The 131,899-nt window shown below is 39.9% G+C and overlaps 2 protein-coding genes and 2 long non-coding RNA genes across 10 annotated transcripts; 1 reads left to right on the plus strand and 3 right to left on the minus strand.

Moving 5' to 3' along the window:
* Positions 1 to 9,820: 9,820 nt before the first annotated feature.
* On the minus strand, positions 9,821 to 18,294 carry LOC125613579. Its single transcript, XR_007344135.1, has 2 exons — positions 17,472 to 18,294; positions 9,821 to 11,198 (listed from the first exon to the last, which is right to left on the minus strand). It is a non-coding gene; the product is annotated as an uncharacterized LOC125613579 (long non-coding RNA).
* A 96-nt stretch (positions 18,295 to 18,390) lies between these two features.
* Positions 18,391 to 66,588, plus strand: Hltf (helicase like transcription factor). Of its 6 annotated transcripts, none has more exons than XM_015486960.2 (26): positions 18,391 to 18,592; positions 19,709 to 19,916; positions 26,539 to 26,705; positions 27,784 to 27,917; positions 28,687 to 28,784; positions 30,243 to 30,317; positions 30,433 to 30,624; positions 32,834 to 32,929; positions 36,969 to 37,053; positions 38,334 to 38,427; positions 39,888 to 39,967; positions 40,058 to 40,102; positions 41,144 to 41,233; positions 42,449 to 42,546; positions 46,517 to 46,660; positions 47,733 to 47,871; positions 50,692 to 50,827; positions 52,462 to 52,641; positions 54,763 to 54,887; positions 55,372 to 55,562; positions 56,959 to 57,084; positions 57,496 to 57,608; positions 58,046 to 58,226; positions 61,692 to 61,772; positions 64,330 to 64,501; positions 65,330 to 66,588. In XM_015486960.2, the coding sequence occupies exons 1-25, from the start codon at positions 18,573 to 18,575 to the stop codon at positions 64,480 to 64,482; spliced, it is 3,051 nt and encodes a 1,016-aa protein (XP_015342446.1). In that variant the 5' UTR covers positions 18,391 to 18,572; the 3' UTR covers positions 64,483 to 64,501; positions 65,330 to 66,588. The 6 variants fall into 6 exon arrangements, with proteins under 6 accessions (XP_015342446.1, XP_048650175.1, XP_015342445.1 ...); XM_048794218.1 differs by having other exon boundaries at positions 65,333 to 66,588; XM_015486959.2 differs by having other exon boundaries at positions 64,330 to 66,588.
* Positions 23,617 to 36,962, minus strand: LOC125613578. Its single transcript, XR_007344134.1, has 3 exons — positions 36,532 to 36,962; positions 27,601 to 27,609; positions 23,617 to 23,627 (listed from the first exon to the last, which is right to left on the minus strand). It is a non-coding gene; the product is annotated as an uncharacterized LOC125613578 (long non-coding RNA).
* Positions 66,589 to 69,190: 2,602 nt separating the features above from the next.
* Gyg1 (glycogenin 1) lies at positions 69,191 to 98,708 on the minus strand. Of its 2 annotated transcripts, XM_048794219.1 has the most exons (8): positions 98,516 to 98,708; positions 95,836 to 95,971; positions 93,814 to 93,988; positions 93,404 to 93,566; positions 81,207 to 81,333; positions 72,672 to 72,891; positions 70,303 to 70,353; positions 69,191 to 70,047 (listed from the first exon to the last, which is right to left on the minus strand). In XM_048794219.1, the coding sequence occupies exons 1-8, from the start codon at positions 98,691 to 98,693 to the stop codon at positions 69,874 to 69,876; spliced, it is 1,224 nt and encodes a 407-aa protein (XP_048650176.1). In that variant the 5' UTR covers positions 98,694 to 98,708; the 3' UTR covers positions 69,191 to 69,873. The 2 variants fall into 2 exon arrangements, with proteins under 2 accessions (XP_048650176.1, XP_015342450.1); XM_015486964.2 differs by lacking the exon at positions 70,303 to 70,353.
* Positions 98,709 to 131,899: the final 33,191 nt, after the last annotated feature.

Consider the following 131,899-nt stretch of genomic DNA (forward strand, 5'->3'; position numbering starts at 1 on the left):
CCCCCCCGGAAAAAATATTCCCATCTCCAGGCTTTTGGTTTCTCCCTTGAGTTCTCACCTTGAAAATCCAACGCAGATTTAGCATTTCCATGGCCTGCTTACCATTTTCAGACTTTAGGATATCCAAAGTCAACTTGTGATTCATTCACCTCCAACCTCCTCTTATCTCTCTAGCTAGGTAACCAGCATCACCATTTACCCGTTGCTTAGGCAGGACCCCAGGACCCATGTCTTTCTCTGCCTCCCCTTTCTGCCCGCCACCCCGTCTCTCCACATCTAATCCATTAGCAAGTCCTGTCAGTGTTGCCTTAGAATATATACAGAATCTGATCCTTTTTTACCACATCACTGTTGCCATCCCAGTCTCAGTCACCTTCATTTCTCGCACAGGCGAATCTTTCTGACTGGTTCACCTGCTGTGTCCTCTCCCCACTAGAGTCTATTTTCTATAGAGCACCTTTTTTTTTTTGAGTCAGCACTTTTTCTTCCCTCCCCTTCCATTTCCACTAACAGTTCACCTTAAAACCCTTAGGTGAGGCAGGGCAAGGCAAAGCTGCCACAGAATGGGAGGAGAAAGCAATGGACAAGGGAAGTCAGAGCCCAAGCAGGATGAAAGGGGTATCAGTGATGGGGTTTTGCTGCCTCCCATGGGGAATCAGACACCAAGAATGGTGAGGAGGGCTTCGTTATGGAGGGTAAGAGTCTGCTTGCCGTTAGGAGAGTACCTGAGCAGAACAAAGAGGTCATCACCTATGGGAGTGAGAGCCTGCGCCAGGTGAAGAGTGTCCATGGAGGGGCAAGGGTCTGGCTGCCATGGGTCATCATCCAGGGCAGGAAAGGGGAGTGTCCATGTGATAGAGGTAGCCTGGTATGGAGGACTAATATGTTCAATAAATATATTAAGAAGAGTAAGGGCTGGGGAAATAGCTCAAATAGTTGATAGAGTGCTTGCCTCACATGCACAAGGCCCAGGGTTCAATACCCAGCACAAAAAAAAAGAAGAGGAGTAACCCGGTGCTCGGGTGAGGTAGTGCACAACTGCAATCCTAGCTACTGGGTAAACTGAGACAGTCTGAGAAACATAGCAAGATTCTGTCTCAAAATAAAAAAATTAAAAAGGCCTGGATGTAACTCAGTGATAGAGCACCCCTGGGTTCATTGCCAAGTATTTAAAAAAAAATGTGAGACAAGTTTCTTAGTGCTAGCAAAGGAAAGTATAATCACAAAAAGGAGAAAACCAGACTTAGGAATGAGAAAAGTTGAAATCATGAGTCATGTGTTAGGATGGGATAACAACACAATATCATTTCTGTAATAGTCATGCCAAAATTGCAAGAAAGATGAGAAAAACATCAGACAGATGCAAATTGAAGCAGATCCTAAAAAACACTGGTCTGTAATTTTCAACAGTGTCAAGGTCAAAAAAAGTCAAGACAGGAGTAGGGAACTGTTCTAGACAAAAGGAGTCTAAAGAAACATGACAGCTAAATATATATATATATATATATATATATATATATATTGCTATTAAAGGCATTTTGGCAACAATTGGCAAAATTTGAATGGGCTCTGAGGATTAGATGGTAGTGATATGTTATTGCTAATTTCCTGATTTTGATGATTTTATGGTGGTCATACAGGACAACGTCTTTATTTGTAGGAACACTTCAATACTTTGTGTATGTATTCCAAGAGTACACATGTTTAAGTTTTCAGTGGTGATAAGGCATGAGGTCAGCACTTATTTGCAAAGTTAAAGAAAAAAAGAGTTTCTGTCTTGTATTTGAAACTTCTCTGTAATTTTGCGATTATTTCAAAATAATAAAAAATTAAGGATGGTGGCCTAGTTCATAAGTGCTTTTACTTCCACCTAAGATGAAGTAACAGGGACTAGATTTATTCTCTTGTCTGAACAACCAAAAACCAGACACGCTAAGTGGAGTAAGGGTCTTCAAGACACTGGACATCGGGTCAGGCAGGACTGTGTGCCTGAGAGATGGAAAACAAGCAAAGTGGGATCTACAGTGGCCCCAGCCTCCTGTCCAGAGGAGTTTTCAAGGCACAGAGTAGGAGGCAGCACCTAGAAGGAGCCAGCTGTGCTGATCTTTTGGGTCTCCCTGAAATTCTACTCTATTTCTTGTTGATATGGTTACAAGGAGAAATACACAAATCCACAACTGTAATCAGATAATTATTGAAATAGAACAGAATTGCAGAGAGACCCAAAAGACCAGAACTGGAAGAAAGGAGATAGCTGCATTTGTAGAGAACTCCAGAGATCTGCAGAGAATCAGGTAGAGTGGTAATCAAGATATACATGTGTGCCCAGTGTGGTGGTACATGCCTGTAATGCCAGGGAGTTGAGAGGCTTAGACAGGAGAATCACAAGTTAAAGGCCACCCTCAGCAAATTAGGGAAGCCCTAAGCAACTTAATGAGACCCTGTCTCAAAATAAAAAGTAAAACAGGGCTGGGGATGTAGCTCAGTGATTAAATGCCCGTGGGCTCAATCTCCAGTCCAGGGGGAAAAAAATGTGCAGGTGTAGAAACTGTTTGAAGCTGCACAAAGAACTGTCCAAATGGATTAGAGGTAATAAACCTGGAGTTTACACAGGACTTGAATAGTGAGTGTTCTTATCAGCCAGACTGAAAAAACCCAAACTTTAGCAGCATTGAGTAATGTATTCAGAAGGGCTTTGCCTTTGGTGACAGATAAAACCAACACGTATGCCTTTTTAAAAATATAATTGCTGCTTGCAAAAAACAAGCTTTAAATATAAGAACCCAAAATATATCGAGCTGATACTAATCAAAAGAGAGAATAAATGACCATAATGCTATTAGACAAATTAGATTGCAAAGAACAGAATACTACCAGGGTTAAAGATGCTCATTTTATAATGATAAAAGGGTTATTTCATCAAAAAGACAAAACAGTCATAAATGATTATTCAGCTATTATTATATCCAAAAGTAGATGAAACAAAAAAAGTGATATGATTACAAGAAGAAATACACAAATCCACAATTGTAACAAGGTATTTCAGTCTCCATCACTCATAATAATTGATGTAATTGATAGATAGCAACGATATAAATTTGACTAGTTAATCAATCAACTAGTAACCCATTAGGTCAAAGAAGCAAATGGAAAATCAGAAAATATTTTCAACTGAATGAAAGTGAAAACAAATACAGGCAAAATACTGCCAAATACTTATCTTAGGAAAAATGAACAACCACAAATTAATGGCTTCAGCTTCTACCTTAAGAAACTAGAAAATAAAGAGTAAATTAGACCAAAAGTACATAAAATAAAGGTAAAATTTTTTCAGAGCAGAATTTAGTGAAGTCAAATACAGAAAAACAATAGAGAAATTCAATAAAACCAAAAATTGGTTCATTTAGAAGATCAATAAAATTGACATACCTCTAGTCAGTTTTATCAGGAAAAAAGAAAATGAAAATACAAGTGACCAGCACCAGGAATGAGAGAAGGGACATCATTGGAGATTTTTCAGGTATTAAAACAGTAACAGGAAATGTTTAGAAAAATCTTGTGCCAATATTTGGGAAAATTCAAATGAGTGGGCAAAACTCGTGAAAAAAAATTCTAAAGCTTGCTAAAGAAATAAATAATCTGAGTAGCTATTTATCTATTAGAGAAATTTATTTGTAGTTAAGAACCTCCTCAAAAAGAAATACTCAGGGCTGGGGTTATGGCTCAGTGATAGAGCACTTGCCTAATGCGTAAGAGACCCTGGGTTCAATCCTCAGCACCACATAAAAATGAATAAATAAAGGTATTGTGTCCAACTACAATTAAAGAATAAATATTTTAACAATACTCAGGCCCAAATGGCTTAATTTGCAGTTTTATAAAGAAAAAGAAAATGGCACAATGTCTCTCTCTCTTTATATTTTGGTATGTACATTTATTTTAAATGAAATAAATTTTTCATTGTTTTATTTTTTAAAATCTGTTCTCACCTCCTTCCCTCTGGGTTCTATGCTCTGTATCTAATGGTTTTGAAATAATTTCTCTGATCCCAGGTCCCAAAACAGAACTAGGTTTTAGATTGTACTCTAAGGCACAAGGTAATGATATTCTGGATCTCTCAGCTCACATCTGAGAGACTTAGTGGTCATAGTGTTTACACAACCTTTTTCAGAAAATTTTTAAAAAGAGGGAGTGCTTCAGCTTATTCTATGTGGCCAGCATTATTCTAACAAAGACATCACGAGAAAAGAAAACTACAAGCTAATGTATATCATGAATATAATATATGCAAAAATTCTCAATGCATTTTTATCAAACTGAATCCAACAATGTGTAAAAGGATAATAGATGTAATTAAGAGGAGTTCACCCCAGATATGCAAGCTTGGCTTAGCATTTAAAAAACAATGTAACTTAATATGTTAAGAAAACACATGGACAAATGATTTTTGACAAAAGTGCAAAGATAATTCAGTATATATAATAAGGACCTAAATTCTAGTCCCAGCTCTGCAACTAACTGTGATGCCAATGCACACGCTCACTGTCTCTAGACCCCGTGTGTCTACGATAGTTAGAAGGGAGAGAGCAGGGAGATGGCTCAGGTGCTTCCATCTCTAGACCCTTCGATGAGTCTTTGACCCCAGTACAATTAGTCAACCTGGTAAGTGAAAGGAGGGAGTGAGAAACTTGCAAGGTCTTCATCTGGGGACACAGTAAAAGATACCAGCTCAAGCGAATGGGAAATGTAATGGTGTTTCCAGATTTCATCCCTAAGAGCTGATGTTAGGAAAAACACCCTTTGCTCGCTCTCAGACTAAGGGAAGGTAGACCTGTTCTACAAAATTAATATATTTTTTTAAACAGTAGAAGCCTCTACCCCTTTTCTTTTTTCTTTCTTTTCCTCCTTCCTTCCTTTCATTCTTTTTCCTTTCTCTTTTTTGATAAATATTTACTGGGACCTAATAAAAGAAATGGAAATGCTCTGAGGGAAATCAGCAAAGAGCTTAATATCCCAGCTGAGCAAGTGACCTCACAAGCCTGTTTCTTGATAGTGTGAGACTGACAGGAGGTAACACGGTTTTTAATGAAGAACCAGCCAGTGCAGAACCTCAATGTTCTTTGGTCCCTGTATCTCCCCAGAGCGCACAGTGCTACATGGTGCTAGGATCCTGAGTAACCTAAGAATGAAAAATGGCTAGAAATACAGGCTTCATAGATGAGAGTGGAGAGTTCAACCATAGGGAATATGACTGTCATTACTAGTGGAGGGAATGTAGGGAGGAACAGGAAAACTTCGTTGCTCATAGATTAGGAAGTAGAATAGCAAAGTGATTAAGAATTTGGGCTCTTGGATCTGAACCCTGGCTCTGCAAGTTGCCAACTATGTTGTGGGATCGTGGCCAGATTATCAACCACCCTGTGCCTCAGTTTTCTTATGTGTAACATAGGATGACTGTACCTAATCTGTCAATTTGAAGATTAGATGCACTGAAACCTGAAAGGTGAAGAAAAGTCTGGAGCATTGTAAGAGCCCCCTAAGTAGAAGCTATGCCATCATTGTCTCCCCACCGAGACCCCTAGTCACTCCATTGAGGCTCCTGCTCCTGGAAAGACTAAGGTCACAGAGGAGGAAGTATTGCCTGCTCTCGTTCAAGCTGCATCCAAACATATTCCTCTCCAAGGCCCTACCAGGTAAGGGTCACAGTCCTTTCTTAGAGGAGGGCTCAAAACTGTGGTTCTCAGGTTTTGCTGCACATTAGAATCACTAGGGAACTTTTAAGAATACTGATGCCCACATTGCTTCTCCATATTTATTATTCCTCATCCACAAAATCAAAATGCCTGGAGATGGAAGTCAGGTCTCAATATTCATAAAAAAGATTCCAAAATGCAACAAGGTTTGGGAACCGCTGGCTTAAAAGACTCCCTTTCCTTCTGTGTTTAAGATTCTGAATAAATCAAAGCCCTTGCTCTGAGATTCTGTTCCATTTTTCTAAGTAATATGTAAAATTATGGAAATCCTTAAATTCTGAAATTGCTCTTCAAACAAAAACTGATGGTCAATAGCGACCTCTGGTGGTTTAAAGAGAACTTAAACTAGCAATCTAATTTTCTGTTTCAGGAACACTTCCCACACAGGAAAAAGGTATCAATGACCACCCACCCACACACAGTTCCCCCAACATGCATATATTATCTAGAAGAAAAGTTGAGACCTAGAAAGTAGGCTGAACGATGTCAAACAAGAACCAGTGACAGCCAAGGGACCTAACTGATACATCCATTTCCCCTTCCTTCACGGGCATCCTTCCCCAAAGTGGCCTCCTCTTACACCTTCCCAGTAGGAGTAACACCAGTGTTTGCCAACAGCTTCCAGTTTCTTTTCCTTGCTCCCAAGCATGACTTTGATTGCTGCAACTTCCAAACATAGCCTCATAACTTAGCTGAGCCAGAAGCCTCTGGAGAGCACCAGTAATCCCTCTGCATGGAGCATGATCCCATGCAGAGGGATCACTGGGGTTTTGATTGCTCCTTTGGTTTAGAAGGCAAAGTTGCACTTTTTGGTAAGCCAGTCTGATGGATAACATCAAGAGGTATGAGTTCATTCCCCTAGTTAAGAACTGTCCCCATTTTACAGACCAGGGGGATGAGCCCAATGAAGGTAATTGCTTAGACTTAAGCTAGGAAAAGAATGGCATTGGTTGGGTGCAAGATGGTTGATTACTTTGGGCTGCCTTGGGGTGTGCTGGTGCCATTCATTGGATAGGGAAATTTCACAAGTCTGTACCTACAATATGCTTTTATATGCTTTCCTATTCAAAATATGAACCAAAAGGGATTTTCATAATATGTGCATGTGGGCACATGTAATGTGTAACACACTGATAAAACAATCCTTGCACAAGCTGGGCTAGACCTGAAAGGGCACAGGAAAAAGGTATCAATGACCACCCACCCCCACACAGCTCCCCCCACATGCTTCTCCATATTTATTATTCCTCATCCACAAAATCAAAATGCCTGGAGATGGAAGTCAGGTCTCAATATTCTTAAGATTCCAAAATGCAAGAAGGTTTGGGAACCACTGGCTTAAAGGACTCCCTTTCCTTCTGTGTTTAAGATACTGAATAAATCAAAGCCCTTGCTCTGAGATTGTGTTCCATTTTTCTAAGTAGTATGTAAAATTATGGAAATCCTTAAATTTGGAATTTGAGGATGGGTCTCTGCTCCTCGCCCCGCCCCTTACACATCCAGAGTCTGTGCCTCTATACTGTGCTCTTGAGCAAGTCACTTAACCTTTTATTGCCTTAGTTTCCAAAAGGAACTGCTCAGGGAGGGACCAGTCAATTATTAATCAGGAAGTGACATTTTGAGCTTGACTCTAACCGAAAACTCATCCTCAACTCCAATCCAATAATGAAGACAAGGAAAAAAGGAAAAAGAAGCTTCATTGCTTTGCTCACAAAGGAGAAACACAGAGAACTCCTGTCCCAAAAGCTGTGATTCTGCCTATCCACAGAAACAGGGGGCTTTTATAGAAGTGATTCACAGAAAATGAGTTTAGGGAGGAGAGATCAGAAAGGAGAAGATGAGAGAAAAGAAGACTAGGGAGGAGAAGTTTAGGGAAAAGAAGATTGGGAAAAAGAAAAAAACATGCAAGTTTCAAATCCACAAGGGATATAGTCAAAGCATCAAGTGGACCCTTGTTACAACTCCTTAGTACTAAGAGATTTCTAATGTGTCTGTCCAAGGATGAAATGCTCACTTAGAAGAGATGAACCCCACGTGACACTACAAAATGAAGTGGAGAGAAGGGTTGACATAAACATATCTTCTAGACTTGAGAAATGCAAACATGGAAGTTGGGGGATTGGGGTTCTTCAGTGTTGGTTTAACCACATGGAGCTTTTGGTAGAGAGAGAAACAAGCACTCACAGTCTCCTTCTGACCACAGAACTGTCAGCATACATTGTGATGTTGGGGAGCATTCTGGGAAGTGGCAGGGAAACTAAAAAGGCATTTGCTTTGGGAGTTCTTCTAAACCGGGGATGGGATCACAAACCAATGCCAGGCTGAGCCAGGCATTGGCACATTCTTGTTGATTAGGCTGAAGGAGGGTTCACAGTGTCTTCAGCACATGTCCTTGGCAAGGGGAGCAGAGGAGGAATCCAGCTTTGCCCCCAGGGAAAGGAAAGTGAAAACCAAGCTGTCTCCTCTCCACTTGATAAGGAAGTACCTCCAGGAAGGAACAATGATTCATACATGGAGTCATGATTTGACTCCAATTGAAAGTAGAAAAGAAAGCATACGAGACCCCAAGCTGAACAGGGAAGAGGGAACCTCTAGTGCAGAAGAAACCCCAAGTCTCCAGTGATACAACTCCATCTGGGCCAGCTCCCAGGTTCAGGGTAACTGTGGGCAGGAGAAACCTCAGCCTCTTGCCCTGGAGCAGAGGACACTGAGGGAATGAACGCTCTTTCAGTGGTAATGGTATGAGCTCTTAAGTCACCAAGGAATTTCCATACCTGGAGGAAAGATTGCTAATAGAGAAGGCCTTTGTCACAGGACAACTTCCCAGACATCCTGGTGGGGCCCACGCAACTTCCTTAAAAGTAAAAAGAGTGTGTGTGTGTGTGTGGGGGGGGGCGGGGAGGCAGGTGGAGGCTACTTTGGGCAGTGGAAAAAAGGGGGCTATCACTCAGTGGAACTCCCCTGTTCATCTCATGCTTGAGAGGCCCTTGAAGTTCTAAAACGTTTATCCTTCTAAAGTGTTCTCCTTCCCAGCAACTTTATAAAATAATCTAATCCTTTTCCTGTGACCAACAGAGAGGATCTGAATTGGTCCCTCTTATAGGCTGTCAGTTCTGTGACCTCTGCAGCTACATTGTCACCTCTGTATTTCCAGTGTCTGTTAGAAGACTCTGTCACACAGGAGCTGACAGTGACCAATAAATATTTTTTAAATAATAAAATGAAAAATTAAATACAAAACATTGAGGGCTACCTTAGCTACACAATAAAATAATGAATCTTGGAGGAAAAAGTGAAGTACGGTTTTGCCCAGAACGTAAAGTTCTCTCCAATATTGATAAATCACAGACAGTCACCATTTAAACATTTATTATGCTTTTGCTGAAAGCTTGGTCCTTGTCTGGATGCCGATACAACAACGAGGAAACGCTTTTGAGAAAAAAGGAAAAAGAAGATTTATTGCTTTGCTAGCAAAGGACAAACTGTGTGATGTAAGGCAAGATGCATAACTTTTGAAATGCTTTCTTCACCTGGAAAATAGAGATAATATGTCTTATCTCATTGAGTATTCTTGATGGGACTGAATGCAACATTTTAAAAGTTGTAAAAATAAAAAAAATATGTAAAGCTTACTGTCAAGTATCTGTCATATGTTAAGAGCTCAGTGGCTGTTATTGTTGAGCTTTAAAATCTTCTTTTTACAAAGAAATTCTCCTTAAACTTTATTCTACCAATCAGCAGGAACAGGGGGCTTTTAAAGAGGTGACTCAAAGGCTACATTCCAGATGTTCTCTGTTGGAGTTGTAATCCACTGGTTAATTTGGGAGATAGTAATTTCTGATACCTTCTGGTGCCATCCCCCAAAGTCTACATTACTTTATTCCTATGGTGGGTGTGTACTCAGGGACAGATGACTATGCCTAGGATGGGGAAGAAAAGTAACCCTGTTTCCCCTGAGATTAGGGAGGAGGTAGGTTAGGGAGGAGCAGGGAGAGAGGAAGAGAAAGAAACATGTCCATTTTAAAAATAAGTTTCAGTGGCAAAGCAGCAAGGGCTATATTCAAAGCATAAAATAGAACACTGTTACAATGCCTCTGGCTTAATCTTTTTTTTTTTTTTTTTGGATAGACGAATTATAGACCTCACTTCTTATCAGTTTTTCCTTTGGTCCACATTCTTATGTTTTCCTGTTCAGATGATGAAAGTTCAGACTCATTTAATGCTTGTTTTCAGAGTGGTATTTCAGGCAAATAGAAATAATTTTAGATATAAAGCTGATTATAGTTGGTTTATGGAAGAAAGGTAAAAATTCTAAGTGGAAAGTCTAAGGAATGGCAGAAAGAAGAAATGGAGAGAGGGGCGTGAAATGGGAGGCTAATTGTGGGAGGAGAAGGGATGAGATCTATCTGAACGTTTTCTGGTGAAGGAGACCTCCTCTCCTCCCCTCTCCTCTCCTCTAGGCTTAGGATTTCTCTCAGGGTTGCCAGACTTATCTTGTCACTGCCCTGAACAGTGACAAGTTCCCAGCAGGGGCTACAAGTCTGGTTCTCCTGTTCATCATGCTCCACAAATATTCGGAAGTCAGATTGGCAGGAGCCAATCTATCCCAAGCCAGCTTTGAAGAAAGATAAAGGAAACTTTTCTTGTTTCAAATTACCATCTTCAGAAAACTCAAAAGGACAGGAAAGCTTTTCTATAAGAGAAGATATGGACAAGCCCAGCAGAAGGCAGGAAACATGCACATGGAGCTAGGCAGTATTAGCCACAGAATGGGCTTCTGGATTCACCATATGACTTGGTGGTGTGGGCATAAACATTTTGTCTATCTAAAGGAAACTATTATGAGCATTTGGGAATATTTCTTGTTTTTGTTATATATACTACAATCTATAAATTTTAAAACATATATATATATATATATATATATATATATATATCATAGTTGAGATAATCCTGACTCTTTTGAATCTTTTCTGCAACTTTATTGCAATATCTAATATTGAATCTTTATTGCAATATTAATGCAATAGTATCAGCACTTTTCTAGTGACTGAATAGCATTTCATCTTGTATGCTTGTCATTCCTCTTATTACTGAACATTAAGGTTTATAGCAGGTCACTAGTTAAACTTTAGAATCTGTTCTCTCTTTCTTCCATGGTAATATGGACTGTTGGCTGGGCACATCACTACCCTGCTCTACATTTTCCAGGCTCTCTTGCTGTAGGAATGACCTGATTGACCAAAAAACAGTCAATGGAATATGAATCAAAACTGACATGCACATCTTCCATGTCATTAGCTTAGGATGATGTCACTTGTGCTACTTTGATTTCCTCTCTTGCAGGGAGTTACAACACAGAGGTCACAGAGGCTCAAGGTGGGTCATGCAGATGAAAATGATCTTCTAGAGAAGGTAGAGCAAGGTCGAAAGGCATCTGGGTCCCTGAAAAGAGAGAAATAAAACCTTTCTCTTATTGAAGTTGTTCGTTATAGCAGCTTGTATGCTAATATAGTTTAGACTTTTCTACCACTATGAATAATACCCAAGTGAATATGCATAAAGTTTTTTATTTCAAAGTGTTTTATTGGAAGAGATTCCCCAAATTAGATTTACTAAGGGGATAAAAAGTATAGAAATGTTAACATTTTATACATTTAATAGTCAAACAGTTTTCAAAAACGTATAGTGACATCTTCTGGGCCACCTCTGGAGCCCCCATTACATCCACTGGGAGTCCTTGACAAGGTATCACTTCTCTGAGCTATATGAGGTGTATTGAGGACCTCCAACAGCATCTGGGTGGGAAATTGACATCAGCTTTCTCCGTCTGCTTTGCTTCTCTAGTTAGTCAGGATTGTCAAGGAAGGAATTCAAACTAGTGTTGATCAGTGTGTCCAGAAATTCCTGGATATTAAAGGACAGAGGACATGTTTCTTTATCCTACAAAAATTATGATTATCTATCAGGATAGCAGGGCAAAGTTATCTAAGAGTATGTCTTTGCAACTAAGGAATGAATTACAATAGAAAGAGGCTCTTGTCAAGAAACAAAGGCAACAGCCCAGCATGGTGGCACAAGCCTGTAATTCCAATGCTCAGGGGAGGATGAAGCAGGAGGTTCATAAGTTCAAAGTCAGCCTCAGCAATTTAGCAAGGTCCTAAGCAACTGAGTGAGACCCTGTCTCAAAATAAAATGTAAAAAAAGGGCTGGGAATGTGACTCAGTGGTTACATGCTCTGGGGTTCAATCCCTGGTACCAAATATAAATAAATAAATAAGAAATTTACAAAAAAGAAAAAGAAAGAAACAAAGGCAAGGATAGTAGGTGTTGGATGACATCATCTGACAGAAGTTCCAGAGCCTTGGTGTACCCAGAACAAGCTTCTCCTAAAGTCCCTGCACCTATGAGTCAAGCATGAAGAAAAGCGCAAAGTCAATCTGCTTGAACATTAAGCTCATATGTAATTCAGACTAAGAACAGTTTCAGAAGAGGTGCTATCCTGCAGACACAACCTTTACAAGGTTTTGTCAAAGAGAGATGAATTTTTAGTTTTCTATTCCCAATCTAAAATTTTTACTCTGTTTTTATAAATTTTTAATTTCTCACATATGTCCTAAGATACCTATAGCTTTCATAGGGGAAAAAGTAACTGTTTTTGGTCTTTAGTCTGTTAGCATGGTACCACTTGATTTTTAAAAAATTTATCTATTTCATTTATTTATTTATTTATTGAAGTTCTGATACTAGGACTCAATCCCAGGGCTTCACATGTGCTAAAGAATAGACCTACTACTGAGCTATATCCCAGCCATTTTTTCTGTTGAAATAGGGTCTTGCTAAATCACCCAGGGTGGGCTTGTATTTGTGATCCCTCTCCCTTGGCTTCCAAAGTAGCTGGGATTACAGGCGTGTGCCACCTGCTCAGCTTTGGTTTTGTTTGCTGCTGTTGTTTTTTTTAACTATTGATTTTTGTGTAGCTTTTAATTTGTTTTCACTTTCAGTTGTTAGATTAAAGTGCGTGACCTGAGAATGTTATACCAATCTGGGAATGGGGAGATTAGGATTTGGATTTTAGGCCTTTTGGGATAATTACTCTTCAGGGGTGGTATTGAAAAACATGTAATTTTGTTGCATTTGTTTTAGGACTTGGAACTAACTCAAGGCCAGAAGCATAAAGCAGCAACATGTGTAATGATTCTGTAATTCTCTCAATGGGGGTGTTTTGTGAATTAGTAGGAGGATAATAACATCCTAGTTGTGCAGTAATTTTACAGTAGTATCCTACCAGAATTTTTCTTAGAATCCTACATGAATTTCTCTTTGAATGCCAGGTTACCTGTTTGTCATTCTTTTGAAAAACAACTATATTAATTATATGGATAAAAATATGTCATCCTTCTTTTGATTATTTTTGTTTTCTGCAAATTTCTGTTTATCTAACTATTGATATTTCCTGATAAGATGAATTTTCTGAAAACTGACAACCACCTGAGCTGACTTGGAATATGTTAACCAATATCATCAATTTTTTAATGTTTATCTTGAGAGCTTACACCTTATTTCTTTTTTAAGGTCAACACTTTACTAACAATATTTGAGAAATAGAGATTTTATTTGTAAATGTTACAAAGTTATCATTTGGATTAATCAAAATATATGTATTTGTTAAATTTAATATAAATTAATAAACATAGCAACAGAATATTAATATGTAATAACTCTAAAACTTCATGTTCATGAACTTGATTCTCTTTGAATTTCTAATTCTGTTAGATCAGGAGATTAAGTTCCTCTAAAAATCTGATGAAATGTTTTATATTCTCTTTAAGTTGAGAGATGTGTTTGATATTTTGCATTAAAAAATAAAACCTTTCTAAAAGACTCATTGAAATGGAACGTTAAACTTTCATTCTCACATTTGTACAGTTAGTTGTAGAATGCAAAAGTTTGGTAAATGTTGATGATCACTAAAAAACTGAGTAGTTTTTCACATTTAAAAAAAGTCTTTTTAAAATCATATTGAAAGTGCATGTAGAGTTTAAAGTTTTAGTCTTTTAATTTTTTAACTATAAAAAGGCAGAAAAAAATTTTCACCAATCTTTATAGTATTCATTAAAATAAAAAGATAACTTTAGCCATGGATATGACAGAACCCCTAAATAATTCTGCTTGGATTTAAATATAAAGTGAGACTTAGAGCCCTACTTTTTTGAAACTGGGAGAACTCCCTGGGCAGGAGACAAAGGGGCCACAAGTCCCAGGCAGGTCTGATGCTTCAGCAACTCTGGGCTTGGACAACGGAAGAGCATTTAGAGTCCAAAGGAGGAGGGAAGAATTATCTCCTGGGAAAGACCGGTGCAATCTGGAGCACCACATACTTCTCTGGGTGGGAGTCCAGCTTGAACAGTCTCCTGGTCTTGGATTAGAAACAATTCAGTTTCAAGGACATGCATCTGGGAAAATGACTAGCTTCAGCTAACTCTTTTTCTGGTGTTTAGGGACAACCCTGCTGATGGAGTGCCAATCAGGAAATAGTTCTCAATCAACCATATTCCTTGTTAAGCACTAAAAGGCTCATTAGGCAATAATTCTATTACAACAATAATGGTAATGATAATAAGACTATTTATTGAGCTCTTGCTTTAGGGCAGGCGCTTGATATTCATTGTATTATTTAATTAGGCATTTAACAGGGCATTATTTTTACATCACTTCTTTTGCCCTGACAGCTTTGGTTTACCCAGGATTCTGCCCTAGAATCTGCAGGGGCCTGATTAAATGTAAGAAGATTTAGCTGCAAATAATTAAGTCACAAATTATTTTCTCTTATTTCCTCTACATTGTCTTCTTTGGTAATTTTTTAAAAAGGCTCAGAAATGGTATTGTACTCATGTTCATTTCCTGGTTTTGATCATTGTACTATGTTTCTGTATGGAGTTGAAATAAGCAGAGAAAGGGAGACAAGAGAAGAATCTGTACTAATTTTTATGGTTTTTTTAAGTATAAAATTAGTCAAAAGTAGTTGAAAAATAGTTCATTACTATAATTTCTTCTAGAGTTTATTGTTTGTCAGAAAAGCAATATATATCAATATGAGAACATTTTGCATACATATAAACAACAAAAAATAGAAAATAGCTCAGGTATAGTAGTATATGCTTGTAATGCCACCTACTTGGGAGGCTCAGGCAGGCCAAATCCAAGGCCAGCCTGGGCAACTTAGGGAGACTCTGTTGCAAAATGAAAGATAAAAGGGCTGTGGATGTAGCTCAATAAAGGAATATTTACCCAACATGCAAAGGTCCTGAGTTCAATCCTTGTACTATGAAGAAAAAAAAAAAAAAGAAAGAACGAAAGAAAGAAAACTCCTTAGTTTGACCAGCCAGAGGTATCTGCTATATAATCTGGTGTCAATTCATTGAGATGTGGGTGGACATGATGTATGAATTACAATCACTGATGCCATATGCAAAGGTAAATTTTGGTTTTTTATTGAACTTATATTAGACCTTCAGTCTACCCAATGGGAGATAATTTAGTCATTTTAGGATTTAATGTAAATTAAATTCAGTTTTCTATTACTCCCTCTTATTCTCCAAGGGAGTAATGTTTGAACTCTTCATCTGCAGACACCCCTGCCAATGCAACTCCTCCCTACTCATTGTTGGGGACCAGCCTCCTGCTTTTGCTTGCTGGAGCCAAGATTGACTAAGCCCCAGCTTCTCCGCTTCACAGGGTTGGAGACTACTTGCAGGACTCTCCTGGGATTCTACAAGGCTGCCCTTGGGGCCCTTAGCAGAGCCTCCTCACTCCTATACTGCCCTGCCACATTGCTGGTCTCTCAGACTTTCTCTAAGATCAGCAGGATCCTGAGATTAGGCTCTGTGGAATAAGGCACAGCTCCCTTTTCTTATGGGGCTCTCTGGATACTTTGCTAGGGTTTGACACCCCTCCCTTTGTGGACCTTGATCCAGTGTGATGGCACTCCAGGCCCCTTTCCTTAAGAGCCACTTAGGAAATTTACTCTGCAAAAACCCTCCCATCTGTCATTCCTGAAAATTCTCCCTCATGGAACTTTCTTTTCTTTGGGGTGAAAGAACAAAACAAGCAAAATTTTATTCAATGTAACATAAACTTGGAAGTTTTTGTATTGAAGGCACATATCTGAGTGTTCATCTTCTTAAAGTTTTTTTTTTAATTGTGAAAATTTGATTATGAATTAGTTACTAGGAGATACTGAGGATTGATTCGTTATTAATTTTACTAGGTATGATAATGGTCTTTTTGTTATACATGGAAATATTCATAGTTTTCAGAGAAATTAGTAAGGACATTATGGGGGGGGGCATTGGGAAGTGAAGGGAGTTAAAGCTGGAGTGGGAGGGAGGGAACAAATCATAAAGAGCCACACATGCCATGCTTGGAGTTCATGCTCACTGGGACACACAGGAGAATGACAAGATTAATTTGCATAAAGGGTGGGGGGAGGAAGAGAAAGTGCCCTTAGGAGGTGGGTGGCTGGAGTAATTTTGGATTCCTTCCCCTTCCTCATCTCCCATATGCAAACTTTTCAGTTAGCTTTGCTGGTTCTCTTAGCTTTATCTATTTCCCCATTGCAGGCCACCGAGTCTCTTACCTGAGCACAATATTTTCCTAATTATCAATGGCTTCTATTTTTGTCCCCTAATAATCCATTTTCCACACAGCAGCCAGAGTGAAGTTTTTAAGAGCCTACATCATCATTTACCTGCTTAAAGCACTCATTGGCTATTCATCAGTTAAAGCACAAACTTTACTGTAGATGGATCATAAATTCCTATGTCATCTGGCCTTGACTTTCTTCTCCTTCCTCTTTTTGTGCCATCTCTCCTCCTTACTCATTCAACACATAAGCCACCCTACTGTTCTTCCAGTTACAAATGTTTATTTTTCAGAAAACATTATCTAGTGTGATAAGTTGTAGCATTTTAATCAAAACAGTACAAATTGTGCTTGCTTTTGGAAAATAAAAAGTAAAGAAGAATGATTAAGTCAAAGAATACTCAAGTTCAGTTTTTGATTCTGGGATGTAAAAATGCTGACAATGTGAAAAAAAGTTTTGATTTTTAAGTATTACTTTATATACCACATTCGTTAACCATGGGACAGTTGTAATTCACAGATTTTAAGTCTTGAAAGAGCCATGTTCCTACATTTGGGATTTTATCTTTCCGTCTAATGAATATGGCTTCACCAGCTATACACACAAAATATTATCAGTCTGGGCATTTTCTGGCATATTTTCCAAAAATCTATTGAGTCTGGCACAATAAAGTTGAAGTGCATTGCCATTTGCCTCCTAAAACTTTCAATAAAGTGGAATAACTTGAAAATGCTATTATCGTTACATTCCTCATTAACTTCTGTTTGGTTAAATTAAGAAATAAATTTGTTTCAAAATATATCATTGGGGGTAGGGATTTAGCATAGCGGTAGAGTGCAGGCTTAGCATGCCTGAGGCCCTGGATTCCATCCCCAGCAAAACACACACACACACACACACACACACACACACACACACACACTTTCTCATTCCATTTCTGGCTTATGGTAATAGATCCCCCCTTAAGGTAATGAATAAACGCCTCTTGAAAAACTTTCATTGACCACCTTTCATACTCTGCAAATGGGAGCATAAAATGGACAATTTGATGGAGAGCAAGTGTCAATACTTACCACATGTACAATCATATTTCCTCTCTGATCCAGCAATTCTGACAGTCACACTGCGCCCCACAAGCAGCTCAGTGCCACCACCAACTTCCTATCCTGATGCGGGTGCAGCTGCTTTTACCGGCAGCACCATCTTCTCAGCCCCTCAAGGCCAAGGCCCAGCATCTCCAGCTCTAGACTGCAGCAGGCCCAGGCATGAATTTTGCTTCCACGGCAGCCATATGTATACTGGGGACTGATCGCGGCCATTTCCAACTATGGTCAACCACCTTAGTTGTGCTATCATCCTATGTATGTCTTGTAACAAAAACATGAAAAATTTCCTTTAGAACAACAAAAAATGGAAAAGCCAATCTATACATTCCTTTTAACATTTTCTGAACTCGATGTGTCTCACATACACCGACCACGCTTTAAAATAACAAAGGTCAGCGCTAAGTCCCAGCATTGGCGGCAGAAAATGAAGGTAAACAGTTTGTCACTGATTGCCTCTGGTCTCCTAAAATGAGAAACCCGTTCTGTGAAGACCATATTGTACATCAGATATGACAAGCAATGAGAGCTAATGTGAGGTCAGACCTGCAGAATGCGGCTAGACTTCGGGGCTTCCCGGGCAACATTGTTAGGGAGAGTTGTTTCCCCCGGGTGGGGACAGGGAACGCAGCACACGCCACGAGCACCGCGGGCACCGCGCTCGCACTCGGGTCCGCGTGGCTTTCCCGCGCGCCCTCCCTGGGGGCGGGGAAGAACCCGGATGGAACCGCCCCTGCAGCCGGGACCCCCCGCCGTCTTTGAATCGCAGGGCGGGGCGAAGTTGCCCTCCCTTCCGTGTCCCGATTGGGTCGTCTCCGCAGGCTCCTCCTCCGGATTGGACGTTCTTAGTGCCAGTCACCGAGCGTCGCGGGTCTCAGATTGTTGCTAGCCGGAGACGACGACTACGTCCGCCTAGACGCGCGGCGCCTTGCTCTTCAGCGCTGCGCTCCTGGTTCAGCGTTCGGAGCCTGCCCCTGGCTTCTGGGCTGCGAGGCCTGGAAGGAACTGACCGAGGCGGCTCAAGAGCCTTCGCGGGCGCGCAGCGTCCCTCGGGTCACCCCACGCAGCACCATGTCCTGGATGTTCAAGAGGTGAAGGGGGCGGAGGGGGTGGGGCGCTGGGGCTAACGGCCTGGCGGCGTCCCCAAGTGAACCTGACCTTCCGTGCGTTGCCGCCGCGCTCGCTGCGCACCGTGCAGCTCGGTTTCCCGTCTGCCGGCCTCTCCTGCGGCCACGGGAGGAATCGACGCATTGTCTCGCCTGCGAGGAGCAGCTCCTCGGGCGAGTCTCGTGCCAGGGCCTTGGGAAAGCTCTGTCACGGACTGCGGGGGGTCGCGCTCAGCCGCCTGGCGGGTGCTTTATTCCACACGACATCCATTAGACACCCACTGTGCGCTAGGCCTTGCAGTCCAGCGGAGGCCGAGAACGGCAGCGCTGTCCCCAAGTAGTCACCATGCATGTGCACGCACAGATGTGCGAATATGTGTTTGCAGAAGAGCTGAAAGAGGAATGCGCGACGCGCCAGGAAAACGCAGAGCAAATAGCGACTGTCGCTTCCAGTGGAAACTTCTGGAGGCCCCCGCACAGACATCTCATTTTTCATCGTCCAGAGTAGTTTTTATGCCTATTCCTGAAATAATTATCCATAAAAATTTTCTTTAACCAATGGGTGGAGGAGCTTGGTTAAGGGGGCGCTTGAGGTCTGCTTCCCATGATGGCTTAGTGTGGAGAGCTTAATAAAATGCGTGCTCTTCGGAGGGAATTAAAGTAATGAATGCTGGATGCATTATCTGAAAAGATAGGAACAGCTTCATGTCTAATAGTTCTGTTTTTGCGAATCTCTTCTAGATCAGTCGCCATTGGAATTTTGGCATATAATCATAAGTCCATACATTTCAATTTCAATAGGTGACTTTCACTAGGAAAGAGTTTTGTCAACCCTTACTGGGTTTTCATGTTGAATTGGGGCAGAGGTGTGGTAAAAGAGCTGGTGTTGAACAGGTAGGGTTCCTGGACTCCTTCAATTCCAGCTTTAACCAGAATAGCTATTCATCTGTTCACAGGGATTCCCACATAAGATAATTTATTTGCTAAAATAAAGTGAGGAAACCATTGATCTATAAATGCTATTGGTCTGTGGTTTTTGAGAAATTATTGGTTAAATACTGTAGATTTTCTGTGCCTTTTTTTTTTTTTTGTCTTTATTAGGGATCCTGTTTGGAAGTATTTGCAGACTGTTCAGTATGGAGTCCATGGAAATTTTCCACGCCTCTCATACCCAACTTTCTTTCCACGTTTTGAATTCCAAGATATTATCCCTCCAGATGACTTCCTAACTAGTGATGAAGAGCTGGATTCAGTGTTATTTGGAACTTTGAGAGGTCATGTAGTTGGACTACGCTATTACACAGGAGTAGTGAGTATAAAAGTAGATATTAAATTAAATCGTGGTGTATTTGTGGTATTAACCTAGAAAACAAGAGTGTTAGAAGGTGATATATGAAATATATGTAAGCAAGAGATAACAAATAATTTATTTTCCTTACTTTACTATTGTTCTTTTGCATTTATAGCCTGCTTTCAATATTCAGAGCGCTTTGCACCATCATTTGATTCGTACAGTAACTAAGAGAGGTATCCTCTTTGAGGTTAAAAGATTTACCCAAAATACAGAGATACTATAAAGTATCTTCTGCCTTTTCTTTCCCTATTATTCTGTATCTGTTGTGAATTATGTGTATGTGTGTATGAGAGAAAGGGAATAGGGCAGAGAATATAACTTTTTCTGGTTGGAGTTGTCTTTGTTATGGTCATTGAGGATGCCTCTTGTGTCATTTGGATACTATGGCTCTTATTTTATGAGTTTACTAAGAAGAATTTTAAACATGCATGAAAATAAAAGAATACGATAAACTTACATTATATCTATGATCCAGATTCTCCAACAAAGTTTTTCCCACATTTTGTTTTCTTTGTCCATTTTGTATTGTAAAAAGCAAATTCCGAATGTATCATTTTATGTTAATATAATTCAGTATGTATTTCTCAAAATTTTTACACGTCTTACATTTTATTTTTATATCCTATCTAATAAGTAACCCATAAATAGATTCTCTTGACTTTTAAAAAATGTCTTTGATTTTTTTGTTTTGTTTTGAATCAGCGTCAAGACAAGGCACATATGTTATTTTTGGTTATAATGGGTCATAAGGCCCCTTCCTCCTTGTTTCATGCTATAGTTTTGTGGCAAAACCCAGATCTTTTGTAGAAATTTGTGGATTTGGTAGTTTTTTTTAATTCCCCCATATTTTTCCTATGTTGAAGCTTGTCAAACCATCTTTTTAATTGTCTGAAGTATGTTCTGCAGGAGATTTCTTGTGTAAAAGTTTCATATTCCAGTATTGTCTAGTCTTTTATTGTCTCATATTTTGTTTACATTGGAGCTTCTCAAATTGTTTGGTGATCATCTGAACTGTATTGTGTAGGAGATGACTTAGGAAAGAACAATTTTTCCTGAGTTTTTGTATGTTATTAATTTTGACTTTTTGTACTTAAAGAAAGTTTGGCTGACTATAAAATTCTAGACCCAAATTACTCTCCATATCCTAATGTTGCATCAGATGTTCATAGGAATTCTGATGCCAGTATGATTTTCTGTCCACTTAAGTGAGTTGGAATTTTTCTTTTTTTTCAGGATGACTAAAAGATATGTCTATTTTTTACCCTGAAATTCTAATAGTGTTTTTAGGGTATGTCTTAATTTTGTAAATTTGTTTTCTTCTGTTTAAGAATTTTCTGTAATTTGTTTTGAGTGTTTGCTTTGTTCCAAAGCTCATTTTCTTTTTCAGCGACTTCATATTCTGTCTCCCCACTCCGCACCCCTGTAGACTGCTGTATACCTATATCTTTGTTATTCCTCATATTTTTTCATTTTTTAATTTTCCACCACTTACCATGTCTGTTCACTCTTTTGTTCTTTTAATTTAGTCTTAAAATGGCTTTTCTTTTTCTAGCTCTTTTTAGAATTGTATCAGTTGTTTTTTTTTTTGGTGCTGGGGATTGAACCCAGGGACACTCAACCACTGAGCCACATCCCCAGCTTTCTTTTGTATTTCATTTAGAGACAGGATCTCACTGAGTTTCTTAGCCCCTGGCTTTTGCTGAAGTTGATCGTCCTGCCGCAGCCTCCAGAGCCACGGGGATTATAAGCGTGTGCCACTGCACCTAGCCCCAGTCCTATTTTGTATTTTATTTAGAGACAGGGTCGCACTGAGTTGCTGAGCTTCTTACTATTGTTGAGGCTGGCTTTGAACTTGCAATTCTCCTACCTTAGCCTCCCAAACCCCTGGGGTTATGGGTGTAAGCCACTGTGCCCAGCTAGAATTGTATCAGTTCCTATTTGATAAACTATCTGTCCTGTAGCTCTCATGCCCAAGTCTGTCTTTCTTTGGTACTGGGGATTGAACCCAGAAGTACTTAACCACCAAACCACATCCCCAACCCTATTTATTTATTTAGAGACAGAGCCTTGCTAAGTTAATGAGACTGGCTTTGAACTCGTGATCCTCCTGCCTCAGCCTCCTGAGCCACTGGGAATACAGCCATGCTTTTTGTGTTTTTATATCCTTTTGTGTCTTAATTCTTTGTACCATGCAAAATGTCTTGAATCAGTAGACAGATGCTGGGAGAGGTTCAAAGCAGTTTTCCTGTATCTTCAGGAAATTAAAAAATTAGGATAGTCCACATACTATCAAATTTATTATTTTTCAGCTGGGCCTGGCAGTGTGTGCTTATACTCCCAGCAGCTGCTTAGGAGGTAGAGGCTGGAGGATTACAAGTTCAAGACCAGCCTTGGCCACTTAGCAAAACAAAAAATAGGACAGGCTGGGGTTGTAGCTTAGTGCTAGAGCACCTTTCACTTCGATCCCAGTACCACAAAATTTTTTTTCTTTTTTGCTATTTTTCTTTTCTGCAGTGCTGATGATTAAATCTAGGGCCTCTCACATGATAAGCAAGCACTCTACCACTGAGCAGTGCCCCCAGCCCTGAACCAACATTCCTTGCACATGTACACACACACACACACGTTTATTTTATAAAGCAATAACAGAATACACATGGGTAGGGGTTGTAATTGAGGACCTCATGCTTGCATTTGTTGTACTATTGAGCTATATTACATCCCCAGTCCTGTTTTTTTAGTACTGCAGTTGGAATTTCAGGGCCTTACGAGCCAGGTGTGCACTCTATCTCTAAGCTGTACCCTCAGCTGTTTTCTTTTGCTTAAGTTACCATTGGGAAGTCCAGTTGAAGTCCAGATCCTTGGTGCCTGATGTCCCAAACAAAGAATTGAGCAAGACACACAGAAGTAACAGGCAAAATACAGATTTATTGAAGGTGAAGGTAGCACTCTGTGGTAGAATGGAATGGGATGAGAGAGAGAGAGAGAGAGAGAAAGAGAGGTGCTTAAGGCCCCAGTGCCTGGAAATTAGGGTCTTACATGCTGAGCTGTGGGATGTTCTTTTCCCTATACAGACCTGATTGACTACCTTACCCCATTTGCTACTATTGGTTACCTTTTGGTACCTCAAAGAATCTATTTTCCAATTTTCCCCCCATTGGTTACTTTAGAAAACCTAATTAGAATATCGCCCACTTTACCCCAATTGGTCATTTTAAAATATCAAACCTTTGGTGGGAGATGTCATGGTGATAAGTCCTCAGTGGCAGGAATGGTCATGGTAGTGGGACTTACTATAAAGAGGGACTGACTCCTTGTCTTGTCCTCCAATGCCTTCTTTTACCCTGTCTCTACAATCTTGGTGTCCCTGAACTGCCTAATTTGTAGATTTGCCTGCTCTAGATATTTTATATAAATGGAATTAGGCAGTATGTGGCCTTTGGGTCTGGCCTCCAGTGCTGCCTTCTTGTGTATTAAACTGGTATTTTCTAGTGTACCATAAAATTTTATTTATTTTAAAACATATTTTGAGTTATTAGTAATTGTCATAAGGATTACAGTTAACATCTGAATTTATTGTAAGACCCTAGTTTGATTTGGGCCACCTTAATTTCAATAAACGCTTTGCTCCTAGATATCTCCATCCTACCCCTTTTTGTGTGTGTGCTCTTATTACACAAATTATGTCTTTATGTTGTGTACATCAGTGCAGATTTATAGTAATTGTGTTATGCACTTTAAAATCAGTTGAGAGAGACTCTAGGGACATAGCTCACTTTCCTAGCATGTGCAAGGCCCTGAGTTCAATCCCTAGCACCACACACACACACAAAATCGGTGAAGAGGAAAAAAACTACAAACAAAAATCCATTTATACTGTCTTTTTTTCTTTTTAGTGTAAATAATTATCTTTACCTGCTCTTAATTTCTTCATGTGGATTCAAGTTAGTGTTTAGTATTTTTGGGTTTCTGCTTGTCTCTAGTATTTCTGCTTGGTGATGGATTCTCTTGGTTTTTGTTTCTCTAGGAATGTCTTAATTTATCCTTCCTTTGTGTGTGTGGGAGGTGGGTGGGTACTGGGACTGGAACCCAAGGGTGCTTTACCACCAAGCTGCACCCCGGCTCTTTTTATTTTTTTGCTTTGAGACAGGATATTGCTAAGTTGCTAAAGCCAGCTTCGAACTTGGGATCCTCCTGCCTCAGCCTCCCGGGTAACTGAGATTGCAGTGCATGTGCCATTTATGCCCTACTCCTTCATTTTAGAAGTGTAGTTTTGCAAGCTGTAAAATTCTTGATTGAATTTTTTTCTTTCTGCACTTTGAGAAGTTTTTTCATTCTCTTGTGGCCTCCCTCATTTCTGATGAGAAATCAAGTCTTTGTATGTGAAGAGGTGCTTTTCTCTTGCTGCTTGCTTTCAAGATTCTTCGACAGTTTGATGATGCTGTGTCCAGATGTGTGTCTCTTGAATTGATTTTACTTTGCGATTGTTGAGATTCTAAATGTGTAGATTAATGTTTTCCATCAAATTCAGGACATTGTCAGCCATTATTTCTTGTGATGTTTTTTCTGCTCCTTTCTCCTCTCCTCTGGCACTCATTATGTATGCATTTGTATACTTGATGTTGACACACAGATCTCTGAGGCTCTGTTTGTTTATGTTTTTACATTCTTTCTTTGTTCTGTTGTTTAAATCCCAGTTGACCTATCTTAAATTACACTGATTATTTCTTCCGTCTATTCAAGTCACCTATTAAGCCTCTCTACTGAATTTTTTATTTCAGTTATTTTTCTGACTCCAGAATTTCTTTGAGATCGAGTTCTCATGTTTGAAGAAATGGTTTGCTGTCTTTCAGCATATTTAAAGTAGTTGACTTAAAGTCTCTTTCTAGTATGTCGAACATCTGTGCTTCCTTAGGGTATAGTTCATATTGATTGCTGTTTTTTTCTATGTATAGACCATGCTTTGCCCTTTCTTTGCATGACTTGTGCTTTTCTTGTGTAAAATGGGCATTGAAAGTAATGTTCAACTCTGGAAATTATATTCTCTCTTTCTAGGGTTGTTTATTATTGCCAGCTTTGGTAATTGGTATTTGCTAGTGACTTTTCTGAATTAATTCTATAAAGTCTATTCATTGTGTGTAGTCACTGAAGCATGTACTTGGCTTAGTGGTCAGTTAATGGTTGTACTAGAACCAATCGATTTCCCAGCCTTTGCCTAGAGTGCCTGTGTATGTTGGGGGCATTCCTTCAAACCTCCAGGGTGGGAACAGTTCTGCCTTAGCCTTTATTTCCTGCTTCTCAAATGCCTCGAGTTCAGCCAGAGACAGGCGCATAGGGCCTTCTCAGGTCTTTGCTGAGAATGTGCACATTCATGGTCAAATGGGTAGTCCTGTGTTTTCATGTGGCCTTTTAGAATGCCAGGGATATATTGGAGCTTTTCAAAGCACCTATTGACATCTCATTCCCCAGCTTCTCCGTTTAGACTTGGTTTTTCTATTCTGTTTTTTTTTTTATTATTATTCTAATTATTATCCATTCCTCAAGCAGCAATAGCGTTAAGATACTTGCCTGTAAAGTTGTGTCTGATGAACACTTGGTCAAGGAAGCTTTCTCACCTGCCTCTGAGGTGGGCTAAGAGTTCAAATACAGCCAGAGAGCAGAGTGTTGTAGGGAACCATGACATGGGCCAGGCAATGGTGGCTTTTCGGGTCTTTGAAAAACCTGCAGTTCCACCCTGCCCACCCTGTTGAATGCCAGGCTGCTGTAAGAATCTCAGTGGGTTGATGTTTTTAAAGGCTGCTCTGTAGCTGGGGAGTTGGGAAGGAGACTGAAGCATTTATATTCAGCTGTTTTTCTTGATAAGCACTCCTTAAACTTCTTCCAGCCTTGGATTAGTTCACAGAGTTCTGGAAAAGTTGATTCTATCAGTTTGGACAGTTTTTCTGCTGCTTTTATGGAGGAGAGAACTTTGGAAATTCTTATGTTATTTTCGTTGCCATCTTCACAGTTTTTAATCAAGTTGAATCAGAAAATAGCATGGGTTGGAGGCTGGATATATTTTCCTTATGCTAGTTCCATTCTGAGTTACAAATGCCTTTTTCCTCTCTAAATTCTAGAGAATTGTGGCTCAAGAAGTAGCCTGCCTAGGTTCCAGTTCTAGCATTGATACTTAATTAACTTTGTGGTCTCAAGCAAATGACTTCTGTGCTTTAGTTTCTTCGTATGTAAAATGAGAATAATTATATGCCTACGAATTGTGAGGGTTTAAAAGGTCACTATGTAGTGTACGTCAAACAATGTTTGGCATATAGTAAGCTCTTAGGAAAGGTAAGCTATTTTTCAGAAGTTATTGCTGGTTTATTAACTTCACAGTGAATATAAATTAGAAAAGTTGTACAAAAGAATCATTGTAAAATATTTTCCTTAATATTTCTGGTTTGATTCCAGATGAATAAACTGTGTAGAAGTAGCATTAAAAAATGAATAGAAATTTCAGGTAAAATATAATGAAGTCAAGCTATTATTGTTTGTTCATAGTTCTAATATAATGTTCTTATCTGCTCATTTTTCTTGTTAGGTTAATAATAATGAAATGGTTGCATTACAACGAGAGCCTAATAACCCCTATGATAAGAATGCCATTAAAGTAAACAATGTGAATGGAAATCAGGTTGGACATTTAAAGAAAGATCTGGCAGCTGCTTTGGCCTATATCATGGACAACAAATTGGCACAAGTGGAAGGGTAACGTACTTTTAGAGTTTGGTTTTCGTATTGTGAGTCGAAGCTATCCTAGAACTTATTAGGGCCTCTTAAGGCCTATAAAAGTGTTGTGGTGCCTTTTGATACTGTCCCTTTAGTTAACCTGTCCAGTTCTCTTACTGCGTAGCCATCCAATAGCTGTCCTCTTGCTTTCCTGTTAAGTTGTACCATGGAGAAAAAGACCATGGTTCACCTGTTGGGAAGTGTACTCCATCTTTCCAACCTTATCACGTGTAGATTTGGGAATTCAGAAATGTGTATAAATCAAAGGTTGTAAACTGGTAGCCTGTGATCAGATGTAGGTGAGTTTCATTTTACCTGCTGTTTTGGAATTATTTTTATTTATTTCTAGTATCCAAATCTGGATATCTACATTTTCTATTTCCTAGTTCTTTTTCCTAAATGGAAAACTTCAGATTTTTCTCTTTATAAATGGGAGACTGGCTAATGCTGGACCCTCATCTCCACATGCCATCAGTTGACTGGAACTCATAGTAGCTCTTCTTTCAGCTAAGGCACATGCTGTCTCACTTCTTCCATCTCTTTGTTTTTATTTTTTTAAGCTCTGATATATTCCTCTTGGTTACCTTTTCTCTTTTAGCAGTTTATATTTATTATCTCAATTTAAGTATTTGGAATATTCATACCCCAGTTCTAATGCTTAGGATATTCATGTACTGAGAACGAATTTGAGTGAATCCTGGATTAGAACTAGTTCCTGCAGGTCATTTCCCATCTTCCCCCAGCAGCCACCTTTGGTGATTCTTTTAACCAAGTCTTCACCGTCAAACGGATTTATAGAATGTTTTATCTTGTAGTTTTGTGTAGAAACAGTTGTGTTTTGCACTATTTTATCCCTTGGTGTGTTTCTTTGGACATTCTGTTCCTCGCTGATTTTCTATCCTGTCCTTTTTCTCTCTCAAGTCCTTCCAAGTGGTCAGTGTCTTCCTACTTTATTTCCATTCAAAATTTGAAGGTACAGTGGGATATTTAACAGATTCTTAATTAGGATAACACATTCTTCAAATTTCCCCTTTTCTTTCTCTCCTAAATATAATAGGGTAGTTCCTTTTGGTGCAAACAATGCTTTCACCATGCCTTTGCAAATGACTTTTTGGGGAAAAGAAGAAAATAGAAAAGCTGTTTTAGATCAATTGAAGAAACATGGATTTAAATTGGGTCCTGCACCAAAAAGTAAGTTTAAAATTTAACTTAATATTATTTAATATTGTAAATGCAGGAATTGTAGACTGTTTATTGTCTTTTGAGTTTTGTTGGCCAGACTAATTTGTGTTGAAAGCCCTGGTGTCTTTTTGAGGAAATCTCAGATTTTTTTCTTTTGAAATATAGTAATACATCACTTAATGGGAATGGATTCTGAGAAATGCATCATTAGGAGACTTTGTTTTTGTGCAGACGTCACAGAGTGTGCTTATGCAGGCTAAGATTGCAATATTGCTATTCCATATAATCTTATGGTACCAGCGTCTTATCTGGTCTGACATTGATCAAAATGTCTATACATGGTGCGTGGTTGTAACTGTGGATTCACAAACATATATGCAAAGAGCTTCTATAGACTCCCTCTTAAATTCCCCCAAAGCTAATGATTCTTTTTGATACATTTTAGACAAAACAAATCTCCAGATTGAGGGTGGAAAAGAATTGTTGGTTAGGCAAGAGCTTATTCATGTACTGTGGAATTATTTTAATAATGTGTTTTTTAATTAGTATTTAGCTTTAAAATATTTATCTAGAGCTTGAGATGTAGCTCAATGGTAGAGCACTTACCTAAATTAGTTTTTATTATTTATTGTTTTGTGGTGCTTAGGACTGGAACCAGGGCCTTGACCCACTAGGCAAATGCTCCACCACTGAGCTATGTCCTCAGCTACTTGGAAATTTTTAATGCGGTTTATTGTACGAGTTTTAAAACTCTTTTATTTTTATTTGTGAATTATAGCTGTGGGATTCAATTTGGAAAGTAGTTGGAGCTCTGGAAGAGCTGGACCAAGCTACAGTATGCCAGTTCATGCTGCAGTACAGATGACAGCGGAACAGGTGTGCTTCTCTTTCATTTTGTGCTGAAATCTAAAAGTAAATTTTAAATGTAGAAGGTTGGTATGTCAAAGAATAGAATAATATGTATGTGCTGGCATTAATGATCTTTATATTTTTAAAATGATAAACCTGTTATATAGTATATGTGTGTGTGTATATATGTATACACATAGTTATACTTGTTTGTAAATGTTATCTAAAAAGCTGTGATAAGGATTGTAGTCATCCCTTGGCATCCACAGATAGGTTCCAGGATCCCTAATTTCCTTATATACCCACATACATCCTCTCATATACTTTAAATTGTTATTGGATTACTTATATTACCTAATGTAATGTAAATGTGTAAATGCTATATGAATAGTTGTTGTACTATATTGTTTAGGGAATGACAGGAGAAAAGATATTTACATGTTCAGTACAGGTATAGCCATTATAGGCCTAACTACATTTTTGACCCATGGCTGGTTGGACCTGTTCTACCAAAATATTCACATGTGTGGATCTGCATGAGATATTTTTGCATTTGAGATTTTCAAAATGTCCAAGTGGTAATTTAAAACATCAAAATTTGAAACTTACTACTCCTTTCAGTAAGGTTGCAAATGCAGTGGTAAAAATTAACTCCAAGTCTTGGCATTGCTCTAGCCCTTACTTTGTCTAATTCATAATCTAGGATTCTATTATCTGGGTTAATTTGAAATGGTGTATAAAATAAATAAATATAGATCAATTTAAAAATAACATCAAAATATTTTAATATCTCTACCTGCTAGTGTTAGTCTTATTGTCTTCTAATTGTGGTTACCATGTTTTCCCTGTATATCTTTTTTTTTGGTACCAGGGATTGAACTCAGGGCACTTGACCACTGAACTACCAGCCCTATTTTGTATTTTATTTAGATACAAGGTCTCTGTTTTATAGTCTTCCAACTACAGTGCAGTTACTTTTTTAAAAAATTATTTTTTGTAAGTACAGATGGACAATAGGCCTTTTATTTTATTTGGGTTTTTTTAGTGCAGTGCTAAAGATCAAGCCCAGTGCCTCACTTGTGCTAGGCAGGCACTGTGCATCTGAGCTACAGCTCCAGCCCCTGCAGTTTTTTTCATAACAACAACAAAAAAGAACAAAAGCTGTTCATTCTACCGTCAGTGAGCCATATAGCATCCCAGAGGGTTAAATGTTTGACTCTTCTGGTTAATTAAACAATGTGAATTCATGTAATCCTAGCCACTTGGGAGGCTGAGGCAGGAAGATCACATGTTGGAGGTCAGCCTGGACAATTCAGCAAGACCCTGTCTCAAAAAATTAAAAGGGTGGGGATGTAACTCACTGGTAAAATGCTACTGGGGTCAGTCCCTAGTATCGGGAAAAAAGAAAAAGACATGAAATCTCTGAGTTAGATACAGTTATCACTTGACTTGCTTAATGGTGTTTCTTGTTGCTGTTTACTACAGCTTAAAACAGAATTTGACAAATTATTTGAAGATTTAAAAGAAGATGATAAAACTCATGAAATGGAACCAGCTGAGGTATTGGGCATTTTTAAATATCCTCTTTATTTCTTTGCACAAGATAAACTTTTTAGGTACTGCATGTAGAGAAAGGAAAGACCTAACTATAGTTCTGTGAAACTCTTGTTTCTAGGCTGTTGAAACACCACTGCTTCCTCATCAGAAACAAGCTCTGTCTTGGATGATCTCTCGGGAGAACAGTCAAGAACTCCCTCCATTCTGGGAGCAGCGGAATGACTTATACTACAACACAATAACAAATTTTTCTGAGAAAGACCGACCAGAAAATGTCCATGGAGGAATTTTAGCTGATGATATGGGTTTGGTAATTATTTTTTTCTTAAGTTAATACAATCTTATTTTGTGATTATGATTTTATAAAAAGTAATTTTGAAGTTGAAGCATATGTGTCAGTGTAGAACACAGGCTTTGTGTGTTGGGGGGTTGACTTAAAATCATACTCAGTTTTTTTGTTTGGTTAAAGAACGTTAAAATAATTGGGTAGCAGTAATTGCATAAACATGTAGTTTTCAATTTCTTTGTGTTTTGAAATTTGGGCTAATTTGTCTTTCATAGATTTTCTTTAAAAAAGTGAAGGCAGGGCTGGGGTGTAGCTCAGTGGTAGAGTGCTTATCCAGCATGCACGAGGCCTGGATTTCAGTACCCGGCATGGCAAAAAATGGTATTCTCTCACAAGAATTGTAATATGCAGAGTATTCAGTAGATATTTATGAATATTCTGAATAAATATTTATAAGTTACACTAGCAGTTTTTATACTTTTGGGTCTCAGTAACTTTTTTTTCTCTTAAAAAATTATTAAAGATGGTCAAAGGACTTTTACAGCATTAGACATTAAAAATGTTTTTTAAATATTAAAAAGAACAGTTGACAAAAGTACTTGTTAATAGCATATTTTTAAATGAAAAGTATTCCAAAGCAGTTGCAATTTTGGTGAGAAAACTGGCATTGTTTACAGTTTTTTCAAACCTTTTTTGATGTTTTGAATGAATAGATGACACCCAAATTCTCATGTCTGTTTCTTATTTCATTCAGTTGTGAATGTGGTGTTTTGGTTGAAGTGTATGAAGAAACTTTGTACTCATATGGATATAGTTACGAAGGAAAGAGTATTTTGATAGTTTTTTAGATAATTATAGATTTGGTTCTATGCTGAAATCCAACAAGTATTAGTTTATTACAGGTTAATAGTTATAATATAGAATTTGAAATCATACCAGTGAACTTTTAATAGCAGTGCATTAAAATTAATTAGTATATTTTCCACATTGCATAGATGTTTTACCTACGCGTGATTTTATAACCAGGCTCATTCATTTGGAAAATATTGATTCACTGTATTATGCTGATCTGCCAAATGTTGGTGCATTTCAATATACAATCTTAAGATTTTACATTCTTTAATATCACCACTGATCTTACTAGAAAAGCATTTACATTTTTGGAAGCTGCTGTCTTCATAGTGTCCCAAGTTTTATATTGATTTTCACTTGAAAATCAATTTTGTACCTGGCATTGAACCTAGGGGCTCACAAATATCTACTGAATACTCTGCATATTACAATTCTTGTGAGAGAACACCATTTAACCACTGAGCCACATCCCCGTCACTTTTTTATGTTTTATTTAGAGACAGGCTCTTGCTGAGTTGCTTAGTGCCTCACTAAGTTGTTGAGGCTGGCTTTGAACACGTGATACTCTTGCCTCAGCCTCCCAAGCTGCTGGGATTACAGGCGTGTGCCACTGCACCAGGCAAATGTTCAGATTTTATCCTTGAACAACAGATACTCAGTTGTTTTTCTCTTTTTAAAGATGATAACCCCACTTTTTTAAATAAGGTCTTATTAATATTTCATTATTATGAAAACAGTTTTGACCTCCCATTTTCCTGAACTGTCCTGGGCCCACACATTGAAAATTCCTGTTTAATATTGCTTTAACATTGCCAGAGGTTTGCTTCTGTGTTGTTAACTATGAATTACACTGCAGAGAAAACTGAAAAGTAAACATGTTTTCATTTAAGAAAAATACACAGGAAGTATCATGCCCCTTATGATTTGATGAGTTATGGCTTTTAAGTTTTGTTAAATCAGATTTAATAAAGTGATTATCTTCATAAGCATACTGGAGTTAGGACTCATTTTAAATTAGCTCTGAACTTCGTTTGCAAACTAATTGTTAACAGTTTTATGATAAAATTAATAGTTCTGAGTTAAATGTGGAATCTAAGAACAGTAGTCATTCAATAAATGACATTCATCTGAGTTGCTTGCAGTATTTTATAATATAAATCTTCTAATAATTTTTTAATAATGCGAGGGAGGAAAAGCATTTCTTAACTGAAAGATTCTCATTTTTCATTAGCATGTATGTCATTTTATATAAGGATCCTACACTTCTGTGGCCTTGAATGATAGTCAGTATTTGATTATTTTAAAATTGGTTTTGGAATGTTTTCTGATCAACTGGATTTCAGAATCTGACCATTTTTTTTTTTCTTTAAACATTTGAAAGGGTAAAACTCTTACAGCCATTGCTGTAATTCTTACCAACTTCCACGATGGTAAACCTCTTCCTGTAGAGAGAATTAAAAAGAATCAACTGAAGAAGGTAAAGTATTAGTGAGTGTTTTTCTGTGAAGTCTTTGGCTGACTGTGAAACTTACAAATTTCATTAAAAAGTAAATGCCTGGGCTGGGGATGTGGCTCAAGCAGTATTGCACTCGCCTGGCATGCATGGGGTGCTGGGTTCGATCCTCGGCACCACATAAAAATAAAATAAAGATGTTGTGTCCACTGAAAACTAAAAAAAAAAAAATTATGGGGCTGGGATGGTGAGTCAGTGGTAGAGTGCTCACCTAGCATGCGTGAGGCACTGGGTTCGATCCTCGGCACCACATAAAAACAAACTAATGTATCCACCTAAAACTAAAGATACATAGATAAAAGTAATTGCCAAGAGCTGGAGTTTTAGCTCAGTGGTAGAGCACTTGCTTAGCACATGTGAGGCACTGGGTTCAATCCTCAGCACCACATAAAAATAAATAAAACAAAGGTATCATGTCTGTCTACAAATAAAAAAATATTTTTTAAAAATTGCGAAGATTGATGATACCTTTGGTAGTATGATTAGGGTGTCTTGTGGTATAAGTGAAAGGGTTACATTCTTGTGGGCAGTTGGCTTAAGTCTTCATAATCTTTGACCTCATCAGTAATTTTTAATAATCTACTTAAGGAAGTTCTCAGCAATCCATTTTTTCCAAAGATAGTAGTACAAATTATTTCTTCAATGTTATTTTAAAAATAGACAATTTGAGGGCTGGAGTTGTGGCTCAGTGGTAGAGCACTTGCCTAGCATGTGTGAGGCACTGGGTTCAGTTCTCAGCCCTGCATATAAATAAATGAATAAAATAAAATAAAGGTCCATAAACATCTTAAAAAATATTTTTTTTAAAAAAGTAGACAATTTGAAATGTCTCTTTATTGGTAACCGTTAAATTACGATATAGCCATAAAACTTAATGCTATGCAGCTATATTCCAAGTTGTGAATACTTTACTTTCATGTTTGTTTGCTCTTGTTGTTTTGCTGAGTGGGGGATTAAACTCAGGATCTGTGAATTCTAACGCCAGGTACAGATCTGTGTATAGAGTTCAATTCTCCACTTCCTAATACTTAAATATGTCATAAAAGTTCTTACGTACTCTGGGGATACCAAAATGTTAATGATAATAATTTGTCCTGTGGGTGGTTTTTCTTTATACTTATTGTCTGTGCATATGTTTATAAAATATATACACAAATATGTTTATATTCATTTAAAAATTAGTGGAAAAATAAATGTGATTACAAAGAGTTAAAAATTAGTTAAAAGAGAAAAATAAGTGTTACAAGAAAGAAAAACCATTATTCTTTGTTTTTACCTGAAAGTAGGCTAGGGCAAAGATGTGTGCAAAGAAGCTGTCTCTGAATCCAGCTGTTCCTTTCCTCGTGTTTTAATTTTCAGAGGCTGCTACTCAGTCTCCTGTGTCTTGCTCACAGCTGTGTGCTGCCAGTTCCCGCCTAGTTACATTGCCTTCTTTTTTGCTTTTATTGAGAGGTAAACCTGCTAGGAGTTCAGGTTCAGTGCCCTTCTGTGGATAGTCCAATGATTTATGTCACTAAAGTGAAAGTTCTAGGGTTACAAAATTGGTAGAAGCATATATGACTAGTTATAGCTTCATTCTTCATTATCAATTGAGAAATTATCAGTTATCACTAAAGACTTCCCTTATTTTTCCTGTAGATTAGCAGTGCATTTAAATTGTTGTAGGACGTTTGAAGGATCTTCATTTTAAAGATACTTATTTGAAATAGAAACTGAAAATGTGATTTCTAACCCACTGAACTTCTATTCCCGTACCACCTTGTTCAGGGTTAGCATCTATATATAGAGAATATTCAGCCTCTTGTTTTTGGGGGCTGGCTTATTTCACTTAGCATGACAGTCTGAGTAATAATCCATCGTGTATATACACCATGTTTTATTTATCCATTCATCTGTTGAAGGGCATCTAGGTTGGTTCCATAGCTTAGCTATTGTGAATTGTGCTGCTATAAACATTGATGTGGCTACGAGTCACTATAGCATGCTGATTTGAACTCCTTTGGTTATTTACCAAGGAGTGGGATAAGTGGATCAAATGATAGTTTCAATCCTAGTTTTTTCAGAGAGGAAAGGTGTTAGATTATTAGAAATTACTAATGAGATCAAAGATTATTTACACTTAGGCTCTTGGTATATGTTACCAGTTGCCCTTAAGAATATAACAGTGGATTTTGAGGAACCTCCATATTGCTTTCCAGAGTGGTTGTACTAATTTACAGTCCCACCAACAATGTATGAGTATAACCTTTCCCCCACATCCTTGCCAACATCTGTTATTTGTATTCTTGATAATTGCCATTCTGATTGGAGTGAGGTGAAATTTCAGTGTAGACTTTGCATTTCTCTGATAATTAGAGATGTTGAAATTTTTTTCATATGTTTGTTGACCATTCATATATCTTTGAAGTCTGAAGAATGTGCTTGTTGTGCAGAATCACTTAATATAATGAATAATGTAAATGACATCTTTTACGTGTATATAAATTTTGGGGTAATAATTTTGTATACTGTTTTTTTTAAAGAGAGAGAGAGAACTTTTAATATTTATTTTTCAGTTTTTGGTGGACACAACATCTTTATTTTATTTTCTGTGGTGCTGAGGATCGAACCCAGTGCCCTACGCATGCCAGGCGAGCGCGTTAACGCTTGAGCCACATCCCCAGCCCCAATTTTGTATACTTTTAACTCAATGGTTGCACTAGTCTAGTGATTGAAGACCTGATTGAAAAATTGACAAAAAATATTTTAACATTTTCTTGGAGCTAATGCATTAAAAATAACCATCCAAACCGGGCATAGATATGCCTATAATCCCAGCTACTTCAGAGGCTGAGGCAGGAAGATCACATATTTAAGGCCAGCTTGGGCAATTTAGTGAGACCCTGTCTCAAAATAAAATGGAAAGGGCTGGGGTTTTGGCTCAGCGGTAGAGTGCTTGCCTGCTCGCCTAGCATGTGCAAGGAAGGCCTGGGGTTTAATCCCTAGTACTATAAAAAAATAAATTGAATGAGGGAGGGATGGAGGAAGGGAGAGTAAAAGAAAAGTTAACTATTAACTCTTCCAGTTACTGTAGCTCTAAAAATGGTTTAGATTGGTACCATTAGAAGGGGATGGTTCTTCTCAACCAACCTCCCACCCCCACCCCAATGTTTTAAACCCAGGATCTCATGTCCTAGGCAAGTGCTCTGCTAAGCTATACCCCAGCTCCAACCACATTTTTTTTTTTTTTTTTTGGTACTGAGGATTGAACTCGGGGGCAGTTGACCACTGAGCCACATCCCCATCCCCCTTCTGTGTTTTATTTAGAGACAGGGTCTCACTGAGTTGCTTAGTGTCTCCCTTTTGCTGAGGCTTGTGAACCTCAGTTCAAACCCTTGTGAAGGGTTTGAACTTGTGATCCTCCTGCCTCAGCCTCCTAGGCCACTGGGATTGCAGGCGTGCACCACCATGCCTCGTTCCAACCACATTTTTAGTAAGATTTTATGAAGTATTCAAAATTCTACTTTTATAGGATTATTTTAAATTTATGTATACATTGATGCATTTTGAAACAAGAGAGGGTACACATGAAGAGAAAATGAGAGAATCATGGATGGCTGGAAATCTCTGATAGAGTAAAGTGGAGGGCTCTCTGGGACCTGCACTGCTGCATCTGTCTGCTCCAGATTTCAAGAGGAAAAGTAATGAAAGGACAGTTTAAGAAAGTAAAGCAGTACAAGACAGGATCTTTAAATTTGTTTAAAACTGATAATAGACTTAGTGCAGTGACACACTCCTGTAACCCCAGCGACTCAGAGGCTAAGGCAGGAGGATCGAGACCAGCCTCAGAAACTTAGCAAAGTCCTAAGCAACTTAGCAAGACCCTGTCTCAAAATTTTAAAAATAAATAAATAAATAAAATAACAAGTTAAGGGCTAGGGATGTGGCTCAGTGGGTTCAGTCCTGGGTACCCAAAATAAACAAAACTGTTAGTACCATTAAAGAAATGTGCCTTTTCACCCAGGAATGTAAGGAATGTAATGTTAAAGATGAGTCTGAGAAACTTGGAGGAAACAGTTCTACTGAAAAGGCAGATGGGCAAGGCAAAGGTAAGCCTTAATTTTAGCTATGACCTGATAATTTGATTTACATTTTTTCCAGCTAATAAATTGCAATTTCATCTTCAATATAAAAAAATTTAGGATCTCTTTCTGAAAGACCTCACAGGGATTGGCTATCAGGAAAAGTTTTATTACAGAAGTGATTTGGTGATTATACAATAGGCAAAAGGCTAGGAAGAACATTTTTGGATGAAAAAAAATAATTTCATGAAAGGATAGTTTAAGAAAAAAATAAAGAATATGTTTTGTTTTGGGACCTTAGTGTATTTCATGTTATTTATAATGCATTGTGCAAGAATAACAGCAGATTAAGCTAGAAAGATAGGTTAGAGCCACATTCTGAAGTCCAAGGAGAAAAGAAAAGAGATATGTGGATTTAGTAGTGATATGACTTCACAAAGTCAATTTCTGAAGGTAGGTTAAAGCAGAGTAAAACGGAACGTATTTTAGGTAAGAATCGTAAGAGGACTATTTGGAAGTAACTGTGCTATTGGGGATAGGAAAATTAAATAGGAAAATCTTTTTTAGAGCGAACAAAGCTGCAGATGGGGTTTTGTTTTGTGGTGGTAGGAAAGAAATCTGTAGGCTGGAAGATTTTTGGATATAACTAAGAAAATGCTTAGTAGGCTTGAGGAATGAAATGGGCATGAGAGAACAGTTGGATGAGCTGACATTAGAAATAAAGTAGTCAGATGGGAATAAGTAGAAGAGGAAGGCCATTAAAAAAAGGCAGGAGAATTGGGACTTAGGCGATGGCATCTGCTTTTCCTTGTAAAGGGAACGAGGTGGTCTAGGTGTGCAAGGAGTTAAAATCTAGGCAGAGGATGTGGTATAGTGTGGTCATTGTGGAGAATGGCTATGGGAAGTGGAGGAAGGAGTTGATAAGTAACAAAGTGACAGCCGGGATCTGGAAAGTTGGTTAGTGATTGACAGCAGCTGTGTGTGATTCTGTTCTGTTTTGTGAACCCCTCCCCTACCACAGCTTTTGGCCGCCTGGGCCTCCATGGTACAGAGGAATTCATCCAGTGTGGGAACTGGCTGGGTGACTCCTGGGAAAGGATTGCATCCCAAGAAATTGAAGGTTCTAGGTTGGGAAAATGTAGAGTAACTACAACTGGCTGTTTCATGGAAAAAACAGGGCATTTGAAAAAAGTGAAGATGTTGAGAAAACAGATCAGTAATTGTAAAACCAAGATTTTAAGAGGTGGTACTGCTGGTTTAAGACAATTGGATAATTATCTGTATATTTGGCTTTTTCTTTGAAATAGAAAGATCTAGATGTAGTGAAGAACCCAGTATTTCACATATCAAGGAGAAGAAAAAGTGTTCCATGTCAGAATTGTCTAGCTCTCGCCCCAAAAGGTAAATTTTCTTGTGGTTTGATTAAATGAGATGTTTTAATTTAAACTCTTTTTCTTATATATATGAAAGAAAGATGACCGTTTTATCTCAGTTACATAGTTATTTCAGATACTTTCTCATTGCCAGAATCACTGACTTGGATAGTCTGTTCTCATTTTTACAATTGAAGAAAAGTAATGTTGATCTATAGAAGAAGTGAGTTAATAATCATTCATCTTTCTGCCACTTATTATTTCTTTCACTTAGTAATGAAGATCAAGCTCCTGAGTTTTTTGTTTTTGTTTAGACTTTAAAATAGTTTTCTTTAATGCATCTAGGGAATGAACACTAAAGAATTATGTATTGGATGACTTGACAGAACCATTCTTTTGCTCATTTCAAATTTTTTTAAGTTCACTATAATGAAAATAAGACATTTAGGTAGTTATGGAGAGTATCATACTGACTTAGGCTACAATATGGGAAGAATTTTAGTAAAATACATCATACCCCTCTGATCTACCTTGAATTTTAACAACTTAATTTATACTCTCTGAAGGCTGTGCACATACTGGGCTTTTGTGGCACAATTTTCTGTGGTGTCTGTAGGTGTGATGCCATGTGCCTGAGTCCTGCCAACAGTAGTCTCTTAACCATCATGGGCGATGATTCTATCATTGGTACCCATCAGAACTGAACCCAGAACCGGCACTTGTCAGTTTTTCTTTTATCTGAATCTCAGGTCCGTAGATCTGAGCTGTGAACCTAGCTAACATGGTACTGGTAGTGACTGTACCGGGTAAAAGGCAGTAGAGTGCAGTGCTGAGTTCAGCAGCATGTGGCACACTCCCTGTGGCTGGTGTGGGTGTGCCTCCTGTGCAGCAGGCACCTCTGATCCTACCAGGAGGATCACATTACCCCCACTCGCTAAGTGAGAAAACTGCGACATAGGAACATATAAGGTGGCTTGCTTAAAGTCTCAGCAAATTAGTGGCAGAATGAGGATTTGAGTCTGGGTGGTCTCACTCACTGCAGGGTCCATTATTCCTAGCCACTTAACCAGTTACATGTTTCTACATGAAATTTAGGAAATTTTCCATTATGATGAATCATTTTGCCTTTGGTTGCTTATTTCTTTATATTGAAGTAGTTGCTTTGATAAGGACCTTTTCGTTTTTGTTTTAGTTTTACATAAAGGTGTTATTTGAACTATAAAATATTGAATTCATTATTAGAATGATTATTTTTTTGACTTAGTTTTTTAAATTTAATATTAATGATATGTATTTTATAAATAAGTACATCTGGTTATGAAAACAGATGCTTTTGACAGATTTGACTTTCATAAGTCAAATAAAATCTTTCTCTTGAAAATATTTCAAAAAATAAACAGTGAGATGAAAAAGCATTTGAATTCCATTTACTAAAAGAGTGTCATATCCCATTTTGGATTGATTTTCTTTGTGTATACTAAATTTTAGAAGAAAAATTACTGTCCAGTACGTTGAAAGCAGTGATTCAGAGGAAATTGAAGCAAGTGAATTGCCACAGAAAACGAAAGGTAATTAATGTGCAGAGGATTGGGTTGGGTAATGTGTCTGTATTTTAGCCTTGCATGCCCGTTTTAATGTTTATTTTGGTTTTGTTTTAGGCAAACTGAAAAATATACAGTCAGAGACTAAAAGCCGGGCAAAAGGTATGTGTGTCCTAGACCTTCTTAGTACTAAGAGTCCACACTTAAGGATTATTAAAGTAAAACCCTACTGGTTTGCATTTCCCAAGATTGGAAATTTTGAGTAATACGTCTTCAACTTTGCTTCTGTTTACATTTGAACTCTTCATGGAACTTCATATATGTTAAATGAATTAAATAAGGAAAATTCAATAAGTAGTTTCAAATTAAAATCTAAGGGGTCATACTTAGATCAACTTAAAATAATTTTCTACTAAAAAAATAACTTAAATAAGATATTTTTATGTATAAATAGTAATTCACAAAGTTAAGTTGGGAGTACCTTTTTTGTTAATATTCCCTTCTTTAAAGGGTGTAAAAATAAAAATAAATAGCTTTATTTCTTCCCTCTATTCTTAAAACATCCCAACCCTGTGTGTGCGCAACCCCAACATGGGGGACAGTTGAACCCCAGAGTTGCCCTATCACTGAGCTACTTTTTCAGTCATTTTTATTTTTTATTTTGAGACAGTAATTTTGGTAAGTTCCTGAGACTGGTCTCCTCCAACTTGGGATCCTCTTGCCTCAGCCTCCTAAGATGCTCAGATTGCATACGATGCCACAATGCCTGGCATCTCCAAAACATTGTTTACTTTATTCTTCTTTAATTCAGATCAAATTGTTTTCCTACTGAATTAAGAAATTGTATTGCATTTGGAAATAAACTGATCATCATTGAACTGATCTGGAAATTTGGTGGCCTTGTTATTAGGAATCAAACATCTGTTTCCTTGAAAAATTTTTTTCCACCCCAGAGTGTAGGCCTGCTCCTCCTCTCACCATTCTTCGAAGCAGTAGTCTTACCATGAGTGGTTGCATCCCTTCTGTGAGCTAGAGAGACACAGTTATTGTCAGAGGTGACAATTTTTGTTACCAGATAGTTTTTTTTTTTTTTTTCAATAATATATGCTCGTAACATGCTGTAAAAATGGGATCTCTTTCCTCTCATAAAGCCCAGGGAAGGTGACACTGTAAAGTATCTGATTGGCTGTGGTTTTACATCAGCAGGATCTTCCAAGGTCAAAGAAGATGCAGCCTTTGCATGTGCACTGACTTCACCTAGCCCTGCAACAAAGAAGAAAACCTTGAAAAGGGGTCAGTGAATCTGCTAGTTTTCCAGTTTTTTCTGTTTTTCAATGAAAAATGACAAAAGTTATTAAACCATATTAAAGAAGTTTAGAAAATAGAGCAAAGGGAAAGCCACATCCTGATGTCATTTCCCTCAGTGCTTTTTCCTACTGTGCTTGTTTTACAAAGGCATAAATAAGCACAGGGAGTTCTCTAGTGAAGACACAAGAGTAATTTTATAGTTGTTTTAAAGTGTGATTACTTAATTTGATTTCAATTGAATTATAAAAAACATTTAGTTTTTGTTATGATTAAAATTTGCTTTTTATTGAAGAATATTAGTGATCTTTATTATAATTTTGTATTTTGTAGCTCATTTGAAAACATTGCTTAAGAGTAAGTATTTGAGATGGAAAGAGATTGAGCTAAAGATACAGAGATCTGGGGCAGTGTGTGTCTCTGTCCCTTGGTCTCATCTGTTTAATACACTGGCATTTCAGCAAATGCGTCTTATTTCTGTATTTTCATCAACTGCTATTAGGACTTTGGTGTCCAGCCCAGTGTCCCTGAATATGTGCTCAGCTTGCTGTCTTGCTTCACTTAGGTTTCTAAGAGATTGTCACCCAAAAAGCAGTACCCTCCATAACCCTCCCTCTCAGACCTCCTCAAGCCCACAGTTTCTGTCCTCACATCACATTTAATTTTTTCTTCACATTGTCACTGCCTGATGTTACTCTATGTATGTCTGTGGCCCGCTTCCTCCATTGGAGTATAAGTCACCTGAGTCATTTTGACCATATCCTGTGGGTGACAGAGAGCTGCCCTTGTGTAATGGGGGGAGGGATGCATAAGTTGTTGTAGCAAAGTAAGGATCACTTGGGGCCAGCTTGGAGTACAAATACTGCAGGTTTAAGAAACCATGTAGAACCATTACAAATAGCAATATAGGCTGTGCACACCCGGCAGTGTCACAGACTGCTGCCTCTGTATCCTTCCAGGCACATCCTGCTGGCTCTTCTGATAAACATTCTCTGGGGTTTTAGGTTTTTAAAGTGACAAGGTAAAATTTAGTCTCTGTTCCTTCATGGCTACAGACACAAATTCATCCACTTCATTTTAATTCTACTCAATTTCTCTTCTCATGAGGCAGATGATTGCCACCTCCTTATTGACATGTATGTCCCCCCCACCCCCAAAATAAAATAAAAGTAGTCAAAGGCTTTGTCAATGATTTGTCCTCAGGAGCATCTGCAGTGGAGGGTTCAAAGAAAACTGATGTTGAAGAGAGACCAAGAACAACACTGATTATCTGCCCACTTTCTGTGTTGAGCAACTGGATTGTAAGTCTTTGAAGTCTTCATTTAAAATGTGGTGTAATTTATATTTGTCTTATAAAATGTATTCTGTTAGAAATATGCTTTGTCATCATTTTGTGTTAGGTGAGTTGGGATTATGTTTGCTGAGTTGAAGTAATTTTTCTTTGAAGATTTATGCTAAAGAACTTCATTTGCTAATGTGAGATTTGGTTATATTTTTGCCTTTGCCACTTTTGTTCCCTGAATAGAAAGGATACATAATTTAATATTCCACCATGTTTACCAACTGACTATCAGAACTTCTTTTTCTGATAATTACATGCATAGTTACTTATTTTTATAACACAGCCCCTTTCTGCTTTTATTGTTCTTAAGCTCTTTTTATAGATTTTTCTATTTAATCCTCACAATTATTATTTTCACTTATCAGGTGACCAAATTGAAACATAGAGGTTAAGTAGCTTGAGTAACGTCACCCAGGAAACACATGATGGAACTTGGGTGCTGTGTCCAATACTAGGACTCCTGAGCCTATGCTTTCAAGGTTACTCACTAGAGGAGTTTGTCCCCCCACCTGCCCACCCAACAGATTGCTTTTCTTTTCCAAATCATAACATGGGAAGTGCTGCTTGCTCCCTGTCCAATTTGCGCTTAAGACCTCACATTGTAATGAAATACTGAGTCTTTTGAAAGCACTGTGGGTGTCCCCTGTATATGAACCTGCATTCTTGCTGCCTCTGAGGTTATCAGTTCTCTGTCTTTGCTCCTTTTATCTGAGAGAAGGAAGTCTCTCACCTCTTTTTAAGACCAGTACTTCAGTGTGTACATTGTTTTCCGTCTCTTCTGCCTTTGCTTTTTCTCCTCTTCCCCGTCTGTTGATAATCCGCTCTCTTCCCACTGGTGTCCGTGCAGCGCACTAGGGCTGCTTCATCCTACTCCACTGTCCTCTTGTCAGACCTCACCTCTGCTGGTGCTTCTCTGCTCGCCTTCACTGCCGTGCTGCAGGTTCGTCCTGCCGGGGGCTTTCACTTACTCTTCATTGTTGTCATCGGGCTTTTACCATCAGTGGTCAGAACTGCATTGGGAAAGATAGTGATCGTCTAGTGTCTGTTCTTGGCTTTTTTTTCTTGGCCTGGTGTTGACTGAAAGGATTTCTCCTTCACTTTATGGGCTTGCCTGCTGTAGCAGGGCTTTTCTGTGTAAGTTTTGGCTTATTTGTTTTTTTAAAAAAAGGAAATACCCCTTATCTCAGTGCATCCATTTTTCCTCTTAGGACTAGATAGTTTTGACTGAATGGATTTATCCTTCACTTTATGGGCTTGCCTGCTGTGGCAGGGCTTTTCTGTTTAAGTTTTTGGCTTATTTGTTTTTTAAAAAAGGAAATACCTCTTATCTCAGTGCATCCATTTTTCCTCTTAGGACTAGATAGTTTTAGTGATCTATTCCTCTTTTTTGCTCTAATAAAACTTTCTTTTGATGTGTGATTTCTCCTGGGAAGGGCAGTACACGCACATTTGAATGGCTGTTGTAGGGTGAGGCATAGCAGTATTAATGGAAGCATAAACAATATAATTATGATTCCTTAAAGGCGTATATATAGGGATGTATTTTAAAACTGGATTATCAGTATTTCTTTTTATTTTTTTAATTATTTATTTTGGCAGGGGGCACTGGGGATTGAACTTGGGGCACTCAACTGCGGAGCCACATCCCCAGCCGTATTTTGTATTTTATTTACAGACAGCGTCTCTCTGAGTTGCTTACTGCCTCTATGTTTCTGAGGCTGGCCTTGAACTCGTGATCCCCCTGCCTCAGCCTCCTGAGCTGCTAGGATTGCAGGCGTGCACCACTCACAGCATCAGTATTTCTTTATAATTTTATATTTGGAAACCAAAGTTTGAGTAATATAAACATAGTAAATGAAACTTCCCAAGTCTTTCCTACTGAGATTATGTGAAAATTGAAAGGAATGAGGGATGGTTGGGCATATAGATAGGGGTTCAAGGTAAAGAGTTAGAATTTTTCAGTCTCTCAGCAAGCTGCTTGCTGTCTCCCAAGTGAGTGACATAATGTTCTAAAGAACATGGAAACTCATCTTCCTTTCCCCCCACCCCAAATATGGAAAATAATCCAGTTAAAGGATTAAGGCCTGGGGACAGTCCATCTTCTATCACATATTAATTCTGGATATTTAGACATGTTGTTTAATATTTTAGTACCTTTTTCTTTTCTGTGACCACCTGACAAGAACAACTTAGACAATGGAACGTTTATTTGGGGCTCGTGTTTTTAGAGATCTCAGTCTGTAGATGGCTGAGTCCATTGCTCTGGGCTTGATGTGAGACAGCACATCACTGGGAAGGTCCGAACAGAGGAAAGCTGTCAGCTCATGGTGGGCAGGAAGCAAAGGGATAGAGTGAAGGGACCATAGGGAAGGTGCACCCTTTCAGGGTACACCCCCTGTGTGACCGGCCCCCTCCAGCCACGCCCCACTTGCCTATGGTTACGACCCATCCATTTAAACTAAGACAGGCTGATTACCTCTGAATATTCCTGCATTAGCAGGAGCTTTTGGGAGACACCTCATATCTAAACCATAACACTTGTCATTTTCTGTATTCATATGGAACCCAGCACAGTATCCAGAAACAGAGTAATGGTAGTTTTTTCTTCAGGAAAGTTGATTTTCTTCTATTCACAATCTAATTCTTTCAGAAATACACTGTGCTATTTTATTGCCACCCTCTGACTCAGGTTGCTTATATAGAATTTTTTCTCAGTACTAGATTTCTTCTCCACCAAATTTCTTGAAAATTCTCTCTGTATTTTTACCTTTATCATTTCACATTTGCTATTTACTTCTTTGCATTTTCCCTGTTCTGTTTCATGTTGCAGGCTCTCTCCAGTCCACAGTTGTCTGGGGTTTACTCCCACCTTTTCTGGAAAGTTTTGGGAGAGCTTCTTTGACCTCCTTGTGGAGACCACTGAGCTTGTTTTTGTTCTTCTGCCTTACTTTGTGTGTCTTATTTTGTAACCCATCTCCAAACCTTTTTATAAATAGGATGAACATAATTTACAAACTAAAAGTCATCATTGAAGTTTAATATTCTTTGGCTCTCACGAATGTCTTGTTACCTAACTTTCTAACCACTGTTTCTTTGCCTTTGTTCTGGGTCCTGTTAAGTTCCTGTTAAGTTTTTCTTCTTTCCTTTAAAGCGTGGTATTTTTTTAAAAATTATGAGGCATTTTAATGAGATCTGCATTTACTCAGAAAGCTTTAATAATCACCAAGAATCTAACACATTCGCATTACTTTTTCTTTGCTGCAGTATGCCCTTCCTCCCATAAAAGCGTGAGCGCACTCTGAATAGTGAGTGATAGGCGCTGTCCCTGACCACCTTCTATTTTTGTTGTACATCCTAATCCTAAATTTTTTTTCCCTCAAAGTCTTCCAGGTCAATTGTTTTCATGACTTATAAAAACAAAACAAAAAACAAGACAGGGACAGTTTGTTATTTTTCCCATTTTCAGCTGCATCATTGTTGTGGTTGATATTTGGCAAATAGCAGGCCTAGTAAATTGAAGGAAAGAACGGGTACTGTGCTTGAATCTTGCCCTACATCTTTGGAAATATTAGTTGCTGGTTTATTATGTTTAATCTTGATATTAGGAGTCTCCTAATTCATAGAAAAACATTTTTATTAAAACATTAAATTTTCAAAATGCTAATTTCTGTTTGAAAGAAGCTTGATAACTTTTTTCTCTTTAAAATGGAATGGCTTTTTATTATATTGGTAGGTCCAGGATTACTGTATGTGTCAGTTTTTCTGACAATGTAATAATAATTAATAGTTATCGTTATTATCTTGTTAGTTTAGATTACAAAAAAATTTATTTTATGCAATTGTGGTAGCTTGATTTGTGACACTATTGCCAGGACTATATTTCTTATGTACATAATACATTATTAAAAATATTTCTAATTTTCTTCTAGGACCAGTTTGGGCAACATATAAAATCAGAGGTGCACTTGAATTTTTATGTTTATTATGGTCCTGATCGTATTAGAGACCCAGCCTTGCTTTCAAAACAGGATATTGTTTTGACTACCTACAACATTTTAACTCATGACTATGGAGTAAGTGTGCTGATATTTAGAGATTTAAGGTTGAATTTAAGGACTGTTATCATTCTTCAGGTTTCTGAAGTGTTCTAAAATTCAAACTGTGTACTCTTTTATTCTAATACTTAATATGTAGAGAATAGTAGGATTTTTAAAAAACTTGGTTAAAAAAGGAAGGATTGTATTTTGTTTAGATACTAATTTAGAAATGTTTTCCATTTAGAATGTTTTTAGTTAAAATTCAACTTTGGATTTGTAACAAGTACGTATAGCAGTTTATAAATGAAAATTTTTTTATTCTGGAAAATTGTTTTCTGTTGTAATGATTTGATTAATATTTTGGTTTAAAAAATAGCTTTTCTGTAGCTGCAGTTAATAAGTTTCCCAGTTCTTTTAGGAATCTAGTTTTTTTTTTTTTTTAAACATATATAATTCAAATTGTTCAGTTAAAACATTTTTTAAAATACCTTTTAGTCACAATTTCAGTCTTCTCATGAAAATAGAAGAGAGACCAATAGAATAGAGGAAGGAGATGGGAAGAGGAGAGGAGAGGTACTAGGGAGTAAAATCGACCAAATTATATTATTAAATTGTGCACAAGTGCAAATATGTAACAATGAATTCCACTGTTATGTATAATTATTATGCACCAATAAGTAATACTAAAAAAAAAATGGAGGAAAATAATTTCAGACTTTGGGTAAGAATGTTACCTTTATATAAAAGAAATCAAGGTTGTTACATTGAAAGAATTCTTATAACTGGCAGTTGTTTATCATCATTGTAAATCTGATGCAGAGTAGTTCAGGGTATCCTACAGTTTGATTCTTTAGCGAGCTAGACTAGACTTGGGTTTGAAGGCAGGTTCTTCTGCTTCCTAATGGTGGTTCTTTGGACAGCAAACTTGGCACCTTGGGCTTCAGTGTTCTTACCTCTGATAATGCTCAGCTTGTGAGTGTTCAGTACTTTAACGGGCATAGTTCTTGAATTAAAAGCAGTGTTGATGTTAAAGAAAAAGAGCAAATATTATTAAGCAAATTATGTCCTGTTCCTGTGTTTTTCAACTGTCATGACACACTTCTTTCAGACGAAAGGGGACAGTCCATTACATAGCATAAGATGGCTAAGAGTGATCCTGGATGAAGGCCATGCCATTCGAAATCCAAATGCTCAGCAGACAAAAGCTGCACTCGATTTAGAAGCAGAAAGGAGATGGGTATTGACAGGTAATTATGACATCAGACTTATTTTTACCTTACACCGTTTTGATTTATTTTTAAAATTGACCTATAAGTATTAAAATATTTATGGGGTACCATGTGGCTTTTCAAGATATGTACACATTGTGTCATTATTCAGGGTAAGCCTAACTATCTCCTTAATTGTGCATCTTTCTTTGGGTGAAAATAAAGTCCTTTCTTTTGGCTCTTTTGAAGTGTGTTGATATTGTCTGTAGCCACCTACTTCTTCTAGCTGTACCTTAGTACCCACTGACGAAGCTTTTACTACTCCCTCCCTGCTCCTCTCTTCAGCCTCTGGTCACTCTTCTGTGAGATGACTCTATTCCATGCTGCTTTCCATGTTCCATGATGACTGTATTAATTTGCATTCCCACTAACAGTGCACAAGGGCTCTCTTTTCCTCATGTCTTTGCCAGGAATTGTCTTTTGTCTTTTGATAAGTCATTCTGAATGGAGTGAGGCAATGTCTCATTGTGGATTTGACTTGCATTTCTTTTATGAGTAATGATGTTGAGCATCATTTTCATATACCTGTTGGCTATTTCTGTATCTTCTTTTGGGAAATGTCTACTTAGATGTATTGATCATTTAAAAACAATTTTTTTCTTTTGCTATTAATTTCCAGAGTTCCTTATATATTCTGGACGGCAAACCCCATCACATACATAGTTGGCAGATAATTTTTCCATTCTATAGGTCGCTTCTTCACTGACGATTGTTTCCTTTGTTGTGTGAAGCTTTTTACCTTCATGTAATTCCATTTAACTATTTTTAATTGTTTCCTGCATTTTGGGGATCTTTTGGGATCTTATCAAAAGAAGAAAGAAGAATATTTGCTCATTCCAGTGTTCTAAAACATTTTACCTGTTTTCTTCTAGTAGTTTTGGGTCTTGCCTGTAGTCTTTAATCCATTTCAAGTTGATTTTTGAAACTGATGGGATATAGGGGTCTGGTCTAGTTTCATTCTTCTGCATAGAGATATTCAAATATCTCTGCACTGTTTATTGAAAAGGTCCTTTTCTTGTACCTGGTCTTAGCACCTTTGTTGATAATTATGTGGATAGACTTGTAGGTTACTTCCACGCTCTCTGTTCTGTTCCATTGGCCTGTGTATCTGTTTTTATGCCAGTGTGATGCTATTTTGATTCTCACAGACTTTCAGTTGATGGTTGAAGTCAGGTAATATAGTGCTTCTGCTCTATTCTTTTTACTCAAGATTGCTTTGGCTGTTCCAGAGTTTGAGATTCCTTGTTAATTTTTTTTTCTTTTTTGGAACTGAGGATTGAACTCAGGGGCAATCAACCACTGAGCCACATCCCCACCCCTATTTTGTGTTTTATTTAGAGACAGGGTCTCACTGAGTTGCTTAGTATCTCACTATTACTGAGGCTGGCTTTGAACTTGCGATCCTCCTGCCTCAGCGTCCTGAGCTGCTGGGATTACAGGCGTGTGCCACTGTGCCTGGCGGAGATTCCATGTGAATTTAAAATTTTTTTTTCCTTTTCTAATTCTGAAGAATGTCTTTGATATTTTGGTACAGATTGCACTGAATCTGTAAATCGCTGTGGGTGCTACAGACATTTTCTCAGTATCGATTTTTCCAATCTGTGACGGGATGTTTTTCACTTTATTTTTGAGTTCTCTTCAATTTTATCACTGTTTCCTAGATCTCCTTGTAGACAGCTTTTGCCTCTTTGGTTATATTTATTCCTAGGTCTCTTGGTTGGTTATAGCTATTGTAAATGGGGTTTCTTCATTTTTTTTTTTTTTTCCCATATAATTTGCTAGTGCCATATTGAAATGCCACTACGGATTTTGTATCTTACAACTTTGCCAAATTTGTTTTTGAGCCAGAGGAGTTTTGGGTTTTTTTTTTTTTTTTTTTAACATATAAAACCATATTCTCTGTTAACAGTGACACTTTTAACTCCTTTTCCAATTTGGATGCACTTGTTACTCCAGCTAGCACCTATGTGAAAGTGGTAAAAGTGGGAATCTTGTGTTAAATTTAAAAAATAATTTTGGGGACCGTGATGTAAGTGGTAGAATGCTCATCTAAAATAGAAGGCCTTAGGTTTGATCCTCCGTACTGCAAAAGAAAGAAAGGGAAAAAAAAAAACTTTTTAACTATTAAGTTGGTGATATAACATTGTAATTGACTAAAAAGTCAATTCTAAAATTAATGATAGAAACAATTTAATCAAGTGTTTTGACTTGTTCTTCATAATTGCTCATGATATAACACCCTTAGGGTCATAGGTTATTTATGGAACCTGCTTATTCTTGAACCTCAGGGAAGAATAGACACTCCAATCCTATAATCAGAATCTTGACTTTCCTATTGTCCATCTTAGAGCCTGTTTGCTATTCATGATACCTTTACTGGAAGATGGGAAAAGGAATATAAATTTATATTAGTTGCTTATTTTTCTTGCTGGTGCTACTTATTTTAAAACCAAATAAGCTAGGTATGCAATGAAGAGAAAGTGGAGTTTACTGGATTTTTCTGTTCCCCTTATGTTGACAAGTGACAGCTAAAAATTAGAGTAAAATTATATTTTGAGATGTGTACATGTGTAACAAAAGACTGCAGGCACAGCTGTTAGTGGTGTGCCTCATCCAGAGTGTCTGTTTTCACCTGTTTCATCTGGTTGTACAGGACAGATGTTCTTAAGCATCAATAGGGACTGGGGGTGTGATCCAGTGGTAAGAGTGGTTGCCTGGCACGTGTGAAGTCCCAGGTTTGATTCTAGAACTATCAAAAAAGAAAAAGGAGGAGTTATAACAGTTTCCTTTTATTTTTAGGAACTCCTATCCAGAATTCTTTGAAGGACTTGTGGTCTCTTCTGTCCTTTTTAAAACTTAAACCATTTATTGATAGAGAATGGTGGCATAGAACAATACAGCGTCCCGTCACTATGGGAGATGAAGGAGGACTTAGGTAAGTCACTTCATAACAGCTGATGTGTGTGTTGGTGACAGACAGTGGAACCATTTCCATTATTCTTTTTATTTGACTCTTGACTTCCCTTTCTAAAAAGTGTATACATTATATCCCTTTGACTCTGGGGAGACAAAGATTTCTAATCACCAATAATTGCTTTTTTTCTATTTTAGCCAAAATGAATGGAAAGGCAGGGCTTTGTGCTCTGGGTGTTGCTTTTAGCCACTGGAGCCCCCACTAACAGATTCAACAGTGATAGGAAAAATAGTATCCTTCAGGATCCTATAAGCATTAAATTGTCATAATTCATATAGTTTTGTACATGATTGTTGATGATGTGATTCAGTGACCTCAACAAGTGTTTTTATGAGAGGACGTTTCCCATAGTTGTTTCTGGTGGACACAGATAAAAGTTGAACACATAAATGAAAACTCAACTTGGTGGCAGCCATTTGCTAGAATAATGTGCTTCAAGTTTTTTATCTTAGAGCAGTGATTTTTAAACTGAGGTTTTGGGACCATTAGTGGGTTACAAAATTGTTATAAAGGTTGTAGTCAGTATTGAAAAGAAAATGAAACAGTAGAAGAGAAAATAAAAGTTCAAAGTGTATCATACATGGTAAATATTGCTTTGAGAAATATATTTGTTTGTGTATGTTCTCCAGGTGCAGTAAAATGTGTTTCTTACTATGAGTTAGAGTGAAAAAGATTCAGAAGCCATTAACTTAGTTGGCAGAACTGACCACTTGAACCAGCTATTTAAATTCAAGTTAGGGAATTGTTTTTGTATTTCACTGTTGGGGAAGTGTACATCAGTTCTTAAAGAGGTGGTGTGCCTCCTTTAATTCTGATGTTGAGAGAGAGCTGTAAAGATTGTGGAACTAAGAAGGTGTTTCTTCCCTGAATTTTCACATCATGGTTTTATTTTGGGGACACTTGTTATTTGTAAAAATCACTTTAGATTTTCATATAACACTGTTGATTTTCATATTATAGAAAATAGGATTTTTTAAACTTATTAAGTAAAAATGTTTATTTTGGCTCACAGAAGGTTGGCTCTTACCTATATTTGTATTCTTGCAACTTTAAATGAAGCACCTTGTGATTATAGCATAAGAATCTGAGTCTTGACTGTTGATGATGTAGTTGACAGGACAATTGAGAATTAATGACTGGAACAAAAATGGAGAGAAGAGCTTAAGAAAAGACAGGATTTAAGAAGATTAAACTGATTGGTATTTAGTTGAAAAAAATTCAGTACATTTGTTGTAATAATTTTCTGCTTGTAGAATAGTTCTGTGATGGGCTGAGGATGTGGCTCAAGCGGTAGCGTGCCCGCCTGGCATGCGTGCGGCCCAGGTTCGATCCTCAGCACCACATACAAAGATGTTGTGTCTGCCAAAAACTAAAAAATAAATATTAAAAAATTCTCTCTCTCCCCCCCTCTCTCTTTAAAAAAAAAAAAAAAAAGAATAGTTCTGTGATTATCAGATTGGATAAGACCTCAAATAAGGATTAAAAAAAAAAAACTTTACTAAGGTTATAAAATAGTAATAAGTTAAATTTTTCTTTCTTGCTATGTAGAAATAAAAAGTTGTTTTTTTAATTATTTTTTTTTTTATTTTGACTAGACGTTTACAGTCCCTAATTAAAAATATCACACTTAGAAGAACAAAGACAAGCAAAATTAAAGGAAAGCCTGTTTTGGAGTTACCAGAACGTAAAGTATTTATTCAGCACATTACACTTTCAGATGAAGAGAGAAAGATTTACCAATCTGTGAAAAATGAAGGCAAAGCTACTATTGGAAGGTATGGAGAAAGAGCTGTGTTCAAACTTTTCTTTCTTTGTTTCCCACTAACTGAATCACGTTTCGTTTTTTTTGGTTGTTGTTATTTTAATATATGTTAGCAGTAAAGTTGCAAATTTATTGAAAGATAATTTTCTTCTGTGGTCTATAGGATTTTTTTTTCGTTGTTTAAAAATTAATAGTTGAAGTGAATGACATAATAGTGTATTTTACCAGGTAAGTAATTCCTTTAGGCTGGAAAAAAATTTAGAGTCTACATAAAATCATAAGTTTTGAATTGCTTGTCCGAAGACCTTGCTTGCTTCTATTTTTGACTGTGTCATGGGAGTACATAAAAACCATTTGGAAGAGGGTGGATGCATGGCTAGAGAGAGAGATAGTTCAACTTATTAAGGACCAAAACTATAAGGAGGATGTGCACATTTAAATGAATTAAGATTTTTAAAAAGTTACTGTAGATTCGTTAAAGATAAAAGTATGAAGAAAGAAAAGAAAGTTATAGTACAAGAAAGAGGGAGTGATCAGTGGTGTCACATGGTGTAGAGAACTCAGAAAGGGCCATTAATCTTGTGATCAGGAGTTACCAGGGTAAACTCTCAGATGAGGAAGTAGATTACAAAGAAATGGAGACTGCAGAGATGGACTAGATTCCACTAAGGTTATCTTTAAAAGGAAGAAAAAAATGAGACTGGTATGTAGGGTTGATGCTTGATTGTTAGTTCAGCTTTTAATGGGTTTGGGTAACTGCTTTTTTTGGCGGGGAGGGTGGTACTGGGGATTGATCTCAGTGCCACTGGCTACTGAGCCACATCCCCAGCCCTGTTTTGTATTTTATTGAGAGACAGGGTCTCACTGAGTTGCATAGCACCTTGCATTTTGCTTTGAACTTGTGATCTTCCTGCCTCTGCCTCCTGAGCTGCTGGGATGGGTAACTGCTTCTAAGGGGAAGAGAATATATGTGTACTGCAGAGGAGAATTCTGCAGAGGACAATACAGCAGGTGTGTAGAAGAAGTGAAGCCCAGTGGGAGCAAATAGCATCCAGAGTCAGGCAGTGGCCTGTGAGGCTGGCCATCTCCAGAGGAAGGTGGGGTCGGGGCTGAGGAAGGTCTGCTGACTTTGCAGCTATCTTTAAAAGGTACAGTGTTGGGAGTGACAGGGTGCTGTCTGTAGGGTGTATAGAGAAATTGGTCAACAGGACTTGCCAACAAAAGGAACAAAATGTGGGAATCTGAGAGTGGGAACTGAGACTGACTGTAGCGGATGAGGAACTGGTTGGAATGGAGTCTGGTCCAGCAGAAGCATGTGTGATGTGTGTGCTACTAGGGCCTAGAGTGAGCAGGACTGCACAAGTGGGGCATCCTCCCAGCACGAGAACTGCAGGAAGGTCAGGCCCATCGCAGCTTTGGTAGAAGCCAGGTCTTTTTTTCAGAGCACTTTGTCGTTGCCTTAGGATTCTTTTTTAAGGAAGAAGAGTTTTATTGAGTGACATGAAGTCATGGCGGTATCCTTGGTCAAAATTCTTGTTTGTTCTATGGCAGTGTTTCTCTGGTGACTTTCCTTTTGCTGCCTTCCTTGCTCTGTGCTAATTATTACTTAGCATTCAAGTATCTTGAATTCTTACTGAACTAGTATTTGCTAGTCCAGGTTCATGTGAGGTTCATACCCGTGTGCCAGAACAGCAGGAAATATCTCAGTTTACTTTTGGGATGTACATCTGTTCTAGGTTCTTTGTTGGTGCGTACATAACAGATTCAAGGCCCTGGAGCTGTGAGGTGTGGAGGACTGGGCCTGCACGTGTCGAGTGCATTTCTGGGCTTCCTCGTGCAGCTTGCCTTCCTTTTTTGGTATAAACGTGTGCAGAGAAGCTCAGGGCACCAGGTGTGCACCCTGAGTCTGCCATCTCTTTTAAAGGATTGTGGTTTGGTGGGTCATATCCCTCAACATCTTGTCCAGCTTTTCCTACAGCTGGCAGCCATTGCTCATCTGTAGTGCTCTGTGGTTAACAAATCTCTCTTGGTATCATTAAATTAAAGTATGCTTTTCTGGCTTTTGTTCTTGTTTTGAAGTAATTTCCAGAGAAGTCGTTTAGAGGATTTCACTCGTAACACGTTTCTGTTTCAGGTACTTTAATGAAGGAACTGTCCTTGCACACTATGCAGATGTCCTGGGTCTTCTGCTTAGACTGCGGCAGATTTGTTGTCACACTTACCTTCTTACAAATGCAGTGTCTTCCAGTGGCTCCTCAGGTAAGAAGTATGTTGGAGGTGTGCCATTGTATTTGTTAGAAGTAATTTAAATCGGAATGAGAAGTTTTTTATGTGGCTTAAATTTGGTTTATTGTTTCATTTTGCTCTGTGAACATTGTTTATTAAAGGGCTTAGTGTACTCAGGGTGTGTACTCAGGAACTTTTTACCAGAGAAAGGGAATTATAAGGTTCTTGCAGGATTTCTAGTGGTAGATACCCTTAGATGAAAGGTTCAAGTTGGATCTTTTAGTCTGCTAGTGTAATCAGATCAAGCTGTAATGATGCTTCTATAGGAGGTTTGGTAGGAATCATCTATTATTTTGTCTTCTGACTTTTTCTTAAAATTTCAAATTTAAACTAGCTTTTGCCATGTCAAGAACAGATGAAAAGACTACCTATGTTTGCAAACAGAACTTTGCCTTATGTAAGGTAGATTAATTTGTCTAGCCATGTTATAAATCTTGCTCTGAAATTAATTTTTCAGCCTTTTCTCTAGGAAATGATACACCTGAGGAATTGAGAAAGAAGTTAATAAGGAAGATGAAGTTAATTCTGAGCTCAGGTTCAGATGAAGAATGTGCAATTTGCTTGGATTCTTTAACAGTTCCTGTGATAACACATTGTGCACATGTGTTTTGTAAACCTTGTATTTGTCAGGTCATTCAGAATGAGCAGGTAAGTATTTTGTTCAGTATAGGATCACTGTTGCATGGAGTGGTGGGCTTTTCTTTAGTGTAATGGAAACCCAGTTCCAAGGAAATAGAAGTTTCGACTTATATTTAATAATGACCTTTTCGATGATTAATTATTTCAGTATCTTCATAGATGATTTATTTCTCATTGTTATTCCCTTTTAACTATTTTATATATATATATATATATATATATTTTTTTTTTTTTTTGGAGGCACTTTTTTACAGACAGTAATCCTAGTTCTGTGTACTGTTTAGATCATTGCTGATAAATATACTGATGAGGAAAGGCTGAAAGATATTTCCATCTTATAGCAGCCATATTTTTTGTGAAAAAAACATGAAATTTATTTTAATAATACACTTTAATCCAGCATATCTAAAATAAAAATGTGATATATTACATTATTTTTAACTAGATGTTCAAATTCTGGTGGTATTGTATACACCTATCACCTCAATTTGGCTCATTTAAAAAGCTTAATTGATCCACGTGATTATTTGCCATCATATTGGGTAATGTAGATCTAAATACTTCTGTGTGGTAAATTTTTTTGAGGTAGAATAATCTTTTTAAGCAGTCCTGCAGCTAGTGCAGATTTTCTTAAACATTTTGATTCGACATGTAGAATACATTTAGAAAAAAAGTGGATAAATTACAGTTGTACAGTTAGAGAATTATAATTATCATAAGGTAAACACATCCATGTATCTCCTCCCAATCCTTTGCCATCTTCCTTCTCCCAAGAGGTAACACTAGCATACTGATTTCTAAGAGTTTCAGTTTCAGAAACTTTTCTTATTGCAGTAGTATTTGTATCTAGTTATTTAAGATATAATCTAATTTTATTAGCAGGTCTTAGTATAACAGACAACAGATGTTGCTTTGAACAAACCTGATAGTGGTTGGCAGATCTGGACAGCTGTATAAGGTGTCATAAGAATTGCCTGCAAATGATGTGGTATTTAGCATTTTAAGCTCTTGCTGCCAGTCAAGACCACATACTTTTTATTTTTTTTTTAATGTTTATTTTTTAGTTGTAGATGGACAAATACTTTACCTTGTTGATTTATTTCTATGTGGTGCTGAGGATTGAGCCCAGGGCCTCAAACCCAGCGGCTCTGCCGCTGAGCCCCAGCCCAGCCCTAGGCCACACACTCTCGCTGTCCTCTTTCTTCATCCCATGCCATGAACCCTTCCATCTGTACATGCTGGCTGGAGCTCATCATGTACAGATCTACCTTAGGTGACTGAATCTGGCTCAATATATTAAGTGCTGGCCACAAGAGATACAGAGTCTGTCATCTATTAAAATGTTTAGGCAAATTTATATTTCTTTTCCTCTAACCAGTGTGGCTCTTATTTTGTTCTTAAACAGCCACATGCTAAATGCCCTTTATGCAGAAATGATATACATGGAGACAATTTATTAGAATGTCCTCCAGAAGAATTGGCATGTGACAGTGAGAAAAAGTCCAATATGGAATGGACGTCCAGTTCAAAGGTAAAGTACATGTGTACAGATATTTGAGTATTTTTTATATAAGAGAATACACATCATGTAACAGTCATTCTACTTTTAATCATGTCTTTTGAATTTCCTTTTTCTGGCTACTGATTTTTTGCTTACTTTATGTGGTGAATTTCAGAGGAGAGAGAAAGGGTTTCAGTTTATTGTAGTATTCTTTTAGTTTTTTTAAAAAAATTTAGTCTCATTTTGCCTTTTAGTTAAGTAACATGGCAGCACCTTTTTTGGACAACATTTTGGAATTTGATCAGTGCATATTATATGTATGTACAGAAATAAACTGAATCCTATTAATATGTACAATCACAGGATAAAAATTTTAAGAATGTGGGGTTTATTTTGCCATTTAAAAGTGGAATCTAATGGGTATCTTAATTTTTTTTTCAGATTAATGCTCTAATGCATGCTTTGATTGACTTAAGAAAGAAGAATCCAAACATAAAAAGTTTAGTTGTTTCTCAGTTTACAACGTTCCTGTCTCTAATAGAAACACCACTTAAGTGAGTTCAGTGTTTTTCACTTTGACTCAAAGGATTTAATGTACTTTTATTGATTTGAATCAAAGAAAAATATCTAATTAATGTTTTGCCAGTTTTAGTCATTTTATCTGTCAGAAGTGATGTTCAGAGTCACAAAAAAGACTGTTTTGTGGCAGCATAGGATTCAAAAGATCAGATCCCTAATTTATTAGAAAACGCAGTGGCTGGCATATTAGTAGGTCCTCCATAGTGTTTGTTAAGGTAAGTTAGGGTTGGGGATGTAGCTCAGTGGGAGGGCAATTGCCTAGCATGTGCAAGGCCTTGGGTTGGATCCCTAGTACTGCAAGAATAAGTAGACACATATATACATTAGTGAAAGAATTGATTGAACTACTATTTAAATTTTTTTTTTTTTTTTTTAATAAAGTAAGAGTTACTTCTCTCCTTGTCCCTATTAGAGCCTCTGGATTTGTGTTCACTCGTCTGGATGGTTCCATGGCCCAGAAGAAAAGAGCTGAGTCCATTCAGTGTTTCCAGAACACTGAAGCAGGCTCTCCAACTATCATGCTGCTGTCCTTAAAAGCAGGGGGAGTTGGTTTGAATCTTTGTGCAGCTTCTCGGGTATTTTTAATGGATCCAGTGAGTAGTTTTACAGGCTTTTCAAAAGACAAACTCTTTTGAAGATACTTCATATTTATTATTATGAAGATTCTGAGGCAGACTTTAGAAATAGGTAATAGCTTAGTAAATGTGTATATTGGGGGCTTTCTCTTAAGGGATTTACATATGTTAACTAAAATCCCCACGACATTCTTATGAGGAAAATAACATCCTTATTTTATAGATGAGGGAACTGAAGGAGAGAAGTAAACTGCCTAGCTTCACACAGCTAACAGTAGGGAACACCAGAGTCACACTGTGTGTTCTTAAGTACTGTTATGTGGTACTATTCTGCTTCTCTTCTGTGTGCAGAGTAAATACCTACTAACTGAACACGTGAGCGGTCCATTCAGCCTGTGAGAAATGAGGCCCTGCTTAGTGTCAAGGTGTGGTACAGGCAATGGGAGTCTGACGCCTGTTATGTGATAGTGATCTTAAAGCTTTAGTATGGCTAAGAATTAGTCCAACTGCAGTTTAAGACCTCTGTCTTCAGATTGAAGAGGTCTTGGGTAAGACTCAGGAATCCGCATTCTTAACATTGATCACAGGTAACTCAGGTGGTCGGGGATCTCAATTGGAGAAATAACTAATGGAGTGTTTGCAGAAAGTATTATTGCCTAATGTTGTGCAGTCACTTGTGGATGTACATTTCGGACCTAGAGGTGGAAGGAAGCTAAAGTCTGAGTGCTGGGCTGAGGTGGTGTCCACACAGTAGCACATTCTGAACACACACGGGAATGAACTGATGTGACCCTGGTTTGTGCCGGGTGCTGTGTGGGCTGCAGACGGCCCTGTGCTATGTGTTGTGAGATGCAGAATGTGGTCTCACCTGGTGTCTGAACTGCAGACTCACTGCGTGTACGAATCTTACACATCTTTTTTTCTGGTGAGGTTTTAGTTGATTCATGTACCTGTATACCAAAGCTTTTTTCCTCTTCTTTTCCCTCAACTGAGGGTGACCTTCACAGTAAGATTCCAGCTAGTCGTATGTAGGCTTTCATAGGCACATATCGTGGCTGGCAGAGGTTTGTATTTGCCTTAGTGCTTTAGAGTGAAGTTTTAAATCTTAAAAGAGTTTTATGGTTATTATTTAAGACCTCTTCAATCTGAGGACAGAGATTTTAAATTGCATTTGGACTAATTCTTAGCCATACTAAAGCTTCAACGGGCACAGTGGCACATACATGCCTGTTAATCCCAGCAGCTTGGGAGATTGAGGCAGGAGAATTATGAATTCAAAGCCACCCTCAGCTACTTTGTGAGACCCTGTCACAAAGTAAAATATAAAAAAGGATGGGATGTAGCTCAGTGGTTAAGTTCCCCTGGGTTCAACCCCTGGTATCAAAAAAGTCACCATAACTATAGATTGTTTGATATTAATGCAGTGTTTATGCAAAAACCTTAATTTTCTAGAACAAATTCCCAAATTATTTTGTCTTATTTATATAATCTTAGTACTAGATAAGGAAGAGGTTATTAATAGAGTACTTATTATTATAAAGGTTTTTTTGATACCAGTGATTGAACCAAGGAATGCTTAACTACTGAACCACATCCCTACCCATTTTTATATTTTATTTTGAGACAGGGTCTCACTAAGTTGCTTAGGGGCTGATAACTTGCTGAGGCTAGTTTTGAACTTGTGTGATCCTCCTACGCTGCTGTGATTATAGGTATGCACCACCGCACTCTATTACCACTCAATTATTACCAGTTATACTTTTAAAAAACACTCTCTGGCTTATATGCAGCACATATCTGTAATCTCAGCAACTTGGGAGGCTGCAGCAGGAGAATTGCAAGTTTGAGGGCAGCCTAGACAACTTGGTGAGACCCTGTCCCAGAATAAAAAATAAATAGGGTTGGAGATAGAGCTCAGTGGTAAAATGCCCTTGAGTTCAGCTCCCAGTTCAGCAAAAACAAAACAACCAAAGGACAGAAAATGTTTCTAACTTTAAAAAAAAAAGTCAAATCCCAGGAAGACAAAATTCAATTTAAAAATTTGTGAAAGTCTTTTACCTTTTCATGCAAACATTGTGTAAGAGGGGTGGTATATAGTGTCCATTATAAGCTTCTGGTGAGACTAATTATTTACTTAATCACTACATGTGGGAATGGGAGCTATCAGTTTGGATTTCTGATAGTCACATTGGATGTATGTTGCCAGCTTGTCTTTAGGTTGCTAGATAAAATAGGTGCAACAGCAAGACATTTGACTTGGTGTCTTGGTTGTAACAATTTTAAAATGTGTCTGTGAAATACAAAATATTCAGATAATATCATACCTATCAGTTCTAGAAAATCATAAGCTAAGTGTGTCCTTAACTTCCACACTGAAAAAGCATCCCAAATTCAAATTACAACTCAATAGCAAAACCATCCTCTTCCTCAGATCCCTAGGGAACTTAAAAAAGAAAGGAACAGTTAGCCTACGTATAAATCATATTGTAAAACTGTCATCTATATATTCATCTGATGTTGTTTTAGTTTTCGGCTGATAATTTGCTGTATAATGTACCTTTCCCCCAAAATACCCTGTTTTCAATTTCTGCAGTCATCCTGGTGATCCTTACCTTGATAATTCGTGATTCTATTTAAAAACCAGTTGACTACTCTCTTTCTAGATTACAGACCTCCATCTTTTTGGATATTCCCTCCATTTCATTACATCATCATTTTCTTCTTCAGCTTAAGCAGTGTTTTTATTACGTTGGTGTTAACCAGAAGTCAAACTGATTTTAGGCAGATATAGAAAACCTTATCAAAAATCTTAAGCAGTTTTTAGGGATCTTTTTTTTTTTTGTACTTTTGTTTCCTGAATAGAGGAAAGTAAAAGAACCAAAGACTAGCAGAGGGTGAGAAAACATTTTCATAAATGGGCCCAAGAATTGCATCTATTAAAAATTGTCATCTAAGAGAATGTATAAACTTTTATACTCTGACCCACTTTAAAGTGAAAAAAATCAGAAATTACTTGATTAATTGGGTGCTGACATCCATGCTAAGCCATGTATTTAGGGTGCAGGTTGAGTACCCTTAATCTGAAACATCTGAAGTGCTCTGAAGTTGGACTCTTTTTGAGGACAACACTCAAAAGTTTTGGATTTGAGCATTTTGGATCTCAGAATTTTGGTTCAGGGATGCTCAACCAGTAAAGTCTTTGCAAATATTCCCAGATCTGAAATACTAAAATCTGAAACACTTATGGTCCCACGCATTTCAGCAAAGAGATACTCAGCCAGTATTAGAAGTGGAGTGAGGTGACACAGGAGAATGCCTGCCTCTCAGCAGAGTGATTGGGGAAGTGGACTTTTTTCCTTCAGTACATTTGCAGTGTCAGCATTATGAATTCAGTCAGAAAAAAGATGGTGCATGTTGCTGAAATGAAAGGGCTAACCATAACTCACCCGGCAGCCCAATACTAAAGCCAATACTGTTCTGTAGGCCTGGAATCCTGCTGCCGAGGACCAATGCTTTGACAGGTGCCACAGACTTGGCCAGAAGCAAGAAGTTATCATCACTAAAGTGAGTTTCTGAATCACCTGTCTTTTAAGACAGTGAATGTGAATGTGTTTTTTTTTTTTTTTAATTATGCAAGTAATAACATGAATACATTATTGTGATAGAAGTCAAATTATGGAGAGCAAAACTCAGTCTCTTCTCCTCCATGAATTTTTAGAATATGTTGTTCCCTGTACTTACATGCATTTTTTTTTTAGTATCTATCTCAACTTTTTAAAAATTTACTTCAAAGATAAACAGGATCATACTTTATTATTCTGCAACATATTCTTTTTACTTAAACATTATACTGTGTAAGTCCATTTGGTTCAACACATTTTAGTGTGGTGAAATACACACAGCACATTCTGACACTTCAGCCATGATTGTACCTGTGCCATTCAGTTGCAGTAAGCACATGCACACCAGGTGGTCATGCAGCCGTCCCCAAAATGCTGCTGTCATCTCAAACTGAAACCCTGCTCCCTTCAAGCCACAGCTCCCCATTTCTCCCTCCTGCCCCGCTGGCAACCAGCATTTTACTTTGTCTCTGTGAATTTGATTCCTTTTTAAAACCTGAATATTAAATATTTTTGTAATATTTATTTTTTAGTTATAAGTGGACACAATATCTTTATTTGTATATGGTGCTGGGGATCTAATCTAGTGCCCCACACATGGTAGGTGAGCACTCTTCCTCTGAGCAAACCTAAAACCCCAACCTAAAACCTGAATATTAAATATTTAGTTCACTTTTTATGATAAAAATAATGCTATGATGAGCACTGTTGTACATACATTTTTGTGCATATATATGAGTACTTCTTCAGTATAGGTTAAGAAAACTAGAATTCTGGATTTAGAATTTTTATTTGACATCTCTCAAGTTGTTGTCGAAAGAGACTTTAATATATAAGACTGGTAGAAATTTTTGCTCATGTTATGGTCAAAAAAGTGCCCTTCTGATTTGCATTTACCTAAGACCTTGAACATATTCACATTTCTATTCATTAATAGTTTTTCTGTGGATTGCTTGTTTATATCTTTTGCTAGTTTTCAGTTACAGCAGGAATGTAGTCTTACAATATGAAGGACACCTTTGTACATTCTAAGTTATTGGTGATGTATGTTAGAAATGGCTTATCCCAGGCTCTTTCTTGCCTGTCTCTAAACCTTATGATCTTTTTGTCATGAAAAAGCTTTAAAATTTTTATGAGTTAAAACCTGTCAGCCTTTTTTATAGTTTCTAGGTTTTAAGGTCTTTTTAGAAAAGAAGGTTTTCTCTTTAGATTTTAAAAACTATTCTCGACTTATTTCAGATTTTTTGGGAAGATTTGTATTGGGTGACAATGGGTCTAATTTTTTTCTTTTTCCAAATTAAAAAAAACATTTGTATGGTCACTTTTCTTTTTTTAAGTCTTTTTTTCTAATAATATGAAATGTATATGTAGGTCTATATCTAGACCATTCTGTTCCATTGATCTCTTCCTGTTCTCAAGACAATATTTTATAATATTGTTGGTTTTTTTCAAGTATGTTTTGGTTCCTTAAAGGGTAGAGTGTTCTCATTACCCTTCATTTGAAAAATCACATTGTTTGTTCCTTTTACTATTCTTACACTTAGGGTCAGGATAATAATTTATTTGTTGATAATAATTTATTTAATTTCTTCATTAGCAGTAATGAATGTTTCCCTATAGGAACATAGTTTCTTCATTTATTTAGCTCTTACATATTCCAGTAAAGTTTTATAATACAGCTTCTTTCATTATTGTAGTAACTGGGACTTCTGCACTTGACTTGCTCCTGTTTTTGTTGGAAATACTTTGTTTTATATTAAATGTTTTTGTTAGTAAATTTTTAATAGTTTCCTTAATAAGGTTGAGTATGTCTCTTATTCCTAGACTAAATCAGTTTTTTTTTTAATCAGAAATAAATGTTGAATTTTATCAGATGCTTCTTAAGAGCATCTGTTGAGAAAGTACATGTTTTTTCCCTTCCCTGTTTGCTTAATGTTATGAATTAATACTGGATAAAGACTCATTCTTAGCTTTCTAGAAATTTCTCTCGCAACTTTTTTAGGATAAGGTTAAATTCATTTTGCTTTTATTCTAGTTAAGACAGATTTGCTTATATAGTTGTAGGTTGTTTTTTTCCTTCTTTCTCATCTGTTGATAGGGCTGTCAGATGTCACCTGTGTCCCGTGGGCTATAGTCCTCATATGAGACAACCATGCCCAGTGGTACAGGAGAGCAGAGCATAGCTCTAGTGCTCCTGCGTCACGTTCAGGTGTTCTTGTGGCGTATTGAGAAAGAATAAGGAGCTGAACAGTTTTCTAGAAATTATTGCACATTTTCTGAAAGCTGCATAATAAGATTACAAATCCTTTTGTAGTATACCACCATTCTCATGATGTCTGGGAATTTGTTTTTTGTTTTTAGTGGGCAGTCTTGTTATCATATTTATCCTTCATGATGAGTCTTGACAGTAGTTCATTTGATGTTCTTAATAGGGGTTATTATTAAAGATTTTAAATATTACTTTAAAAGTACTTAACCAATTTCTTTTTTTTTTTTGGAAGTTCATTGTGAAGGATTCTGTTGAAGAAAATATGCTGAAAATACAAAACACAAAAAGAGAACTTGCAGCTGGAGCTTTTGGAACAAAAAAATCGAATGCTAATGAAATGAAACAAGCTAAAATTAATGAAATCCGAACTCTAATTGATTTATAATTTTTGGGATTTTAGTAAGGTCAGTTTGATCAGATACTAAGTTTTGAAAATGAGAAACAATACAGAGATTTAGGAATGAGCTCTAGAGTATGTCTTCTAAAAGGGGCCTATTTTATATTAGTAAAGAGGTATTACTGACACATAATCTCTTATATGAACCTATTTTTAATGATACTTCAAATAGCAATAAGTTCCGATACATACTGTGGCCTAAAATAATTTTTTGGAAAAAAAGTTACTTTGTTATTCAACTTTTCATAGTATCTATGCTGAGTATTTTCACATATCTTCCAAGTACTCAGCTTTTTCATATTTCCAATAAGGTCAAACCTTTTATACTTTTGACCCGTAAAGACTTATTTTCTGTGTTGGACACATTTGGTTATTCACCAGAGCCTCTTGATTGGTGATGCGTGGATCCCCAGTCCTTATAAATGATTAATATATACATATATACAGACTGTAAGAGATTGATTTTGACTTTGAAAAACTACAATTTGCATTCCAAAACCAAACCTTAATGAGAGACCAAAGTCCAAGTTGCTTGCCTTTTTTTTTTTTTTTACAGTTTCATTGAGATATAATTCACATGTGACTTGCAATTTTATGTTCATGAAAAAATTAGGGACTATGTTACAATACTATTTTCTCCATTTTTGTCAATTAGTACTACTTCATTGTTTAAATGTAATTTGATACACAGGGTGTAAATACAGTCTAGGGCTGAGAGAGAAGCAGTTTTACGCAATTTGATTTGAATATTTAAATAGATATTTCTATAAATAGTACTTTTTATTTATCTAGCCTTTTTTTTTTTTGGAAATAACTATAAATTTTTATAATTCAGAAGACTACTATATGTGAGAGGCGTGATGTCTGGATGGAAGTTGGGCTGGATGATCTCCAAACTCGTCTCAACTCTTAAAGACATCTTAATCCTGAATGTAAAAATTTCTTTGTTATGTGTGTTTAAAATCAGAATTTGATTTTGGAACTTAAGTAATTCATCCTTACATTTTTCTTACTTTTTTACATTAACAAGCAAACTCACAGTAGTTGCCACAGAATTCTAGGTGACTCAAGTCATTTAAAATAAATAAACTAGAGGTTGCGCAGTCAGGTTTACGTATTCAGTGGTTTTATTTCCTTAAAAGATTTTTTTTTTTTCAATCCAAAGAAGAAATTACCATAGTTAAGAGATGCATCATGTTTGATACAGACTTAAGAACACCTACTCTTACTTACAGTGTTAGAGGTGATTTGATTGACAGATGAGAGATGAGAGCAATATGAGGTCACAGGGGACACACCTGAGGTGTGCACCAATATCTGCCAGCTAAGCCCTCCCCTCCCTGTGTCTAGAGTAGCAATGGATCAGCCAGCAAGAATCCCCCCAGTCCCTTTTCTCAGAGGTGAGGCAGAGGACTGACTTCATCAAGACTGAGAGGATCTGCTGAGACAGTAGTGGAGTAATGACTTGGGTTGGTCTGCTAGGAGTCCAGGAAAGTTCCTTACCTGCTAGCTCTAGCATTACACAAAATCAGGTGGATCAGACTCTGATTAAATGTGGCAGGTGGGTTGTGTGTGCCAGTACCCCAGCAGAATCAAGTATAAATAATTCTTAGTGGGGGGGAATCCCCCAGACTGCTCCTCTTGATGGTGAAGGCAGAGACAGTGCGGCTTCGCCCGCACAGTGAGGAACTTTTTTTTTTTTTTAAACACATTCATAAATGATGTTTGGCAAGTCATTTAAAAATGTTTTTTGTTTTGTTTTTGTATAGTTCAATTAAGTGGTGTTAAATTAAAAAAAAAGAATTTAATTCATCCTAAGAAAATATATAAACCACTGGAATGAAAACTTCACATTATGCTATGCTGTTAATTGTTTTATTATTACGTAGAATAATAGCTTTAGAAATATATTGTAAACATTGTATTTCCAATCGTGGTTCCAACTGAAGTTTGTGGTTCCAACTGAAGTTTGTGGTTCCAACTGGATTTTGTTTTAAATTTAAAATTAATAAAAATATCAAAAATTGATTAGCTTACTTGGTGTCATAGTTTTGATGACTATTTTCTCATTGAATAAAATGACATTAAATCTCATTTATGTGAAGTGTTTATATTGTATAATTTTTATTGACAGTGCGTAGGAAGTACTGTGAGAGTAATTTATTCCTGTTTCCACCTTTTTGAATTCTGCTCAGTTGAACTGGTTACAATTTTTGTTCAGGCCATGCAAGGGCTAGGGATGTGGTTCAGTGATTAAGTGCCCCTGGGTTCAATCCCTGGTAACCCCCCCCCCCAAATATTCTTGTTCCAAAATTAGACTGTATATCGAATTTAAAATGCCTGATGTAAAACACTGGTCCCGATTAATTCCCTCATCTGAAGAAGAAAAGGAGTTGTGACAATACCTGTATATACACATAGTACTGTAAATTATTGAAGATATTTTGCCCTCAAAACTACAACTCTAGGCTGGAAATAGTTAAATCAAGAAAAGAATGCCACGAATACCTATGAGATTATCCTCAGACTGTGAAAGTTTTTATGCTGGGGAATGTTGAAGACATGTGGTTTTTTCCTACTTGACTTGCTTGCCAGAGTTCTTTTCACTAGCATTTAGATGAGAGTCATAAACATGAGGGCAGATTTGATGTTTGACTCATGATAACTCACTTTAATGTCAAGTTTTGAACACTTTAAGACTTTCCAGGGTATAACAAATGCAGGCAAAAGAGAATTAAATAGATGTTCACTTCATTCCTGAACAGACCTTGGTCAGGCACAGGATGGATCTGACCTTCATGGGGAAGTTGGTCTTTCCATCCAAAGCCTGCTGTGCCCCCACTGTATACAATGAGTAAAACTGCACATCTGTGATTTGAATGTGGCCTTTCTATACATTTTCCTAAGCAACCCTTGGTGTTTGGGGGTGGTCCTTGAAGTATGAACTGTGCAGCTTTGTGTAGAAGTCAGTTCATACTAATTAAAGACCTGTTCTTGAAAGAGCAGGAAAGGAAAAGAAATCCGTCACCTAGTTCAGTGATTTCCCAGCTACAACCTGGCGCACTTTTATGCATATTATATGCTGTCTTCTATGTCAATGTGTCAGTATTTCTGATTATGAAAGTTAATTACCTTCACTAATTAAAAATTTTAAGTAAGGCCTTTCACTTTACAGCTTTATTTCTTACACTATGTGTAAAAAATTAAGGAACAAAAGATAGTAAATACACTTAAGTCATAATGTGTGATCCCTGCCCCCACATCGGCTGCCAAAAACATTTGGTGCTTTTACATCTTTTCTCACTTAAAAAAACTTTGAATTTTATCTATTTTTTAAAAAATATTTATTTTAGTTTTAGGTGGACACAATACCTTTATTTTTATGTGGTGCTGAGGATCGAACCCAGTGCCTCACGCGTGCTAGGCAAGTGCGCTACCACTTGAGCCACAACCCCAGCCACAAATTTTATCTCTTCTAATACTCTTTATTTGGAGTGCACATTGCATGGCCACAAAAACAAGGTGGTATTTAACTGAAGACTTAGGTTTCTGTTCATCTCAACCAGGGACCTAGAAGCCCCAAAGTCAGAAGTTGCTTATGCCTCAGCGCCATCCAGAGAGGTCTTTGTACCCATACCACCTGCCACATGGAGACACTTCAATTTTTGGTAAATGTTTCACATATTTGGAAATGGTAGCAACTCACTCTCCACCAGTCCAAATAACTGTTGACTCTTCAGAAGTCACTTGTCATTCAATACTGTAAAGTTTAGATAAATTCTCAGGTTCTGAAGCTTTTCAGGTAGCCAGCCTCCATGGTGGCCCATAGTCTCCAGGTATCTAAACCTGGTTGTTGACTCATCCACACGGAGTAGGAATGATCTCAGTAGCCAGAATAAACAAAGAAGGGTGACTGAAGATTAGGTCACAGAAGTCACTGCAGCTGAGGCACAGTGTTGCACACCTGTAATCCCAGCAATTTGGGAGGCTTAGGGAGGAGGATCACAAGTTGGAGGCTAGCCTGGACAATTTATTGAGACTCTCAACAACTTAGTGAAAACATGTCTGAAAATAAAAAGGGCTGGGGATGTGGCTCAGTGGTAAAGCACCCCTGGGTTCAATCCTCAGTAACAACAACAAAAAAGGCACTGCAACTTGTGGTTCATTAAACCTCAAATTTCTTCCTGTCATATTCTTTCCTGAATTATGCTGCTTACTCATTTTATGTTTAAAGGCCATTTTGGATCCTCTCCATTGAGTATGTCCTCTGCATCCCAGAAACATCTGTAAACTTAATAATTGATTTAACACTTCTATTCTGAGTTAAAAAAAAGAAAAAAACAACTGGAAGGTACTGGTCCAGCACAGATTCTGACAGCCTTGAGCGATTACTGAGTGTGTTCGGAACAGACAGATTTTAAGATTACAGTATTCTCCCTGGACACCCACTGGGGATGCACTGTGGATGACAAACGAGATAAATTTGATCTCACCTTCCTCCGTCTGTCAGACCCATCACCACCACTGGAGAACATTAGCTTTAAATATCTTCGATAATACTTTTAAATGCATTTACCCATGTCAAGCTTTACACTATTTTTTGAGACTGGCAAATTCTATAAATTATAAAATTCTCAAATTGATTTTTTTTTTTATGAGAGTGAGGTAGGGGAAATACTTAATTAAACAACCAAGATATGGCAGTAAGTCTTTATTTTCATACAGGATGCTACTGCAGGTTACCATCAGAGAACACACTGCGATTTTCAGATATACAGAACTGAACAAAAGCTTCAGCATGCTGCCTTCACGGTGCATGGAAAACTGTGAACTATTCAGACAATAGGACTAGGAGATGAGGCGGGCTGATGCCACCTGTCGATGTGTTCATGAGTCACAGGGCAGTGTTATTAAAGGCTGCCTTTACCTGAAAGCACAAGTATCACTCTGGCAGCCTCTGGACAGTTGCAAAATGCACATCTAGTACAGGGTGTGACAAGCAAGCAAGGGGCAGATGCCACATCCCATTCTGGAGGGAGAGGGGTGTGGAGCCTGGTTCTGCACACTTGAGATGAACAGCCATCTCAATGTCAATAGTGGGCCTCCCCTACCACGTATGTTGGCAGTTGCCATATTGCGAATTTCTGAAATGTTAGCTAAGTAAGTCTAGGGTTACAAAGCAGAACACTGTCCATAACAGAATGACAACTTCACAACTTTTGCCTAGTTCTCACCTGTCGTCCTGCAAGAAGCCCTTGTCTGATGAGTTTTAGTGAAAGCCTTAACAACTGTAACAGACTTCCCAGCCCACTCTAGATGCTATGTGTCAGAAACAGGTGGCTGTGAAGTGGCTGTGTCCACAGGAGGATGGCCACGCTGCTACTGGAGGTAAGTGTCCAGCTTCCTCTTGATGTTGTCAAAGGAATCTGCTCCTAGGTAATCAGCCTGGCCCTGTTCCCACCGCTCCTTCCGCTCCTCTGAGGATACAAAGGGCTGAGGTGTAGCTGGGCTCTCTCCGAGGGACATATGTGATACGGCTCCTGAGACATGTTCCTAAAAGAGAGAGCACAGAGAGTCCTTGAGAGCCGAAGTCAGATGATTTTCAAGAATGCAATAAAGTGAAGTATGTGAGAAAAGCCAGGATGAATTATCATGCATTATAGCAAAAACTGAAAAGCATTACGTGAAACAAACAAAAAAGACACAAAGATACAAGGGTCGTATGGTTGTTTTTCCTAACGAAATGAAAACTTCTTGACTCAGTGAAAACATTGGGAGAACAAAGGAATTAGTTTAAGTTCTGCATACCTTTCTACAGAAGCCACAAGAGAAGGCCAGTGTATAGACCAAGTCTGAGAGCTGCAAACAGTTCATTAGAAAGCGTAAGAGGGGTGGACAAAGGAACACGTCTCATGATCAGTCCTCAATCTGTGGGCTCGGAAAGGTTGAGAACTTAAACAAAAATGATACCTAGTGCTGTTTCTGAGGAACCTGCCCAGAGAGCCACATCAGGTACACAGGTTGTCACTTGTAAGCACAGCTGAATGGCTTGGGACTATGTACCACATTTTTCTGCCTGCTCAAGCTTTCATCTGGATTACCAAGTAACATCTATTCCTGTAGTTTCTGTTAGTTTGTCTGGTTTTGAACAACTCTTTCAATTCCTGTCTTCACCTTCCCTTGGTTCATAATTCTCAGTCCTTGGGTTGCAGAAAGAACAGTGTCGAGGCAGCACACGGGGCCAGTCTACTCTATGTGAGGCTTGGCTGATTCACATTCCATATGGGAGACAACGTCTTCAGGTGTGCCCTACAAGATTGCCAATGCCATCCTGCAAAGAGCACTCGAGTGGGGAGGCACTGGAAATCTCAGCAGAGAGAAAAAGAAGGTGAATGAATAAGAATAGTCACAACTATTAACAAAGAAAATGGTGGAACAAATTTTGAACACCTGTTTTGTTGCTCTCTACATATGGAAGCATAAGGGTCGGTGTATGTACTTAAGTACACTAGAGCTTCAAAGGGTTTGGGAAAACACACGTCGGGTAGCTGGGCCAACACAGGGATCACACTTGATCCTGCCTTTGCCTCACTTGGAACAGCAGTGACGAAGAGAGGCTGTTCCGGAGTACTCTGCCCAATTCCAAGGACCTTCCCCAGGAAAAAGGCCCTTGAGGTCTAGTCAAGTGTACTGGATCGAATTTATAGTGCCTTACCATTTAAATTATGCTTTCCCATCCTCTGCCCTAACAGTGCTACACTTCATTCTAGGCAATAGAGGTACACCTTAAGAAGGTCCATCTCAAATTTCTGTGAGGATAACTGTCTTTCAGATCTGGATTTGAGTTCCAGTCCTGCTACTGTAGTCTGTTAATTAAGACAAGTTAGGTAACTACCTACTTTAAGCCTTAAGTTACTTTAAGAAGGAGATTTTAGCAATAATAGTACTTACTGACAGTCTAGTTCTAAGGGTTAAAGAAATACAGCTAACTTTACTAAGCACTTACTATGAACCAGGCACGTTCCAACTACAGTACAAGTGTTATTCTATGATCCATACAGAATACTCAGAGAAAGTGTTAGTTATTTCTCCCTTTCTCATTTCTACATTTTGGTACAAATAATAGCGACATGAGTAAAAGCTAAGCTACTATAGAAAAGAATCTCTCATAATATTATAATCTCTTTATTCAGGTAATTAACAGATTACCTGATTGTAATTTACCCATTGGTTCTAATTTTTATGACTTTATATGTAACATCTTAATTTCTCATCTTTTTTGGTGGGGGGAGGTGAAGGGTAACAAGGATTGAACTCAGGAGCACTCGACCACTGAGCCACATCCCAGCCCTATTTTGTATTTTATTTAGAGACAGGGTCTCACTCAGTTGCTTAGTGCCTTGCCATTGCTGAAGCTGGCTTTGAACTCTTGATTCTCTGTCTCAGCCTCCTAAACTGCTGCGATTATAGGTGTGCACCACCACACTCGGCCTCTAGTTTCTCATCTTATTTCAATTCGTCCAAAGGACAAATCTTAAAGGAAGACCTTTAAAATCAGAAAACACGCTAAAGAAGGCTGCTATTGTAGATGGGAACATGTTCTCTCCTTCCTACAAAGGGATTCTTTTTCAGGGGCTTATATACTAGGAGTACAAACAGGAAATCAAAATAGCCTGAGAAAAGTATTTATTGTATGTTCATACTATTGTGATTTTTCACTGAAATCTGAGCAGATGGCAAATATAAAATATAATTAAATATCTGAAGTTTTTAAACCACTAGATGAGGCATTCTCTTCTTTCACAGTTCTGGGGATCAAATCGGGGCCCCATACATGCCAGGCAAGCCTCTACCACCCCCAGGGCCTGGTGTTCTCTATAAATTTACTCCATTAGGCATGATCTTCGAGTCTTTTTATGAATAATGGGTTAATAATTTTATAGTTACAACATATACATGTGTGTTTATTTTTAAAAAAAAAGAAAACTAAAAACCTTTCTAATGAAATTTTCCACAATCTACCATCATCATGTTGCATGATGATGGTCATTGCTTTCTTTCCAAAAAACCTTATCTCTGTGTTTAAAATGCAACTAAATATTCCCAAACTCTACTGTTAGGCCTCATTTTTATGAGTGCAGCACTAAAGTACATGAAAGGAAAAAAAGAGAACCTACCACATGTAGGTATGAGCAGGTGTCTTTGACAAGGCCATATTGCTGAAGCAGAGGTAAGACGTTGGTGGTGAAGATGTCCCACCAAAGGTGGAGAAACTCTGGATGAGTCATGGTGGGATCGTGGGACTCACTTTTAACACTTTTTGTTTGGGCGTCGTAAGTGTAATTCCACGGCTTGACTCGTCCCAGGAAATGCACCACCTTGGCACTTGCACCAAACCTGCCAGTAAACACAGTGGTCAGTGGATTCTGAGTACTGACAAGAAGACAATCGGCATGTTGTGCTGCAGCTGTGTCAGGGCCCCTTCCATCCTATAGGAGCGGCTGGAAAAGAACTGACCTCGCTGCAAAACTTCAAGGCAGATGCTGTTAAGAGCATTCAATCGTGTGTTAAAGATAACACACAAAAATGGCACAGCAGCAGAGAGTCAGTGCCACAACGGAAGCACAGGTTCATGGCACACAGGGAAAGCACAGCGATGCAGAACAGGTTTGGTATCACCCAGTAAAGCTGGGAATGCCCCACTACTAGGCGCTAAGCTCCTAGGTGTACACCCTCCAGCTGCCGGTACGTGTGCAACAGGAGACATAATCGAGTGGGCCACAGCCACAGCAGCAGCACCATTTGAAACAGTCAAACCGGAAAAGGCCTTGTCCATAGGTCAGATTAGGCTGTTGCTCAACCAACCCATGCTCTTCCCAGCCTGCACAGCCAGGGCCACCTGACTCTAGATGGACATGGTCCTCTGGCGTGAACCCACCAGTGGAATGTGAGCAGAAGGCAGCATGGCCTAGGGGAGCCTGGCTGGGGTCTGCGCCCCTTCTCTGGGAAATGACAGCTTCTCCCTGTGGAACGCTCCGTGCAGCCTGCATCGAACAGGCCAGTTTTAAGAACGTGTTGAAAAAATCAAGTCAAACAATTAAATACATTTGCTTCCAGTTACATAAAGGCAAAATAAAAAACGTACTGTTTAAAGATTAGAAAACACTAATCCATATATATTTGATGATATTGGTTACCTGCGGAAGGGAGGGGAAGCTATAATTAGGAAGGGCTGAAAAGGGGTTTGCAAGGTGTTGGTTGTGTTCTGTTTCTTTTTTCTTTTTCTTTGTTTTAGAGAGAGAGAGAGAGAATTTTTTAATATTTATTTTTCAGTTTTTGGTGGACACAACATCTTTATTTTATTTTTATGTGGTGCTGGGGATCGAACCCAGTGCCCTGCGCATGCCAGGCAAGCGCGCTACCGCTTGAGTCACATCCCCAGCCCTGTTTCTTTTTTAAAATTAAAAATTATTTTAACTGATACATAAAACATTAAAAATATACATATTAATGAGGTAATTGATTTTCTGATACATTTATACACCATGTAATAGTTACATCAAGTTGTATATCTCCCCAAACATTTTTTCAGTTCTTTATGGTACAAAATTTGAAATTCCTTCCAGCTTTCTGAAATATATACTATATTATTGTTACCTATGATCACCCTATTGTGTTATTCCATTTCTTAACTTGGGTGGTGGGTATTTTAAAACACTACACCTTTTTTTTTTTTTTGATGTACATTCTTTTGTATACATACCATATTTTCACAATAAATTATATCCTGAAAAGAGTAGGAGTTAAGAGCTGTCTGGTATTAGCTAGGAGGAAACCGATGCATATAAAAACAAAAAAACAATTGTAGGGACTAGGGATGTGCAGCTCCTTGGAAGAGCGACTGCCCAGCACTACTAATACCCATATTTGAACCAGCTCCATAAAAATATATATATATTATAATTATTTAATTAATATATAATTAATATATATTTAATATATAATTAATATATATTATTGTCCAGTGTCATCCGAAACCTCTGCATGATTAATATATATTAATTAGCATAGATGCAAATTTTGGGGTACATCTCACAAAAGAGTAACCTGAGATGTTTTTCTAGAGTTGCATCTTCCCCACCAAAGGCAACATAGTCAGGTTATCAGAATTTAAAGGGCTCAGCTAAAAGCACAACAGCAGATGAATAGGAAAGGGAAATGTTGATATCAGAAGACGAAGCTTAACTGACCTCCACCCGGAACAAGGGTAACCAGAAGACTCACTGACTCACTCCCTGATTTATCCACCACTTTATCAGCCAGCCAAATGAAAAAAAAAAAAAGTTGGGTACACATCACAATGGTCTCTAAGCTACTGAGAGCCATTCATTCTGACCCAGCGAGGAGGATTCGTCTCAGCTTGTGTCCATCTCTTAAAATAAATGTTCTAATTTTAACTTGATAAAATCTCTCCAGAGTCATCCAGATCACAAGACCGAGTTTGAACCCAAGCCAGCAATAATACTGCTTATGTTAGCCGTTAAAGTAATCCCTGTGACCTGGTGTTACCAAAAGACCAGATAGAATTTTCATGACTACTTTAGTTACGGAGAAATGGAGCTGGTGACATGTGGCAGTGGCTACAGCGCCGTTGAGAAGGAAACAGGAATCAATCCACAAGAGACCCCATGCAGCAGCAACTCGAGTTTTCCCTAAGCCTTTTTGTATGCGATGATGAATTAGAGACAAGACAGGGAAGGAGCACGGTCTGTGCAACATGTCTCTGGAAAACGTGGTGACCCTGCCAAGTATCCTCTCACCCACAGTGATGACTCATGTCCTCTTTCTTGTGCACCTTCTCAGACTCACCCACACACTGGGGGACAGCCCTTCCCCCTCAGCCCACTAGCCACCTCTGCCCTCTCACCAAAGCATTCCTTCTTACCCCAAGGTTACACCAGGAGCCACAAACTCACATGTGCAAGGGTGGATCATGCTGGGGAGGGTGGTGGGTGAGTTGGGGCTGCAGAGAGCCCAGGGGCCACCCCAGAATACAGCTGCCTCCCAGCTGTAAACAACAGTGGCCATCAGGGACACGCCCAACCCGTCCTTGCCCTGCAAGCCAATCCTCTATATGGGGCCCCAAAAATCAGAACAATATCAGCACTCAAACTTGGACTTCAATAACCTTAGATCAGGATCTGGTCCACGACACTGACTACCAGGTTGGGCTCCCTTTACCAACTAGGCGAGGGAAAGATGCACACAGCCAGGACCTGGGGGACTCCTGGGTGGGCATGTCCTTCCACTGCTGGCTGACTGCTCTTTCATTCACTGAACCAAAACTTGCAACACCTAGCAGCATCTGCACACACCACACTCTGCTTTCCTTCCTTCATGTTTCCCAGGCCAAATGTCCTGGCCCCTGACCTCCCCTTACCTACTCAACAACATCACTCTAGTGTCCCCCGCTGCATGCGCGATCCCATCCACATAAAAACAGGCAGCAATGCTGCTGTCTGCAAAATGACCACTACCACCCTCTGGACCCCGTGTTCCCACCCAGTGGCTGGCCATCACCTTCTCCTGATCCCCACTCATGCAGGTGCCGCAGAAGAGCTGTTGGCATTCACTGTCTCCATCCCCTTGGGTGGGCTGAATCAGGCTTCCTCCTCTGCCACTGCACCAGAAGTACTGCCAGAGTCACCAGTGATCTCCACATTCCATGCCCAGTGCCATTTCTCTACTGTCCCCTTATCTGAGAAGGGGTGCCTTCTCCTTGAAACATTTTCTTTGTGTGGCTTCTGTGCCCCCACACTTCCCAGGGTCTCCCTTCACCTTGTCCCTTCTCCCCCTACTGTCCTGCCTTGGGGCTCCATCTTAGGACTCTTCTCCATGGGTGATTATTGCCTTGGTTGCACTATCATCTCTCCACTTCCTCTCTCCCAGCTGGCTTTTATCTACTCACCTGTTCCACCCTCCACAGCACCCAGCTTCCTGCATCCAAAGCCCCTACACTCTGCACATCTCTCCCTAATCCCTGCCCCCCTGCCCCCCTCACCTCCCTCCCATTTCAGGAGACGAAACTCCTTTCCATTGTTCGGGCACAGACCCCCCCAACAGCCACATGTGACACAGCCCACCGCATGCTTGATTTTTTTTCAAAAGAAGTTAGAAACCTGGGTTTCGTGAAATTTTAAGCATTGATCATTGAATTAAAAATAAAAAAGAAAGAAAATTCTGCATAGTAGAAACATGTCTGTCTGTGGCACAAATACAGCATGCAGCCCACAGGCCTGCGGCCTCTGAGGACGGTCTGCCTCCTGCTCCCTCCTGCCAGTCACTGAAGTGGTACTGCTAAGCTAACTGCACTTCTTCTGCCCAGGAGCTCGGGAGCTCCTGGAGCTCTTTTTTACCTGACGTCAGAGCAGCCTCTAAAGGCTGGGGTGGGGCTTGGGGTGTACTCGGGGACTGAGTGAAGCTGGCCTAGAAGGCTCAAGGCCCTGGGATTCAATCCACAGGACAGATAAAAAGGAGAAAAAAAAAAAAACAAGTAATGGCTGTTGATGAAATTTAGGTCAGCAGAACAGGTAGCAGAGGACAGATCTTCTGAAAAATGAAACATTTGGAGATGAAGTTAGCAGCGACCAGAGGGCCCATTCAGAAGTGGGCACACAGGCACCTCTAACACCCAGACAAGAGGAACGGGCACCCATACAGCGGCTGGCCCCCTCCCCCAGAATCGACCCGAGGCGGGCCGAGCCCTATGGGCCAGGGAACACTGCTCGCCTGAGCAGGTGTGTCTTGTTCATCTCGGGGCCTGCGGTGAGCCATGCTCCAGGTCGGCCCGATGGCAAAATGGCCAGCAGGTCAACAAAAGGCTGGAAAAGAAGAGTGGCCCACACTATAGGAGCCTCAGGCCTGGGGGCCAGGAGGTAGGAATATAAAAAGAAATGAACGTACAAAGGTTACAGGTTCACAGAAAATGGTCCTGGGGAGAGCAGGAGTCCAGGGCCAGGGGACAGGAGGAACCATCGCCTGGTGGGGGGCTCCCAGGAGCCGTAAAACCTGAGGTTTGATTTCTGTCAGGGAAGTACTGATTTAAAATATGTGTGATGAGGTCTTTGTTAATAAGACTCATTCTTGAAAAAGAAATGTATGTGAATAGCTTCAAAAAAGTTAAAAAAAAAAATAATTGTAAGAATTTAAAGATTTTTCAGTAGACCAGGTTTGGGGTCATATTTAAACTCAAGCCATAGGGTAAAGTGTCCACATGAAATGTATTTTGTAAATCTGGCTGTTAGTCAATCCATTTGACCATTTGTTTCTGTACCGGTTTGAAGCAACACCAGAAAATTCTGCATTTTTGCTTGAGGCATATTTTATGGAGCATGATATAACCTAAAAATCTGTTAGAGGATATAACAGAAAGCTAAACGGCACCAAATAACTGATTTTTAAAAGACAAATGAGATTTTTTTTTTTTAAGCACTATTCACAAACTAAATTCTATGGTACGTCAATAAAGCAGACCCTCCAGTTGGAGAAATGTAACAAAACAAAAAAACCACTAATATTCATTAAAAGTCAACTATATCCCAAACACCATCCATGGCACTTTTAATAATAGTATTTCATTAAGAAACATATATATAACTTGTTTTCCAATGCATACACTACAAATTAACTTAATAATGACTAAACCAAACATTTTAGCTCTCAAATTAGTCTATGTTAAAGAGGATCTTCTATTACACAGAAAAATTACTTGCTAAATTTGTTTTTCAGAAGCTATATTCAAAGTGTAAAACTATCAAGTCTGTTTCCTTTGTGCTTTCTTCTGTGCATATGATATGTAGAGAAAGACATTAGATATGAACCACTTCAAGGCTCAAATTCATGTCCAGTTTGATTCAATCAGGCTGTTCTTTAGCTGAAACTTCACATAATAGCACACTGTTCAAGGGCTGCACTGTTCTAAGATAGCTAAGACCCAACATTCTGGGATGTCTAGATATGCCTTGGTGACCTAATGGTGCATAGCCATTTGGAGACCTGAGACAGATTCTCCAGCTATTCTGCCACCAAGCCCAAGTTACTCCAAACCACTCCCTGGTCTCCATTCCACCTGCACCACCGTGGCAACCTAGGGAAGTCCGCTTATGACAGAGTGACCTCGTCCTGGAGTCTGCTGTGGCAGTCATTCTGGACCCAGTAGTGGGGCCTTGCAGCCACAGGTTCTTTGAGGACCAGCTATGGAAGCTGCCACTCAGCATGGGCTACTTCAGCAAAAGGACTTAGATGACCGAACCTAAAACATAAAAGCTACTTCCTACATCTCTTCATTCCTTCCTCAAGGGTAAGGAAATACAAGGAAAAAAGCCCCTGAAGATAGTTCTCTGCAAGAAAAGCAAAAATGTGTTGTGGCAGAGAGAAGGGAAAAGGAGTTCTCTGGTCTGCGTTCAATACTCCTTAACAGGTGGCAGTGGGCCAGGGAGGCATCATTTGGAGCAGTCTTGTCACAGGTGTGTAGAGTGAATGTCCCCAGGGCCCTGCGCAAAAGCCGCACTGCTCCTGTCCGCCAGCTGACGTCTGGCCAACGCACATTGACGCTCCCCATTTCCACAGTGTCACACTCCGTGCTAATGGCAATAAACCAAGATTTCCAAAATTAGCGCTCATTCATTGAGCCAGACACAAAAAACCATCCAGCCATTCTGGTAATTTAGACCTGAAACTTTTCCTGGAAAATTAATTTACAGGATATAAAACAACTGGGTTCTTAAGAGAAGGGAGTCAACATCATAGCAGACGTCAATCTCCCTGCCCCAAAGTAAACTCCTTTCCACCTGCTCTGATTCTCCCATGTTAATGGTTTAGTCAAACTAAACCACAGGGAAACAGTTACCCATTAAACACTCGGCTCTCTCTGACTGGGCACTCAGGCCAACTGGGAGATGTCAGACTTGCCTCCCCAATGTCTCATCCCAAGACACCTGCTCACCGGGCAATGGTCCCACTATCAAACACTCTCACCTCTTTGCTTGCTAAGCTAAATTTAGTCAACTAAGCTATAAGCAACTGCCCTGCTATTGACAAATTCTACTCTGGAGGGCTAGGCTGACATGGTTTGTACAGAAACGTTATTCAAAATGGCAGCATTAGGTATGAGGCAATAAGGATTAAAATAATTCAGGCCCACCATCCCAGGCAAGGCAGATTTGTATTTTCCGAGGTCAAGGACTCAGAAGTGAAAATATCAGGGAGCCCTGTTCGGTCTGCTGTACTCGGGTGCAGATGGTAGGTTCTGGAGCTTGCCTGCATCCCTGCAGATGGGAGGGGGACTGGGAGGCTATAATAAGTCAGAAGCAGATGCCAAGGAGCAGGGAGGACAGAACACAAGGTGGTATGATCCTTGTCACCCTTATCTGGGGGACGCTGACAGAGTGTGCCCTGAAAAAGAACAGAAAAGGAAACACTCCCACAAATAGCCCGACTCTCTCATTACTGCAGCACAAGGAGGACGGAAGGCTCTGGGTCTGCAACCTGGAGAGTGAAAGGCCCTTTGTTTTCCGGCTCACTAAAGGAATGTCCCTGCGCCACAGGGATGGCAGAGACCAGCCCAACTCCAACTGAGGGCTTCAGTGCTCAGGATCAGCCTGACAGCTAGGCCCCTGTTCAAGAAATCTGAATCTTCAAGTTCTACACCAATGAGTCAGAGGCTAGAGGGCAGGAGAGAGTGAGGTAGTATCAGGACTGCACCAGGGACCGTGCCACACGAGGACGTTACCAAAACAGCAGATGTCCAGTGAGCACTCGATGTGCACTGATGCACTGTTCCTCTTTTTTTTTTAATATTTATTTTTTTGTAGTTGTACACAATAATTTTATTTATTTTTATGTGGTGCTGAGGATCGAACCAAGGGCTTTGCATGTGCGAGGCAAACGCTCTACTGCTGAGCCATAACCCCAGCCCCACACACTGTTCCTCTTGACAGCCAACGAGGCAGACACCATTTTCCTCCTAGTTCAGCATGTGGGGGACTGAGACATGGCGGGTAAATGGCAGAGCAGGACACAGCCCCCGCCCTGGCTTTAGGAATGGGTCTGAACTCTGTGCTGGCTCTCAATCAACATGACAAGAAGCTCCCACTTCCTGAGCTCCAGGGGCAGGCCAGGTGCTCCCCTGGCTGAGTGGCATGCTTACCTCTCAGGAAGACCCTGAGGCGGAGGCTGCTGCCCATCCAGCCCTGGTCACCATCTACCAAGTGGCTGTACCAGGCTCCAATCCCTCACTCCAAATTACGGCCCATGGAGCTCCTGTTTCCAGGCTCCCCACACCCATCTGGAGGCACAATTCACACTCTCAGGGAGAAGGAGACCCACACTTGGCAGTGCCTGCAGGCAGGAGGCTTGTGCCTGGGCTGTGGACCTCACATTCTGCATTCCAGACCAGCATGAGGAGTCACCTAAGGTTGGGCACCCAGTGTCCATAGGAACCCTGTCCCCCAGGCAGCTCAGGAACCCCAGTTTACTCCAATCACAGTGCAATCGATGACATCAAACCTCTCCCATCCGTTTCTCACAAGAGAAAAACTTCCCCCAGGTCCCTAACAGGGATTTCCCTCAAAAAGATAATGAAGCGCCCAAAGAACCTTCACCCCAGTCCCCCACCCTCCCTGTCCCACAGCAGTGAAGCAACCCGCACTTACGCTTTAAATGCTGGGAGGTAGGAGTATACAGAAGTGCTACTTAGGTTATAAATAAATGGCAGATGTTTTCTGATATCTGTTGTTGCCCAGCTGCTAAAAAATGTGTTCAGTAAGCCCTGGTCCCCGCCTGAAAGAAAAAAAAAAAAAGGAAAGAATTATGGTTCTCAGGCTTCTAAGACACTTCAATAATTTTATAGCCATATATAACTGGCCCTTAAAAACATGCACTAAGTCCATTTTACAATAATAAACTCCATGTCACAATATTTTCTTGATTTGAGTCTTTAATTCGGGAAATATTTAAGGAGTAGCAGCTACTGCGTGCCAAGTGCTACACCAGGCACTACAGAGTCAACAGTGAACAGAAACAGGGTCATCGTCCTCAGGACAGTCTGGGGTGGTGGATGCTGATGGCAGCTAGTTGAGAGTCAGGGCCACCATCACAGGTGAGGACGGCATGAAGGAATGCATGTATGCCACAGCACCAGGTGGGGGGGGTGGTGGAAGCTCGGGAAGGCTTCCAAGAGCAAGCTGGGTCTCACTGAGGGCTGCAGTCCACATGACTGCTGCAGGTGTTGGTGTTACAGGCACAATAATCAGTGCACGCCACAGACCTGGGGGCGCTGTGGGAAGTGGGGGAAGGTGGCCCAAGTGTGGACCAAAGAGTGAGGAATGTGTTCACAGCATGGAGGAATCTGAGACAAGCACATCAGAATCAGACTTCAGACCTTACTATTCCCAGGTGAAGATTTTAGACTTTCTCAAGAGCAGTGGGACAGAAAAAGAAGTAAAAAGCAAACGAGAGCCACCTAGGGTACTGCCATCATCTTCGAGGGATGCCCCCCTTCCCCGCCAGCTCACTGACAAGGCACCAAGGTCACATCATCCCTGCACTGACCAAGTCTCTGGGCACATGCTGCTGGCCAGTCGTCATGTGGCCAAGGCCAGCTTCACTTGTGCAAGAGAGCGACTCCCCAGCCTCTGGGGCTCCTGGACTTTCCACCTTCTCGGAAAGCAAGGACCGCACCCAACCACTCAAAAGGAAAACAATAAAAATCTCAGCAGCTGAGCGTCTGACCTACATCATAAACACTTAGTAACCAAACAGGTCACCAAACCACCTTTTGGCACCACCCCCCATGTGGCCCAAGCGCTTTCTACTCTATAGACTCATGAGATTCCAGAAGACACACTGGAACCAGAGTCTCCCTGCAGCAGAACAGTGGTGCCTGTGCTCCCTCCCTCCTGCTCTGCTGTGCACCCAGCTCCAGGGCTCCATCGACATACAGCAAACCCAACATGCTGCAATACTGTTCCATTGCTTCTGGTTTTGAAGGAGGCTTCAAAACTCTGGAGGTTTATTTTTCAGAGGTCAGAAGTAAGATCAGAGCTTTAGGCTTAAAATCCAGATGTGCCTTATCCGCCCTCTGAGTCTCCCAACCCTTTCAAATACCTCCCATCAACTCCAAGGATCAAGGCATTCACTGAGCAAGTGTCTATGGAGAAACCTCTCTGTCTAGAAAGGCTCCTGCAGGTCCCCATTCCTCAGGGACAAGCAATCCAAGAGAAAACCAGGGTTCACCTTCATAAGTTCTAAAGAACAATGAAGATGGGAAGAGGATACGCTTCACTGCTACGAAGATGCACTTCATGTCCCCCGAAGTGAGTCTGTTGAGATAATATCCCCAAAGTGAATGACATGGGATTCTTAAAGGAGAGGTCCCCCACCCATTCTGCCATGTCAGGTTATAACCAAAAGACAGCTGTCTATGGACCAGGAAGTAAGCCGTTTCCAGACACCAAATCTTCAGATACCTCAACCTTGGACTTCCAGCCTCCACAACTGCAGAGATGATTTCCTATTATTTACAAGTTCCCCTTCCCCAAGTCAACAGTATTTTCTTATAGCAGTCTGAACAGACTAAGACAATAACTAAATAAATATAAGAACAAAAGATGAGTTTAGCCACATAGACTGATGTATTTTGTTGGGGGCGGTTACTGGGGACTGAACTCGGGGCACTCGACTACTCAGCCACATCCTCAGCCCTATTTTATATTTTTTAACTTGGAGACAGGGTATCACCGAGTTGCTTAGTGCCTTGCTGTTGCTGAGGCTGCCTTTGAACTTGAGATCCTCCTGTCTCAGCCTCCTGAGCTGCTGGGATTAAAGGCGTGTACCACTGCACCTGGTAAAACTGATGTATTTTAAGGTACAAAATATTAAAGTCAAAACACTACGCTCTTCACCAGAGGCTGATTTTGGGTTCAATAAAGATTCTCCAAATACGGGAATAGACACAAGTAAGTGGCTGGGGTACAGAGGCCAAAAGTCTTACTAATATCCTCTTCCACATAATCATCATAATAAAGACTAAGGAGGTGTCTACAACAGCTTTATTCATGGCAGAACAAAACTAGAAACAGCCCAAATGTCTTTCAACAGGCATATGAATACATGCATACAGTGAAATACTATTCAGTCTTGAAAGGAGCAAGCTACTGATGCACAGAGCCGGGACGATCTCAAGGAAATTTCACTTAGTGAAAAACTCCAATACTACAAGGTTGTACAATGTGTGATTCACAGATACAGACAACAGAGTCATGATTGCTAGGGAGAAGAGAAGAAATAGTTATAGCTGTAAATGGGTATCATGCAGTATCCTGGCGATAGAACTGTTCTGAGTCTTGATGGTAGTGGTGGCTGCAGCCGCCTACCATGTAATAAAATGGCACAGAAGACTCGTACAGACACACAGACAAACATACAAATGAACAAACGTGAAACTGGTGCCATCAGACTGGTGGACTGTTTCAACGTCCATGTCCTATTTGTGGTATTATATCATAGTTTTGCAAAATATTGACACTGGGGGAAACTGGGTGGAGGGCATAATGGAATCTCTGTTTCATTTCTTGCAATAACATGTGAATCCAAAATTCACTAAAATAAAAAGTTAAAGTCTAAGGACAGATGTGGGTCAAAATGCAAAAAAAAAAATATCAGGAACTGTTCTTCATTAGATTCTAAGTTCCACAAGCATATGGAGATTAAAGCTCTTTGGGCTTATCATTATAATTCTAGTATGTAGCAGAATGACTTCAGTGTAGGGAATTAGTTGTGGAATAAATGTAAGAATCCTGACGATGCTCTGGAACAGTAGAGAAGTTGAAACAGTTTATTCCACCAAGGGAATTCTACTCATGGGAATACCACTAAGCCATGAAAACCACCCTATAGAAAGACCATCAGTCCACTGTGTAAGATGAACAGCTACGTGCACTGCAATTATAACTAAGAACATAAACAGCCATAGCTATTTGTACAGGGAGCATAAAATGAAACAGTAGCTGTGTCATGGGTGCAGGGTTGTAGAAGTTCCCTCCCTCTGCGGTTCCTTTTATTATTTTTGTAATTTTAAAATATTAATACAAAGGGGCCAAAAATGAGAACTATGCTAAGACATTGCTTTCTAAGCATTCTTATTATGACAAAGGATGATACTATTAGAAGAGAAATATACATGTAGGTTATAAAGCAGATGAACACTAAAATTCTATATATCCACCAACTTAAGAAGTTGAGCACCACCAAATCTGTTGCCTGTGAGCAATGCCTGTTCCATCTCACGGCCCCTCCTCCCTAGAGATGACAGTTAGACACGACTTCTGTAATTGCTTTGCTTTCCTTTATTTTACTACATATGGTGTATATCTCCAGAAAACACATGCAGTTTCTCTTGAACTTTGTAAAATTGCGCATCATACTGTACATTTTTCTATAGCTTGCTCTTTTTAAATAGCACATTATAAAGCCTTTTTAAATGAAACAATTCCACTTAAAAGGACTATGGGCTTCCTGTAATGCAGAGAAGAAATCTAATTGTGGTATTAAATCATAGTTTTGCAAGATATTGACACTGGGGGAAACTGGGTGGAGGGTAACAGTTTAACTTTGAGATCCAAAGTGCTGATCCCTCATGGCCCCTGGCCACAAAGGCCTTTTCCCCGTACCCTCAGGTACCCTGGAAGCATCACTAGCCTACAGACTGTGCCACAGGAAGGCTGAGCTGAACTGTGGAACCAGAAACAAGCAAGAAGAGAAAGGCAGCAAAGCAGACGGGGAAACCAGTGGTGCCTGTGTAGCTGGCAAATCTGAAACACGGAGAAGCTCACCTCCCAGGAAACAACCGTGGCCACTCATCACATGACTACAAGGGGTCACCTCTTAATCAACAGTTCCCAAACTGTTGATTAAAAGTAGAATTAGATGCCACCTAGCAGTTTGTGATTTCTTGCATTTTATATATATGCATTTGTGTGTATATATATACATATACATATATATATATATATATATTTTTTTTTTTTTTTTAATTCAGCAGTCTACAGAGCCTAGCCATCTTCTTCCAAATGCACAAGTCCTATGTTTCAAGGTCACACAAATATTTCAACTTCCCCAGGAAGATCTATGTGGTGTTAGCAATGTCTTTTCTCTTTTTAGAAGTCTCTAGACTTCAAAGCAGAATGCAAATCTAAGTACATCCATGTTGCAAAGCACACAAGGATTCCATGAAGATGACTGAATTCCCACTACAAAAAAATCCGAGGACTCTGCCCAGCACATTCAGTTCAGACTTCCAGAGGCAGGCGTATTTAATCTGACAAGTTAAGACACTTTTAATCTCAATCATCTGAGGACCAACAAACATGACCAACAGCCCTCACCAGCAGCTGGGACAGGCAGGTGGGGGCCTGGCGACTCAGGAGAGGGGGAGAAAGGAAATGGAACAAAGGGCACATGCCACCTGTTCTGCAAACAAAAGCAGATGTCTGATGCTGTGTCACGGTTCCACCAGGCTACCCAAATGCTGGTAGTTACCTTCCAACTACTTGGGTGTTTTTTTCCCGTCTTTTGGGCAGGGTCATGAACCTGGTAACCATGGACACACCAGGGTCAGAAACTGGTTCTATCAGTTTTACAAGACAAATGGAGTTGAGTGTTGTCTTTTAAAATTGGACCTCTGTTTAATGCTGCATGGTTCCCGGGCTCTCCCAGTCTGCTAGCAGGGGGCTCGGAGGTGCGGGAAGTCAATTTTTATTTAAACATGTACCTTGCTATCTGCCCCAGGAATGCGTACCCCCAACAGTGCTACTCAAAGTGTGGCCCAGGTTCTAGCAGCACAGGTATCAGCTGGGAGCTGGGCAGAAATGCAGAATGCTCAGCCCCACCCCAGACCTGCAGAATCAGAATCCATTTTCATTCCCTGGTGATTTGTTTGCATATGAAAATTTGAGAAGCACTGGTTGAGACAGCTTTGGACAATGACCTCTTTTTTTAAAGGTTATAATATCAGAGGATGTGTGTCTTTAAAATGTCTTTTTGATGGGCTGGGGCTGGGGCTCAGTGGTGGAGTGCTTGCCTAGCACGTGTGAGGGACTGGGTTTGATCCTCAGCACCACATAAAAATAAATAAAATAAAGTTACAAAAAATGTCTTTTTGATAGAAAATGTCAAAAATTTTTACAAGTTTGGTACAGGCATAATACACCACCTGAAGATGAATAAAATAGGTGTCAGCTCTCAAATCATTCTCTATCCAGTAGGAGGTTGAAGGGAAAGATGCCAAGAAAGTAAAGTCAAATACTCTTTATGCTATAATCAAGGGATAGGAGCTGAAATGTAATTGATCAAGGAGAGATTTGATCTTTAAAACTGACTTCTTAGCACACCCCTGGCAGACAACATTGCTCCTATAGGGAGTTTGTGGAGGATTACCAAGTCACCATGAATGGCCAGCTCTGGGGATTCTCCTAGGAGGTTTACCAAGGATCAGCGGATCAGCCCCAGGTTAATCCAGGCACTTGGCCCCCAGCACTGCATCTCCCTGGCCTCCACCGTGTTTAAACCAGGAACAATTGATTTAGCCTATCACTTCATGTTGTAGCTTTTTTAAATATATATATAGTTTTTTTAAAAGAGATTTTTAATAACAAGTTTATGAAGTTATTATCCAAATGCAAGGAACCATTAATTCTTGGCTTGAATTTCATTTTCTCAGAGGCATGTCTAAATTCTCCTGGCACTCTGAACATATCAGAATCATGTTACATAACTGTATAATTACTTATTAAATATCTGCAAGCTTTCAAAGAACATAAGCTTTAGAGAAGCATGGATTAAAAAAATCTTATTATCTACACCTATCTCTGGCTCTTAACTTAGCGTCTTGCCCAGATTAAAAGCTAAGAAGATTTAAAAAAGAAAAAAACACTGAGTGATATAATCCCAGTGACTCAACAGGCTGAGACAGGAAGATGAGAAGTTCAAGGCCAGCCTGGGTAATTTAGTGAGGTCCTAAGCAGCTAAGACAGACCTTGTCTCAAAATAAAAAAATAAAGAGGGCTGAGGGTGTTGCTCAGTGGTAAAGCACCTCTGGGTTCAATCCGTAGTACAAAAAAAAAAAAAAAAAAAATTCTGAGTGAATGGGCTTACTATAGAAATAAAGATGAGAGTGAAACTTCTAAGAATACTCCCAGAGTCCATATGCTGAAAGACTATACCACTGCTGATTTAAAAGGACGAAGTACTTGTAGGTATGTGGATCAGAGGAGGGAAAACAGCTGCAGATGCAAGATTTGAGGCTATTTCTCCACCTATGAAATGAGGACTGTATCAGCTACTCTGCCAACTCAGAAAAGGGAATTTTAAGTAGTTAGACCAGGGATCTTCCTCCATTCTATTCCGTCCCTGGGATATAATATAAAGATGCTGCAGTGTGGGATGGACAGACCACACACACACACACACATACACACACTCATAACAGAGCCCAGAGCTGAGAAAGAGTGGCTGTGCACAGCCCAGGGAATCTACTGACCTAAACTTCAATGATGCTGGGTCCCCAGTGCTGGCTAGAAGGCAGATCCTTAATTTGCTAGATGAATGAATGCATGAATGTGGACCTCACAGGTCTGTCAAGAAATAAACGAAAATGTAAACTGACTAGCCTCAAGATCCTGCCCACACGTGGCCCACAGTCCCTTCCTTCCTCTCTTTCTCACGGGGTTCATGATCTCTGCTGGTTACAAAACTAGAGATGAAAAAAAAAAAAAAAAAAAACCACATGGGCACAATGAGATAAAAATAGCTCTCGTGAAAAAACTTAATGTGTGCTCATTTATTTTGCCATTATACATTATGACTTGCTTTTCATCTTTACTTAAGGTACTTACTATTTAAACTATCGATTAAATGATACAAAAGCAGAAGCCCAGTTATTTTCAAAGCAACTGATAAAATACTCTAAGGGCAAGAGGCAGGCGAACACTTGGGCAGCAAGACAGACCCACCGTGGAAGAGAACTTGAGACAGAGCCTGTTGTGTCAGGAAACTGAGGGAAGCCGGCCTGAGCCTCTGAGCTCTGTGGTTTGGACAGACAAGTGCTATCTTGAAAGACCTCAGTCCTTCATTCCTTTTTTGGGCAGGTCCTACATGTAACTTCATTAACTACAAAGATTAGATAAGGTGGCTCTGGGGTCAAATTTAATCTTTAATAGAATTTAGGACCAAATCCTTTCTGTTAAAACCTCATGTCAAAACATTTTTTACTCTATTTAAGGGTATCAATGACTACTTAGAATATGGAACATGCAGATCACAGATCTTAGATTTTACTGAAAGCAAACCCAAATTTAATATTTGCCACCAATTGATTTGCTATTTTTTTCTTCTTTCTGAAAATTTAACTACAGAACAAAATTCCAACACATGATTAAAAAGTTGAGGGTATTTAGGTTATGGTAATTAAAGCAAGTGCCAAGATTTTTTTTTAAAAGGCCCTCCAAATTGGAAAATATGCATTCCTCTCACTTAGGTTTCTAAAAGTAACACTACAGATGCAATTTAATAGATGGCAAATTTCAAGCACTAAACTCTTGTCTTCAACTGCACAAGTACCCTTAATTTAGGATACTTTAGAGTCATAGGGAGAAAGAAAATAAACCTCAATGCACATTCAGATTGATTTCTTCAAATTAAGAGTCAAGTGCTTCGGCTTCGTTTCACAGGAGTATGTGGAAGAAACAAAATTGCTGATTAGTACCTACCAGATCATGACCTCTTCTTCCTCTCACTGATAACAAGCCTGAACCTTATCTTGTCACACACTATCAAATGCTAGCATGTCTATTTCACAACAGCTATTGTTCAACACTTCAGGAAATTAACTTCAGTGATGAAGAAAGTGTCGAGAAAATTTGAAAATACAAAGCAACCGTACAGGAACTTGGACTCTGCCCCAATGGAGAGTCAGATACCAGCCATGAATTACGTATGTGGTTGCTAGCTCTGAACTCTAATGCTTGAGATGTCAGGTACCACGCATGCTTTGCCATATTAGGGTTATTCTTCTGGCCAGAGGCATGGGTAGGGGATGTAGTCAGAGGGCTGGTGATTAGAAGAGAGACAGCCACATTCCTTCCCATTAGAAGGACCCTGAAAGCAGCTGCAAAAGCTCAGTCATCAGCGGCCTGTGTGGCTTGTCAGTGGACACCAAGCCCCATCAGGTTTTCTGAACATGGGAAAGAGATTAAGGACTTTCAAGATATCCAGCCGGGGGTGGGGGTGGGGATGGGGGCTGGGGTTGTGGCTCAGTGGTGGAGCACTTGTCTAGCACGTGTGAGGCATTGAGTTTGAGTCTCAGAACTGCCTATGAATAAATAAAATAAAGGCCCATCAACAACAACAAAAAGAAATTCAGATTCAGTTCTGAAAAATTGGTCTTCTGCAATACAATCTAAATAGGCTGGGACTTAAGGCCCTGGTGAGCAGCTGGGGAAAAACTGATGAACTTTAGAAAATATAACAATGAAAAAAGAAATTTTGGAACTGTTTGTCTTGGTGTCTAAGGGGTGACACCTAAGCAAAATTATTTCTATATAATTCTTAAATAATTTTAAAATAAAAATATATTTATATTGATGATTTTTTACAAAATACAATGTACTGAAAACTCAGTTTTCAGGCAGAGCACAGTTCTCTCATTAGACAAGGACCTTGTTCATAAATACACGTTCACTGCTATCAAGCATTAGCCCCACAGGTCTTCATGTCATGCAGGTACTAATCTGGTGATGGTAAACCCCCTCAGCCCAGGGCAGGCTTCTGCGGCCTGGAGGGAGCTTGTTTGCTAAGGAAAATCCCCAACACACACTTCAAGTGTAAACAAGCTTTTATTTAAGAGCTACTAGTTTATTCTGCTGTTGAATTTAAACACCTGAGAACTAACTGCAGATTCTCATCTGCATAGTTGACTGTTTAAATCTTTCAATTAAAGCATTGCTATGAACAGAGAAAATTCAGCCCTTTGCCACAACCAGGCAGTAAATGCAGTGCCTCAGAGGAAGGCCAGCGGCTGGAAACCCTGCTGAATAATGAAATGGGCAGGGAGGTTTCAGGTTCTGGAGAAAAAGTGGGAAGTACTTTCACTGTTGAGCACTCTGCACGCTGGGCCTGCTCCACGCCTGCCCCCAGGCCCTCCAGGGCCTCCTACCTCCAGAACACAGTCCACGATCCAGTGGGCACCAAGCCCCATCAGGTTTTCTGAGCTTGGGGATTGTCCCTACCAGATAATCAGCCTCATGTTCTCAAAGTGTACCCTGGAGAATTCACTGAGGCACACAATGGCTGGATCTCTGAACTCTTATCTCCCAATAGCACGTAACACTCTTCTAGAGAAGAAGCTGATTCTCTGTACATGGTTAAAATCATGTGGATTTCAGGCAGTTGGCCGGCCACAGATCTATTTTAGAATGTGACTGACTTTCTGGATATCTGGCAGGATTCCACTTCCTTCCTTCAATTAGAGCACAGGAGGTGAGGAAAGCCACACTCTGAAGAGAAGGCTAAGCCCAACAGTGGACTTCTGCTAAAAGGCTCTGCTCTTCCTCTTATGCAAAAGTAACTCTTTGAGTATCACCAGTAGAAATAAGGAATACATGTTCTACACCTAAAAACAAATACAGTTTTCATCCCTTATAGGAAAGGTCAAGAGTAGGATCTAATAATATAGTCTATGAAGTTCAAGGCAGTTTCATTTGCTGGCCATGATGAACGTTTGACCAATTATCTCCTTTCTTAAGGTTGCTTGGAAGAAGACTGCACATCTAGTTAGGTGCTGCCAATCATTATGGTCTGTGTATGCCTGTTCTACGTGTGTGCCATGTCTTAGGCACAGCAGTTTCTTTTTGGTAGGTTGTAGGGATTGATCCCTAGGAGAGCTTTACCACTAAGCTACACTACCGCCCTTTTAATTTTTTTTTTTTTTTTTTTTTTTGGAGAGAGGGTCTTGCTAAGTTGCTGAGGCTGGCCTTAAACTTTCAATCCTTCTGCCTTAGCCTCCTGAGTAACTGATATTACAGGTGTGTGCCATAGAGCAGTTTCTTAACCTCAGCATTACTGATATGTGGGCTGAATGTTTCTTTGTGTGGGAGGCTGTCCCTGATACTGTAGGATGTTTAGCAGCATCTGTAGCTCCTACTTACCAGATGCCAGAAGCACCCCAACCCTTTCCTCCAACTGAGACAATCAAAAAATGTCTCCAGACACTGCAAAATGTCCCTCAGGGGGTACAATTGCCCCTCTTTGGAGACAGCTGGCTTAGGTTGTAAACTAGCTAAATAGTAAAACAAGACTGAAACTTAAACTTCCTTCTTCTTCTCAATGAGATTAAAAATAACAGCAAATCCCAAATCCTCAGTGAAATGACTAAACAGAATTCAATTTCTACGAATGGCAAGGGCAAAGACCCAATCTCAGTTTTACGTATAATTTGAAATGTTTTTAAGTTTCAAAATCTTCATTTCAGCAATCTAGCAAACCATTAGATTTAATCTTCTAAATTAAAAAAAAAATTAAGATTGATTTTTAATTTTATTAACTAGTTAATTGAAGTGAATCTGACATCCTGAGAAAGGCTGCTTCGGCCTGTTCCAAAAGGTCTACTCAGGGCACGCCTTAGACCTGCTTTGAAGGGGAAGGGCTGCAGGGATCTCTTGCAGTGCTCAGGCCTCTGGCCCTTCCCTGCTTTCCTCCCCTGTGGTCTGCCACAGTGTCATGTATCAGTGAACCTCTGCTGGGAGGGCTTCTTGGAACATGTCCTTCCCTTCTGTCTATACAGGGCATTTTCTTTTTTTCAAAAGAATCACCAGGAATAATTTTAAAAAGAACTGCCTTTGCATGTTAACTACTGGCTTTGTATTTTTTGTTCTTGTCTTTAAAAACTGGCTTATTATTTTAGAGATGGCCCCGAAGCATGCCTACTAATTCATTTGATTCAGATTCTCCAGTAAGAGAGCACTTGCCTAGAATGTTCAAGGCCTTGAGTTCAGTCCCCAGAACCACAAAAGAAAAAGTAAGTTCTTCAAAGAAGGTGTTGCCCTGTATCACAAAGAGTCAGCCCTTTGCTTACATGCAGGTTACCCATACAAGAAAGTGCGAGCCAACTTTGCCAATGCCGTACCCTTCTGCCTTGCAGGTACCACTTGATCCGATACGCAGCCTGAGAGAAAATGACAGTGTAGAAACAGACTGTTCCCATGAACTTTCTGTCTTGGTTTTTAATGCCTCCCAAGAGAATGACAGCCAAATTATCAGGTTTATTCCTCAAGTTTCCATGGAAACAATACTTGGTTCTCATGTTAGCAATGGCTGTCAAACCCTCTTGAGCTAAAAGTTCACTCAGGTTTAAAGACAGTAGTTGTTTTTTTTTTGTTTTTGTTTCTGCAGTGCTGGGGATCAAACCCAGGGCCCTAAGCATGCTAGGCAAGCACTCTATCTTTGAGGTACATCTCCAGCCCTAAAGGCAGACGTTTTTATTCATAAGCCTTTTCTTATTTTTGAATTATCATTATACATTCATCATAGGCTCAGTTAAAGCCAGGAAAGTCATTTAAAGGTAAGCCTGTAAAACTGTCTTAATTTTAGTTAATCTTAAGCATCTAGAGAATAATAAAAAAGGAATGTACACAGACACATGACAGTGAAATTTAAAAAATAATAATAATAACACAACTTTTAATGCTTGCCACATCTCATGTGTTTCCCAGGCACAAGAACCAGTGGCAATTATACCTCTGAGAAGACTGGCCCCAAGAAGACACTAATACTTATCAGACAAGACACAGATACATACCATCAAAACTACCTTGCTCAGAAGCAAGGCGCAACAGCTGGTTGTACGTTTCAACTGAGGGCTGGTAGACAAAGACTCCGGAGTTGAAGCAGTCAGGCCACCCGGGGTCTGGGGCTGCGGATAATTCTTCTCTCTCGAAAAGGTCATCGATATTTGTTAGGACCTGATTCAAGGGGAGAAAGGCATTACAGAAATGTTTCCCCGCAGCGTGCCCTTCTGAAGCTCTCCCCATGTTATCCAAGACAAAAGATGACGACAGCTGTCGGGCAGCTGGGACCACTCGCCCTCCTCCTCCTTGTGCGACACTTTCCATGATAGTGGTTTTATCTGAACTTTACTGTCAAGTCCTCACAGCATTCCTCAAATGCCTAACAGGTCTCCATCCTTTCAGCTTCCAAAGCCACACTCACCAGAGTATCTGCATCCATAAACACGCATTTTGAGTACTGTGTGAGAGACCAGCAGTGAAGTTTCGTCAGCGTGACTCCCAACTCAGGCCTCTTCATTAAGGTCAGATGAGCAGAGTCGCCGCTGTCCAAGACATCCACCATGATGACTTCATCAAAGATTGTCTCTAAAGCTCTTCTGTCAAAACAAATTCCGGAAAACAGCACTTGGAGTCTTTTCACAACAAGTGACCATTCTAATATAAGACGGTTGCCTCACTGCCCTGTCCATCACCAGAACAATCTGTTGCTCTGCTAGAGTACACCCCCTTACAGCTGTCCTGATGTTACTTCAGAACTGTGTTCAGTTGCATGAGAACTTAACTTTATACAGTCATAAGAACTCTTTGTGGGGTGGATGAAGTACTTGTCTTAAGACATTATTATTATACATTCAATTTTTTATTATTCATTTTAGTATTCGCACGCAGCAGGTTGTAGAAATAGTTTCTAAAAACGTGATTGACATTTGGTAAGACGGTTTATCTTTGTAACAGCCTGTGTTTGACAATATCGTATTAGATTTGATTCTTTCTGACTACTGCATATTTTTACAAACGATGCTGAGTAATGTATAATGAAGCCTGTAAGTAGTTGCTTTTGGTAAAGCAATTGGCTCAGAACTGCCTGAAGTCCTGTGTTTGGAAAAGAAGTTACAGGGCTTAGCTATTAGGTTGCCATCTTTGAGAATACAATATAACCTACATGTATCATGTGCTTAGCACTCTATTTAGCCATAGTGGGACACTTACTTTGGTTTGTGAGGTACAACCCTTCCCCACAGCCAGAATTAACTCAATCTTTATTTTAGAAAGCTCCTGAGGTAGGTTAGTGCAGGGAACTTAGGTAAGACACTAAACTCAGCACTAGAGAAAAAAAGGCATAACACAAACACACCATTGCTGAAAGTTTTTAACGACGTGAGATATAAAGAAAAGAACTGGCAGTGTATTCTGTCTCCATGGCTGTACAAAAATATGTTCTGGTTTATGCAGTAAACTTGATATTTTAATAAGAAATGCTCAGGGCACCACTGAGCCACTGTGGATCAGAGGAGCCACTGTGGATCAGAGGTGGTGGGGATCCGAGACCTGGCTTCATGAACACACCTCATGAATGGACTGCACTTTGGGAAGCAGCCCTTTGGTCTCTTTCTAAATAACCCTTCAGGAGCAAAGCCATTCATGGGGAAGATAAATATGTGTACACACAATGCCTACTTCTCAGAGGCCTTTGGCCTATGCTCACATTAAAGGGAAGTGGGGGATTCCATTTCTAGGAGGTCCAGAAGACTGCAAAAATGAGCACCTCATGAAGTTGTTAGTGTGCCCAGATATTTTTAAAGTTTGTATCAAGAACCAGGTAATTCATTCAGATGCTCTCAAATTCAATTCCAACAAATCAAAGTGAACTAACCCATCAATGAGCAGCCTGTGCCCCTCAGGGTGCTGTCCCCAGCAAAATCCTTAGTTCAGACAGCTCTCTGACAAAGATGCGGATGTATTATATTACAAACAAACATCTTTGGGTTACAAATGTCAACTAGCAATGAGAAAATTGCTACTTTTTGTTTAAAGTCACCTGAGAGTTTCCCTGGTTTGAAGCAGGACACAATGTAACTCCTGCTGTTCTATGGGACAGGAATACAGATGAACTGTGACCTCTTGAGGGTGTGTTTAAGCAGAGAACAACTGGATGGAGGCACTCAGATCACTTGGTGCAGGGAGTCCTCTCCCAACTCCTATTTGGAATCAGGAAGAAGGAGGTCAGAATACCACTTCCCAGAAGGGAGCCTGTTGAAATATCTCCCCAAAGCTAGCAAGAGGTTCTGGACCCAGGTGTCCTTCACTCACGGACTCTTTCCTTTCTCTACCTAGTACTCCACCTTGAAAAGGGTATGGTCTCAATGTCCACTGATGCCAGAAATAGCAGAGAAGGATGTCAGTGCTCCAAGGATGGACAGAGGGCCAGGCAGTGAGTCCTTACCTCATGGGGTCTGAGACCTGTGGAGTGGCAAGCACGACCAGCCTCCTGGTGGTCCTGTGCTGTTTCAGAGATGAGCCCAGGACCAGGGCGCCTTTGGCATAGGCATCGTTTGTGGTCAGTGTCACAAAGGCCTGATCTTAATACAAAGAAAAGAAGACACACTGGTTAGAATATCTTACCTGCAAAAGGTCTTGCCCCAGCAATAATTCAGCAAAATCAGCTCCTTAGAGGTCAGCTTGCTCTATCAGTAAAGGAGTAGGATTTCTGAGGGGGAAACCCAGGTAGTCACTTCAAGAAATTGTTCAAGCAGGGCATGGTGGTGCTCCCATGTAAGCCCAGCTACTCAGGAAGCTGATGCAGGAGGATTGCAAGTTCGAGGCCAGCCTGGGCAATTTAGCAATGCCCTGTCTCAAAATAAAAGGTGCAGGGGATATGGCTCAGTGGTAGAGCATCCTGGGTTCAAACCCTAGCATTGCAGAAAGAGAAAAGGGAATGGTTCAAGACTACAGTTCAGCAGGAATGTCTGACAACCTTCACGAGGATGACCGAGCTGTACAAATTAAATCCAGACATACTAAACTCTCAGACTAGACAATAGAAAAATTGCTTAATACCAGGGGATGCACTTGAGGCAAGTGGTAATGAGGAGACTGGCAAGAGCATCTGCCCTTTTCTCTTCCAAGGTGAGGTGCACAGTATTTTCAATAAACACCAATGAAACTGTCAACCTCAACTGAGACAGTCTGAAAGCAGTGGTCACATTCTTTTTTTTTTTTTTTTAGTTTTCAGTGGACACAACATCTTTTATTTTATTTTTATGTGGTGCTGAGGATTGAACCCAGCGCCCTGTGCATGCCAGGCAAGCGTGCTACTGCTTGAGCCACATCCCCAGCCCCACATTCTTGATTCTGGTGTGTGTTAAAGCCATTTCTCAGGCTTTTTATACTTACTCCTTCCTCTACCTGAAACAATAGCTCCCCTGTCCTACCACCCCTGTAGGGTCACTTTGAGTCTCTGCTCAAATAGCACCTTCCTTCTTGATGCTGCTACCTAGTCACCAATCACTGTTAAATGATTTATTTATTTTTTTATTTTTATTTTTTTTTAATTTTTATTGTTGGTTGTTCAAAACATTACATAGTTCTTGATATATCATATTTCACACTTTGATTCAAGTGGGTTTTGAACTCCCATTTTTACCCCGTATACAGATTGCAGAATCACATCAGTTACACATCCATTGATTTACATATTGCCATACTAGTGTCTGTTGTATTCTGCTGCCTTTCCTATCCTCTACTATCCCCCCCTCCCACTGTTAAATGATTTAGAGACCACCTCACAAGCTCTAGGAAACCTGCCTCCTCTTCTATGGAGAAGCAACGGTACCCCCCTACCACGTCCCCTACATCCATCCCCCAAACAAACAGACAGACATACTCATCTCCAATAATCACTTGTGAGAACAGAAGGCAAACACATGGGTTATTTTTCCTCACCCTCCAGCCTTCAAGATCACTCCAGGCTTTCCCTGGGACAATTCTGGGCATCATCACCAATGGGATCTGAACACCAGCAGGTTGGTGGGCATCCAAATGCATAGGGCACTTAGGATCAAACTCTGGCTGGGGTCACTTGGGGGCACTGTTGCCCAACCAGGGAGATGGGACATTTTGTCATGAAGTCACTCTCTGTCTTGGGTTTCCTCATTGTCCCTTGCCCATTTTACCATGTGGAGGCTGGAAGTAGTGGAAATTCCATTGAGAAGAGAGAAGAAGCTGTGGTTTGCACAGTGGGCCAGCGCATCCCCTAGGTATGGACCTGACTGCCACTTCACCCATACACTGTTGGCCCTCTTGCAGGGCAGGCCACTCCTAAATTGTGAAATGACTAACTGCTGTTCCCCAACCCCAGGCAGTCATATTCTAAGAAAGCTCAAAACAGTGACACCTGTCACTTGACATGCGGGATCAACCTCTGTCTGTACCTGCTTCTATTATCGTCAGTCCATCAGGAGACTAACTTTTCCAAGTTACTCTGTACCAAAGAGTATACTAGATTATGTTTTAATGCAAATTCCAGGAGATCCTGGAGAAAAAAAAAATTACTCTGAGTAGGACTCAAGGATTTCAGGAAGCAAGGACATGGATGATGTCCAAGATTAATAAGGGAGAGGCCAAATCCTTAGGAATACAGGCTAATCGACAGACCTAGCAAACAGTGTAAATGAACAGGAAAGAGCAGGGACATCTGGGTAGGTGTTTAACCTTCCTAAAGACAGCTAACTCCGTGTGACACCTGCAATCTTTCCGCAATGCAATTGCTGCAATAACCCCAGCTACTGGCCTCAACGACACGGAAGGACCAGCCAGCCTGGAGCTTCCCGGTTCTGGGGGCATGTTCTTCCAGGCACCAGGCGCCTCGCAACAAGTGGGGCCGAGGCCCGCCCCCGGGGACGCTAGCCCGGCTCCCAGCTCCCCACTACCCGGCCCCAAAGGCCTAAAAATAGGCTCAGCGTGGCGGCCAGGGCCTCCTACCTCCAGAACACAGTCCACGATCCAGTGGGCACCAAGCCCCATCAGGTTTTCTNACTTTGCAGCGGTCCCGGTCCCGCGGGGAACTCCCCGGGCCGGGGGCGGGAGCCGGGGGTCCGCGCCCGCGTCCGCAGGGCGGCGCGTACCTGTCATGGTGCAGTCCGGGGATGCGGCAGCTGCAGCCGCAGGGTTGGGGGTCGGAGCTGCCGGCGCCGGGAGAGGAGCGCGGCCAGCGAGGAGGCGCGGCGGGAGCCGAGCGTCCGCCCCGAGCGCTCTTATAGCGGCCGTCACGTGGCCGCGCACGCTCCCGGCTGCCGGCCGCATCCTCCAGCTGCGCGGCCTCGGGGGGCAGCGGCTTGCGGGCTGCGGGACCCGAGTCCCTCGGGCCCCTCTCCTCCGGGCTGGACTTCCGACCCAGATCCCTGGCGCCCCTGACCCTTCTCCCGCGGAGCACCCGCCTAGGACTGACCGCCTTCTTGTCCCCCCCAAGCTGGGAGTTGAAACGGGACAGCGTGGAGCAGAGGGTGGCGTTGATTCCCAAAGAAGCTAAATGTTGGGAAAATCTTCAAAAACAAGCAAACCTTAGATCACTCTAATTATAATCATTCATTCGAACTGCTTAAATTAAACATGAAGTTGAATTCCAGGTTTTTTTTTTTTTTAAGGATTCCAAATAAACATCTGGAATCACTTTTTAGTGTACTCAGTTATTTTGTGGGCTTCACCTAACAATTTATAATGGATATATGAAAATTAGGTTTTTTTTTAGAGCGGTCTGTATTAATTAGGTATTTAAGAGCTTCATTTAATCCCTATCCCAGCTCAATGGGATAGGTGTTATATGTTCATTTTACAAATGAAGAAAGGAACGCAGGGGAAAGCCCAATTAGTTTTCCATGGTCTTAGACTGTAGTGGAGAAAGTAGGATTTGAACCTGTGGGTTCGCAGACTCAACCTTCTCACTCTCAACGCCTCCGTGCCTCTGGTAGGCTGGTGCTTCCTGGCAGTAAATGATGGTGACTCTGGTTAGGTAATGCAGCTATTTTGGTTAATCGGTTTCACAAATCTTGAAATGATGGTCATTTGGTCGCTTTTTCTAGGAAGTTAAGAAATAGCTTTCTCAAGTGGTCACGCCCTTCCTAGGTTCCCATCTAGTTCCCCCAGCACAGAACAGCACAGTAGGAAAGCCTCAGATAAGATGGGCTGCCACACCCAGCAGGTTCTCAGAAATGCAGAGTGAATAGACAAAAGTTGACAGCATCATTCAGAAAATGAAAAGATGCGTAAAGAAGAAGTGATTTATTTACAAAGGCAGTACTGCTGTCCTCAGACCAATCACAGTGGGCTCTCAACTTTCAATGCTTATTGAATTTAAGATTTTTCGACTTTGGAGCAGAAGTGATATGCATCCATTAGAAACTGTACTTCGAATTTTGAGTTTGGGTCAGTTGCTGGGCTAGCCATATGTGGTACTCTTTCCTGATGCCAGTCAGCAGCAGTGAGTCCTAGCTCCCAATCAGCCACAGATCATGAAGGTAAACAACTAAATTTTACTGTGTTGCTAAGCTGTGGTGCTATGGTGTTTGGCAGTTTAGGTGTATTAAGTACATTGGTGTTTGGTAGGTTAGGTGTAGTAAAAGCATCTCCAACTTACAGTGTTTTCAGCTAATGCAATGGGTTTATGGGGATATAACCCCATACCTGTAGTAATCCCAGGAGCATCTGTATCTCATATGTAGGCCTGGACCTTTTACATCAGAATCTTTGGGAATACTTGTTAAAAGGCAAACTTCTGGGCCTATATTCAGACCCTGAATCAGATTCTTTTAAAAAATATATATTTCAATTGACTTATAGTGATTATGCATACTTATGGGGTATAGTGTAACATTTCAATGCATATCGATAACATGTAATGATCAGATCTGTGTAATAGACTATCTATCTCCTGAATCAGAAATGTAAGGATAGAGCCTGAGAATCAGCATTTAAAACACCACCCTCCAGGAGCCTTTCTGGACCCCTTCCCAGTTCCTCCACCCCCACCATGGCTTGGAGAGCACTGATCTCTGTGGGAGGACCTCCCAGTTACTTGGCTTTGTGCACTTCCTTTGCAGGAAAACGGAAACCTGGGGGTGAAGGGGCAATGGATGAGTTTCCACGCATCCAAATCCCGTAGGCTTAGAAGAGCTGGAGCTCTTTAAGGAACATAAAGGCTAAACTTGAATTGTACTTAAGTGGAGAGACAGAAAGAGGTACTTCCCAGTCTGATTGTTCTTTTCCAGATGGATAGGTCTTTCACCCTGGAATCCTCCTGTCACCAGTGATATTTCACCACCTGTTTCTCTCAGCCTAAGTGTCTCAGGCTGGACCTCCCCAGGGATGTGGTGCCAGGACTAAAAGGGCAAAGCCAGGAGGAAAAACTAGGGGCAAATGGAAAAATGGGAAAGCTTCCCAGAGTTAACTAAAAGGGATCACTGCAACTTTCTTTCCTGGGTTTAATATATACTTACTTGAATTTTGTAGACTTCACTTTTTTCAATCAAACAGAGATGTTTTGAGGTTGCTACAATCTGCTCCTAAACAAGATTATATAGGTAATGAACCACTGCCTAATTTTCCTAATCCTATCTATCTATCCACTGAACTTCACTTGAATGGAAGAGCAAGGCCTCTTAACTTTCATGTGCACACAGATTGCCTGGGGATCTTATTAATATGCAGATGCAGGCTCTGTGGTAGGAAGTGGATCTCTCAGGTGATCCCCAGGCTGTGGACCAATTTTGAATAGTGAGGCATTTACACCTTTTGGATTATGAGGCATTGGAGGGAGTGAATGGACATGTTATTGTGAGGCAAGTGTTTGAGACTTGTCAACTTTTTCTTGTGAAACCTGAATTAGCAGAATTACTGAATCCTAAAAGAAAGATTGAAGCTAAAAAAAAAGAAAGAAAGAAAAAAGTGGTACTCTATATGAGTACTATTCAGATGCTAAATGCGTATATTCAGCAGGATTGGCCCAAAATTAATTTTTAATTGGCTTTGGAATGCATTATGTAATTTTTTGGCAAGAACACATACCTTCCTAATTATGTTTTGTTTAAGATAATGTTGAAATCAGCTTGCACCCCCTTGAGCGCACACACTAATTGACGGTAGGGCAACTGACCTGGAAATGTATTCCAGAGCCGAGGGCAACCTACTGGCCTGAGATTCTAACTGTTCCCACGGACGGGCCATGAAATAAATACTCCACATCTGGTCAGATGTAGGAGTTAATTGTTAATTATTTAAAATTTTGCCCTTCATCGATATTATAAACTCTCTGTACCCAGAGTTGTTGAGAGTGTTCATAATGCTCATTTCAAACAAAAGTTTAATTTCAAGTAATAACATTCTTGGAGGCCCAAAGCAGCCCTTCTTCACTCAATAGATAAAACCCCAAATTCTACAAAGTACAGGGACCTGGTGACTAGCTACATTTTTAAAAAAGTCCTGATTGAGATATAGTTCATTCCATAAAAAACAACCACTTTTTTGGAATTCAATTTGAAGTGTACAACTAAATTATTTTTAGATATTCAGAGTTATACAACTATTACCACAATCGAAGCTTAGAACATTTTCATTACCCCATGAAGAAACCTGTGCCCAGTAGCAGTTACTCTTCATTCTTTCCTAATCTGAGTCCTAAGGCAATTCTATTCTACATTCTCTTTCTCCACACTGTCTATTGAGATTTACCAATATGTGGTATTTTGTGACTTGTTTATTTCACTTTGCATAATATTTTCAAAGCTCTTCCATGCTGGGCACATATCAGTGTTTTATTCCTTTTAAATTGTCAATAATATTTCATGATGGATGTTCCATGCTTTAGGAATAATGCTGCTATAAATGTTTGTACATAATATTTGTGTGGACAGGATATTTTTTTTTTCTCCTGGGTAAGTGCTAATTGTAGAGTTGCTAGGTCAGATGATAACTTTCACATTCCAGGAACTGTCAGGCTGAAATGTCTGCATCATTCTTCATTCTGACCTGTGATGTTTGAATATTCTAATTATTTTTTAAAACATTTGTTTTTTTTAGTATTACATGACAGTAGAATGAATGCATTTTGACATATTATACATACATGGAGTCTAACTTCCCATTCTCGTGCTTGTACATGATGTGGAGTTATGCTGGTCGTGTGTTCATATGCAAACATAGAAAAGTTATGTCTGATTCATTTTACTGTCTTTTGTATTCCTATCCTCCTTCCCTTCCCACCATCCCCCTTTGTCTAATCCAATGCGAATTTCTTAACTAACATTTGCTATTGTTTGAGTACAACAATTCTAATGGGCTTAAAGTGATAAGGAGTTGTGATTTCCATTGGCATTTCTCCAGTGACTTCTGATATGGAGTATCTTTCTACCTGCTTATCCACTGGTGTATCTTTTATGGAGAAATGCCTATTCAAGCTCTGATTTTTTAAAATTTATAAATTGTGGTGCTGGGGTTTGAACCCAGGGCCTTGTGCATGTGAGACAAGCACTCTACCAACTGAGCTATATCCCAGCCCCCTGCATTCATTTTTAAATTGGGTTGTCTTTTTATTACTGAGTCAAAATAATACTTTCTGTATCCTAAATATTGATTCTTCATTAGATACATGAGTTGCAAATATATATTCCCATTCTGTGGGTTAACTTTTCACTTTCTTGATACTGAATCCAACACAAAGTTTTAAATTTTGATAGAGTTCAGTTTATTTTTCTTTGGTTGCTTGAGATTTTGGTGTCCTACCTAGGAAACCGTTGCCTAACTGAAGTTATGAGGATTTACCCCAGTGTTTTCTTGTAAAAATTTTATAGTTTTAGCTTTTCAGTTTAGGTTAGATAATTTTTGGTTAAGTTTTGTATGGTAAGAAGTAGGGGTCTACCTAAAGCTCTGGAAATAATGTCAAGAGTTACTAAATTGAATGGTCAAATTAAAAATCTCTGCAAAGCAAAGGAAACAAGAATGTGAAGACAGAACCTACAAAATAGGAGAAAAATCTTTGCTAGATACTCTTCTGATGGAGGATCAATATCTAGAATATATAAAGAACTCAAAAATTTTAACACCATAAATACAAATGACCCAATTCATAAATGGACAAATGAGTTAAACAGACACTTCTCAAAAGAAGAAATACAAATGACTAAAATACACGAAAAAATGTTCAACATCATTAGCAACTAGGGAAATGCAAATCAAAACAACACTGGGATTTCATCTCACACCTGTCAGAATGGCAGCCATCAAGAATACAAACAATAGTAAATGCTGGAGAGGATGTGGAGAAAAAGGAACAATTTTACACTGTTGGTGGGGTTTTAAACTAGTATAGCCACTATGGAAATAAATGTGGTGTTTCCTCAAAAGTCTGACCCAGCTATACTCCTCCTTGGTATTTATGCTAAGGAATTAAAGTCATCATACTATAGAAAGTCATCGAACTATACCCATGTTTATAGAAGCACAATTCATAATAGCTGAACTATGGAACCAGCCTAGGTGTCTGTCAATGGATGAATAATAAAGAAAATGTGTTCTGTGTACACAATGGAGTTTTTCCAGCCATAAAGAAAAATAAAATTATGTCATTTGCAGAAAAAAGGATAGAACTAGAGGCCATTATGTTAAGTAAAACAAGTCAAACTCAGAAGATCAAGGTAATATGTGTTTTTCTCATATGCAGAAGCTAGAGAGGAAAAATAAAAAGAAAGGTGAGGGGAAATCTCATAAAAATCAAAAGAAGATTTGTAGAATAAAGGAAAGGAAATGGGGAAGGAAAAGGGAAAGTACTGGGGAGTGATATTGACCAAATTATATTTCTATATTGTGCATATATAATGCCAAATCCCACCCTATGTACAACTATAATGCACCAATAAAAATGTAGAAAAAAGAAGTAGGGGTCTAGTTTTTACTTTTTTGCATTTGCATATTGACTTGTCCTAATATCATTTGTTGAAGGCTATTCTGTACCCATTGAATGGTCTATGTACCATTATTGAAAATCAGTTGATAAATGTCAATGAATTTTATTTCCTGAAATTTTATTCCATCGTAGATGTGTGTATCCTCATAATAATTCCACAATGTCTCACTTTCTGTAGCTTTGTGCAGGTTGAATGTTCCTTATCAGAAATGCTTCAGATCAGAGTGTTTTGAATTTGGGATTTTTTAAAATTATGAAATATTAGCATAAACAGACTGAAATATCTTGGGGATAGGACCCAAGTCTAAATGTAAAATGCATGTTTCATATATACTTTAGATGCAAAGTTTGAAGTTAGTTTTAGATAATCTCTTTTATAATTTTGTTCATGAAACAAAATCTCTATACACCGAACCATTAGAAAGTTAAGCTGTCACCGTGTCAGCCGTCCATGCATGACTGTGGTCATCTGGCCTCACCCTCATTCCTGACTCTGGATTCACATGTTGCCAGTAAACAATCATTTTTAACACTAATTCACACATAAGTGCTTAATAGTAAAAATACAACATGCCCTTAACTGTGTTCAGCATGAGCAGCACATAGCATCCCTGGAATACCTGAACCTACCACAACAGCAACAAGCAGCAGGGTTCAGTCTCCACCTGCAATGCTGTGTTCTGACCAAAAGGTTGCTCTACACTGTATTTTATTTTTTAGGTTAGTAACAGAAACAGGGGAGGTAGCAGGAAGTGAGTCCTCTAGAGAAGAGAAGAAATTCTGCTAGATGGCAATTTGAAATGTGTTTTCCAGAATCATCTGATTTTAACAATGGTATTTGTTTTAGAAGTCATACACACACACACACACACACACATACACAGATACATACACACACAGATATATATATATATATATATATAATTGTTTTAAACAGGGTCTCTCTGTGGTGCTTAGGCTAGTCTCCAATTCATGGGCTCCAGTGATCCTCCCATCTCAGCCTTCTGAGTAGCTGGGGCTTCTAGGCACATACCACCATGCCCAACTTCCCTTGATTTTATAAACTGAAAAAATGTCCTGTTTGTTTATGAATGCATTTTGCTGTAGTCCTTAAATATGTCCATCACACACTTTCACCACGTTGAGTATAGGTACTTTTTCTGTAGTGTTAACAATGTCATCTTCATTATCACTGGCATCATGATTGGCTCCATTCAGAACCAATAAATTATATATATATAAATTTAAAAAAAGGATTGTGGATGTGGTTCAGTGGTTAAGTGCCCCTGGGTTCAATCCTAACACAAAGAAAAGAAAACCTTCCACACCTACATCTCTATTCATTGTTGCTAGTATGCCATTCAAGAAAGCATTCTCTTTGTTGATCCAAGGATACACTGGTCACACTGCTAAATTAATAAAGTCACATTGGTGTGGAGGTATATGGCCTCAACATTATTTCTGATAAGGGTTTCTGCTGGAAAATGAGCAGAATGGTCACCAGGGGATAACACAATGTCATATTCATTATCCATATCCTGCAGTAAGAACTGATCAACTGGTACAAAATGTGAAACCAGTTGGAAAAGATGTCCCTGGTGATCTGTATCTCTGTTAAATATCAGGCTGATTAGATATTCTTTTAAGATAGGGGGAAGACAAGATTTTATCTGTCACAGCAAGTTTATCTTTATATACCTGTCACATTAGCATATCTCAGAAGAGGTATTCTGTCTTGGACACCCTTTATTCTTATAGGGACTGTCCTATCTTTCTGTATCTTTCTGGGGCAATAATGCCAAAATAGTGATGTTTCTTCAGAATTATGGACTTGTTTTGGCATTAGGTTCTTCCCAGCAATGGCCTTGGCCAATTCATCAAAGAATTTCTCTGCTGGTTCATGACCAGTAGATGCTTTGTCATTACAAATATTTAAAAATGCAATGCTGCATCTTTTCTTAAGTTTCTGCAAGAGTCTGTTGAATATTCACAGTTCCCTTCAACTTACAGTTCATTGTGGTAGATTGTTGCTTGCTTCTTTAGCAGCATACCCTTAAGTAGCATGCTTTACTTTGATGCTGGCAGAATTTCCCTTTCACTACAAGTCTGATATCTTTGTTTTTAGATTTATGCAAAGTGTTTCTATTTTTTATTAATTTCTGTGGACATCATGGGATTTTGACTGTGTTTCTCCAGGTAACACATGATGGCCATTCCAACAGTATCCTCTTCTGTCAGGTATTTCACACACCACTGTCTAGTGTCATTGGTACATCCATCCTGCACATTTGCCATTTGATAATATTTTGTGGGTGGGCTTGCATGGAATCTGGGTTTGCACAGAAAATATCTATGGCAATTGTGCAAGGTCTAGGAGGGTCTTTTTCCCCCCAGGAATGCTGAATAAAGTATATGTTGAGCAATTGCATTTTGACTGCAGTTTTTTCACATGGGGTCAGGTATGGAGTTTTCCATTTGTGGGTTCATGGTGGAAAGTTTCAAAATTTGGAGCATTTCAGATTTTAAAGTTAGAGATGATCAACCTGTAGTGATTTTGAAATTATAAAATGTGAGTCCTCCCATGTACTTCTTCAAGATTGTTTAGGCTATTCTGGGTCTCTCATTTATATATCACTTTTAGGATCAGTTCATTCATTTCTGCAACAAAAACAAGTTGGGCTTTTGATAGAGATGGGGTTCAACTTGAATATCAGTTTGGGGAGTATTGTCAGTAGAATAACTTAAGACTTCTGATCCATGAACATGGGATATCTTTTTCACTTACTGAGATATTTCTGAATATCTTTCAACAATATGTTGTAGTACATTGCCTTTTAAAACACACCATAAGACTCAAATTAATTGGGTCTATTAGGTGCAAAGACTCCACAGGCATGGCAGCTAATTTTCACATCTAAATTATATTCTTGACTAAAATCTGATCACCATTGAGCTTTTTACATGAAGCAACACTATTTTGGCATTTCACAAGACAACCTCTACAAAATTACTTTTTGACATTTTCATTTGTAACAATTAACACTTAGCTGATATCAAGCATTGTATACATATGAACTCATTTAACCTTCCCAGAAACCTAATGTGGAAGATATTCTCTAATCCCTACTGTAGAGGTGAGACACAGAGCTTGCCCAACATTCTATAACTAGTTATTTGTACACTGGGACCTGAGCCAGGCAGCCTCCCTCTCCAGTATGTATACTGAACCACTGTTTAGCAGTGTGTGTAAGTTGTGCACTTATAAAAAGCTAAAAAGGTTATACATGAAAAGAAACAGTTACAGTGACAAATAACTCTCCCTTTGTCCCTTAGCCACCATGTTGGCTTCCTTGGTGTTTTTTTTTTTCTTATTTTTTTTCTGTGGCTTTAAGGATGCCACAGAGAACTCGGTGTGTGGCTTTCCCAGTGTGACATTAAAGCCTTTTACTATTCCATACAAGTTTCTTTTTTTGGAGGATCTATGGAAGTTTTTCATACTAATTTTTGGTACCAGAAAGAATGTTGTATTTCTTTAACATTTCATTTTTTTTCTTTACTTTATAGACATCTTGGATCTTGTATCAATACGTGTTTCCCCCTTTTGTGGGCCACTTAAAATCTTAGAGCAAATTTTGCAGCCACTTCCCATAGTTATTTAGCCTTTAACCCTGCGTTTATCAGTGTTTTACCTTTACCCCATTTTTACCCTTGCCTGGCTTATTTATGAAATTGCTTGAGATGCTTTGGAAGTGGGAGAGGAACAGGGAATTAATTACTAAATAATTAAATGGTAAGAGAGTTTCAAGTGGGAGTAGAACAAGGAAGATGAAATTTCAGCTCAATTTGGGTGACTCTGGAGGCTTTCATAGTGATTTGTCAGTAAAAGGAAGAGTTCATAAATTAGAGCAGTGCGATATCAATCCAGTCGTGGGAATAGCCTTCTGTAATTAGTTAAAACTCTTCAAAAGACAAAACGATTATTTGATCTTTCAATTTTACTTCATGATGTATTCTACCAGTAACATAACAACTTGAGAGTGTGTGGGGTCTCTATCTCTAAACACTTCATATAATTTCACCTTATAGACTTCAGTTACCATCTTTGTGATTTTTAGTTGGTGGGTTAGCTCATTTAAGTATGCTAAAGTTAAAATAATATCTTTGGCTATTACCTTCTGTTTAAAATAAGCTTCATGAAGTAAAATTTTCATGCAATAAAATTCAGTTTTTAGAAGTATAAATGTCAGTGAGCTTTGATAGATGTTTATACAATCATAAAACTACCTCTGAAATCATCCCTCCAAAATTTCCCTCTGTGCCTTTATGGTCAGTCCCATCCCCTTACCTTGACCCTGGCAAGCAGAGCTATGATTTATGTCCTACAGATTGGCCTTTTCTGGAACTTCATACAAATGTAATCATAGAGCACACAGTCTTTTGTGTCTAACTTCTTTAACTTAGCATAATGCTTTTGAGATTTATTCATATTGCTGATTATATCAGCGGTTCACTCTTTTTTATTGCTGAGGAGAATTATTCTGCATGCATATGTCACAGTGTATTTATCCATTCACCAGCAGATGGACATTTGAGTTGCTTCTACTTTGAGATTTTGTGAACAAAGTTACCACGAATATTCAAGTAGAGGAATGAGATCGTTAGGTTAAAAAGACACTATATTAAACTCCACAGGAATGGCAGGTAATGTTCAAAGTTCATTGCCAAATTTGGATGCAATCATTAAGAATAGAAGTTATTATTTTTATACACAATTGATTATAGCCTAAGATGATCTGATATCCATTCACACTACACTGAGGAAGAAGGGACACACTGCCCTGAGTGTGTTACTGGAGACTTTCTTTCCTTTAATGCCATCTGTTTCTGTTTGCATCCAGTATATGGACTCCCAGGGACTCATTTGAGAAGGATTAGAAGAGATGACCCCAAGGTCCATTGCAATCCAGTCTTAGCCATTCTGTCAACTACTGGAGTTTAGCCTGAAGAGCAGAAAGCATGGAGGGAGGGAACATCAGTGTCACTTCTAGGTTACATTGTATAATATGAAAGTTCTCTTCGGAGGATTGTCCCATTTGATCCTCAAAGCAATTTATCAAGTGATCTGGTAGAATGCATTGTATGTTCACAGAGCCATTGGGCCACCAGCAACGACTTTATTTGAGATGAATTATTCAGCTCTGAGTTTAAACCTGTAGCCATCTGGAGCCTGTGTTGTGGCAGTCCTCACCCTAGCCAAGCCCTCTTGGCATCACAAAGCTGAGTGTCACCCTCAGGCTCAGTGCATCTCCACGTCAATCTCAGACCTGAACCTCCAAAGTGAGGATGAGGTTGAGAGGTGTCTGTGGTACACAATGTTTGGAAACAAAAGATGGGTTTTGTTTTTGTTTTCCTCTGGGTGAAAACGTCTCTCTTCAGTGCTTGTAGAATTATTGACCCTGTATTACAGATGATGTAACCAATACTCAAAGAAGTTAGAAAGTGGCTCAAGGTCATTTTATAAGAAAATGGAATGTCTTGGGTTACTTAAACTCTCCTTTATGAAATTTGAGTGGAATGCAAAAAAATAAAAACCCACAAAATTTAGGACCTGTGTGACCTCTCCTTTTGATACAAAGGAAATGGGGGAATGTGTGGGGTATTCGTATTTGAAGAAGGGTCCTTAGGTAGAGAAAAAAGGGTCAGAAAGTAGATGGATGAATGAAAGAAGGAGCTGGAGAAGGCTCCAGGCCAGGGACAGGCAGAGAAGTGAGGCTGAAAGGGCTAACAGCAAGGGGTCCAAGGTCCTGGAAAAGCTGGTCTCCAAGAAAATGTGTGGCTTCATCCTCACAGTGCCCACACAGCTCCTGGACTAGACCCAACCCTTCCTCCAGGCACCAGAGATGGGTCATCTCCACAAAGCTAAGCGATCTATCAGAAGGTGCCAAACCCCTGCAATTTCTTTTACAGAGGGCAAAAACATTTCACCTACAATTAGAAATATAAATCCTGATTGAAGGAGAAGAGACACTTACTTTGATAGCTAATTAGAACGAGGCCCAGCAAGGTAGGTACTACATTTATGCTCTCCATCGTCCTGAGCAGGAGATTTACTTAGCTCTATTTTGTACATGAAAAAAAAAAATAATGAAACTGAGACATTAAGAAATCGTGTACTTTCAATGTGAATATGCCTTTTATGGACTGTAAATAAACTCTGTATCCAGAGGTATTTTTGTCATACATAATTATATATACTTTTTCTTGAAATGATTATTAAAAAATTTTATAAACAGGTTTCTTAATAAAGCAACATGTTTTCAGAAGATCCATTGATTGAAGCTTCACTAGTTTATACCTAAGTCAATTATAGTAACATAATTCTTGGAATCATGAATACCTAGCATTGCTGCGGTCATTCTTAAATTGAAGAGGTATTTATGTAGAAGTACAAATTTACTCAGTGCTGGAACTCAAACTTTTAAAGGAGTATTTACGTGTTTCTCTTTCATATATGTGTCCTGAGCATTTTTTTTTTTTTTAAAGAAAGGTGAAGACAAGTGTCTCTTTGTTATCCCACACAGGTCCATACGGTTCTTGAGCTATCAAATGCTGCCTCACTTCTTTTTTGAACTACAAGTTTTCAAAATATATGCTTCTGGTTGTTTTCAATTCTACTTCTGATGGACTTTCATGTTCTTTATTTTCAGAGTTTCTTGTGATAAGATAAATATTCAGTTCTCCAAATATTTCAGGTTTTGTTCTGAGGAACAATTGAGAATTTGTGTTTTAGATTTAAGCAGCTTAAATGTGCTGAAGTTTTCACCACATTCACCTCCACTGGCAATTATTTAGGAACCACAGTCTGCTAAAGTCCATATTCTGGAAACAGGCTTGCAATCAATAATTTAAGGTCTCACGGGTATACTGACTCCATAGAGCACAGATTGACCTTGAGATAAAGATTTTTCTTTGCCAGTTTGCATCAGGAAAGCCCCTCCTACAGCCTGGGATCTTCCTTGAATACTACAGAGCTGAAATCTGTCACCAGAATTGGAAACCTCACCGTCCTATTGCCAAACTGGGTGCCTCTGCCAGAAGGTTTGGCCACAGTTCATCGTTAGCAGGCACCTAGCTTCTGGTGTAGCCAAAAGCTTAGGAGGAGTGATAAGTATCTAACCTTGTTGGGCCTATCCAAAAAGCAGCATGTGAACTTTCTGGCAAGTTCTATTGGTGTCAGATGAGGGCAGACCTTTTGGGAAGCAAGTGAGTTCTACCCACGGTCTGTGAGGCAGAGCTGCCCAGCCACGGGCCCTGAGTGGTGCTCACTTAAAATTCTGGAGTTTTATTAGGTTAGAATCAGATTCTCCAGCAAAAGGGTGAGACTGCAAGATGTGGAAACCACAATGGGATGTCTGTGAGAAAGGTAGGAAACATCCCAGGGATACGGGGAAGCTGGGATTTTATCAAAGGTATCAATTCTGGTGATTTGTCCAACAGACTCCCAGGACAGATTGGTTTTGAAAGTAATAGCATTTGTATAGAAAAGGTGTTCAGTGGCTTTTTGAGGTCAAGAGACAAACGCTTCGAAGGGCAGCATTTCCCAAGGACCATGCTCAGCTGGTAGGGATAGCTGGGTCTGGTTTCCGGCTACCTCTATTACACCAGGACCCAGGCTGCATGGTGCATTCTCTGCCTGCAGAGTCCCCCAGATCAGAGATTTTGAATAAGGCCGTAAAGGGTGGATAGATAACCAACACTGATGACTGGTGTTTAAGATGAAGTTTTAGATAAAGAAAAAATATGGAAGGCAGAGGTTAAAATGGGAATCCATATTCTGTACGTCACCCTATATGTATTAGAATTTGATTTTTCTTCTTTGGAGATTTTACAATGCTGAAAATATTTTTAATGGCTAGACTCAATAAATGATAAAGTGGTTGTCTTAGCTTAAAAAAAGGCTTATGAAGAGAGGTAATTATTTGGGGCTTGATTTCAATTTAGAAATAGGCATTTTAATTTATTTAATTATTTATTTATTTATTGGTTGCTCAAAACATTACAATGATCTTGACATATCGCATTTCATACATTTGGTTCAAGTGGGTTATGAATTCTTATTTTTACCACGTGTACAGATTGCAGGATCACAATGGTTATACATCCATGTTTATACATACTTCCATACTAGTGTCTGCTGTATTCTGCTGCCTTTCCTATTCTCTTCCTATCCCCCCTCCCCTCCCCTCCCCTCCCATCTTCTCTCTCTACCCCCTCTACTGTAATTCAAGAAATAGGCATTTTAATTGACAGTAAGTTAGCTGTTTTGTGTTGCTCTAACAAAATGCCTGGGTAAAGAAGTTTACTTGGCTCATGAAGCTGGTGGCTTAAAGGGTCCAAACAGAATGGCTCTGGCCTCCTTGATGAGGCCAGAAAGAGAATTGGCTATGTGCACAGGGATCAAAGCTTGGGGTGGCCCTGCTGTATACGGATTGGCTTTCAGTTGAACTCTTCTAGTTACCAAGACCTGACCCACTCCCGGGGACAGATTGATCAACTCACGAGGGTGGCGCCCTGATGACCTAATTACTTCTTACTTCCAACTAGGACCTTCCTCTTTACCACCTCAATGCTGACCCTCTGGGGAGCAAGCTTCCAGAACATGAACTTTTTTTGTCATTGCTGTTTTGCTTTTATTTTTTAAATTAGGGATTTGTAGTTATACATTATAGTTAGGGGCATCCCAACAAAATCATATGGTCATAAACTTTGATTTCAGTTCACCATCTCGCCTTTCCCTCCTGTCCTCCCTCTCCTGCTCATCGATTCATTTATTTCAGAGGCTCTTTTTACATATACATAAAGGTGAACTTCCCTATAGTATATTAATATGTGCACATGAACATGATTTTTTAGGAATTTTCACGTTGCTTCCCCTTTCCCACCCCTCCACTCTGCCTCTCAATCCCCTTCTTTTACTCTCCCTAGATCTTTGTGATCTCCTATCCATCCCCTCTCCTTCCCTTTATTTTGCTCTAGCTTCCACATGTGAGAGAAAACATTCAGCCTTTTAAGTGTCTGAGTCTGGCTTGTTTCACTTAGCACGATGTTCTCCAGTTCATTTACCAACAAATGCCATTATTGCATTCATCTTTACAGCACAAGAACTTTTGAAGGACAAACTGTATCCAAACCACAGCATACAGGAAAAAACAGGCCCCTTTTCACATGCTTTTTGTTCCTTAATTTTTTTAGGAGGTAGTATTTTATAAACACTTCATTAGATGCATCTTTCATAAATATTTCATTGTCTGTGGTTTGTCTTTTCTTTCTCTTTGACAATGACTTTTGCAGAGCAGAAATTTTAAATTTTAAAGAGATGATCAATTCTTTCTTTCATGGGTTGTGTCTTTTGTCATCTCTTTAAAGTTGTCACCAAACTTGACATCATCTAGATTTTCTTGTTATGTTCTGGAAGTTTTATAGTTTTGCACTTTGTGTGTATTTACTTAATCCATCCTGAGTTAATTTTTGTGATTGGCACAGTTTCATTGTGTGTGTGTGTGTGTGTGTGTGTCCAGTTGTTCTAGCACCATTTGTTGAAAAGACTATTTTCCTCTACTGTATTGCTTTCCACTGTCAATGAGCAGTTGACTGTATTTTTGTGTGTGTACTTCTGCACTATCCTCTGTAGCACTGTGTATTTGTTGTTTTTTTTTTCTTCTTTTCTTTTTTCACCAATATCTCACTGACATGATTACAAGAGCTTTATAGTAAGTCTTGAAGTAGCTAGCATCAGTCCTCCAAGTTTGTTCTCCTTTAACATTGAGTTGGCTATTCTGGGCCCTTTTGTCCCCCCAATCCCCCCCCAAATCTTTAAAGTAGGGTTTTTACTCACAAAGTAACAATGAAATTTGATTTGGATCTCCTTGAACTTATAGATCAAGTTGGGGAAAATTAACATCTTGACAATATTGAGACTTTCTACCCGCTATGTTTGCATATTTAATCTCCAGTGCTGAAGTATTAACCCCCAACGTGACAGTATTAGGAGGTGAGGCTTTTGGGAAGTGATTAGGTCCTGAAGGTGGAGCCCTTGTAAATGGGATTGGTGCCCTTGTAAAGCAGGATCCAGGAACTCATTCATTCATTCTACCATGTGAGGACTTAGCAAGAAGCACCATCTGCAGACCAGGAAATGAGCTCTCATCAAGCACTGTGTGATGCCCTAACCTTGGACTTCCCAGTCTCCAAAACTGTGCGAAATAAATTTCTGTTGTTTATACGCCACCCAGTTCATGGCATTGTGTTATAGAAATCTGAAGAGACTGAGACCTTGTTGAGGGCCACAGCCGAGTCGGAATGACGCAAGGCATTTTTGCCAGAAGTAGTGGTTGAGAGGTGACGCTAGCGAGCCATTAAGAAGATGACTTTTGGGCTGGGGTGGTGGCTCAGTGGCAGAGCGCTTGCCTAGCATGTGTGAGGCACCGGGTTCGATCCTCAGCATCACGTATCAATAAATAAAATAAAGGTCCATTGGCAACTAAACAAAAAAATTAAAAAAAAAAAAGAAGAAGAAGTTGACTTTTGAGTTCTGGCGGAGTTCCCGTTGAGTTCTGCTTGAGCTCTCGCGGGGATTCCCAGAGAGTTCCCATTGGTTGGGGAAGTGCTGGAGGAGGGATTTCTAGTTGTTGGTTCCTGGAGGAGCCACGTGGTATTCGGGAGAGTTCCCTGGGGAGCGTGTGTGGAGTGTGCTGGTGGAGTTCAGAAATAAAGTTTGTTCCTGCTTCAGTGGCTCGTGATTTGTGCCCAGCCAGACTGCGGCAAGACCTCTCCATGAACATGGAATAAGTCTCCATAGATTTAATTATTTTTGATATCCTCCTTCAGAGTTTTGTAGTTTTCTTATTTGTATCTATTTTTATTTCATTTTGTGGGATTTTAATGTAAATGATCTTGTGTTTTGAATTTCAATTCCATTTATTCATTGCTGATATGTAGCAACATGATTAACTTTTATACATTAGCCTTGAATCATGCAACCTTGCCATAATTGCTCATTAGTTCCAGGATTTTCTTTTCAATTTTCTATATAGATGATCATGTCATCTTCATGCAAAGACAAGTTTCATTTCTTCCTTCCCAATCTGTATACCTTTTTCCTTATCTTATTGCTCTCGCTAGGAATTCCAGTGCAATGTTGGAAAACAGTGGGGAGAAGGAACATCCTTACTGATCACACAATTCAATAGAGTTCCCTTCTAGTTCATTTGCTGGGGACGCCTCTTACCCCCTGAACAATATCATTTGGAGAACTGTCTATCATGAACATTAAGAACAACCTTATTATTGTTGTTGTTGCTGCAATTGTTCTTCTTTAGAGATACATAGCATTCTATTGCATGGATAAACTATTGTTTATTTAACTGGATCCATATTTAGGTTATTTCCACATACTTTGTTAGCACAAACAATGCTACAGCAAATGATAGTATATATAGGGCATTTTGCATATGTGTAAATTCCTAAAAGTTTAAATGGCAAACAAAAGCATATACACACATACCCACTCACACACACCCACATGCATTTGTTACTTTATTAATTTACCTTCCATGGAGGTTATATCAATTTATACTCATTTCAGTGAGATATAAGATATTTTAAAAGTGATATATCAGAGTAATTTTGATTTTGCATTTCTCTTACTATGAGTGAGGTTGAGCCATATCTTCTTTTTTTTTTTTTTTTTTAAATATTTGAGTTATTTTGCTTTATTTCTCTCTCCATATCCTTTGTTGATTTTCTGTGGGACTTTACAGTGAGGTTGAGTAGCTCTTTACATATTTGGGAGGCTATCCTTTTGTTTGATATGAATTACAGTAGTCTAATTGTACATAAGGAGACTCTTGTCTACAATTGTATGTATGTAGACTCTTTTGACACAGAGTATATTCTTTGTCCCAGAGGTGTTCAAAACATATGATTGCTTGGTAGGGACATTATCAGGGAATTTATGGATCAGATCTCTGGACCATATGATTTTTAAAGTAACTTTTCATATTCAATTTTATAATTTGTCAATGGAATATTGCTTTATTTAGACCACAAAACCAATGCCTGCCGTACAGTGCAGACTGCTCTGACCATCTACCCAGCATCTCCTTGGGAGGCAGAGCCTGAACACTTGGCCATCACATGTGTGCTGAGTATCCAGTGACCTGCATCTTTTCTCCCAGAAAGAAGGAAGCAGCTGTACTCTATCATCTTTGAGTACTTTGGCCAACAGCCTGGCATCTTGGGAATTTACCCAGCATACTCTTTACAAGTATTCAGAGCCTTCTAGAAGGTGGCAAAGCATGAAAGGGAACCAAGACTATTAAAGATTTATGCCTCTTGTGTAATTTGCCTACAAGAAACCAAGTCAGCTTCTGCTCAGCACTTAATGTAAGATAAACGGAAAACTGCAAAGAAACACATTAAAAGATAATTAATAAGTATGTGCAATAGTTCAGTCAAATTGCTCACATCCCACTTTTTACAGGCAGCTGGAAAACATTTTGCACACTAGAAAGATGAAAGTACTTGCTATCTGTTTCCTGGAGATGGGAGGACAAGGAGAGCCCTGCTTCTTTAAGTCCCCAGAAGATGGTCCTGCATATATTGCACACAGTTATCAGCTGCTTGAAATCAGCAAGGCCTCATTTGGGACTCTGGACATGTCAAGAAACAGTATGTGGCTGATTGAAGCGAATGGCTTAGAAACACTGGGCAAAAAGATGTTGGCAATTGATGGGGACTTTTGTTCAGTCTTTTTTTTTTTTTTTAAACATTTCAATTCTAAGAGCAAGACTCACTAACTCTGAGTACTCAAAGGCAGTCATTTTCTAAAAGGGAAGAAGCTGGTCTAGGTCATGTCAAATAATTTGTGTTAATTTTCCTTTTTAAAAAGTTTTCCTTCTCTTAATGCTTCCTGACTAGCTTTCTGAGACCTCTTACCCTGTCCTTCTCCTCCTCCTTCTTCTTTTTAATATTTTTTCCTTTAAATTCTGTTATTTCCTATCTTCAACAGGTCCAATATAGGCACTTATTCTTCATTTTTTCTTTTTTCTTTGAGGGCGCACATCTTATGCTAATGGCCCATCAGATATGGTCCAAGGAAGAAGAGTTCTGGACCTAAAAAGGGTGCCAGATACAGCAGAGTGCACAGTTTTGACCATGACCCCTGATTTGGAAGTGGGGTCCTGAAGCTAGAAAGGAACTCCCTCATGCTGGGGGTTTTCACGTGATTGGCCTGGAGCCTGACAAGGTTTATAGACGGAAGCTGATGTGTGGGATGCTGTGAACGCGCCTGGTCTTGGCCAGATTCATGCAAGTCAAATAATTGTTGGGCCCACTATATTTGGTCAGCCATGGAGAACATTCTCAGACCTGTTAAGCATGAGGCAGAAACAGTCAATTTTCTCTGTCAGTTAAAAAAAAAATGAGGGAATGAGGGTGGGAAGAGGGAGAGAGAGAGGGATTTAAAATAGTCCTTAAAAAGAAACGTTTGTTTCTTCCCAAAGTTACAAGACCTCCAGGTTGAATTCCACAATGATGGGGAGAGAAAGTGCAAAGGGTTCTGTCTCATGCACAGCATTAAGAATGAACTTGGGCATATGCAGACCTGTGGGCTGCAGCTCCGAGGGGGCGAGCTGCCGCTCTGGGGTGAGAGATGAGCGTGTGCACAGAGGCCATCTGGGAAAACTCTTCCCCTAATTTGAACTGAACCAAGCTGAGACCCTCAGCACTTCTTTCCATTGAGATCCAAGCTGAACAATGACACAATCTGAAGGCTGATGTTCAGTTGTGAGATACCCATGTGTCCTCGCCTAACAGCTGTCACGGTGAGTCCACGCTGCTCCTGAAAGCTAGATAATTAACTGCCATGTGCTTTGAAGTCCAGGGAAAGCTGCTTCCAACTGTGGTACATTTACAACTCCTACAACTGCCACGTCAAATGTTCAGGGCCTCAACCACGTCGGTCCCACGAACGCCTTTAGATGTTCAGGTTTCTCAAAGGTATTCAATTCTCTGATGCTGCCATTTGAGGTCTTTCAAGACAGGTGTTTTCAAAAAAAGACTTCTTTTTAATCATTAGATTATTCAATAAGCTTGCAAAAAACAAACAAACATGGCTATAAGTAATAGAGTATGGCTTTTTTTTTTTTAATTGAGGCTGTTTTTGAAGTGATCAAATTTGGGAGAAGTGGGTATAGAACTATTAAAACTATAGAAATGTCCAGATAGTGACATCATACTAAGAAAATAGATAAAAATTTCTAGTTTATTAAAAAAAAAAGCTTAGCAAAGGGGCCAATTGAGCTCTCTCTGCTTTAGGAGTTTCAAAATAAGCCTTGGGAAAAAATATATTTCTAAAAAGGTTCAGACTTATAGTTCAGGCAAATATGAACAAGTGTTCATGTGTGTTGAAGAGAACATTGAACAGCTGAATAAATGCACCAATTATAATTTTGATTTTTTTTGTGTTCTATATATTTCTCTCTGTGAAGATGGACAGTTGGATCTCTGTAAAGCACTCAAGTTTCTACATCTTAATTATTCAAGAAAAAGTGAGTATAATTTCCCTTTGAGACTGCTGTAAAGGAAAAGAATTAAGATGATATTTTTAAAGATAATGTTTTGCAGCATAATTTTGAAATGGATTACTAAGACTTTGTGAAATTATGTCAGTTAATTCTATATACATTACCCTGCACTAAGAAGAATGCTGGTGTTTTCATGCTGAGATTATTTGGTAGGGTTAGTAAAGGGTAATTGCCAGTTTGGGTTTATCTTTGTAGTAAAAATCAAATGTGGACTTTGTTGAGACAGAAATTCAGGACTTAACCTGTGCTATGGAAATCATTTGCACTTAGCAAGTCTTCATAGTTATTTTTCTTTTAAATTTATGTTGTTTTGCCTTTAGGGAGTTGATGGAAAGGAATTGTGAGTGTTTTGTGGATAAAGTTAAAATTGTTTCATTAAGTGTTAATGGACTTAATAGTCCAGTTAAAAAGAGCCACTGTATTAGCCTGTATTAGGCACTTGGTGCTGATGTGGCATATGTTTAGGAATTGCATTTGGCCCATAGAGCTGAACATCATATGTGAGCATAGGTTAGGAATGTGTTTTGTTCTTTTGCTATAAGGAAATAACCATTCGGTTTATATATTACTCCAATTTTTAACAAAGCGGCCATTCCAGATGCAACCAATTGGTTTATTTTGGCCTAAAGAAAGATTCGGACATCTATTAGAACATTAAGAGCACAGCATGGCTCACTGAACTCAACAACGGAATAGAAGTTGAGTTATATAAAATTCCAAAATATGCCTCTTTCTCTAGCACCTTTGCTATAAAATGGGTTAACAATGCGATTGGGAAGAATTAGTGAGATTACAGTATTTTCTAAATGTGCCCAGGATTTTTGCTGATTGGAGTTTTTGGAAAGGGAACCGTTATGCTATAGTAAATATGTGCCTTGAAAAATGCATTTGTTCTTGGCTGATAGAAGAGATTTAAAGTTATGCCATTTCCTCCTGATGAGATGAGAATCAGTATTTCTTGCAGTTGTGGGAAGCCTTAGCTTAGCCAGCAATTCCACAGGGCGTTGCTTATTCTTCACGAATCACCAAATCAAATCATGTGGGTTTGGATACATCTTCATCAGGTCTTTCGAAATCAAACAGCACTCATTTTAATATAATCTTTTGAACATTTGGAAATGAGAATGCTTCCTGCCTTTATAATACACAAACCATATGTAGTTATGAACCATATGGACTCTACGGAGCCCGAGATCCTAAAAGACGAGGCACCCATTTCCGCCTGCCACTTTATGAACTGATGAGAAAATCAGTGACTTGCAATACAATATGACATGAAAGCTTCAAAAACTTTCATTCATTCAACAAGTATTTTTGAGTACCAACATTTTCCTTTTTCCACCATTTTCTTTTTTCGTCAAAAGAAATGTAAAATCGGCACGTCTTTAGCTCCAACAATTCTAGCATTAGAGATGTGCATTGGGTCCGACAATAAATTGTGGCTGGAACAGACATAGAGGAAAACAGATTCATGTGACCCTGTGGAGACCCTGAATTCTCCTTCCCTTAGTCTCCCTAGTAAGTGAGAGGGTCCCCAGAAAGCTCCTTCTTACCCTACTCTTCTGTGGATCACAATAGAGGTCACAGTTGATAATTACTTCAGTACAACAAGAAAGACTGGCACTTGGGGCCCTCCCCTGGGCACAGAATTTTCTAAAATTCTTGTGTGCGGCTGCTTTGAGTGTGTTGCCCCCCTGTATCATGCTTTGAGTGTGTGAAAGCTGCCCAGGACTTTGTGGAATAGATGCAGGGCCTGCTGAAAGACCACATCTCTTTAGAATCTGTGGGTAAATTCTAAGCTCAATTGTTCATTTTGTATTTTTTTTAGACAAATGAGGGCAAATCAGGAAGCTGACTAATGGAACATGGTATAAGAACTAGCCTAGGCAAGGCTGCATAGATAGTCATCTGTCTTTTGGATCTTACACAGTTAAGTCACCTTTAGAAAATCATGATACATTTATTACCTTCATGAACTTAGAGTGGTTTTTTTTTTTTTTTTTTTTTTTTTTTTTTTGGTGCTGGGGATTCCCAGGGCCTTGTGCATGTGAGGCAAGCACTCTACCAACTGAGATATATCGGGCCCTCATTTCAGGACTCTGACTGGAGCTGAGTTGGGCTGTCTGCTTCTGCCCTCTCCTAATCCAGCCAGGCCCTGTGTACACTGAAGCATCAACATTTGCATGAAGATAGCACATCTTAAAGTATTATCTTGCCCACCCCCCTATCCCCCACCGATTTTTGCAGGTTCATGGAGGAGTTAGGGGGCTGTTGAGGTTGCACGGTAGGAATGAAATTCCAGGCTTTGGCCGTGGGAGGACCTCGGGGACAGCAGGATGTCTATGTATTGTGTCAGGAAAGGCCTGTGCCTGCTTTCACTGCAGGCGAGACCCAGCCTGAGTCCTCACATCTGTGGCCACAGGGCAGCCCGACTTCCATCAATGGTCCGTGGAAAGTGAGACAGGAGAGCCAGCTGGGGGCTGGTGATCTGTCCCCCACCCCACTCAGCCCTTTCCCCTCGAGTGCACTATCCTGCTGAAAACAGGTGAAACTTGAATTGGATACAGAATTCCTGCACCCGTTATTTTTAACTTTATTATGATTAGTAGTTTGAAAGATAGGACTTCAAAGATGTTAGCAGGTGCTAACTTCAAAGAACCATATAAAACACTGTCCACACAGTTCAGCTCTAATGGGCAACTCTGTACAAGGCCATCAAGCATCCAGAGCTGCAAATAATTTTTACGTTAGCCTCTCATCGGAGACCTTTCTATTCAAGAATGAGATTTTATGCTTTCTCTGTAACAATGCAGGCCTTATGAGTCTTGCCCATGTTTTCCTTGGCGCCCATGTGAACTTCCTGTGTGGGCAAAACATTGCTATTGCCAGACTTTTGACAGTGGTTTGGAAGGTTGAAGAAATGAATCTTCTTGCTCTCATTTCTGTATGGCTCATGAGATTTTTTAGTACCGCCTATCGGAAGCCCACGCAGTGTCCACGTTTTCCATGTTTGGTTGTAGTGTGTTAGGGCGCTTCCCTTGAGAGTTGCAGTTCCATACACTCAGTGCTTAACATAAGTATGTTAGACATCTGACCACCTTGCTGGCTAGTTGCTGAGTAAGGGGTGAACGAGATAAGATTGTAGTGGCCACGCTGCTGGCCTTGGCATTGCTTATTAAGACGAAGATGCTGCTGTTCTAAATAGCTTCTTTGACAGCAGAAAAGGGAGGACTTCAAAGACACAGTGTGGTCATTTTTTATTTTTTATTTCATAGCCAATTCAATGAAGATAGAGAGCACATCTAAAAGTCTTTCTTTGCTAATTTATGTCATTCACATGTGATGTGAAGTATGGCATGTGCATAGATGGCACTCAAATGATGTACAGGGTCTACATGACATGGTCCCTGCTCTCAGCGCATTTAGTCTAATTGGTGAGGCAGGACTACCAAAGGAAGCCAGGGGCCTCACACCCTGCTGGATATTAAGCATGAAACTGAACACACACAAACACACACACACACGCAGACACACACACAATTTATAACAGTGCTCTAGCTGTTCAGGGCTGGGTCACTCAGAGTAGGCCGGGCTTCCTGGTCTGGACTGGGAGTTTCTGGCAGAGTCTGGCACGATATGTGGAGGACCCTGGAGCTGGAGGGACAGGAATAGAGTTGGAGGGCCATACCTTTTGGGCCAGATGGAGGTGGAGGCAGGTTAAAGAGCTCCTGCTTTACCCTAGAGCCGATGCTAAGCCACTTGTGTGCAAGGGAGGGGCAGCTCTGAGGCTGCCTGAGGAAGATTAATCTGGAAGCTTCAGGGGATTAGAGCAATGGAAGATGCAAGAGGCTGGAAAGTCGGTTAGGAGGCTTTTGAATAATCCAGGTTAAAGTAAGTGGGGGCCTGAATTAAGGGCAGCCGAGAAGAGGTGATTTTAGAGATAATATAGAGATTGCAAAATGTGCCCTCCCTAGAGAGGACTTTCCTGACCACCCCATCTCTCCCTCACCCTGCTGGAGATTTCTCCATAGCACACATCCTCAACCGACAATGGATTATACATTTGGGCATCTGTTTGGTTGCTTTCCATTCTTTCTTACTAGGATGTAAGGTCCTAAGGACAGAGACTATCTCTTTCTTTTATAATCATGCCCTCAGCACTGAATACAGTGCCAGGCATAGAATTGATGCACGGGCAAGCTCAAAAAAGAGACTAATTTGGGGAGAAGAGGAGGAGGACGAAGATGATGAGTTAACTTTAATCATGAATCATTCTAGAAGAAACTGTTTTACATGGTGATTGCAAGAGGTTAAGGCATGCAGTGAATGCTCTCCAGGGGTCCTCTCCATAGGCATCAGAATAGCCCCAGTGGACAGTCCTCTCCCCTGGGTTTTTCTCAGGGTTTTCTTCCTTCCTGTAGGGGTCCATTTCCTTCCCGGTGAGACTTACCTTTTCCTCAGGAGAGCAGCCTTGGAATAAGAGGATGCATCAGGAAGCTGTTGGCCTCTGAGAGAATGATGTAGAAATCTCGTTTTCTCATGAGCTGTCCATTATCTCATTATTCAATGCTTTCTAGAAATTTCACATGTAATTATTGGGATAATCTGCTACCAACTTTTGAAATACATTTGCCATTCCCCATAATAATCTAAATGAGTCCAAAAATAAAAAGCCAACACAATGCACACCTGTAGCTCATTTGTTTCCACTTCTCGAATTTCCCCCTTTTCCAGGAGCGTATTAGCATCACCTGCCAAACTGACCTATGAGTTAATGAAGTAGCTCAAGTGCATTCATTTGGTCTTCCAAAATAATCTCTTAAAGAAAACACAGTTCTGCTTTTCAAATATGGTTCAGCCATTTCTTGATACAAACACGTTCTAACATCACTATTGACTGTATTGAAATGAATGAATACATTATAAAACACTTTATCTTTATTGCTGCCTGAAGTGATCTGTTGAGAATATAATTGCCAGCTGTGTATCTTAGCACATAATTCCATTACCGGGTTCTTAAGGAGCCATCAGACCCATGGCAAGTGCCATCCCCAGGTCAGATCACCACAGCCTGAATCTGCAAATGCTGCCAGAAGCCAGGGGTCCCAGACTGCTCTTAGAGTCTGCTCAAAAAGTGTGCCATGCTTCTATAAACCCGAGATCTCTGCTTCTGGTGAAAGGGTCCCTGGGTATAAAACAGACCTGTGTTTCCTGGGGCTGTCCACCCATATCCATGATGGGTATGGACTCTAGATTTAATTCTCCAGCGGTGTTGGTGTGGGGGCAGCAGCCAGCCACCATTCACAAGTGGGGTGATGAGGCGCTCAATGCTGTCTGGCCTTTGTGCGTAGATGGGAGGGTGACCCAGTTTCCCCAGATACTATTAAATATCACATAGTCTACAAATAGAGATTATGGGGTGGGGCAGGGGAGAGGGCTTTAAGACTTAAAGTCCATTCTGCCAGCACACAATAAGTATATATCCTGGGCTCCTATTTTGCTAAGAATCTCCATAGAATCCCAGGATTTTGGAGATAACACTGTCCAGATCTCTCACTTTATAAAGGAGGGATAAGCACTCACATTTATTGAGGCCTCCTGAGTACATGAAAAGTTCAGAGATTTTCACTTACCTCTCAGTTGGCTGACGAGGAAAGTGCTGGTACTTTGGTCCTTGCACATGAAAAATATTACAATACTGAAGGAAAAAGAGTTGGGACATTTGAACAGTTTGATTATGGAAGAGAGGATGATGGGAGGAAGAACTGTAGGGAGGGCAGGGGGCCGTCTGCAGGAATGGGTCTGCATGAAGGAGGAGGACTCAGGACATTAGGCGGAAGGAGGGGATGAGAAGAGAGAGGTTGCCCGGGTTACACCCAGCACTTTTGCCCCTGAGGGGCAGACACTGGAAGCCCATTTCTGGGTGGCCTCTTCCGGAATATTACAAGCTGCCAATGTCTGCTCTCAAAGCAAGTTTGATTGAAATCTAGAAAGGTGTGCTTGCCAAGGCTGTGTGTGACAGAATCCCAAATAAATAATTGAATCTCTGCTCGTGAGCATGGGTTACGTGCCCCTCACCCCATTCATATGCCAATCTAGCCCATCCAGGTGTAACAGCATGAAGAAGGGACAACAGAGTGAGGTCAACTGCCCCTCCAGCTGTTTCCAAGCTTGCGGACTTAATGAACTTGGAGAATCAGCCTTTCTAATTCCTGAGGTGCTGATCTCTGATTCCAGATGTCAAGTTACAGTTTATGGCCTATAATTAAAAGAGGTGCTGGGCACATGCCTGTAATCCCAGTGGCTTGGGAGGCTGAGGCAGGAGCTTCGCAAGTTCAAAGCCAGCCTCAGCAAAAGTGAGGTGCTAAGCAACTCAGTGAGACCCTGTCTCTAAATAAAATTCAAAATAGGGCTGGGGATGTGGCTCAGTGGTTGAGTGCCCCCAAGTTCGATCCCCAGTGCCCCCTCACAAAAAAAAGAGGTGCCTTCCCCTTCTCATCCTGTTTCAATAGAGCCCCATTGTCGGAATCAAAGCAAAACCAAATACTTCTCTCTGGTTTGATGTCCACGATCATTTTTGTCCTTATTGATTAATAACTAATAATATTAAAATATGATACTGAGGCTCTTCAAAAGAGCAATGACAAGAAAAATATAATTAGACCCATCAGGGTACATAAGCAAATCTTGGAAAGTGGTGGAAAGGGGGGGAGCTCAGAGCTCAAGGTCAAGCAAACACTAAGAATGAGGTGAGTGGTGCTTACCTGCATAAATAGGGGCTGCCGGGTGTGTGTTTACCTGAAACCCACCTGCCCAGTGGAAACCCTCCAAATTCATTCCTGAAAGTTGTGTGATGACAGGTATTCTTTATAAAAAAAAGGGGGGGGGGTATTCCTATCTCAATTTGGTTGGAAATCCTAGAAAAGATTGAAACTGCAGGGAGAAGGGAAACAGGGTGACTTGGGTGAGTTTCTGGGTCTGATCAGGCTTCTCTGTGGGGATTCCTGGCACAAAGGGATCCACACTGTACATGGTGGGGTGGCCCTGCCCAGGAGGGCTCGAGAAAGGGACAGGCAGGAAATCTCGTAGCCTTGGCTTCCCTGGGCTTCCTCGCAGCCCAGCTGACTGGCTCTGGCTGGATGGAGTTCCAGACACAAAAGCTCAGCCCTGCTTTCTTCACCTAGAACACAGGGAAATGCAAGTCACCCCAGAGGCCCCTGGGACGCACCCAGCTGCCTGGAGAGGTCAGGGCTCTGCTTCCCCAGAGCACCGTGACTCCGCACTTCTGAAGGAACAGGTGGTGTGTCTCTGTGCATGGATGGATTTTTTTCCTGTCTTCCTCATCATTGACTGGAGTAACTCAGCTTACTTGGTACAGAACTGGAAAGAGCTCCCTGGGGGAAACATGGCTGTTTATGGCTCTCTGACCTTGGACTTGTCACCAAAGTGATCTGGGCTTCCCTTGCTCCCTGGATGAAGGGGGTGGCATGGCACAGCCAGGAGCAAACGTTTCTCTTTGAGAAACAGCACATCACCATCTTGCAGAGATCAAAGTCTCGGACCACGCAGCTCATTCTTTCAATGTCAACAATTCTTTCTATCAGGATGGAGATAATGAAGGAAAAAAGGAACTTTTTTTCCACTGTGAAGGTCTGTTCAAATACAAAAGTCTTCACCAATACCCGTGTTAGGGAAAGAAACATCCAATCCCCAGGCTGCGTCTGGAGTCTGTTTGCTGTTTGTTCTGTTCTCAGTAGGGCGAACAGCTCATTACTGTCCGAAGCACGGGCCTTTTATGTACTTGAAAACCATTGCCAGCTCACCCTGTAACCTTCTGTCCTCCAAATGGAATTACCTGGCTTCCTTTAACCTCTGCTGATCTTTATTTTTTAGACCTCTAATCACTTTCCAGACTGGCTTGTGAACCCACTGTACTTCCTCTCTCCCCCGTTAATTGCAGGCCTCAGAACTAGACCCTGCGCTCGGGGAGGGTCTGCCCAGCTCTGTGTGTCTGGGCAGGGGAGATGCTGATGGACAGTGACAGCAGTCACTTGTTAGCAGTAGACTGAGGTGGGGAGGGGAGGAGCTGGCGGTCTTTGTAGAACAGTTAGAAGTCGGGCTTTTTCCCACCTCGTCATTTTCATTTCAGAGTTTCACCAGAGCCACTTCCTCGGGGAGCATCCAACAGGGCCTGGCTACAGATGGCCAAATGCTTTTAGGAGAATTAAAAAAACAAAAACAAAAAACTGGCAACTCCCAGGCCCCAGAGGGAATCCTGTCTGTGGGCAGGGATGGCTTTATTCACAGAGACCCAAATATATTTCAGTTACTGACACTGGACACTGGGAGCCTTTACCTAAGAATCATCCAGATGGTCAGCTTCTGTCAAATGTTAGGATTTGGGTGGGGGGCCTGGAAGAATGTGCAGGAGTTGAGGAGCCACTCCCCTTGCAGATGGGGAACTGCCAGGTGTTAGGGACCCCCATGTGTCCACACCCTATTCACAGGATGAAGTCCTAGCCTCCAAAGTGATAAGGCCTCTAGGGAGTTGGTGGAGGTTAAATGAGGTCATGAGGGTGGACACCTAGTGTCCTTATAAGAGGGGGAGACCCCAGGTTCTTCTCCCTCCGAGCACACAGAGGAAGGAAAGGCTCGGTAGGGAAGGGGCCTTCTGTAACCCAGGAAGGGGAGGCTGCGCCAGAAACCAACTAGATGTCTCCTTGAACTTGAACTTCCAGCCTCCGGACTGTGAGAAGATAATTGTTCATTGTCTGTGGCATCTTATTAAGGCACCTGAGCAGACTGACACCTGGGTACCTTCCCAAGTGCTGAGCATCTGGGGCTGGTTGCGACCCCTGCTCTATGAGCTGGGGAGAAGAGAGTGAGAACCCGGTTCCCGTGCTTAGTCTAGTCTACTAGTGGGAAAAGTTAGAGAAGTAATCTGTAGCATGGGACATGCTGTAAGAGATGTGCAGCTGACACTGAAGGTCAGAAGAATTGCCATGCTGTGATGGGGACCAGGATGTCCTCGCTGTGAGGTGAGAGCCCATTAGATGGGCTTTGAAAGACTTGGAGGACTTCAGCCCCTGGCGACATATTGGAAGGCTGGAGAAGGCACTCTGTGTAGAGCTGGATGGTGCCGCTAGGCTGGATGAGCTCAGGGTACACTGAGGGGGGATGTGTGACAGGAGATAAGGCCAGAAAAGGAGGGGACATCAGACTTCCAGCCTGGATGTCGCCGCGCTGCTGGGTTCGGTGTAATTTTGGACAGAATGAGGAATCCCTGAGGGGCTGGAAGAGAGAAAAATAGCAGATGAAAGATAAGTTTTAATTAACTTAACAAATATTTATTGAGAACATCCAATGTGCTGGGTGCTGCAGATACAATTGTGGACAAGAGAGAAGTAACTCTCTGCTCTTACAGAGTTGACAGAAATAGATGCTCAGATATGTAACAGTGTTGGGCAGTGAAGAGCATCAGGAAGAAAAATAAATGATGTTTGCCATAACCTGGGTGAAAGTGAGAGTGAGCCTTGAGAGTGTCTAGGGAGGTATAATTCTAGTCAGAGGGTGGAGCACAGCTGTGTTCCAGGAGCCGCTCGAAGGCCACACTGGCTAGACTAAGCAAGGAGAAGAGAGGTGGACACTGAGGTCAAAGCATTCAGGGGTCAGATCTTTTCAGGAAGGGATTCCTGTGTCCTGTGAAGGACTGATGGAGTGCCAGGACTGGAGCAGAGATACTAGTGGGAGCCTAGGGAATGACAAGGGTCTAAGCCAGGCAGGAGAAAGGGAGTGGCAGTTAGAGAGTCATACCCAGGGGAGGAGAGGGGTGCATTTTGCACCAGCACACAAACGAAGTCCCCAAACACAGCTGGCCTTGGAGGAGAAGACAGGGCTTGGAGATGGGATGAGATGGGGCTCCTACTGCCCAGTCTCTGGAACCATGGGTTCGATGGCAGTCCTGAGAGGAAGAAGATCAAAGAGTGTCAAAGGCAGGGACAGGGTTCATTTGCTCAGCAGCCCAGGAGGTCCCCAGGGGCATCCGGGAGAACTCAAGTGCTCTTCACCTAAACTGCACACCACTGTCACCTGATGTTACAGACCTCCGGAAATGTGCCCACACCTTCTGGTCCAGCCCTAGAATGAAACGACTTGTTCCTGCGAGTGGAAACAAAGGCAATGTGGGGAGAGGCCCTGCGGGCAGAACGAGGCCAGGCCCGGTGTCCTTTGGCACTTTCTCTCTGGAGCCTGTTGGGGAGGTGGCGAGCAGCCTTTGAGAACCATATAAAGCTCTGCCTGCAAGGGCGGCGGCCGGGGAGCACGGTCATCGCCTTTGGCATCCTTCTCTAAGTTTTCCCCGTTGGTGTTTTTCCTTTTTCTTCTTGCTTGGCCAGGAGAGCTATGAGCTCCTTAGGAAAGAATGCTGGGCTTTCTCGGCGGCCTGCGGAGGCCCCTCCAGAGGAGGGATCCTGTAATTCCCTGCGGCCAGAGCGCCCTCTGCTGGCGCACCTTGCCGCTCTCAGCCGTCGCCCCGACAGGCTGGAGATGGGGGGGGGGGGTCACAATTATGTCTTTGTATAAATGGACAAAGCAAAAACTGTCGTCGAGGATAAATTAACTTTCTCTAGGTTTCTAGAACCTTCTTCCCCAGTTCTCATCTTTGCACGGCCAGGCTTTCTTCGGGATTTGCCCTTGGCCTTTTAGCAATCCAGGAAAATGATGAAACCTGCCGCAGGTCACTGTTGGGAAGGGGTGTTGCCATAGTTCATGCCCTCAGGTGCCCGTCTCTGTTTCTGTGCTACTCATTTAAGGGCCTGCTGTCACCAGCAGTTACTCTAGACTCATTCTGAGGCCCAGTTAGATTCAACCAAATCTATTTTATTGATGCTCATCACACTTCAGACACACATCCTAATTCTACGTCCTGAGTCTACACCCAAGGATCCCAGACACTCACCTGTGATGTGTCTTAAGTCCCGGTTGCTGGAACTTGATCTGGGCCACAGGAGTCTGGTGCAGGGGGGACAACAGCAATGGAGACCTCAGCCTCTCTGTCTAGGTCCTGTTAGTCCCGTCATCCCCCCGAAGTCTGGGTTTTTAAGTCCTAGTCCAGTTGTGCTTGCAGCTGATAACTGGGTGAGGCCTGGGGTGTTCGCCCCGGGTGTAGATGCTTACATCACTAACAAGTCTATCTGAGTTCTGCATTCACATTACATCATGGGCACTTTGCTTATAGTTATTTATTTCATTTATTTCTTCACTCAACACACACACTGATCAATATAATCAGCAGTCAATAATCCTATAATATTTCTGGTACTCACATCACCTGCCCAACTTACTAAGTGCTCGAGGTCCCAGTGTTCTCCTGGGCCCTTCTCGATCCTACATGAGTAAGATCCTGTCTTTAGGAAAGAATGTCCTTAGGAAAGAGCTTGGAGTGTGGTTGGAAAGACGGATGGACAAACAGAAGATTACATCGCCAGATGCCACATAACTGAGATAAGAACAGTGAGGCGGGCAGTTATGGGAACATGAGTGAATTTCTTTGGTTATTCAGGCCGGGAGGTGAACAAAATGAATGCTCCCCCCCACCCCAATTCCTCCTGCGGTCTCACTGCACAAAGGAACTCAAGATCCATGATGAACAAATCATGATGAGTGGAATCTATTTCTGCTACTAATCCCACAAAGTGATTTTATATCTGAAAGACACGTGAAAATGTGTCTGTCAGATTTCTCCTAATTTTTTTTCTTCTATGTCAAGGGAACATTTTTATTTTATGATTTGAACATTTTGAGAGACTTATCTCCAGCTTCACCTAATTAAAATTGCTTTTAATTGCAGAATAGAAATTGTAGAAATTAAATAGAAATTTAATTGTGGAAAGAAAAAGGTTATGTATGGGTTTTGCCAGAAATCAGAACCTGGATAGACACATTTTCCCTCCTTTCCAAAGGAGGGTTGTATTTCATGAGACCCTTCAAAAATCATTCTTCCTAAGCAGGAGGCTCCCTCCCTCCCTGCCGCTTGGGACATTTATCTTGTGGTTCTGTCTTGTGCATTTGGAACTCTGATTGTTACTCAGTCTACCATTGAGTTTTAGCCTTTTACTTTGTTTTATTTTAGAAAATTTCTTAATGTAGTTTCCTAGGTTTTCCTCCTCCTGTGGCCTGTATCTTTTGCAAAGGTAAAAAACTTTAATTAAAATTGGGAGAAAGCTATGTGTGTCAAAAAAGAAAGAGAGAACATATTGTGAGCTACATCCGTCTTCTTGTCCAGATTTTGGCAATAAATTCAAGTAAAACATGTCAATGATATTTTGGGGGATACGTCTCATCAGACATAGATGGTATTACTTATTATTTTGTTTAGCTATTTTTTTTCATTTTAATCACCTAGGATTCCATTAGCATCTGCATAAATTAGGTCATCATTTCATGTCTTTCCCCAATATTGGCTTAAAAGCTCAATCATACATATTAAAGAAAACATTTTTCTCCTTTAAAGTGGAACACATAGCTTTTCTTTCTCACAGGGCATCTATTTCTTGATTTTTAGGTTTGGCTCAGTTTACCTCTGTTGTTCATACCTCACCTTGTCCAAAATATCTTCTAAACTCAGAATTCCTAAGAGGACCTTGAAGAAGTGCCAAAGTCTTTCAACTGCCTCCTGGGAAACATTGACTTAGGCGCTGTCTGGCTGACTTGCAGTTCAAGTTGAGGCTCCATCTTGCTTTGGACTGCTTGGTTCTGAGCCCATGGCAGCAGCCAGCCATAGCTGAAGAGACCATGGCTGTGTTTGTACTCAGAAATGGGCAACTGAGCCCTTCAGTTCTGTTTTTTTTTTTTTTTTTTCTTTTGCATTTTGGGTAGGACAGAGTTTGATACAAGAATATTTTAATGTTAAA

Source organism: Marmota marmota, unplaced genomic scaffold (genome assembly GCF_001458135.2).
Source record: "Marmota marmota marmota unplaced genomic scaffold, marMar, whole genome shotgun sequence".
In the NCBI taxonomy this organism is placed as follows: Eukaryota; Metazoa; Chordata; class Mammalia; order Rodentia; family Sciuridae; genus Marmota; species Marmota marmota.

Excerpts from the sequence above, each read along its gene's own strand:
- Gyg1 (XM_048794219.1), bottom strand. The coding sequence starts at position 98,693 with ATGCGGCCGGCAGCCGGGAGCGTGCGCGGCCACGTGACGGCCGCTATA. Across the intron at positions 93,567-93,813 it reads TTATGGATGCAGATACTCTG|GTCCTAACAAATATCGATGA; the intron begins GTGAGTGTGGCT and ends CCCTTGAATCAG. Across the intron at positions 81,334-93,403 it reads TGAGCAAGGTAGTTTTGATG|GCGGGGACCAGGGCTTACTG; the intron begins GTATGTATCTGT and ends TTTTTCTTTCAG.
- Hltf (XM_015486959.2), top strand. The coding sequence starts at position 18,573 with ATGTCCTGGATGTTCAAGAG. Across the intron at positions 50,828-52,461 it reads GGAGATGAAGGAGGACTTAG|ACGTTTACAGTCCCTAATTA; the intron begins GTAAGTCACTTC and ends TATTTTGACTAG. Across the intron at positions 58,227-61,691 it reads GGGTATTTTTAATGGATCCA|GCCTGGAATCCTGCTGCCGA; the intron begins GTGAGTAGTTTT and ends ACTGTTCTGTAG.